At 43.2% G+C, this 113,912-nt stretch overlaps 4 protein-coding genes across 4 annotated transcripts in view; 3 read left to right on the plus strand and 1 right to left on the minus strand.

Annotated features, from left to right (window-relative positions):
* vax1 (ventral anterior homeobox 1) overlaps nt 1–8,962 on the plus strand; it is a 9,600-nt gene extending 638 nt beyond the window's left edge. Inside the window, exons 1-3 of the mRNA XM_012817008.3 lie at nt 1–912; nt 3,006–3,193; nt 6,572–8,962. The exon at nt 1–912 is cut by the window's left edge and continues 638 nt beyond it. Coding sequence (XP_012672462.1) covers nt 696–912; nt 3,006–3,193; nt 6,572–7,174 — 1,008 coding nt within the window. The 5' untranslated portion in view covers nt 1–695 and the 3' untranslated portion in view covers nt 7,175–8,962. The remainder of the gene's footprint in view (nt 913–3,005; nt 3,194–6,571) is intronic.
* Nucleotides 8,963–15,157: 6,195 nt separating this feature from the next.
* atp6v1ba (ATPase, H+ transporting, lysosomal, V1 subunit B, member a) lies at nt 15,158–51,641 on the plus strand. The gene is made up of 14 exons (XM_031579518.2): nt 15,158–15,362; nt 27,016–27,071; nt 27,206–27,304; nt 27,430–27,523; nt 27,720–27,797; nt 28,820–28,959; nt 37,039–37,140; nt 37,417–37,514; nt 37,755–37,878; nt 48,018–48,168; nt 48,639–48,721; nt 49,124–49,228; nt 49,799–49,928; nt 51,358–51,641. The coding sequence occupies exons 1-14, from the start codon at nt 15,254–15,256 to the stop codon at nt 51,498–51,500; spliced, it is 1,512 nt and encodes a 503-aa protein (XP_031435378.1). The 5' UTR covers nt 15,158–15,253; the 3' UTR covers nt 51,501–51,641.
* Nucleotides 51,642–51,654: 13 nt separating this feature from the next.
* On the plus strand, nt 51,655–88,594 carry shtn1 (shootin 1). Its single transcript, XM_031579520.2, has 17 exons — nt 51,655–53,082; nt 54,602–54,654; nt 54,935–54,995; nt 59,955–60,049; nt 66,284–66,440; nt 66,837–66,934; nt 67,830–67,911; nt 73,126–73,220; nt 73,428–73,574; nt 75,374–75,527; nt 76,076–76,211; nt 77,651–77,736; nt 79,374–79,480; nt 80,515–80,565; nt 80,781–80,907; nt 81,988–82,190; nt 88,229–88,594. The coding sequence occupies exons 1-17, from the start codon at nt 53,025–53,027 to the stop codon at nt 88,238–88,240; spliced, it is 1,722 nt and encodes a 573-aa protein (XP_031435380.1). The 5' UTR covers nt 51,655–53,024; the 3' UTR covers nt 88,241–88,594.
* A 714-nt stretch (nt 88,595–89,308) lies between these two features.
* Nucleotides 89,309–103,762, minus strand: eno4 (enolase 4). Its single transcript, XM_042709574.1, has 13 exons — nt 103,496–103,762; nt 102,955–103,083; nt 100,349–100,536; nt 98,452–98,652; nt 97,414–97,645; nt 97,112–97,240; nt 96,875–96,943; nt 94,964–95,128; nt 94,173–94,298; nt 92,967–93,165; nt 90,798–90,859; nt 89,777–90,038; nt 89,309–89,355 (listed from the first exon to the last, which is right to left on the minus strand). Exons 1-13 carry the CDS (start codon nt 103,670–103,672, stop codon nt 89,309–89,311), a joined length of 1,986 nt encoding a protein of 661 aa, XP_042565508.1. The 5' UTR covers nt 103,673–103,762.
* Nucleotides 103,763–113,912: the final 10,150 nt, after the last annotated feature.

Here is a 113,912-nt window from a genome sequence, read left to right on the forward strand (position 1 = left end):
GAGCCTGGGAACTATTCTGGAAGTGGCGTTCCTTCGTGATTGTGCGTGTGTGGTGTGTATGTGTGTGTGTGTGTGCATACGAGCATGTGTGTGCTTGTGAGTGTGTGTGTATATGTATTATCAGAGAGGCTGTTTTTTCGGCAAAGCGAGACCAATCATTTGACTTGATTCGGTAGTTGAAAGCTGACTGCCGGAGAGAGACACAGAGAGCAAACCCCACCATTAGGGGCCAATATATTTCCAAAACAATTTCGCCTATTCATGATGTTACGCAAATGTGGAGGCAGCAGCAAATTACCGTAATCAATTGAAACGGGGAGCGTGCATCTGTCCCTCTCTCTGATTATTTGGAGATCATCTATCAGCTTGATGTGTGTGTAACGAGGTGAGGGGGCCACTCCATCGCCGTGGAGTTTTTTCGCTGATAACTCCATGATCATTGGCAAGTGAGTTCGGACAGCCGTAAGAGGGAACGCGTTGGGGGGGACGAAGCCAGTGTCCGCTGCAACATTAGCTTGCTGACTTCAGTGGGGGCAACGTGCTGTTTTACCAAAAGGACAAAAACACGGACATTACTGACACCAAAACAGGCAATATTCTCCATTGTCTGCCTCCTTTTTTTTCCCTTCGCTCAAGCACCTGGGAGAAGTGGGGAAGAGAGGCGGAAAAGGGAGGGCGCTGGCAGATAACAGAGCATGGAAGTGAGGTACAACCAAGAGCCGGAGTCGGGGATGATGCTGAAGAACGGGCTGAAGGAAGGGAAGGAGAGCAAAGACTCACAGGGGAACATCTCCAAGACCTTCATGAAGGAACCCCCAGAGTCCTTCTCCCCCTCCAGTGCCTCCGACACCTGTGAGAAGAACCGCACAAGCACCGGGGATCCCGACTACTGCAGGAGGATACTAGTGCGAGGTAGGAACAGATACGCTCACATTCTACATGTCCGAATATGTCTGACTGTGTGTGTGTGTGTGTGTGTGTGTGTGTATGTGTGTGTTTGTGTGTGTATGTGGAGCTATGTACAGCATGAGTGTATCTGTGTTAGTGAGTCAGTCTGTGATGGATGCAACTACTGCAATTCATCATTTTCAAAGAAAAAGACATCACCAACATTTTTTTTATAAAAAAATACAAACAAATTGTGGTTCATGAACCCATGCTGCTGCGGTAAAGAAGAAGAAAAAGGAAGTTTCTGATGGTAAATGATATTATATATATAACTACTATATATTTTAAACTATATTTAAATAGTACAAACATTAGGATTTTTATTGGCAGAAAATCCTCCAGTTTTGTGTGTGTGTTTTATAGTTTGTGCTAATGATTGAAGTCAAGGCAGAATGAGGGCCTGTCTTTACCTGAGCTCTTTGGGTTGATATGTTTTCAATAAAAAACAGCTTCATTTAGATTTAGATTTTAATATGCACTAGCTCTGCGTGTAACATGTTTTGAGCATAAATAAATTAAAGTAATTTGGAATATTGTCATTTTTAATGAAATAACCTCACATCTTTAACTTTAACTGAATTTGTGGTGTGGTATGTTGATAATCAAGTAAAATATATATATATATATATATTTATTTGCTCTCATTTTACAATGCAGATGATATGCTCACTAATAACATATTGTATAAATTACAGAATTATCTCGTTAAATAACCTTGTAATCATTACTTTCTAGGTAAAATTAATGATTAATAGTGATTATTAACGATTAATTGGAATGAGAAATATAAAAACAATGTAACACATTTATATTTATATCACCCACTAAAAAGTTCAAGATTTGGTCATTGTTCATGTCCTACAGTCCCTCATATTTTACTGTGTAAATTATATATGAGCTTAAAATGAATTAACATTATATTGTAGCCTACACTACTATTGCATTTAATCTGCCATTGATCAATACTGTCTAATTTCATTGCTTGTGAGAACAAGCCTTCTATTTTAACCTAAGATTTGACTAAATGTATTCGATATATTTCTGCTGATGCTATAATAGATTACATAGGATTGCTTTAGGTGTAGAAGGTGATTTGTTTAACCTTACAAACATCCTGCAAAAACAAACAAACAAAAAATTAGATTACAGGTCACATTTGCAAACAGAAATAATTAAACATTACTAAAAGTTATTTCTCTTCAAGTTTCCCAAGTTTCTCTTTTATGGTTTTATTTAGATCATATTTCAACATCCACCAAACATTGTACTTATATTTAGTGTTTCTTTATACATTTTAAAGGTAATAAGTAAATGCAAAATCCACTTGTATTTTTTTTTGCGTGTGTGTGGTTTTTTTTTGTCTGTGTTTTTTGCTTTTTTCTTGTCTGTTTTGAATATGATTTGAATAATGTCCCTACACTGTGTACGAAGCATTTTCAAGTCTAGTTTGAGTGGAACAGTCCTCTAAAATGAGTTTTATGAAACTGATCAATTACAAAGGCTCATTTCTCTTGTAGCATAATATAAAATAGTGCTCTAAACCTCTGAATTATCAGATACATTTGATTCCATTTGCCAATCATTTCCTCAGGAGTACCAGTCATGTCTCCTTTTTAAAGTTATTAAATCAGTGTTAGTGATGTCGTTGAGTCAGATATTCACGTGAATATGAATTTATTGCTTGTAGTTGTACCTTGTAGTTTTTATAAACTATTATTCTGTTTTAGTTTTTAATTTGTAAAAACATTTGTAAAATGACAGGATGTTGCACAGGAGCTGACTACTCTGGTGCATTATTTGGTGCATATCAGGGAATTATTTGTCATTTTGACCCAATTCCCAGTTTCTTTGTCTAATTCGATTATATTAGACTAGATTTGTTAGATTAAATTCTACTTGATTGCCATTGTACAGAATTCTGGTACAAATCCAGTAATAACAGGTACAAAGCCAATAATTCATACAGTTGTAGTTGACACAGACAATTATAGTATTGTGAGGAGGAAAAGGAGAACATCTGTTGATCTGTGTTGGTATGGTGTGTATTTTGGCTCCAGATGCCAAAGGCTCGATCCGAGAGATTATTCTGCCAAAGGGTCTGGACCTGGACCGACCCAAACGCACCAGAACCTCCTTCACAGCCGAACAGCTGTACAGGCTGGAAATGGAGTTCCAGCGGTGCCAGTACGTTGTGGGCAGAGAACGGACTGAGCTTGCACGACAGCTCGCCCTGTCCGAAACTCAGGTAACACACACACACACACACACACACACATCCTCAACCTCTGTTGTCTGTGGACTATTGACACATAGATAAAACTAGTCCCCCTCGTCTGTGTCACGGTGCCATTTTTCACCTATTTATCCACTGAAAACACATCAATGCAACTGTAGGGTAAACGCCAATACAAATTGATTTGGAGTTTAAATATCATTAAGAATACATATGTCCTTCTTAGCAGTCAGTTTACTCAAAATAATTGAGCTTGTTTCAACCGATGCCGACTTGCATTCAGTCCTTCGTGTTAAAAGGTTTGCCTGTTCATAAACATCAGAGGTGACATTCTTTTAAAGCAGAGCGCTTAAAATTCTTCAAAAGAATGATAAACTGAAATATATCATGTTATCGCTTAAATATTAAATAAGTAAATCCGGATTCTCGCTGATAAATTGAGAAGAGTAGCCGGTCATAATGCTGGGACTGCCTCCTACCCCCAACCCTTTTTTTAAACAGTTAGATCACTAGAGTATTTTTATATTTCATTATGATTGCAACACATCACAGGATGCAATATCTCAAAAACATAAATACACAAACAAATAAATCCTAAAACCTATTGCAACATTTTCATATGTATAAATAAACACATTGTAAATCCTAAAACCTATTGAACTTCGGTTTCTAGTTCACGGGCTCACAGAGAGGGAAAAAAGGGGGAAGAAGAGACAGAGAGAGAGAGTTAGACAGAGAGAGAGAAAAGCCAAAAGCATGTTTCCACCTCATGCTCAGCACAGGGGTCATGCGGAGGTCACTGTGGCTGAACTGCACATGGCCTCTCCTCTCCCTCTGCACTTCCAAAACACACTTGCTTCTTGCCGTACACCTCACTCGCTTCCAATCCCACACACACACACACAGACACACACACACACAGACACACACACACACACACACACACACACACACACACACACACACACACACACACACACACACACACACACACACACACAGGCCTTACGCTCATCTCTTACGAACACATTATGCTGTCCATGTTATTTATTGATTGATTTCTTTTTTTATTTTGGGAAAGATAAAAAAAATGCCTGAGCTGCCCTGGGCTAAACAAATGATGAATATTTCAGGGAGCTTAAACAAATGGAATGCAGAGCGACCCGAGTCGCCTTCTGAGGGGTCTTAGTATTTTTTTGTGTTTAATATTGGCTCCACAGGAATCTCCCCTGTATGGATGTGGTTCTTATTCAATCCTCCTTGTGGTTTGTTTCAGACATGAGATTTACTGATGAGATTGTTCTGTAATGTGACAGTATGGGCACGACACTGCACACACACACACACACACACACACACACACACACACACACACACACACACACACACACACACACACACACACACACACACACAAACACCAACGAATTACAAACACACTATCACCCTAAGCATTCTCTTGCTGTGCAGCCTCAATACTTGATCACTTCCTGTCTCCCTTGTCCGCACTGTGTTGCACTCCCGATCAAGAGGGATGAATTTTTCGCCTTGCCCTCCCTCCCCGCACCCCGACACCGCTCCTGTGTAGTGCTGCGCGTCTTCTTGCGCTTCGCTCCCCTTGATTACATTACAACCGCTCAGACACCTCTCCCTCATGTGCTGATGAAGAGGGCGCTTAATGGCGGCAAGTGGACTGACTAAGAGTGTGTGTACAGGGGGAGACGGCACATTATGCTTTGATTTGTGCCACCAGGCTTGCAAGGGTGCGGCTCTGGTACGAGGCGGCTGAGCCAAACAAACTCACAGAGAGAGAGCAGGCTGCTGTCTGTAGCTACAGACGTATATGTGGGTGTGTTTCTGCTTGTGGTTTTATTGGCTGCTTGCTGTGTGTGTGTGTATGTGTGGCTGCTCAGAAATGTTGGGAAAATGCTGTGCATGGGATGTAGTTGTGGCTGAATGCACCCCCCCCCCCCCCTTCATCTCTCCACTCCCCACTCCGCTCATTTGCTGTGGGTTCTCATTTTTTTGGCAATTGACCTACTAACCCTTCTCTGTGTATATACATGGCTGCGCACACACACACACACACACACACACACACACACACACACACACACACACACACACACACACACGCACACAAACACAGGCACACGTCATGTCCTACTAACCTTACTCAGTGTGTATACATGGCTGTGCATGTCTGCATCACAAAGACAGGAATAGCTGCATTAACACACTGCACAACCACCAAGACCCCTCAGTTGGTTGATCAACAAAAAAATTTGATTTGATTGGAAGAGTCTGGGGAAATAATGTCTTAGTAGCCTCAGACTCGTTGATATTTATGGTGTGGAAATCATGATTAGTAATTCCAAATTCTCTCAGTTCAAGAAAACTCTACACTATACACTATACAAACTGCTACGAGAGATTTAACATGGACATTTATTCATTTGAAGGATACTTTTATCTAGTTATTTCTGAAGCTATTCAATGGGTTGGTTTAAAATACCTGGGCATGTCTGAGCTTGAGCGTTTCGAAGGCTGATTAATTAAGCTTTGGTTATGTTGCCTGTATATTTCTTGCCTTGCTGACCTCCAATGCATCTGGTATAGCTAGGTTTATTTCAATGCTCTTATACATCCCATTTAATACACCTAACATTTCTTCAGTCATTTTTAAAGAATTTTAAACATCTGCCCACTCAATTTCTTTTGTTGCTGAAACTAATACATTTTTGCCCCATTTTACACAAGGACAAACTCAGATGTGGCTCCAGTGATAGTCGATGTAAACCGTATGAGCAGTAATGTTCAAGATGGACGCTGCACTGTGTGATCTCAAACAGGAAGTGCTCAGAGTGTGGGGTTGCGAGTGACTGCACCTCAGTCATGCGGCCTAAGCTCATTGTCACATGATTCCTGTCATTCCCAAGCGGCCCATCAATCCGGCCAATTGCTAAATATTTGGCCAAAGCAATCTGCTAATTGCATGCCTCATCTCCGAAACCCCAGCGTGCAGTCTGTTTATGAGTGCACCTCATGAATCCACAAGGAACGTGGCCCCATGCACATTTAAATGTAACGTTTGACAGGACTTACTCTCTGAACGATCCTCTGACAAAATGGTGATGTCCAGCTCAGTACTTTTCCAAATTTCTGCATCTCTTCTGTATCAATTTTTTTCATTTTTCTAGAAACCCAAAATGAATTGTAAACTTAATGTATTGCTTTATTAAGAGTGCAATGTATGTTTTCCGGTAAAAGTTTAAATCTGTGCGTTACGATGGTGTGTTGTTAATGCTAAATCAGTGTGTCATGATGGTGTTTTGCTAAAGGTTAGGCTTTCACATGTTGATGTTAAATTCTCCCTCCCTCCTTCCACAGGTAAAGGTGTGGTTTCAGAACCGACGCACCAAGCAGAAGAAGGATCAGGGCAAGGACACGGAGCTGCGGTCGGTGGTGTCGGAGACAGCCGCAACCTGCAGCGTGCTGCGCCTCCTGGAGCAGGGCCGGCTGCTGACCAACCCGGGTCTGCCCGGCCTGCTGACCCACTGCGGCTCGGCACTGCGTGGGCCCTCCATGGGCCTGGGCATTGGTGTCAGTGTCTCCACCAATGGTGCCGGTGGGGGCAGCAGCGGGTCGAGCTCCAGCTCCGGGTCCAGCAGCGTGGGCAACACGGCCAGCGCCAGTCCTCCACTGCCGCCCGTCAGCAGCGCGGGGGGCATTGTCACGGGGCTGCAGGGCTCTCCCCCTGGGGGCTCCCACCCACACCACCCCCCTCACCCCCACCCCGGGATCTTTAGCTTCCCCATGCCCTCCATGCTGGGCACGGTGGCGGGCCGCATCACCTCCAACCCCCTGGGCATGGCGGGATCGCTGGCTGGCAACCTACAGGAACTCTCAGCCCGCTACCTAAGCTCCTCTGCGTTCGAGCCCTACTCGCGGACCAACGGCAAAGAAGCCCTGGACAAAAAGGCTCTGGAATGATGCGGAATTATTCTCAATGTTATTGTATTGTTTTTTTATGATTCGTTATGGGCTGTTTCTCTTTGATTTTTTTATGTGAAGGGGAGGGTGTGTTTTTTTGTATCTCTCTCTGTGGATCCTGTTCCTCTGTCCTGTTTGTGCTGTGATTGTCATTCTTGTAATCCTCTCTCTGCGCACATACAAACAATGCCCGTCTGACAGATAAACACAGACACACAAACACACACACACACAATTGAGCTACCAGCTCTTCTAATTTGCTGTCAATAGAAGAGGGTGGTTTTGCACTAAAATCAGCTTAACCTCCTGATGTCTATGCTCTAACTCCGATTCACGGACCCTGGCACAAATCTGGCCCTGAGCTTGCGTGGTTTTGGCCCTGATTTGGCCCGATTCTGGTCCTGTTCTGGCCGTGATTTGGCCCCGGTCCTGCCCGTTCTGCACCAGATCAGGGCTAGATCCATTCCAAGGTAGACTGCTGTCTCAATCTATTTAGGGGGACAACAGACTTTTAGCCATTCCAACAGTAAATGTGTGGCCTCCATGCCTTTCCCTCCTGAGGAAGGGAAGACCACTGTTGATGATGTTAAAAACACAAAGAGCAAAAGACCACTGTTGATGATGTTAAAAAAACAAAAGAGAGACAACAAATTAAAATAACCTCTGTGAACATAAACGTGACTGAGGTTGACCGTATCGGCAGTGTAGCAATGGACGTTATATGACCATTTGGTTTGGAATATCGTCACAAAAAAGAAATGGTGTATGCTACAGCTACACTGGGCTGTGTAGAAAGGCAAAGAAGAAACAAATATGAAATGCGTTGACAATTGTAATACATTGTCAGAATATAAAATGGACAGTAAACTGTATTTGGATGTTGAAAAATTTACTAAATAGGCTGCAATGTTACCATGACCTATGTTCAGTTTACTGTAAAAACAAGTGTTTTTTCCAAGTTTGTAGTAATTTTTATATTTTGGACAAAAATCAAACAAAAGCAAGTTCTTGTCACTCCACACAGTAGATGAAATGTTCTGTGTTTATTGTGTTCTAAATACTTTTCTCATTTGGCACTGTCCACTCTCAGTCTCCAACGTGTGAACCTTTATGTTGTTAAATATGCAGTACTCATCCTCTCTAACCTGTGCCGGGTCTGAAATTGTAGTTCTGGTTTCCATGTGTAGCTGGGATCTGGAGATGAGGGCACGGGGGCCCAACGTCTCTTCAACACGGGGGAAGCAAAGGCAAAGGAATCCGGGAGAGCTGGAGAGTTTGGAGAGGTTTTGGGGGACAGCACGCTGCTTACGGAAGCTGGACACATCTTGTTTTTCCTGCTTGCCGTTAAAATCCCACTGCTTCACTGGCACCCGTGTGGAAGGGTGTGAAACATTTGTTTCCTTCTGGACATCCCCGCCGTCACTTCAGACGTGTGACGCAGAGAGGGGAGTTGCCAAGCGACGCAGAGGAAGACAGACAGTGTGTTTCAGTTTGGTGAAATTATTGTAGTGTAAAAAAAGAAAGGAACATGATTAATTGTTCGACTTTTAAGAAATTGTTATTTTATTGTAAATTATTCTTGTCTGTAATTAATAGATGATTAGTATATTTGCAAAACGATGAAAGACTGAATGTATAGGTGAGCGGGTGGGGGCGGGGATGCCGTAGGGTTGGGGGGGGGGTTATAAACCAATCAAATCTTTTTGGTGCTGTTGTCGTTGAATATCTTGACCATTGTGACATGTGCTGCGAGTGTGAATATATATTATATATGACTTCAAACAAAAACAACGCATTTCCTCCTTTCATTCTGTCGTAACGGTCTAGGTTGAGAGTCTAGGTGTTTGGGGTAGTGATTGCTAGATTTTGGGAAAAGAAGAAAAACGGAATGTTCTTTTGTAAGCTAATGCTTACATCAAATACAGAGCGAAGAGGAGGCTTTCCTCCCCCTCCACAGCTTTGTCATTTGAGGTGAAATGGCGCAATGGGAAACACACCAGCACAACTGATAAATGGGGAAAGTAAAAAAAAAAAAAGAAGGGACTCTGCATGAAATGGCAAACAGTTTTTACTTCTTACGTCCATTCGGTGTGAGTTAACGTTTCGGGTTTGAAAAGGAAAAACACTTCATCCATTTGACTCAATCCACCATTAATTACCAAGCTAAGTTTGAAGAGGTGTTAAAAGAATCCTGGGGCAGACCCTCTGGTGCCCGGTCTACCCCTCGCCGTCGCATGCCGTGCTGGTTTAATCTGGCAGGGCTCCGGTGGGACTGATGCCTGGGCTGCGGTGGTTTCTAAGCGATCTCGTCTCGAGGCTTCAGTGTGTTTTGACAGCTTAACAGAGGGCCGGCGCATGAAACAAAAGCTGAAGGGACGGTTAGCACAAACGAGAGGATTAGTAAAAAAGGACCAGAAATCAGCCTGATAATTTTTTAGTGTGTGTGTGTGTGTGTGTGTGTGTGTGTGTGTGTGTGTGTGTGTCTGTGTGTGTGTGTGTGTGTGTGTGTGTGTGTGTGTGTGTGTGTGTGTGTGTCTGTGTGTGTGTGTGTGTGTGCGCTTTAGTTGATTTGAATATCTGTGTTCATTCAAAGTGAGCATTTAAGAGAAATAATATCAGGTTGGCGTGTATGCAACACTTCAGAGTCAACACTCTCAGTTCATTTATTGTTAAGCCTGGACGAACTGCCCTCTTAATGTTTTTATTTAGACATACTGCATCTAATTTATTCATTTTGTGCTTTAAATCATGTTTTTCAACTTCAGAACTGTACCACCTATATATAATGTGTTTGGTCCATGCTAGTCTATTCTAGTCCTTCATATGACATTATTCAATATGAGTGAATACAATCACATTTTGTTCACAAAACATGTTAGTGATATTTGTCGTGTAATGGCAAATGTGGGCTTTGTTCATTGTGTGGTGTAGTCTTGAGTTCAGCAGCATGGGCCACTTTAGATGCAAATCCCCCAACTGTCTGGAAGTAATGAAAGGAAGGAGAAAAGATGCTTTTCAGCACACTGTCCTTGTAAAGACAGAGAAGAGAATACACTGTTGGAGCCACAACTGTGCAGATTCACAGCATGAGGGACGGAAATGGGGGGTTTAGGAAGGTGAGGTGGTGTGTGTGTGTGTGTGTGTGTGTGTGTGTGTGTGTGTGTGTGTGTGTGTGTGTGTGTGTGTGTGTGTGTGTGTGTGTGTGTGAGAGAGAGAGAGGGCCAGACCAACTTCACACAATCTATGAGGGAGGAAGGCTTTAAACTGTGCAACTGAATGCTGAACAAAATCGCTGTTTCTGTGGAGGGCAGGAAAGAAAAGGTTCTGAGCGGAACAGAACAAGGAACCTGGAAATCAGCGGACCTTCAGCCTTCAGCCTCTCAAGGCCCCCACACAAGCCTCATCAATAGAGCCGTTTCTCTGGCGCCCGTAAAACACCTCACTTTCGCTCTCACCAGTGAAAAGATACAACGCAGAAATCGCACAAAGGAGCAGCCTCAAATGGAGAGGGTGCCGTGGGCACCACAGCCCTTGACCAACGCTTCACAAACATCTTAAGAATAATGATCATATTCAGTTATCTCTGCCCTCCTCATTACATGACTGAATGAAATATGAGATGAGCGTATGGTTTTTCGTTTATGAAATAACTGGCACAGGTTGACTTTAGCCTGAGCACTTGTGAAAAAGCTATCAGGAGATGTGCATGCTATCGCTCACAATTAGGCCATACACACTGCACATTATTCTGTGGCTGCTCACACACATCGGTGTGTGACGAGTTTGGCCCGCCTCAGACCGGGGGGCCTTGTGTCTTATTTCAGCAGGTAGCAGGTGATGGGTTTTCAAAGCAGCAGAGTCTGGAAGTGGGTTCGGCCATGTTCCGGGCCCAATCTGGGCCAGATCCGGGCCAGATCCGGGCTGACTCCACTCCAGAGCTCCCAGGAAAGAAACGAAACAGAACAAAACGGCCACATCTCGCCAACCCACACCCCCAGTCTCACCCCCCTCTTCTGCCAATTAGACTGAAGGTCAGTTGGGCTTTATGGGAGGGGGCGGGGGGGGGGGGGGGCAAGAAGGGGGGTGAGAGGGGTGGTGATGATCCAGAGTGGGGCTGCTGGGGGGTGTCTGCTTGAGACCACCAACACATTTCTCCTATCACATGTCCTGTCCTTAAGCTTGTGTGTGTATGAGTGTGTGTGTGTGTGGGGGGGGGGCAGTGGGAAATGGAGGCTGCATCCTGTCTTTTCCATGTGCCTATTGTGCCTGTCTTTCCTCTTTATTTGCACATACATATGGTGATTAGAACGTAAACACGCTATATCAAAGCCACGCTACTGACCTGCTGACCTCCACTCAAACCGTCAGGCTTTTCCAGGCTTATGTGTGTGTGTGACTGTGTGTGTGTGACAGGCTTTTCCAGGCAGTTCCTCGACAGCTAAGTGAATGGCTCCAACAGGCAGGCACCTAACCTCACTGAATAATTGATCCAATTATACAATGAAAGGATTTAACAGTGATCAACGCAACGGTCTATCACCTCCTGGACACTTAAGCACTGTATAGATGGAGGTCATCACCAACCCTACAGGCCCAGGAGATAGGCTCTTTTAAACACGGCCGCTGCCATACTAGTGTTCGTCGCTGTTTTAACTCTCTCTTGCCATATTTCTGTGTAACGCTAAAACCACTTGCTTGTGCTCCACACCACTGTGGTCTAACAATACCCAGTACCCTGCAACAAACATTCTTGGGTGGTTTGAGGAGGGGGGGGGGGGGTATTTCATAACAGCGTGAGATGGCATGGTTGAACTGCAGATGATTTAGAAGGCACATTGTCCGGATTTGGAGGTTAAAAGGATTAGACAGCTGCAGGAACGCAGGGAGTCTTTCTGCTCCACAGAAAACACACACACACACACACGCAGGAACACACTATACCCTGCTAGACACACATGCCCACACACAAACCACCCCTCCTCTACACACATTCATACACACACACTCGTTCACCAATCAGCTACATACAGACCACTACTTTAGCTATATACAAACACATACACAAAACCTGACACACACACACACATACACACACACCACCCTTTCTAACACACACAGACAGATCCCCTCACCCACACCACCACTACACACACACACACACACACAATACTCACACTATGGCTGTGGGCCAGAGAGGAGTTGGAGTTTGCAGGAAGTCTCTTGTCCAGTGCGGGCTCATGTGGCGTCTGTACAAACACACACACAGAAACAAAACAAACGTGTGTCAGAATATTTTAATATGATCAATACATATATTACACCCATTTCATTATTTATTTTTCTTAGATATATTGTTAAACTCTGATGTAGCTGGCTGTGTTACAGCATGTTCAATAAAGAAACAGTAAATTAGATATCCATCTAGTTATGGGGGACAAAAAACCTTAACAAGAGCTAAATGTAACAAATTATTTTAACTTAATTATTGCTGATGGGTTCGCTGATCATGTTAACTATTCCACTAGCTTGAGATTTTTATGTAAATATTCCATTAAAAATCAACTGTTTTCCAGCGAAAAGTTGTCATTTGTCTTTGTGACTGGATGAAGCCTTCTAACTGTGTGCCATTAGACAAACCAGCCTGAGAGAGTTCCCTGGAAAGAGCTGTGAATGTGGGAGTATGTTGTATGGCCTCAGTGTTAAATGAAGTAACTGCACTTCAAACATGTGTGGATATCATGGCAACCGGGTTTGTGGGGCACGGTGCATGTAGATTAACTTGGCTTTATCATTATTGGCTATCAGTGTGGGCATCTCATGTCCTGCCAGTTCAGGTGGCTGTTAAAAGAAGCACCCCCATGATCCTCATACTTTTATCACAGTGTCCAGATGAGATGAGCAACACATATGCACACACACACACAAACATACACACACACACACACACACACACACACACACACAGTTGTGAGCGACAGGCTGCGGAGTGCGCGTGCGTGAAAAACATCATATCCCTTAAACGGGTGTGTGTGGGGAGAGTGATATTTTTGAGCGGAGGGCAGAGCACCCGTGGGCGGGGGCTCTTCACTGGCATTAATCTGCTATTTTTTGCCCGCTGTCTGAAACGTTTGGATGGGCTCTCATGAGGCGCGCGAGATGGACGCACTGTCAGCACAAGCCCACTGCACAGCAGCCACTCCAAACTCTAGTGCTTTCTCCTGCCAGAACATTTCCACTGGAAATGGCTGGTGTGTGTGTGTGTGTGTGTGTGTGTGTGTGTGTGTGTGTTCAGGTGTGTGCTATGCGAGTAGGAAGTGTTGATGTGTGTGGAAGTGCTGTGCGATTTTTTTTGCGAGTGTATGTGTACCACACTACATGTGCTCATAAGCATACATGTGCTAAGACCTAGGAGTTCAAATTGTATCCAGTGTGAACACCATAACCAACCTCTACTGAAGGGAGAGGGAGTTACTTTCTTAGCGGAAAAACACTTCAGATCATTTTATCTAAAGGTGCACCACAGTAAGAGTAAACTGCCCCAAATTGTAGTCAAATGGCTCAGAAGGGCTAATGTGTGTAAATTACTTGGTGGGTTTTTCTCTCACTGTTTGTAGTTGCCGGATTCCCTTTATAACACCTGCATTCTTGGCCATATAGTATTTAACATAGCCTACTATCAGTGAACTGTTACACACGGATCCATTTTACAGCAAGTGTATAGTTTCACTGTAGCAATGGGCAATGTTAACCTTTTTTATGTTTTCATTTATTTTCAAAATTCAAAAAGGAAAGAGAAGGAAAGAAAAAAATTAAGAAAAAAAGACATGTGCATTAACCAAAGTATGCATGATATGTGCATTAACCAAAGTATGTTGCATCACTACTTTTTTTTATCTCCATGGAGACTTTTGTATTTATTGCTCGCCATTTTACAGTCAAAAAGAAATGCTTTGGAGATGTCAAAAGATAATCTAAGTAATTAAAAAAAAATTGTATAACTTCCTCTCCTTGAATGTTTGTTTCCATTCAAATATCCCTCTATACACACCAAAATGTAAAAAAAATGTCCAATTCTGTTGATTCCAGTTCATGATGCTATCCCCAATCAAAATTAATCAAATATCTGATAGTTGCAATCAACAGGAAACACCTACCAAGAAGAAAGGAGACACACACACGTACATACAAACAGAACCAGTCCCAGCACAGTGGATTCATTTTGCTTGTCTACAATGACTTGAACCAAACATTATTATTATTAACAGCCTTCCTGATAGAAGTCATTAGATAAGCAAATATTTAAACATCAACATGCACAGGAGCACCTTCAGATGATAAGAAAAAAAAGATAATCATTCGCTCTTTCATCTATGGATGACTAACCCTATCCAGGAGAAGTCACTTCAATGAGATCTATTGAGCTTCTGTGCTGTATTCTGTTTGAAGTACTTTCAAGTAGCCTTAAAACTGTAGCCTCTTTATTAGTGAGTGCTGCTGTGACGTGAATATACGGGTGAAGGCCTAAACTGTTCCCGAAGCTGAAGCCAATGTGGGCTTACAGATTCACAGATCAAACTGAATAGCATAAAGAAGTGTTGAAGGACACCATTAATTTGCTCTGATTTTTAAACACGCACACAGAACAAACCCTACACAGCCGTCTTTTATGTGTCTTCACTGGAGTTTGTCCCTTTTGCTCAAGTTACAATTGTGCATAGTTCCAACATTATCCTACTCAAATTCGTCTGAGCAATTTAACCTAATAGGCCTATCTAGGTCAACATTTTGGGAATACAATTACTCCTGTAATATCAACAAATGCACAGGCAGAGGTTTTTGACGAATATTGGAGAAGCAGTTTTAAAAAAAACCTATTGGTAAACTTGGCTTGTCTGCCCTCTTCGTACCTTGGCCATCTCCCACTGGGCGTGCACATCCTTTAGCTTGGAGCGAGCACGTAAACGTACGCATCTCGTCACTTCGTAAACTTCCGTTTTTCGTGTCATATGACTTATGAGCGTTCGTTCCTTGAAACACATCGGTTACCTCTTCTGAGCCATCTACTCTATTAATTTTACAATGGCAACAATGATGCAAAATCGTCCTGTGGACCTCAACGGCCCCGAAGCTGCAGCAAGACAACATGCCCAAGCGGTGACCAGAAACTACATCTCTCAACCTAGGCTGAGTATGTACCTAGTCAACTAGCATTAGCATGTTGCAGTACGTAGTGTTATTAAACAAGTACACATCACCGTAATAGTTAGCCTACCAAAGGATTGATTCTGACATTTTTGTTTGAGTTATTATCATAGTCCATATGCGTGGGTGTACATGCTTGTGTCTTAAAAAGTGAGGATATCGTTGTCTTACTGAATGTACCTAGGAATGTCTAGACGTCAACCTAAACTAGGTTAGCCAGCAGGTTTACCCAAAGCAGTGTAAGGCTAAGTAACCTACGAACCACCCGCTGAAGCTAGCTTTGGAAGAGTAAACGATGGCTATCAGTAGGTCAAATAAATGCAAGAAATGTATTAATTTATCATTCATCAAATAACTAAATAGCGGTGTGATAATCCAGCAAAGCTAATCTCTAACGGCCATGGTTGTGCCCTGACATCATCTGACAAGGTTATCCAGGTTTAGCTTAGCTTCTTACAGGTCCCATAGCTAGCCAGCTGATGCAAGTTAATGTAAATTGCTGACAAGCTGACGATTGATCAGCTAATTTATCTAGCCAACAGCAAGCAACACGATAAGCACATTGCTGGTCTGCAGATGCCATGGCAAATTGAGTCTTAGAAGCACTTTATCTTTTGGACGTAAATATCCCTAGACGACCTGCAGTGGCTCTGTCCCTTAAGACGTACAGCATCGTAAGCTAACGTTTGCTAGCCTATGAAAGCAGAGATGCAGTGGTATGGGTAATTGATGAGGGCTGTCATGAAATCTGTCAATGTAATATTTTTAAACGTATTCTTTATTTTGCAGTATTGATATTTATCCCTATTTGGAACAGATAGTTTATGGAGTTATTTGAGCGTAACCTAGTTAGCAACCAAAAACAGAGGCAGATGGAGGATCATCCTCATCATGTGACGTTGTCACGTGAGGAAGCAGCTGATGCGTGATGCTGTCAGTTCCATGAGGCATTTCACTGGCATTCTGAGTTACGTGTCAGATTCGCACATATGTGCCTTGCCTTAGTTATGGCCTTCCATTTAAAATCGGAACCATTATTCCACTCGGTTCGTCTGCCAGCGATTTCACACTTTAGTCAGTGGCTGGACAGAGGAGAGTGCGTTTGTAATAGGGGCATTCACATCAACTGTTTCCAGGTTCATAGCGTCCGCACTCATGCTGACACAACCAGAATCCGGTTTTATTGGCCAAGGAAGTTTGCACAAACAAGGAATTTGACTTGGTAAAGTGGCTCTCAGTGTGCTTACACAAAATATACATTACAATACAAAACAAACAGTGCAACGGTCTAAGAAGTTTGATCACAACTGTTGGCTTTCACTAATTTCTCGAAGTATGTTTAACCCTGCAGAATTGTTTTTCAGTTGTCTGACAAAGAGAAACAGGCTTTTCATTCCTTTCCTTCTTAAGTGTCGTAGGCTACTGTGTACCCTTTTTATAGGGAGAAAACAACTGCTGCCTCCATGAGTAATGACCGAGAGAGATATTTTCCAGTGAGTTGCTGTAATGAGCTATTAGAACAGTAATAGGATCTTTCAGTCCACCTCCACTGCTAAATCCTAACACTCCCCCTACATCATCAGAGGGCTCCGGACATGCACCAATGAAGTGTAACGAAATTTAAACGCTTTGGGAAGATAAGGTCTGTGTGTTTTCCATCACTACACCTCACAGAGATATCTCTTAATGGAAGTGCTGATCATGGAAGTGATTCCCACTAATACTTCTTGAGTTTGCTACAACTCAAACACAAGTTAAAATAGTCCTCAGCATGTATCCAAGAAAAGTGTTGAGATATTACACTCTCTCTCTCTCTCTCTCTCTCTCTCTCTCTCTCTCTCTCTCTCTCTCTCTCTCTCTCTCTCTCTCTCTCTCTCATCCTCATCTTGTTGATGTTCTTGACGCTCACACTGGACCCAGTCATTAATTTGCTCTTCTAACGTTCCCATTGAAGAGGAGAGCCGGTAGCATTTTTCTGCGAGATGGTGAAAAGGGAAGCAGTGGGCTAAAAGCCTTTCAGCAAATGAAAGAAATGACTTAATGGAGGAATAGAAAGTCTACGACTGCTGGAGAATAGGGGGAGGTGTGTGTGTGTGTGTGTGTGTGTGTGTGTGCGTGTGCGTGTGCGTGTGTGTGTACACATTTTCATAACGCTGTGCTTCTAGGCTGGTGTCCTAAATGCTTGTTGGTAATGAAGGCATGCAGTAAGTCTCCATGTCTTTAAGCATCCGAGTGGGCTGAGGGGGGCATGCTCCACACCATGCTCCGATCTCTCTGCCTACACACATACATACACACACACACACACACACACACACACACACACACACACACACACACACACACACACACAGCAGTGACTACAACATGCAGCACAGAGTTCTTTTCAGGTGGTGTATTTTGATCAGGTGTGTCATTATATTTATTTATTTTTTAAATGAAGGTGATTATTATTTGTATAAGTTTCACGTATTGGTTATTGAGACAGATATTAGGATTAGTGCCCAGCCAAATGTGTTTTTTTTTTTATTTAGTTTTTTTTCTGAGACACGGTGCTCTCTCCAAATCAGAGAGAATGAAAATGCGCTACCCGAAGGACAGCTACAATAAAGTACCCAGGCCTCAGCTATGGTTCAAAATGGATCCTCTTACTGTATCTTCTCATTTATGTGTAAACAATTATGTGCATAGAGCTGTGGGACTGTGTGGCAGCATCAGTTCACCATTTGGCTGAATTGGCTCAAAACTCCAAGTGTTTAGCGACCGCAGAAAGGAGCCTTTGCCGATAGACATCATTCAAAATTCTTTTTTTTGGCCTTAAGAAAGGGTGGAAAAAAACTTGAGATAAATTATAATAATCAAATGATAATCAATTTCCAAGTGTATTAAAACTGAGATAAATAGAGCAGCTGGCATTTATTTTGAAGGCTTTTGTCCTGTCTATTAATTGGAGGAAAAAATGATTTAAAAAAAATAAAAGCATGAGATCTCACAAAGACATCACATTATATCACTACAATAAAGATCTGACACTCTATGAATATGCAAGCGACAGCAGCAAGAATGTTTTTGGACCCAAATAAGTAATGCTAACACAGAAAGACTGCTAAAGCCACACAATGCAGCCCTTTCTATCGCATCCTGAAGCCTTTTGTCTCTTAATCATGTCAGAAGCAACAAAAGCAATTAAGTCAGTAGATGCCTGCTCATTGTTTTAGTTTTAAATAGACGTTTAAATGTGATGAAAAGGCATTCACCGTGGCAGTGTTATTTTCTGTGAGGAAACAATTAACCATAATGACATGGTCGTAAACAAATCCTTCAGATGTCACAATGCAAAGAAATGCTTTTTAAAGAAAAATTCCACCTTATTTCTCACACGTCTTCCTGTGGCTGTCTGTGTGTGTGTGTGTGTGTGTGTGTGTGTGTGTGTGGTGTGTGTGTGTGTGTGTGTGTGTGTGTTGTGTGTGGTAGTGATTATCTGGCTGTCTGTGCTGTGAAGACGTAATGATGCCAGGAAGCGTTATGGGCTCTCTTCCAAACAGTGCCACTGTGAGCGCTGGTGGAGTAGGAGAAACGGAGAAATGGAGGAGGCAGGCCACTGTGAAGGTCTGAAAAAGCACAATAGTGCTATGCCCCCTCTACAGACAGACAGTCTTCTCAGTACATTTAACTTACATTGCGTTTACCATGTTCCCACCTTTCTTAAAGATCACAGAGCTAAACAGGTTTTTTTTTTTTTTGTGTGTGTGTGTAGGTATGTTATGTATGTATGGGTGCTTATAGTTCGGGGTATGTGGGTGTGGATAGGACAGTCTGTGTACTTCACTTCTTTTCGCCTGTCTGTTAAATCAGGCAGAAATCAGACAAGCAACTATCTGTGTTTGGTGAGTTCTGACTCAACGCAAACTGATGGCTGTTGTTAGGCTGTGAGTGTTTATGGGGGGAAGGATTACTCTTATTTGGCTTACATTTGGATTTGACATGTATTGCCTTAGGAACAAAATTTTATTGAACAGATGTAAAATGCCTAGCTGGAGATGCAGTACTTTTCTATGCTTCCAGCAGATTTTTTTTCCTCTGTCAAGTTGCAATTCATAAATCTCTCTGTGGCAGTGTAGTTGAAGTGTGTGTGTGTGTGTGTGTGTGTGTGTGTGTGTCTGGTGGCTGAGCAGAGCAGAGGAGAGGATTCCTGCTGTCCTTGTGTCTCTGAATGAAGACCTATTCCTGTGTAATTGGCTTCCCTCCATTTAATGTGAATAAAAGGCCGCTATGTCTGTCTGTATCGCTTCGCCTCTCTACAGTGTTGTCCATCTCTCTCTCTTTACTCTTCTGCACTTCCACCTCTCTGTCTCCAGTTGTCTTATGGATATTTGCCTCCTCGTTCATCTTTTTCTAGGCTGAGCCATTTATGATTTTCACACAGATTCATTTGCAGGGTTTTAAAAGAGGAATAAATTGTAGAGCAATTCTATGTCATTGACCAAAAAAGGGGGGAAAACACCACCAGTAGCAACATAATTATGTAGATGAAAGAGGCCGTAGTCCTGTATTTTTGCAGCCGACTGCTAATGCCTGCTCTATTAATCTCACATCTTCCTTCATTCTGTCTTTAATTATACCTCTCAGGGTTGTATCCTTTATTTTAACACATTCATGTGTAGAAAACTAGATACTGAATATCAACTCTTGTAAATTAATTAAGTTAATCAATATGGAAATAATGAATGCCTCCTCGCTGTGTTGAACTCTAACCCATTTGCCACAGTCAGTGATAATCCACTGTATTTTAATTCTCAATCTAATTTGGAGAATTTAAATGTAAGTATCTGAAGATGCTTTTGTTTTGAAGGTTTTAATGTCTTACGCAGAAGTGTCTTGAAGTAAGTTCTTGACATTTTGAAGTAAGTTGACTGGTTTTGTCACAAAGACGTTCCGTGGCATCTTTGTGTCTACTGTCTTTGCAAAGAGGAAATGTCCATTTTTGGTAGTTAGCTGGAGCATATCTGTGGCCCTCATGTTGCCAGTTTGGCTCTGCAAAAAATAAATTGACATTGCTGTCGATATAATGAAGACATGTCATACATACATACATACATACATACATACATAGACTGAGTGGCACATAAATGCCCTATATATAAATTTATTTTCATTTTATTAAACTTGTTGCCAACATTTATGGATATTACATTTTGGAAGCCATCATGGCAGTGTGGTTGTCTAGATCTAAGCAAGGACTTTACTCTCCACGCCTGCTGTCTGTGTCTTTGGGTTGAATGGAGCTAACTATGGAGCTTTCTATGAGAGATGGGCGTTTATTGTGTGTGTGTGTGTGTGTGTGTGTCTGTGCGTCTGTCTCTCTCGAGGTGAAGAGATGAGCTGTTTGTCCTTCTGCATGTCCTTTTGTCTGAGTAACTGTCTGCACAGGGGCAGTGTCGGGCCCAAGGTGCCCTCTTTTCAATCGCAAGGGCACAGAAAATGGTGCACAATGTGAAGGGCTATTCCTCTGCTTCTCTGGTGTTTAATGGTCTCTAGTCTCTCTTCTTACTGACCTTACCAGGCACAACAAACTCTTTTGTGCAATATTTCCTGCACGCTACCATGCTATCACTCCCCCGTGTGCATGTCATGTGACTGAAGTAACTCCTCACTCACCTTGCTTGAAAAAGCCATCCTTTCCCTCACAGATAATGTGATGAGGGCATTTTATATTTTTGTTTCACTGTTTGTTGTCTTTTTTCTTCCCACATTTCAATCTATGATGTCTGATTTCCTAATACTTTTATTGTTGCTTTTGTGTGAACTTGTGTTCAGATCACTGCACTGCACTGTGCTGTAAAGGGTTTGTGTCAGGAACTCTGTCTTTAGTTCCGTGTCTGCTGTAGCCTTGATTTGGGCTGTTTGTTGTGGTTGGATGTGCCCCGAAAAAGCATTCTCTCTTTATATATCTTCCTGTCTGTATATTTGTCTCAGACACACACACTCTCACTCACTCACTCTCTGTCCCTCTCTCTGTCTGTCTCTCTCTCCCTGAGCTTGGAAAAAGAGAAAGTGTTGGAATGCTCTCTCTTCCTCTCTCTCCCTTTCTCTCCCTCCCTTTTCAACAGCACATGAATGGGCCCCTTTAGTATTTCACACCAAGGTGTCCTTCAGGGTGCCGAGGTCAGGCTACCCAAACAGCTTCTGCTGGCGGATTACCACCAATTAACATCTCCGCAGACAAAAGGCCGGGCAGCCTGCCGAGGCAGCCCGCGACCCTCCTGTCCACTGCATGCAGACCCCCGGCCCGCCACTTTCTAGCGTGTAGAGGGCCACACGGGGTGGGGAGCACCTTTTGAGGCCGAACGGGAAAAGCTGGTACTTCACACTTGTGTGTGTGTGGGGGGGGGCAGTTTAAAGAAAAGAGGAAAAAACCTGAAGTGAACACGGTACAGGGTTTGTTTTCTCACCCCCCCGTGTTTCTGGAAGGAGAGGTGTGTGTTTGGTTGGGGATTCAGCTCCATAAGGGTGTAAAAATGTGAGATAAGACAAGTGTATGAGACTCTTGAGGACATGCCATATGTGAGCAATTTTGCATGATCTACTTTCCCATAAACATTAAATCATAAATATAATTTAGGGGAATGTCACGACCAAGTCCAGTTGGTCAAACATTTTTACAGTTGTTTTATTTGATATTCTAATTCTGCAGTTAATTATCTTTAAAATGAGGGGTCATATGTTGACTTTGGTGCAGTCAACCTAGAGAAATTTGCAAAAATGTATAAAGTGTCATCATCTTGAGAGAAAATCAAGGTTAGAGAAAATAAACTGTAAACTTTGTGATGCGTAACTTGAAATTAACGTATAGCAACCATATATTTCCTGTCATTCAATCATTAGACTTTGCACAAACATAAATGACACCCTTATGTACAACATAATATTTCTTTTTTTACATTTTTTTACTTTTCTATTTCTACCTCGAAATAAATCGTCAAATAACTAATTTGATGTTCTTGACCTATGTAGCCTATCAGGGGCTGGAATGCAGTTGTAGGCATATGAATATGGATTTATATGAAAAGTATAAAAGCATTCTGCGTTGTCCAAGGAAATCCGTTTTAATAAATGCCTCGACTCCACATTCCTGGGCTCCTTCACGTATGTTTGATATGCTACCAGAATAGGTTAACGACAAGAAAACTACCAATAAACGTTTAACGGGTGGCTGACATGCATAGGAAAACTAGTGAGCCTGAATTGATGCCTGCGACTAAAATGTTACTTTTCTCATTGTACACCACTTTGATTTCCTGCAACGTAAACAAACTCTCCGACCAATCAGGGAGCTCAAGAAATCAGAGACACTGGCAGGCACGTTGCCTATGCCTCGGTCCTAATTTGCCTAATGCAGAAGAAAGTAGTCACAAATGTACAACGCAATGTTTTTGTTGAGATTTCACATCTTAAATATTTTCCATTAGTGCTTTGGTGAGTGTGCTGTTTTGCTGGTGTTTTTTTTTTTCAGAGGTTGATGTACAATTATACCACTGCAATTTTCTGGCATCATAATTACTATCAGTGCTTAGTAAATAACCATATGTATCTCTTTGGAAACATATGGGCAATTTGTAGGGTAAGTGTGGCTATTAAATCCATTTATAAACACATCCAAGCAAAGCACATTCTGCAATTTGTCTGAGGGGTAAGAGAGCGATGGGAGATGGTTGTGTGTGTGTGGTGTGTGTGGTGTGTGTGTGTGTGTGTGTGTGTGTGTGTGTGTGTGTGTGTGTGTGTGTGTGTGTGTGTGTGTGTGTGTGTGTGTGTGTGTGTGTGTGTGTGTGTGTGTGTGTGTGTGTGTGTGTGTGTGTGTGTGACGGGGATGAAAAAATCCCATAATGTCTTGGGGGGGAAAAAAGGAAGGAATTTGAACAAAGCATGTATTTTTCTGCATCGGTAAAAAGATGTAGTCTGCGCTGTGGCCATATTGTTTGCTGATGGTTTTCTTGGAGCCTAATAAGGGTAATTATGAGAGACTAATGCCTTATTTACCACATCAGTGTGAAGGCCAACGCTTATCTGCTACTCACGGAGGAGGTGGTGGTGGAAGAGGAGGAGGAGGAGGATGATGATGAATAAATGAATGATTGGGCAAACTGGTGGGGTCAGCTTTCTATCCCAACCTTCTCTTCCTTCCAGTTTCCCCCCGTGTTGGAGAGTCTCCCCATCACACAATGAGAAACTAACCATGTGTCCTTCAAGCCCAAACCTCACGTCCAGATTTCCGCACCACTTTGTGAAGTCTTTAGTCACATCCAATAAAGTAACTCCAGAGACTACACTAAAGTGTTACATTGTTAAAGCCTGGTGTGAAGTACATCTGCAGGAAAATGTTGACTAGTGGTAACCAAAGTGCAGAGTTAAACATATTTGCTTCTAGGCACAGTAAGTGTTTTAACTTATTGTACTCTTCTCCTCAGACAGACTAGCGTTACACAGCCACATCCTTGTCAGTATAGGCCTGTACATATTGTCTTTACATAACTTGTCTACATTAGCATATTCAGAGGAATTAAAGGGAAACTACTGATTACTTAACGGTAGGGGAAATTGTGTAAGGAAGCTACTGATTGCTTGCCCTAGTATTGCATGCTGTAGGCTACAGACACCTTTCTTTAAGAGAATGTCTATTCATTCATTCTCGTTGTATAAAAGCTCTGGTGGAGATTACGTCGAGAGCCAATACCATGATGGTCAACCCCGTCAATGAGTTTGATAAAGCCTAAATTAAGGAAATTATACTGGTTAAAAGGCTGACGAGTCTGTGTAACACCAGGGCTGAAGCGCATCTCTGAGTGAGATGGTAGAGCTGTATGTGTTCCAGTGCTATGCAGTGGTATTATGGTGACCGCTTCTGTTAGCAGTAGGCCAATGTTTTACAGGTGAAACTGGAGCGCGCTTGGGAGTATTATGGCAAGGATGTTATGGCTATAATGCCATTAGCTATCGGTTATGACTTTTATGTTCTTTGTCTACGTAGGAGTGGGGCTGGACCTCTTCCTGGAGCTAGGCTAGGTTCGTTTTAACGGAATAACAGTGCTGAATTTCTGCACACCGCCTGGATTAATCGACAATACTAGTATAGTTTCGCGGCAGAGCTTTGTCTGCGTTAGCATAGCACTGGATAAGGGAGGAGTATGTTGAATGGGTTAGGTGTGGGGCTCTATCTATGTTAGTGTAGCCTTGTGGAAGTGGTGGATATTTTGTATAGCCTTGTGGTAGGGTACGGTTTTATGTTAGCATAGCACAGTGCATTAAAGTAGCATTACTGCTGGGTCTTTGTAGCAGTTCATTTCAGCAGAGCGAAATGTGTTTACACGAAAGCCTAGCAGTGAGACTGGATCTTTGTTAGCTCTGTAGCACTGCAATTACAGAAGCAAGACTCATTAGCCTACTTCTGCAGCCAGCGTTAAGCCTCGAGCCAGAGACCGAGTGAGGGATTGAATGGAAGTGGGGAGAGAGAGCAAAAGAAGTGAAGCGTAGTAGACTAAAGCGCACAGCGCCGAGCAGACCGAAATGTGTGTGTGTGTAGGGGCGGGGAGAAGGAAAAGTGCCGTGTAAGCCCACAGCACTGACTGTGTGGTGGTTCAGTCCTGCTTCGTCGTTAAACGTGGGAAATAACCACCAGTTGCCTGGTCATCTTTGTCCACTACAATCCCACTCTTCCTTGTTCCCACTAGGCCAAAAGCCTTGGTGGGCCATCTGTGCATCAAACATAGTTCTGATTGCATGCTAGAAGTGTGTGTGTGTGTGTGTGTGTGTGTGTGTGTGTGTGTGTGTGTGTGTGTGTGTGTGTGTGTGTGTGTGTGTGTGTTGCTCATTTCTTTGTTATGTTTTTCACGCCTTGCAATCTTCCCCTGCCCTGTGATCACTGGTGTTTCTGACTAAGGAGTGTAGAAGACCAGCCTTTCTCTCAAGTCTCTGTCGCTCACTCTCCCCCTTTTTATATAGTTCTCTTTTTCTTTTCAGTTTTTTTCCCTGGCTAATGGGGGCTAAAGCGCAGGTGTGTGTGTGTGTGTGTGTGTGTGTGGGAACATGTGACTGTACGGTGGTGGGTTATTTTGTTGGCTGCTGCTAATTAGTAGCATAGTGGCTGCCCCCTGTGGCTCTTTAGTGCTACGCGTTAGCAGCAGTCTGCTCTTGTTTCCACTCGCCTCACCCTTCATGTCAGCCCAGAGACGGTTCACACAGAAAGACTCAGCCAGGGCTATGATAGAAGACCTGCTGCTGCCCCAGTGAGCCCATCCTCCTCTCCTCTCTTCTCCTCTCCTCTCCTCTCCTCCCTTCATCTCTACTCGTGCCTCTCCTCTCCCTTCTCTTTCCTTATCTTCTCTGGACATCTCCTCTTTTCTCATCGACTATCTCCTTTCTCTGCTCTCTTCTCTCCGTCCTCTGCTCTCTTCTCTCCTTTTCTTCTCTCCTCTTGTCTGTTCTCTTCTCTACTCCTTTTGTCTTTTCTCCCCTCCGTCAGCACCCCCCCTTTTCCACTCTTATCAAATTCTCTGCACTTTGTCTGCATTCACCTCCTCTCACGGCTCTCCTCCTTTGCCTCTCTTCCTGCCCAACCATCATGTAGGCCTCACATTCCTTACACTGTGGAACTTATTTTGCACTTATGTGTGCAGCACAAATACCACAGTGGGCCTCCTCTGCCTCTCTTTTTCCTCCCTTCCCATCTATTCTCCTCTCCTCTTTCCTTCTCTCCCTGTTCTTTGATTTCAATCATTCATCTCTCATTGCCTGTCTCTCTTAAAGTATGTAGCTGTCAATCATCCCTGAGCGCTTCTGCACATGTGCGCCTTTCCACAGTATGGCCAGCTGGGTTTGCACGTGTCACTTTGTACCGCAAAGGGTTTTAAGTCTGAAGAAGTTCCAAAGAGGTGCTGCTATTCAATCGTGTGTGTGTGTGTGTGTGTGTGTGTGTGTGTGTGTGTATACACACACAGAAGGTCTTTATGGCTAATGTCAGTTATTTCAGGAGCCATCCATTTTTTTTGTCCCAAAGTGCGTGTGGTGCATCAAGCTTTGTCATTTCTGTAAGTGTCCTGCATCCCTAATGGCACTGAAATAATTGACATTCATGTCCCCTGTCTGTGTAGGGTAATGGGTGCTGAGACAGGAAGTAATCATTTGACCCGATCTGCACGTCCCAGGAGCCATTTTTGCATGCCCACTCGCCCTCCCCCATGACATTTGCACATGGAAATGCATTCTAAAAAGCCCCCTTGGACAGTATTCCCGCAAAGGTCACTGTGCGCAAATGAGGTGCCTTGGCCACGTAACGCCAGACCCATTCATTAACCTGTGATGAAGGGCTTTCACAGTCGATCCCCACTTCACCGTCAGTGGCCTCCACGCTGCAGTGATGCGTGGAAAACAGTGGAGAGTGGTGCAGACTGGAGAAGGCGCTTTACCTTAGAATTCCCTTCTCTACGCAAAAAGAACAAAAAGTTCTTGATGTGGTTATGCTTTCATGTGTATGTTGAATGCATGATGCAAATGAGACATACAAAACCGTTTCTGCCAACATATTCCATGTATGTTTTTACATATATTCTCTCTCTTGTGCTCTTCCTGTCTTGTTCTCTTTCTAGCTTACTCTACTGTCTCTGGTGTTAACGGACCCCTGGTGATCTTGGATAACGTCAAGGTAGACAAACCTTCTCCGAAGTGTTATCTCTATGTTGTGAATTTCTTTAACAGTGAATGAAGTACTATTCTGTAGTTTGTTTGCAACATAAGTAAACAAATGGGTCTCACCTGGGTTTGGTTTTGGGTTTGAAGTTCCCCAGGTACGCCGAGATCGTCCACCTGACCTTGCCCGATGGGACGAAGAGAAGTGGTCAGGTGCTGGAGGTGGTCGGGACCAAGGCTGTGGTCCAGGTAAGGGCATTATGGGTAGTGTAGTTTCATCCACCCAGCTTCTAAGAAATTACTTGTTCACATTTACTACATCTACTCTAGTGTGACGTGCGGAGTGTGTGTTATCCCCCCCCCCCCCCCCCCAGGTGTTTGAGGGAACCTCTGGAATTGATGCCAAGAAAACGGCATGTGAATTTACCGGCGACATCCTTCGCACGCCTGTGTCTGAGGACATGCTGGGTAAGAGCCTACACCGTCACACAGACCCTATCACACACTCACACCTGCATTCACACACTCACTCACACCTGCATTCACACACTCACACCTACACCCATACACCCATACACACACCTGCAGCCATAAGGCCCAGATATACATAATTATATATATCATTTGGGTATGCTGATAAATGACGTATGCTGTGTGACTGCAGGGCGGGTGTTTAACGGCTCGGGAAAGCCCATTGACCGCGGACCCACTGTGTTGGCTGAGGACTACCTGGACATCATGGGTAAGGCCACTGCTCACTGGACTTGACTAAATAAGAGAAAAACAGACTAACACAGAGCAGCACAGATGGCCTTGTAGCTGCTGAAAGTGTAGTATACTATTCGGTTATATGAGAACTTAATAATATGGAGTTGTGGAGTACTCGTGGGGGGGAGCGGGGACAGGGGGCGTTGCGTGTGGGAGGTATAAATAACAGAGTGCATAGCGCATCTCGGAATTTTTTTTTCTGTTAGTTCGGTGAATCCTGGTCATCATTAGTAAGCCTAACTGACTTAAGCATGAAATTAGCTTACATGCATCTGTAACAACAAATGACAGCTGTGTATGCATAGTTGTCTACAGTAGGCCATGACTGTCTCGATGCTATAGCCATCCTTGAGAAATCTGTCCACAGCTGACAAAAGTTGCATGTTTATTTCATCGCAACAATCGTTGGGAAACAAAATCTGCATAGTGAAATGCAACAATGAAAAACTGAATTGAACATCTTCCCCAAACGTGAATCTATGATGCATAACATTTTTATTTAAAACAACGTGGGAATAAATATGTGCTGAGTAGAGGCTGAATCTCTGACTGGTCACCTTGTTTCCAGCAAATTAATAAAAAAAATCTTGTTTACGGTTCGTACCTGTTTTGAACCATGGGCTCTAGCTGGAATACAAAACGCAACTACAAAATGACGCACAAGTACTCTATGTTAATGCAGAAACTGAATGAATGTAACTGCTCGAGTACTCTGTGGAACCCCTGTAGTATACTATTGGATATTGTATCATTTATATTGTATAGTGGCAGTCATTAGTAAATATTAATAGAGAAAAGGTGCATGCTTGCGTGTGTGTGTGTGTGTGTGTGTGTGTGTGTGTGTGTGTGTATATAATGTTGCATATTCTTAACTTCTCTCTAAATAGTTTCTCTCTAAATAGCTAAATTCATTCTCTATGTAGTATTACATATATAGTCAGTCCAATAGTATGCTCTAACAGTTTCAAACTGGTTTCCGTGGGTTACCTCCTCCAGGCCAGCCAATCAACCCTCAGTGTCGTATCTACCCTGAGGAGATGATCCAGACTGGCATCTCTGCCATCGACGGCATGAACAGCATCGCCCGAGGCCAGAAGATCCCCATCTTCTCTGCTGCTGGCCTCCCACACAACGAGGTACCTCACAAGGGCCACTGTTGACAGCAAATTGCACACTAGGTTGCACATAACAACTTCACACAACACGATCAGCTTTTAACAGCAAATGATTCCACCTCAATCCTCACTTTGCACCAAGCATTAAGTGTTCAAAAGTGACATCAAAAGTATAAGGCTGTGGTTTATATATTATACTAAATCTTCTGCATTCTATGGCCGATATGTCTGCCATGACTATTTTACACTAAAGAGATGCAGTTCAAGGCACCTAACTATGACCTCAGTTTTCACAACATCGACACCATTCTAAAATTCACAGGTCTGCCCTAATGCCGTGTATTTGGCTTGTAAACCGATTTTTGACCCGTTTCTTCTTTTTCATATATATATATATATTAGGGATGCACCGATACCACTTTTTTACAAACCGATACGAGTACGAGTATTTTAATTCGTGTACTTGCCGATACCGAGTACCGATACCGATACTTATTAGATTTGCTCTCCATGAAAGTGCAATTCATTTGGAGGCAGATTTTATTTTATCCTCTGCAGATTATGTCAAGCCTATAGTACAAAATGAACAGAAGGCTATCCCAAGCCAAAAATAAACAGAGCTTTCTGGTTTTAACACACAAAAAAAGCCTTCAAACAGACAATATCATCACATGAGACAAAATGCAAATATAACCAGATAAAGGCAATTCAATTTGCTGCATAGTTAACAACACAGTCTGCTTAACAAAAAGTGAACAGAACTATTACTGGATTAGCACAAGAGCACATTTCAGTTACAAAAGGATCAGAAGAATATCCTGCTCAAGTACACAAACAATCGCTTAACCTATGTGGCACAGTCTTTCTCTCTACCTCTCTCTCTGTGTGTGCGTGCGCGTTTTTTTCTTTTGCAAGACGTCAGTTAAGATTGGTTGCTTCGGTCTTGCACCCATAGATATATATAAAGGCTAGATGTCTCGTCCAACGGAGTCGAACGTCCGCACATGGCGGCCATCTTGCCCCAGGCAGCTCGCTCACCCATACCATTGTGTTGGTAGTGATATGTACTTTTTAAATAACCATAACTTGCTCAATTTTCAACGGATTTACAAATGGTTTGGTTTCTTACAAACGTTATTAACGTGGTTATAATTCGGGATGCTTTTGGGATATTTTTAAGAAAATAACATAATTATTCATAAGTATGCAGTGTCATAACTACATCTCTGACGTTTATAACAAACCAACCCGTTTAAAAATCGGTTGAAAATTGAACAAGTTATGGTTATATAAAAAGTACATACCACTACCAACACAATGTTATGGGTGAGCGAGCTGCCTGGGGCAAGATGGCCGCCATGTGCGGACGTTCGACTCCGTTGGCTGGCAACGCGGACGAGACATCTAGGCTGTGTTCGGATTCTTAGATAGCTGTCTAATCCTTGATCTCTAGTTGGACAGGTGTCTGACGAGAGAGGTCCTTTCGGGGGAAGGTATCTCAAAAACCGTTGATTTCGAACAGTCTATTAAGATAGGATGTACGGCAACATGACGCTGTGTGTGTGCTTATTTGCTAGCTAGCAGCTACTGTTAGCGACCTGGCTAACGGATACATCGCTAACGAAACAGACTATTTTTGTTAATCAATCATGACATAAGTACATAGTACACTGTTTATTTCTCGGTAACTTTAAAAAAAAGATTACCAAAAAAAGCTAAGAAACGTACATCGGTGAATACTTTTGTGGAACTTCGACGATTTCATCCGCCATCTTTTTTAAAATTTGTCTCCGGTTGGGGAATGGCGCAGAGAGTTATGGGTAATACCTGCCGCCATAAGACAGCAAGGCAGCTCAGATGCTCTCTTAAAAAATGACCGTTATGTGACGTATTTCAAGGTATCTTACTAGAGAGGAAGAGAGGGTTTTAGACAATTCGAACAGTACTTGCTCTCTTAATAGGAAGGAAGGAAGGAAGGAAGGAAGGGAGCATTTTAAGCCAATTCGAACAGGCCCCTAGCCTTTATATATATCTATGCTTGCACCACTAGCATCAGTGAACTCTGTATACTTAGCACTATGGTGTGTCTTCAGATGTTTAATCAAATTGCTTGTGTTAAACAAAGTACTTTCCTTTCCGCCCCTCGACACCGTAGCAGTGCAGCTCTTACACTGTGCCTTACTCCTGTCGTCGTCATTTATCTTAAAATGAGCCCAAATCGCCGTTAAGGCAGCTCAACGGAATTGCTAATCGCTAACGAGATGCTAGCAGCTAAATGTAGCGAAACCTGTATACTGAAATACTTTGACACTATGACAAACTTTCCTAACACAGTCAAACATCAAGCAAATGCAACACAAGACGGCAAATAAGCTACTTACTAGTCTGGCAGAGAGTGGTAGGACAATAAATCACATTTTGTGTCAGCATAGCCCGGCCAGTTTGATGCAGTGAAATACTGATGAGTGGTATCGGTGCTTGGTATCGGCAATTCAAAAACGAGTACGAGTATTTTAACGAAGTATCGGCACCGATACCGATACTGTTATCGGTATCGGTGCATCCCTAATATATATATATATTAGTGGGGGGAAGTTGTGCAGCAGGTAGAATATACTGTCGTTAACACTGATTTGGGCCTGGTACGCAACCTGCAGAGGGTCCAGAGAGTCACTCACCAGGATCCTAAGGTGCCGCAGAACCCGTCTCAAAAGTAGTAGTCGTTAAGAGTACTGGGACATTTATTTCTAGCGCAATTGATGTGATTTAAAACTAAAACATATTTGTGTGGATGTAGCCTTTATTATTTTTTTTAACTCTTGTTCCGCCTGTTCCACACTCCCTTGGTGCTGTTCTTTTGTAGCTTGCCCTCTACAGCTTCTCCCCGTAGCTGTCCTCCTCCGTGTCACCTGCCATAAACCCCTCTTCCTGTTGAGGATGGCTTTAATGCCCTTGCTTAATGAAACTTAGCCAAATCTCCAAAAAATTCTGTTATGTGAAATATATATCCTATGCGGTAAACATTGTTGTCGCCACTGATAGGCTCATAACATTATTATGAGTGTCTGACAACAAATAAGTCTAGATTATTGAATGTGTGAATATTTCATTTTTTCTAATTACTGCATGTGTAAGACCTATGAAACAGCCCATGCTTCTTGTTGGCTATAAATAAAAATAGCAGTTCTTAGATGAGTGACTGATGGGTGACTGATTCCTGGGGGCTTCCCACCCTATCAGATTCATAACTGCCTGTGGTGACACAGTAACTCCATTCTTCTAAATAAGCACCGAACCAATTAAGGACTGCTTTGGAGAGCCCTACCCAATTTTCCAACCTGTCTAACAGTATTCTACAGTCTACAGTGTCAAATGCAGCATTGAGATCCAGTAAAGCTGATATTTGTCCTGAATCAGTACTCAGCCATATATCATTTAACACTTTTATCCGTATTCTGTTGAATGGATCTGCAGATAATCCCCAAAGCTTGTCACATCATACTCAACTCAAGGCTGTAATCATTGCCAGAGGTGCTTCAACTAAGTACTGAGTAAAGGGTCTGAATACTCACTTACTTGACCACCTAACCCGTGACCTTTGCCGTTATTATCAGAGGGGCTAGACTGCCATACGCAGTTTTTGACTTCCATCATCTTACAATGACGAAGTGAAGTAAAATGAAGGTTTTCCCCCATAGAAGATGGTCTCAGAATGAGTTGCATATCAAGGTCAACAGATTGTGATAAACACATTTTTAAAGGTTATTAGGGACTAATACAAATTCTGTGTGTGTTTGTTTTAGATATTGTGTGTGTCTGTGTATTTCCTGGGTGGTTAGGTTATGTGGTATGTGGGTGAGTTTTCGTGTGTGTATGTGTGTGTGTTTTAATGCATTGCTTGATGATTTATCTCTGTGTGTGCATGGGCGTGTGTGAATGATTGATTGGTGATGGAGATGTAATTGTTTCCTGTCTATTCTGTTGGGGGAGGAGGGCAGCCAAGTCGAGGGCAGGAAGGCATGTTTTTCCCAACGGATGCCCATAGGGCCCATGTAGGGTATTTGTATCGATTCCTATTTTTCTCTTTCTGCCCTTGCCCCTTTCCTCCCTCTCTCACTTTCTTTCGCTGTCTGTCTCTCGCTTTCTCTCGCTTTAAATACTCTGTCACTCCATATTTTCTTTACTCCGTTCCAAGTTCTGATCTACTTTGGATCCCTGCTCTGTAGTGTCCTTGGGGTAAAAGAAAGTGTAGTGTGCGTGCGTGCGTGCGTGCGTGCACGCGTACGTGTCTGTGTAGTTCTGAACTGTGGCCAGGAGAGGAGATGTTTATTGGCCGGATGTATACTTGTGGCCCAGAACAAGCAGACAAAAGCACTTGAGTGGAGCTGTCCTTCCCACTGTGCATTACTGGCCAAGTATGTCCATACACTATGATTCACATTATATTTATTTTTCTATATTTAGTGTGTAGTGCTTTTTTTTTTTTTCTTTGTTCTGGAGGGCCCATAAATGCTTGTAGAGGCTTGGAGACGGAGGTTCTGCTGAGCACCTGGAGGGGAACATTAGGCTATTGTGGCGGGCCCCTTTTGTGCAGCAAGGCCTTCCAAGGAGCGCAGTGGTCAGTGGGCCTTTGTGTGGCACGCAGCCCTCCACCTTCAGTCAACTCCTATCTTCCCCATTCTCGCCCTTCTGCAAACATTTGTCCACTGAAGAATCCGACTGCTTTGTTCCCAGGAGATAGTACTGCCAGCCGTGCTGCTGAAGTGTGAGGTGTGCGTGTGTGTGTGTTTGTAAGAGGGAGAGTACGTGTGTAGGTACACGTATGTGTGTATGTGAGGACGAGGGGACACTTGAAGGCTACTAGACCGCGGTGATGAAGGGCAGTGTATGTTTTGTTAAGTTTAACCCCCACTCTCCGGTACAGAAAGAGAGAGAGCACAATGCACACACACACGCACACACAGCAAGAGATGCCTAGCCACCAGACAGAGAGGAAAAGAGAGGGTTAGCAAGCATTGAGGAACATAGATGATTCTAAATCTCACACACACAGCTGGTTTCCGGAGACCGAAGTACCCCTTAAGCTGCACTCTGATGGATGAGGGAGTGTGTGTGTTTGTGTGTGTGTGTGTTTGTGTGTGTGTGTGTTTGTGTGTGTGTGTGTTTGTGTGTGTGTTTGTGTGTGTGTGTGTGTGTGTGTGTGTGTGTGTGTGTGTGTGTGTGTGTGTGTGTGTGTGTGTGTGTGTGTGTGTGTGTGTGTGTGTGTGTGTTTGTGTTTGTGTGTGAGTCAGTCAGTCCAGTGGTTGTTGCCTCAACACTGGAAATTCTGATCTTTCACTTCCCTCTGCTCTCTGGTAGACAGAGAAGATGTGTGAGTGACGCCTGTCTGACTCATCACAACGGCCTCTGTGGCCCCTTAACAGTTGGTGTTGTAGTTGATTTGTTTGTTTGTTTTATGTGGTACGTTTTGTTGTTTGTGGTTGGTTGATTTGTCTGTATAATTATGTCTCTGGTTATTGTTAAGCGAGTGGATGATGTTAACTAATTGGCTCATTCCTGCTCCATGATACTTACACATTACTTGCTGTAGTCTAAGCTCTATTGCTCTTGTAAGGGCAAATGTTACAGTCAGGATGCTGCGTAATTTAGCACTGCCGTCTGTGCAAGTACGGCAATCCAGACTATTCTCATTTGTAGTTCCACGTTGGTGGAACGAACTGCCTAGCACTACCAGAGCAGGGGCGTCCCTCTCTACCTTTTTAAGAAGCTTTTGAAGACCCAACTCTTCATAGAGCACCTCCCTTCCTAACTTGCACTTCAACTAGTACTTAACTTGCAGTTACATTCCTGCACTTTTTTTTTCTATTTCTTTTTTCTATTTCTTATGTAAAGTAGTATTTATTGTTACACTAGGTCTCTTGCTCGTAGCTTGACTGTTTTCTCCCTTGTACGTCGCTTTGGACAAAAGCGTCTGCTAAATTACTAAATGTATAACACACACACACACACACACACACACACACACGCACGTACACATTCAACCACATACATCACATTATTCACAGACATACATATACTCACATTATCTATCCATCTCTACCTCACACACACACACACACACACACACACACACACACACACACACACACACACACGCATGGACACACACACATGGACCTACACACAGTCGTTGACAAAGTTTAGCCAAATTGAAGTGTTGGAAAAAATGCTAATCACTGCTGACTTTATGTTAGTGCATGAGATTTACCTGGGACCAAAGTAGTAGTGGTGGTGGTGTTGGTGATGGGGTGGGGGAGTTAAATCTGGAATGAAACTGAAGCAGAATGACACTGACTCCGCCAAACCCCCACAAACTTGAATGAGGGGGTGGCCTGCGAGAGAGCCATTTTGTTAGAGCTTAGACTACAGTATTGTTTTTTTTTGGGGGGGGGGGGGGGGGGCGTTGATTGGCAGTATAGAGTCTGTGTTGCATGAACTGGTTGCCTAATTAGTCTTTCAGCCACCCATGTTTCTGTGAGCTACCCCCTCACTGTGGTAGCATATTGAACTCCAATTGGCTGATGGGGATGGGCAGCTAAGAGTCCTCATTGCTTCCCACTAGCCAGTGGTAGCTGTCCTTCTTGCTAAGATTCCGCCTCTTTTGCCCAAGGGGAATGCTCCGTACAGCTAAGAGCCCTTCCCCATCAGCCAATGAGAAGTGGTCTTGCTAAGGGGAAATGGGCCCCACCAAACCCCTGTGTGATGAAAGAGTTAATGACTGTGGGAAGAGGGAGGAGAATGAATGAAAAATAATTGCCTTTTTCTCTCTGTGTGTGTGTGTGTGTGTGTGTGTGTGTGTGTGTGTGTGTGTGTGTGTGTGTGTGTGTGTGTGTGTGTGTGTGTGTGTGTGTGCCATTCAATGAGAACAGATGAAATCTAATCAGAATCAAAAGCGTTAAATGTAGAGAGGCAGATGTACAGTAAAATATAAACACACACACACACACAGAGTGAACAGGCGAGGCCTTGTGCTGGGCCTAATGATAACTGACTGCGGAGGACCTCTCTGTGGAGGCACTGAATGATATTGGAAAAAAACTCTTGTTTCATTAAGTAGAGGTCAGAAGGTCAGCGCCGGCTTTTCTCTCCTGCCCAGAACAGGTGTTCCTGGTCAGAGTTCATGCTACGGCCATGCTACGGATCAACACACACAGACCATCACATTACTCTCGCTCACAGCCCTCCACACACACACACACACACATGCAAAACTATCACATTATACAATACACACAGGCACACAAACGCACACTGACACCCCATCATACAAGAATGAAATTCTTCCCAGCCTCCTCTCCCTGTTACAAAGCATTACGCACGCACACGCACACACACACACACACGATCACAAAGAATTAATGAAATGTTGGTTTAATGCAATGTAGGGTATAGGAAGGGAGTAGTAATGAAGTAAATATCATTCTTGTTTGTTCTAAACTAAGCTGATTTCTGTTGCATTTACTTAGAAGATGTCATTTAATGGATTTTTTTGTTTGTTCCAGAGATGCCTACATTAATTCTAAACAATGTGCACAGTAATATAAATACATTAAATGATAGAAAACAATGTCAAGCGTTGTCCTGTATGGTGTGATTGAAAGACCAAAAGTTCTCACTATGACACACAATAGGCGCAGGGCTACTGTTGAAGAATAGTGCATTGGGGAGATCATCTGTGGGGTCCAGACAGTTTGAAATTGGTATTACAGTTGGGATTAAAACTGCCATTACCCAGAGCAGAATCATAAAGTTAAGAGCTGGATTACTACAGTTTAAATTAGCAATTTCAGGCTGGAAGTGGGAAATGTTTGTGTTTTTGGTCATGATCCTTGTATTCATTCATTCATTCATTCATTCATTCATTCATTTATGTATTCATTCATGTGTATAAACTCTCATGTTTAGAAATCATGGGGTTTTTGTTTTTGGGGTTTATTGATGTCATAAGCACTCAATCACCTGTCTTTCTTTCTTTCACTTCCTCTCTCTCTCTCTCTCTCACTTCCTCCCTCTCTCTCCCTCTCTCTCTCTCTTTCTTAGATTGCTGCTCAGATTTGTCGGCAGGCTGGTTTGGTTAAGAAGTCCAAGGATGTGATGGACTTCCATGAGGAGAACTTTGCTATTGTCTTCGCTGCTATGGGGGTGAGCTGCCTATGTGTGCTTGAGGCAGAGTGGGCTTAATACCAGCATTACGTTTGTGTTTATTGTGATAATGTCTACACACACACCCACACACTGTTGCCAAAAACTCTTAAAGGTCCTTTGGAAAATCGAAACCAATGCATGAGTCAGTGGTGTGTGTTTTGTGTGTACACACACACACACACACACACACACACAGTTACCTTAGGGTGTCTGTCTTGAATGGTTTTAATGCTTATGAATAGCCATCACTGTTTCGTTCCACCTCTTTGACAGGTGAACATGGAGACGGCTCGGTTCTTCAAGTCTGACTTTGAAGAGAATGGTTCCATGGACAACGTTTGTCTGTTCTTAAACCTGGCCAATGACCCAACGTGAGTCCCCAACCACACACACACACACACACACACACACACACACACACACACACACACACACACACTCACTCACTCACTCTCACCCAAATACACAAATAGTCATTTGTGTCAGGATTCAGTCAGGATTTTTCTGGTAGAAATTTGTTTATGCTATTTCCCCATCTCTCTCTTCGTCCCTTTTCTCTCTCTCTCTCCCTCTCATATATATATATATATACATATATATATTCCCTCCAGTATTGAGCGCATCATTACTCCTCGCCTGGCTCTGACCGCTGCTGAGTATCTGGCTTATCAGTGTGAGAAGCACGTGCTGGTCATCCTCACCGACATGAGCTCCTATGCTGAGGCTCTGAGAGAGGTAAGAGACGCACGCACGCACACACACACACACACACACACACACACATCTTCCTCACTGATATGAGCTCATACGCAGAGAGAGGTGAGACACACGCAAACACGTAGAGAGAGAGAGAGAGAGAGAGAGAGAGAGAGAGAGAGAGAGAGAGAGAGAGAGAGAGAGAGAGAGAGAGAGAGAGAGAGAGAGAGAGAGAGAGAGAGAGAGAGAGAGAGAGAGAGAGAGAGAGAGAGAGAGAGAGAGAGAGAGAGAGAGAGAGAGAGAGAGAGAGAGAGAGGTTTAAAATAGATTGCTTTGATTTATTTTTTTTACCTAAACGTGGAATGGTCAGGATTTGTGAATCCATTGAATTCATTTTCAGGGTTTACTTGTTGGCTTTGTTTACCTGTAGCCTTGTAGTGTTGCCTATAGCTGGCATTCTGATGGAATGTGAATAATTTGAACCTGTAGAGAAAGAGTTTTTTTTTTTTTTTTCTGTCACTAAATCACTGGATTAGATGAAGAAGCGGTTAGTAGGTGTCAGTGCCAGAACAGACACACACTTACAGTTAACAGGCTGTAACGTAAATGTACGCACACACATTTGTCTTTGACTGAAAGGTAGAGTTATGGCCTCTCCAATCTATCAGACACCCCAAAAGCAAGTCAAATTCCAGACACAGCTCTCTGATTTAACAAGCATTCACACAATGCCTTAGACCAAACATGCACAAAAATGCAGTCAACAGGGGATATTTTGACTAAGCTGCATAGGCACCGCACCCATTGTGTTTCACTTCTTCTTTCTTCTGCCATTGGAGTATGTGGCAGCCCCTGCACATGGTAAAAAGTTGTGAAATCTGGCAACTCTTACTTTGACGGTCCCATGATTATTTGTCTGTGCCTTGAGCGCTCTAGGGCCATCAGGGGGTCAAAGTCGGATGTGCGTTTATGTACGTAACTTTTAATGTGAATGCCCAATTTTCAAAAATTAGAAACTCCGCTTGATCCAAATAGTTCAACATACTCGATTACATACATTTCTAGTTTTAAAAGGCCATACATTTGTCCAATCTTTACGTAATTCGGTACAGACAATGTTTTGACCAAGCCTCCCAAAGGTTAAGTGATTGCTCTTCAATTTACAAAAGTGTTCACCCATCATGGATTACTTTTTTGATTGATTTCGGATTTTAAAAACTGTCGGTTACAGCCAATCGAAATCAACCAAACAGGAAAAGAGCTCATATCTCGGCCAGCCTTTGGCCAGTCGCCATGAAACTTGCTGTGAGTTGCTACAGCCATGCCCTTGACATAATGGCATCAGGTATCCTTGGCAACTATGGCCTGCCTGGCTGCTTGCCCGCAGTGAGCCTCATCAGAGATGGACCGTTAGCTAGGCTAGACATACAGCCCGACTCGAGTGACATCTTGGCAGTGGAGTTGTTGAGATTGTCAAAAACAGTAGACAGGTGGTGTATAGCTGTGTAGTAGCTGTATCCTAACTGTGGTGACTGAGCAATAATAAACCAATTGTAATATACGGTCCTATATGGATTTGCTATTTATATCACCCGCAACCAAATACATTTGAAGAGGCCGATGGATTACGCTTTTAAAACCAGTGTAAACTTCACAAAGTTGAGTAGCAATTTGTGTCGCCTTCCCTTTTTATAAATGTGCATATTATAGTCATGATCAGATATGTCAATATTCTAAAACGAATTTCCAACCCCCATTTCTGTAGAGGGATAACTTGCATACTACAGGATTGGCTAGCGCGCTAGCTGACACCATCGGTCAGTAGATAAACAAGCCTTATTTAAAGGTTCTTCAAAATAAGTTGTTCATTTACCCAATCTGACTTCGTATTTATCACGCCAAGGCTAGCAGTAATAACATTAGCGTTCGTGTTAGCTAGCTGTCTACTGTAAAATGTGTTCACTTCAACATGCATTATTTTCTGTTGAAAAGCTCTGCTCTGCTTTACTTCAACATGGTTCATGATTCATCAGGCACAGTCATTGTACATGCAGCTTAACATCAGTATCATAAATCATATCAATATTACTTATTCTGCAGTAGTGCAGCTCGTGGCTACGAGGTTTGTGGATTTTTTAATGGGCTCTTTGTCCACAGAACGAAGACGAGCACATACATACCCCTTTTCAATAATTATTTTAATAGAAAATGGAAACGGAAATACTGAAGGGTCATGGCGATGCCCATTGATTCATACATCAGCAAAAAGATGAATGTTATTTATGGGAGGAAGGTGTGTGAGCTTGACATTGAGTCCTATTCTGCCAAGACAAGTCCTGTCCATAGAAGCATAGAAATGGGGGTGTGGGTATACTCACCTCGACCCATTTAGCCTGCATTCACTGGCTACAAATACAGCACTTTACCTAAACTGATAAATTCAGGTTCAATGGGTTAACAGCACCAAGGGTTTGGTTTCCCAAGAACACTCATATTGAGAAACTATGTTTTCCCTTAACTCGCTTTGGATAAAGTCTGATTATTTCTACATATTTGTAGATATTTATTTATTCAGACACATACTATTTGTCCGCTCATCCTTAGACCTCTGCAGTAATAACTTGTTTTTAACAGCTCTGTCTAACCGTTCTACTGAGGTGTGTGTGTGTAAAATGAACCACCCACCCCTCCACGGCACGTCCTCATGCCCATGCAGGAGCAGATTGAGGGGGATTAACACACAATGCCACCGAGCTGCCGGACAACGTCCCTGCCACAAAAGCCCTTTGACCCCCCTCTTGACATTTTAAAGCCTCCATCAATTACCCCCCACCCCATACACCGACTGTTCCTCTGCCTGGGTTTTAGGTTCTCCCATGTTCACATGCAAGGATTCAGGTTTCTTCCTTTCCTCCCTCCCTCCCTCACACACACACACACACACACACACACACACACACACACGCACAAGATGTAAGCCGCCGTGTCATTTCCTCTCAAAGCAACCAGGAAAGGCAGCTGCCCAGATACACAGTTGCACAGATGTTACAAGTGTGTGTGTGTGTGCGTGTGTGCTTTAGAGGCTACATGCCTACCATCAGCAACTAACCTGAAACACTACTCCGCTGCTTTATTGTGTATATGTTAACATAGAGATAAAATAAAAATAAAATAATAATAATAATCTGAGCAAGTAGAGGATGGCTGAGACTTGAATAGTGCTACCATGGGGCTCGCTCGCTCTCTCTCCCTCCCTCCCTTCCTTCCTCCCTCCCTTTGTGTTGTGGTGCACATCAACCAAATGTAAATAAGATATCTAGCTGTGTGAAAATGCAGCTTGTGTTTTTGATTTTTCAATCCGTGTTTATATATGTGGACCTTGCCCTATACAAGGATCAATTAAGAGTCTATACAGTGTGGAAGCACCTTCCGTGTGCATATCTGTAATGGTTTACTTTGTTTCAATTCAGACACATGAAGGTTGAGTTCTCAGAATGAACTGCTCTTCAGAACATTCATCTTTTTCTTTTTGTTTCCCTGAAGCGTGATGGTTGTATGACATTTTCCCATTTCTTTACACAGTCCTTTGCGTTTTTATTGGACACTGCAAGGTCTTTTGAGCTGCAAGGATTGGGTAGTAGAGGGCAGACAAGGCAGTGCTCCATAGTATGGTCTGCTTCTCCACATTCACTGGTGGTTGGGCCAGTCTTATAGCCCCATCTGACCAGAGCATCTTTTGACAGAACACTCATGACATACACGCACACACACAAACAATTATTTTCCCTCCTTACACTAAATCGTCACAGTATGTACATGACCAAAGAAAAAAAAACTTAATGTAGGTGGTTGTGTGTTAGTGTGAAGCCATAGACACACAAAATCGACATCAAAGAACTAGCGGCGGCGAAGGCCGACTGTTGCGTTGCCTGTCTCTGCGTAGTTTTCAAGTGCATCTTTTTGGCCCAAAGAAGGCCAAATACCAACTACCATGAACGTACTGCGCCTGCATTTTTACACTACTCGTGAAACCAAGGTTTCATAGTATAGCGACTTACGGGTATACCGACAGGTGCGGGCGCCGTTTCAACAAAGATTTTTTTTCCCCATTTAATAGACCTGGTTAATGGCAATTAGTTGATATGGGGGAACATTTATGACAAATCGAATTTTCATATTGTCTACGTGAGTAAATATCCGATCATAAATATTTTAAAACTGAAACGGATATAACACCGTATAGGAATAACAATAATTTATACAGTATTTCTAGGATATAGTGTGCGTGTACCAGTTTTTCAAAACCTATTTGTGCATTTTGTTTTGCATCCATGACACCTTTCAAGAATGATTTTAAGCGGCGGGAAACTGTAGTGGTTAAGTTAACGATGATTGTTGAACATGTGTAACTAATTTTTGAATATATGTTGACTCAGTTTTTTCTGATTCACTGTCAAACGTGGGAGTTGGAGTTTGTCAACAAGGATAATTTAAATATGGATACTTCAAATGTTCACATCTTTTGTCGCAAATAAAATATTTTGAGGTTATTTTTATCATCTAAGTAACACCATATACGTGGACATGATGCGTGGCATATTCTCCATGTGTGGGAGTTGACATTGTTTGGCGGGAAACTGTGGTGGTTAAGTTTAACAATGATTTTTCCAACAATATCAGTAATGATGATCAAATTGTATCTGGAAATGTTGAGGATATGCTGTTGGTAAGTTTGATACATACCTGAGGTAATCCCTCTGCTAAATACGTACAACCAGTCAAACTAGCTGACAGATTGATGTCAAATGTATGGTTGACAGAATTTTGGCTCGTATTTCAAATGGCCTCTATTTCCTTTAAAATAATTAAAATTCTGCGCATTTTTGACATGACATTTGTAGTACAAAATATTGTAGTGTGTTCCAGTTTTCTGCTAACAGTAAAGTATCTGTGTTAATATTCTGTGTTGATGCACTTGTTGTGCTGACATATGGTATTTTTGCATTTCTTTTTTTTTAATTATTGTCCAGTTGCTGCTAATTCTACTCATTTATAATACACATACAACATAAGCATATACCTTGAAGTACACAGACATATGTGTGGGTAGTGTCAAATTCTCCCAGTTTATGAAACCGCCTTTGTAAAGCCTGCCAGATGAGGATCTGCTATTAACCTTTAATAAGTTCAACGAGACGCAGCTTTCTACACCCACAGTTAATTTTCCTCTGCAAGTGTGTTCAGCTGGTTTCCTCAGGGCCTTTCATTAGCCACGCCAGCCACTGAAACACTCGCTGCTTTGTGCACAGAGCTTAGAGGAAGACTCATTCTGGAGTGCGTTTCCCAAACAACAACGACATTAGCAGTTAGACAGTTTCCCAAAATGCTTACCTCATACATTTCTGTCACCATTGAGTTAACGTCTATAGTATACTTATAATGAACGTGTATAGGTTTTTACATTGAACAGTTGACTCTTGTGATATTTGCAAATAAACACAAAGTCGGTCGTAGTCGTAGGTTGATGCGCTTGTTGTCTCCCACTGATAGTCTAGTAGCCAACGAGGTGAACCCGGAAATGTTGAGTACACCAAAGTTTTTTTGCAGAAATGTGAAGTATGGGTCCCCAGTATACAGAAACTGCCGGATGCTAATTTGCATATGTTGAGCAATTTGCATAATTAGCATAATTAGCATTATTAGCTTAATCGTCCAATTTGACCACATATTTTGCCCTGTATGGCCAATTCCTACAATATTGGAGTCTTTTTAGAGGTTTTAGAGGATGCTGAATTCAATTCTGGCACTTTCATACTTTAAATGGTAATTGAATAACACATTTGGATACATTTAGACACATTTGTTATTAATTTTGGACGAAATCTAAGGTTATTTTCATGGTAAACACAATAATCTTAGATTTCAGAATCATGAGTGCTCTTGTGAATGTTAAAGCATTTTTTTTCAGGGTGTAGTGAAGCTAAATCCCCTCCTGATACTTGACTCCTGTTTGAAATTTGCATTTCTGGAGGAAAAAGCATTGCGATTGCAATAAACTCCTTGGGGTTAAACACCCTGTTGCCTCATGTGAAGCTGAGAAGGCCAGTCTGCTTGTGAGGTGGCTAGGGTGAACAGATGTCACCAGAGTCACAATGTGAACACTTTGATGGTGATTGGGTATCACTTCTGGCACACCCACTAAACGCAGTTAAACTACCTCAAAAGCTGCTGGGCACCGGTGTGCATCGTAACCACCAACCACATGACGAACCGGTATGTAACGTAACTCTGTTGAATGTCCCCCATGTGCGATCAACGAACTATGTACAAATATACACTATATACTGTACATGCCATACAAGACAGGCCCCTTAAGTCGCTAGGGTCATGCCCGAAAGGCAGAAAGGCTGCCCAGGTTGGTCCACAAGTCGCAAGATCCAACGAGGACCCAGTTAAAACACCGCCAGACGCAAAAGTTAAAACTGAGTCTGGGCAACCCGGGTCAGCCCGCCAGAAGCAAGACTAATCAAGAGGGCCTCACCTCTGCACCACAAAAAGCACACACTGGCTACCACCTTCAGGCAAACGGCTATGCCTCACAATTAATCAACAAAAGGCAGCCTCCTCATCTTCACTATCCTCGTCTGTTCTGTCATCATCTTCTCCAGATAGTTGAGTGAGTATGTTGCAGCATATCCCATCATTGCCTTTGAAGGAACAATAACTGGTACAGGCCAGACCTGCAGCTGCACAGCTACACTTTGCTGATGTGCAAGGTTTCAACCCGGCTCTGCAACCACAGCTGACGACATCTAACAAAGCCGGAGGAGCAACTGGACTTGAATCCTGGGTGGGCATAATCAGTTCCTCTCCTTCCTTTAGGCCCATCTTCTTGTCCCATCCAAACAAAGTGATATCCACAGCCGGTGGAGCAGCCTGGTCTGCTGCTTTCCATAAGAGCACCTGTAGGTGGGCACGTCTTCCATGAAGGTGCATATTACGCTCTGTAGGAGGTAGTGTTTTCAGTGCTGGGGGCCTTTTGCGCTTTCGGTAAATGTCATACCGAGCTGCATCCAAGGTCACAGAGTTCCTCTGATTGTACAGAGCCAGAAAGAAAGTCCTTGTTGCTTTGGTGATCTGTAAATCTGTGGCTTCTGCCTCTCCAATACAGTGGAGAAGCTTGCCAGGTACAACTGTCATGGCCTCGAGTGCAGATACCTTCCCCTTCCCAACAGAATATGAGGTGGTATCACATCCTGAAAGATGCATGGCCAGAATAGAACAACAATGGTCACCCAGGTTCTTTGCAGTTGCATTTATGCTGAGAACAGTGCCATTCCATGTTTCCATCTGTAGGTTAGTTGTGATCCCAGCCTTCCAACACCAATAAACCATAATCACAAAGACATCTGTGTCATCACTAAGAATGCGAACAGTTGAAGCCCCATGTCTGACAACATCTAACATGTAAGATATAACTGATATATCAGCCTCATCATGTGTCAATGCTGTCAGCTTTACTGACCATCACGATCTTACTTCCTACATTGAATGTACACAGGAGTTCGCTCAGCCTTTGCTTGTTGTGCTCGACTAGGTAGAGGTATAGTCAATGAGAGCTTGTACTCTGTGGAGCTCTCCCCTGCTCTTCTTTGTCTCTCATGGTCCTTGGCAGACACCTGCGAAATTTTTTGTCAAAGATGACAAATGTTTGGGTGTTGTAACAACTAAGCCGATGTCCCATGCTGGCTGCAAGATCTGCCACTGTCCCAGACGATAGCCAAACCACGTGATAAATGAGCTGAGATGCATCCACAATGACAACATCTGGTGGCTGGGGATTGCAAACTGGAATTCCAAGCTGCTGGACAAGCACTGACATATTGCCCTTTCGGAGGCATCCATTGTCATCAATGATTGACAAGGGGACTGGGCTAAGCTCATATTTGAAGAGAGAGGAGAGCTCCACTTTTCTCTGGGCTCCCACCACCAACAATCGAGCAAATAATGACTCAAGGTCACAAACAACCTTCCCACTGACCTTCATTCCCTTTTTCTGGAACTTCATAGTCACTACCTTGTGAGAGATGGGTGCATTAAATGCCTCCGGAAGTGATGAAGTAAACTTTTTACACATAGCCTGGCCAATCTTCAGCGCATCCTGCACATTCACCTTTTCATCAGGCACCTGTCCATTTATGATGTGGTAGAGCAAAGTGCTCTCTGTCAAGAGTGGATTTGTGTTTTCCCACAGCATCCTCACAATTTTAGAGCGGTCCTCAGCATCCAACTCCCGTCGTGCTTCACCCTCCTCTTTGTGTCTGTTGGACAGAGTCTTCTCTGATGCTACTTTATCACTGTACATGTCATCCAATGACTGAGAAAGATGTGAACATATGCCAAATGATTGGATGCAAACTGCAACCTGTTTAGGGTTGGTTGAAATACCCTTCATGCCCCCTCCTCCCTTCCCTTGCCTGATGCATGTCTGCTCCCCAAACATATCTGCACTCACTGCAAGTGCACCGTCTGAATGGCGGCACACATGACTTCCGGAAAGAAGGTCATCTTTTGCAATGGAAGGAAGGTGCTTCATTTGCTTTACAACAGCTTATTTGCATAAAGAGAGTAGGAGCTCTTGTGATTCTAAATTGTGAGTTTATTGTGTTCACCATTAAATTTCATCCGAAATGAATCAAAAACCTGTCTAAATGTATCCAAAATTGTTATAGAATTACCATTTTGATGTCTGAAAGTGCCATAATTGAATTCAGCATCCTCTACAACCTCTAAAAAGACTCCAATATTGTAGAAATTGGTCACACAGGGCAAAATATGTGGTCAAATTGGACGATTAAGCTAATAATGCTAATTATGCAAATTGCTCAACATATGCAAATTAGCATCCGGCAGTTTCTGTATACTGGGGACCCATACTTCACATTTCTGCAAAAAAACTTTGGTGTACTCAACATTTCCGGGTTCACAATGGGGCTCTATGGGCTGGCTACTAGACTATGAGAGGGATGTAACAAGTTCAAATCCAGCACAAAATAATTATTCCTTCTAATCCTCTGTTACTAGTCCTGTGTAAAGCATACACCATATTCCTTTCCTGCAACACCAGAATATTAATATAATAGGTTACATTAATTGTCTGCAGCCTGTCGCATTATTTTCTGTAGGTGTGTGAATTCACCTCACATGCTTGTTTCTTCAAGTGGGCCTTTTAATATTTGTTTTGCCTAAGGCAATAAGAGGTAGGGTTGTATGGTAGTTAACAATGTCAAATATCAACCAGGAACAGGGATACATTTAGAATGATTAATTCGGGCATTAATGAATTTTTAGATATGAAGTATCTGGAACCAAGCTTCTAACTATGTGGAGAGCTGTAGTAGTAACTACAATACTTCACCACAGTGTTGGCAAATGTCCTGCCGAAATATTGTTTTGTTTTGCTTAACGATGATTTAAGTTACGTAGTTCCTGGATAGTTCAAACTAGGGTTTTGGGGAAACACTTGCATCACAAACAGCATAGTTCCAAGTCGCTTGTGCGATTAAAGTCTGACAATTATTATATATTATTATATAAGTTGCTACTGTGGTTAGGAAATGCACTCCTGAAGGGAGATGTAACATGGGTCCCAGAATGATGACCAGCTTGCATGTACCCACTAAAAATTATGAATGTTTGTTGAAATGTGTAAAGCCAGGTTATTAGGTTAAAGTTGAGCGTTTGTGTTTGTTGGTGCAGAAAGTACATATTACATTCAGTCTGTCTCTCCATTTTACCTTATATGCGTCTATAGCTATATATGGCTCTCTACTAGTCTCAAATGACTCTGTAGCTGATGTCAAAGGCAAGTTCTTGGCCATCCAACTTGAGGATGCTTAACAGCAACCCTGAAGCAGACACTAGAACTATGTACATAAAAGTGCTTGAAGACGCTTACTGCTACAGGAAGGGCCAGACTCAAGAAGATCTAATTGCATACAAGTGTGGTTGAATCAGGCATTTTCCTCTGGGAAAATATGGCCGCCATTTAAGTCCCAAGTGTCAGGTTTAATTAGTATGTTTATGTAGTGTGCTTTGTTTATCCATGTTTTCCTAACCGTGTGTGTTACCTTTGTTGGGCATGGTGGTTGCGTGCGTGTGTGTGCGTGCGTGTTTAGGTGTCGGCTGCCCGAGAGGAGGTGCCTGGTCGCCGTGGTTTCCCTGGTTACATGTACACTGACTTGGCCACCATCTACGAAAGGGCCGGACGAGTGGAGGGAAGAAATGGCTCCATCACACAGATCCCAATTCTCACCATGCCCAACGATGGTATAACACACATACACACATACATACATACATACATACACACATACATACATACATACATACATACATACATATACACACACACACACCCAACAATGGTATAACTAACACACCACACCCAACGATGGTATAACACACACACACACACACACACACCGTACCCAGTGATGGTATCACACACACACACACACCATGCCCAGTGATGTTATTACACACACACACACACACACCATGCCCAGTGATGGTATTACACACACACACATACCATGCCCAACAATGGTCATACAAACACACACACACACACACACACGCGCACACACATAAGCACCATGCCCAACAAAGGTAACACACACACACACACACACACACACACACACACACACACATACAGTTTCTATACCCAGAAATGTTAAAACACGTACTGATGACGCACGTGTGTGTTCTCCTGTGTGTTCTGACTCCCCCCTCAGATATTACCCATCCAATCCCTGATCTGACTGGTTACATCACTGAGGGCCAGGTCTATGTGGAACGCCAGCTGCACAACAGACAGGTGGGCTCACTCCAGCACCACGAATAACATGTCTTTAATTCGTCCTCATCAGGCCTACACACACACACACACACACACACACACACACACACACACACACACACACACACACAGCCATCTACACTGATAGATCCCGTATCCTTTTATTTGTATTTATCATCATGTCAGTTATGGAAACACAAACACACATGCTATATATTTCTCCTTCTAATATATACACACACCTTGCTCTCTCTGTATCCTGATGCAACATAGTCAGGTAGTTTCTCACCATACTGAATCTCCAAAGAACAATCACTGTCTAGTAGTTTAGTGATTGCATCAGTTGAATCACAAATCTCCTAGACACTTCTCTGCTCCGTGTGTGTGTGTGTTGTGACCGTTTTCTTGATTCTGCTGCAGATCTACCCTCCCATCAACGTGCTGCCATCTCTTTCTCGTCTGATGAAATCGGCCATCGGTGAGGGCATGACCCGCAAGGACCACGCCGACGTCTCCAACCAGCTGGTACGGAGCTCACTGACCAATCAGAAAAGAGTGAACAGACCTGCGGGGACATGCCTAGCATATCAGCTGACCAGTCAGCAAAGAGCGAACGAGCAGAACTGCTGACCAGTGCCACGGTTCCTAGTTTAACAGCTGACCAATCAGCATATAGATGTATAGGAAAATAGCTGAACCTTGGCTGTGTAACTGACTGGTCAACTCAGATAGAGGAGATCTATCTGATTGAAGGGACGGCATGTAAAGGCATCTAAGAAATCACTCCAGAAGTCCTCTTTTGATTGCTGATTTTTCCCTCTGTTTTTCTGTCCTCTCTCTCCGTGTTCCTGCGCTCATCTTATTTCTCTTCTCTGTTCCTTTGCACTCTCTCTCGCTCCGCTCACCCTATCCCTCCCTGCCTCTCCTGACACTCACTATATCTCTCCCTCTCTCTCTCTCTCTCTCTCTCTCTGTGTCTCACCCCTCCCTCTCTTCTCTCTCTTCTCTCTTCCTCTCTTCTCTCGGTCTCTCCCTCTCTCTCTCCCTCCCTCTCTTCTCGCTTCTCTCTCTCTCCCCCTTCCTCTTCCTCTGCAGTATGCCTGCTATGCCATCGGTAAAGACGTTCAGGCCATGAAGGCCGTGGTGGGAGAGGAGGCCCTGACCCCAGATGACCTTCTGTACCTGGAGTTCCTGCAGAAATTTGAGAAGAACTTTATCGCTCAGGGTAAGCTGCAGGAGATCATAGTTCATTCATTTTTTTTCCCTTGAATGTGGCTGGAAGGTGGGAACAATCATGTCATGTTATTTAAACAAGTTTTATGTAGGAAGTAATCAAATAGGGAGAGTGTGTGTGTGTGTGTCCACATGCACACTCAAGCGTCCTTATGGGAGTGTGTGAGTGTGCACATGTTTTCGTGTGTGTGTGTGTGTGTTCAGGCTGTTAACATGTTCAGGAGGGATGCCTTGGCAAGGCTTCTGTGGTCATTGCCGCTTCCCTTCTCTTCAGATCCCTTTCAGCAGCTCCGGGGTTTGTTTGAACAATCCATAATCTTCATTTCCCGTCGCCAGCTAAGAGCTCCGATTTAGCTGATCACAAAATGGCCGTGTTAACTCTGAGTGATAAGGGCGGCCTGCCACTGTAAAACAAACTCCCCCATCAGTCAGACAAAAGCCCGTGTCTGAAGAGCAGTTCAACATGGAAGCGCTTTGTTCTCCACAGGGCTTTATGTATTTGAGGATGGTGGTGACAGTGATGAGTTAGTCACTCCTCTTCCTCTGTGTGTGTGTGTGTGTGTGTGTGTGTGTGTGTGTGTGTGTGTGTGTGTGTGTGTGTGTGTGTGTGTGCGTGTGCGTGTGTGCGTGTGTGAGACAGAGAGAGTGAGAATGGGAATGTGTCTGTGTTGCTCTGAAATCAGTAAAAAGCTTTTCACTTTCCAACTCTCTCTCGCGCACGCACGCGCGCACACAGACACACTCGATTAACCAGTGGAAGGGTAGAAAACGTCCTTCTGTCACACAGCGGTCCCCAGCCCCCGCCCTTATTGTGGTCCTGTGAAGTGTCCCCTATTGTGTGTCTGTCTTGTGTCAGCACTGTTCATATCTATTCATATCTCTTTGTGTTAGGGCGCCATTGTATGCTGCTGAATAGCTTCACCATCAAAAGACACTAATTGAGTATTTGTGTCCTGGCCTCTGGGAGAGATATGAGCCATAAACTTTTCATATCACATGTCAAGCCTTTAAACTCCCTCAGTAGCTGATCATACATAATAACCCTTTGGTGTCAGCTTTTTAAGCAGATGGGCTAGTATTTTCTGGTGTATGTACATTTCATGGTATGCGGCTCTACATAGAAGGGAATTCTGAAATTTCGACTACAAGGGGTGTGTGTGTGTGTGTGTGTGTGTGTGTGTGTGTGTGTGTGTGTGTGTGTGTGTGTGTGTGTGTGTGTGTGTGTGTGTGTGTGTGTGTGTGTGTGTGTGTGTGTGTGTGTGTGTGTGTGTGTGTGTTTTCCTGTAGTTCAACTGGTAGAGCTGGGTGCTAATTACACCACAGTCGTGGGTTCAAAATCCAGGAAGTGAAAGTAGGCACAGATAAAAGTATGAAAGTGTCGGCCAAATTATTAAATGTGACTGATTTTGTTGTCTTGGCAGGTCCCTATGACAACCGAACGGTGTTTGAGACGTTGGACATTGGCTGGCAGCTGCTGCGTATCTTCCCTAAGGAGATGCTGAAGAGGATCCCCCAGAGCACGCTGGCCGAGTTTTACCCCCGCGAGTCTGCCGCTCGCCACTAAAGACACCCCCCCCCCCCCCCCCACTGCAAGCCTATTGCCCTCTGGGTGGAGCAGAAGGGAGGAGGACATATGCACACACACACACACACACACACACACACACCTTCACACACACACCTATATTGTGTGTGTATATATATATATTATTACACACACACACACACACACACACACACACACGCACACACACACGCACACACAAATGTCCTCTCCCCTTCCTCTAGTTTTAACCCAGAGAATTGTGTTTAGTTGGTCGTGTCGTGCTGTGTGTTCATGGGTGTGTGTGTAGATGTGTGCAAGCCTGTGTGTGTGTGTGTGTGCGTGCGTGCATGTCTGTATGTGTGCACATACAAAACCCTTACCTGTGACTGCAGGTTATTTTGGCTGTGGTGCTGTCATGACTTTGTTTTTGTTTGTTTTCCCGTGGTGTAAATGAAATGTTGACAAAAGATGTTGATATTTATGAGGGTCCATCATGGCTGCAGTTGTGGTGTTGTATTTATCTTGCTGTCACCCCGAAATGAAGACGAAGACCAACACATTTGATCTTAAAGGGAACATAGTGTGTACCTGTCCCTCTTTCTGGCTTTAGCTTTCGCACAAAGACGCACCTCAGATCTTCCAACGTAACAGGATGTGTTCTGCTTCTTTGGAAACGGTACACAGAGTGTAAAAGAAGACCTCTCCACTGTTGAGACTCTTCTTCTGATATTGAATTACACATTCCAGCAACAGCAATATTATTTCAGCACTTATATCTCATCACTGGGACCTTGCATTGGTTCTGAATTGAACCAGTGCCTCTCTGTACGAATCCTCTTCTGATCATGTTTGTCAGTCTTATTCGCTCTCTCTTTCTGCCCCTTCAGTCACTCTGTATTGGTTAGACTGGAAATGGTAGTACGTTTACATTTTTTTGTGTTTTGAGTAGAATGGGCTTTGACAAAGAAAGATTGTGAGCATTCTGTATTACTAATCCTTCATGTGAATGATTTATCTTTGTGATTATCCTTTTATTATATTACCCCTCCTGAAAATAAATAAATTATATTATTGTCACTGTAGCATGTGTTTTTGTCATGTCTTCATTAGATAACCTTCATTCAGTTGCTTACATTGGTGGAAAACGGCCTATTAATGCTTTCGACTGTGGACCCAGTAGGCCTATAATTAAAGAAAAAAGTCGTTTAATTGGTGTCCTCGTAATTTGATGGTTAATCTCTGCACCGCAAATCATAACATGAAATTCAGTTCGGTTCGGTTAGTAGGACTTTTCGATGAAAAGATCCGTCAGTATTTGAGCATCGGCACTATCAAATATCTCTTTTCCCAGTTCTGTGGTCGGTTACTGTACTGCAAGTAACAAACCTCTAGGTCCTCGCGACCATAGACATATATATGCCTATGCTCGCGACTTTCTGCAGTATCAACTGAGATTGTTACAGTTGAGCATTGTCACAGGTACAGGTGTGCTACTTCCGGTTTCAAACTCAATTAGTCCAGTGAAAATTATGTTCAGCGATCATGGCGACACCTGAGGAGATAATGCACATGGAAAACATTGCGAGGCTGTCAGGCGAAGGTAAGACCAGTCGTAAATATTTGTGTTTAGTGTTAGTCTTCCGATATTAAAGTAATTAGTAGAAAAATGATTCGCTTGCTATTTAGTCGACGACGTCGTAGTCTATACACTGCTGCTGTCGTCACGGTTAATAGTAGTTAATCTGGATTTGTATTCGCCTCATTTGATCTCTCGCGAGTTTACACAGCACCTGCTCATCTACAACAGGCCTACTGAATCTTGTCAATCTCTTCATCACGAAGGTCTGCATTGAAGCTACAGTTTAGAGTACAGTATTTCAGATGGCCTTTTTACTAAGTTGAAATGGTGGGAGTGACGTGTGCTTGAAGTAGTCTGTCAGTAGCCTATCCTAAAACGGAATTTCTTTGAAATGTGGTTCCTCCAGCCTATTATTTGCTCCCCATTTATTTGGATATTGTTTTCTGTGTCACTTATTAGATAATGGACTATAACATTTAGCTATTTGTCTATAGTAACCTACACACTCTTAAATCATCTACTGATTTATTAAAATGTGTTTTAAATATGATTGAACAATGTGTTTTTCTTTTTAAAGAACTAACATGTCAGTGTTTGTCACACATCACATGTCATAGCCCTCATTAAACCCTGCTGTGGACTATTCTACTCAGCATCCATTATTGGGCTGACTCAAGTGTGTGTGCGCATTTGTGTGTGTGTGTGCGCGTGTGTGCGTGTGTGTGTGTGTGTGTGTGTGTGTGTGGGTGCACATGCGTGTGTGATGGTGAGTAAGCACATGTGCCATGGCTCTTCCAGCCCAGAGCAGGATACTTGACCTGGTTTACTGAGATGAAAAGTGTAGCTGGCATATAGGTCCTTAGTCCATAAGGGTAATACCACAGTGTTTTTGTCTCTGATTTCTGCATAGGGTTACTAGTCTGAACACAACTTCCTTCGTCTCTTATTACAGGCATAGTGTTACTATGATGTTTTGCGTGGCAAATATGTGAGTTTCCCCAATTTAGCTTTTTTCTAAACAAGGTTGTAGACTACAACAAGGCTATATAATCTTGGTAGGTTCTTGCAGTAAACGCTTTTATCTAAAGGCCTTTACAAATGAAGAATGCCTTGTTAAAAGGTTCTCGATGGATTCTAATGCTTTTTTCATAGAGGCTGAAAATTCACACAAAAAAAAAACAAAGAAAGTTTCAAATAATCACATGTTTGTACAGCAGTTCAATCCAATAAACGTGTTGTATGTAAGTCTCTTTAGACTCTGAGTTGCGCAGACCGTACATGTGGGTGTATTTCTGGTGATGCGGCCCTTTGCTGACACATGTGAGACTGAGGCAGTTGCGGCTGGTGGTGAGGTGGGGTGGGTCTGGCCTATGAGGCACGTCTGTGGGAGGTATGAGCCAGCGCTGACCAGCACACAGCCCTGCGGCTCACACACGCGCTTAGCACCGTATTTAAGTGGCGCTCAGAAGCTCGAGCAGCCGACTCATCGGGACAGAAGCGCTGGACGCCATGACCCACAGGAGTGTGTTTGTCTACACAGCTATCCAGCAGTATGAGGGCCTCAGGAGGGAGTATGAAAAGACCAAAATGGAGGTCAGTGGGTTCTTCTTCTTCTTCTTCTTCTTCTTCTTCTTCTTCTCACATTTTGTCTTCTGCACAAGGATGTTTGGACAGGTGAGTCATGGCAGCTCATGTTTGGTGAGGCCTTGGTTCAACCTTTACATGGCTTGCAAAAGGCCAAACCATTGGTTAAAAAATCGATAAAAAGGCCCTCTGCAATTTTGAAATATGATGGACAGTGTGGGTAACACAGACCTACTTGTAATCATTTCCCCCAATTGCTTTTTTCCCCCGTTTCATCTCCCTGCTTTAGCTCAAGCTGATGAAGAAGGAGAGAGATGCTGCCCTGAAGAAACTTGAGGATTTTGAAAGAGGTGTGTCCTCCTTTTTAACCTCAAATGGCAAAAACACACAGATATACTGCAGGTCAACACAAGGTCTTCTTTTCTATGAGTGTAAAATATTAATGAATAAAAAAGACTGGGGAAAGAAATCCTTATAACAGAAACAAGGTCACCAGCGTTATGAAAGGCATTTCCAGTTACTGTTACTGCTCTCCTAAAGACCTTTGAGCCTTCTGTGTTTGTGTGAGAGTGTTTGTGTGTGAGAGAGAGAAGGAGAGAGAGAGAGATAGAAACAGGAAAAGACTATATCTGTGTGGCTGCTTGTGTGTGTGTGTGTGTGTGTGTGTGTGTGTGTGTGTGTGTGTGTGTGTGTGTGTGTGTGTGTGTGTGTGTGTGTGTGTGTGTGTGTGTGTGTGTGTGTGTGTAATGTGTGTGTGTAATGTGTGTGTGTGTGTGAGAGAGAGAGAGAGGGAGGAGAGAGAGATACAGAGATAGAAATGGGAAAAGACTATATCTGTGTGTCTGCTTGTGTGTGTGTGAGCGTGTGTTGGTGTGAGAGAGAGAAGGAGAGAGAGAGAGACAGAGATAGAAACAGGAAAAGACTATATCTGTGTGTCTTCTTGTGTGTGCGTGTGTGTGTGTGTGTGTGTGTGTGAGAGAGAGAGAGATACAGAGATAGAAACTGGAAAAGACTATATCTCCGTGTGTGTGTGTGTGTGTGTGTGTGTGTGAGAGAGAGAGAGATAAAGGAAGGGAGTCCATGTGTGTGTTTGTGTGTGTAGGGGACACACCCTTAAGGAATGAACAGCTCAGCTGTTCCTTTGACAGCGAGTCAGACTTGCTGCTGCATGCAGCCCTGAGCCCTGAATGAACCCACTTCAGCAGGTTCACCAGTATGGATGTCTGTGTCTCACTGCTGTAGATGTCTGTGTCTCACTGCTGTAGATGTCTGTGTCTCACTGCTGTAGATGTCTGTGTCTCACTGCTGTAGATGTCTGCGTCTCACTGCTCTAGATGTCTGTGTCTCACTGCTCTAGATGTCTGTGTCTCACTGCTGTAGATGTCTGTGTCTCACTGCTGTAGATGTCTGTGTCTCACTGCTGTAGATGTCTGTGTCTCACTGCTGTAGATGTCTGTGTCTCACTGCTGTAGATGTCTGTGTCTCACTGCTCTAGATGTCTGTGTCTCACTGCTGTATATGTCTGTCTCACTGCTGTAGATGTCTGTGTCTCACTGCTCTAGATGTCTGTGTCTCACTGCTCTAGATGTCTGTCTCACTGCTCTAGATGTCTGTGTCTCACTGCTCTAGATGTCTGTGTCTCACTGCTCTAGATGTCTGTGTCTCACTGCTCTAGATGTCTGTCTCACTGCTCTAGATGTCTGTGTCTCACTGCTGTAGATGTCTGTGTCTCACTGCTCTAGATGTCTCTCACTGCTGTAGATGTCTGTGTCTCACTGCTGTAGATGTCTGTGTCTCACTGCTCTAGATGTCTGTGTCTCACTGCTGTAGATGTCTGTGTCTCACTGCTGTAGATGTCTGTGTCTCACTGCTCTAGATGGCTGTCTCACTGCTGTAGATGTCTGTCTCACTGCTCTTGATGTCTGTGTCTCACTGCTCTAGATGTCTGTGTCTCACTGCTGTAGATGTCTGTGTCTCACTGCTCTAGATGTCTGTGTCTCACTGCTGTAGATGTCTGTGTCTCACTGCTGTATATGTCTGTCTCACTGCTGTAGATGTCTGTCTCACTGGTGTATATGTCTGTGTCTCACTGCTGTAGATGTCTGTGTCTCACTGCTGTAGATGTCTGTGTCTCACGGCTGTAGATGTCTGTGTCTCATTGGTGTATATGTCTGTGTCTCACTGCTGTAGATGTCTGTCTCACTGCTCTAGATGTCTGTGTCTCACTGCTGTAGATGTCTGTGTCTCATTGGTGTAGATGTCTGTCTCACTGCTCTAGATGTCTGTGTCTCACTGCTGTAGATGTCTGTGTCTCACTGCTGTAGATGTCTGTGTCTTTTTTTAAATCTCCATTCATGCTTTTCAGTCAAAACAATGGGTATATATGTAAGCCTAGAATACTGATACATTCTGATATTTGTCTGTGTCTGTGTCTGTGTCTGTGTCTGTGTTTGTTCATATGTGTGATGTGTACGTGTGTGTAACGTTAGCCAGACACTTAGCACCCATGGGTTTTCAACTCCTAGCTAGCTCGCCTTAAGGCTGAGTTGGTGTGGGACTGTGCTGTCTACACAACGCAAGTTGCGTGTGTGTGTGTGTGTGTGTGTTTTGTGTTAAGAGAAAAGTCTGTTTGTTAGTGTGTGTGTGTATATGTGTGTTTGTGTGCGTGTGAGCATGTGTATGTGTGGGTTGAGAAAAGGGAAGCTGTGTGTTTGTGTGTGTGTGTCTGTCTGTTTGTCTGTCTGTCAGTCTGTCTGCCTGTGTGTGTCATGTATGTATGTCTGTGTGTCTGTGTGTGTGTATATGTGTCCTTCACTCAAGGGGCTGGTGAGTTTTCTCATTCTGAGCGCGAAGTAGGGTCACGTAGAAGTGGAACCTCAGATTCTCTCTCTTGCTCACATACAAGTGTATTCATTTGGGATTTATCTTTCATTATTTCACTCACCAGCCTTGCTATTTATTTATCTCCTTGTTTATTTATTTCATAATCAATCTATTTGTGAATCAGATATCCCCCTCTTCTTTTGGAGTGCAGAGTTATAATTGAAGCGTAAAGGTTTATGTTTTTGCAGGAGGTCATGAGACGATGTGATGATTTGTGTGAGTATGCGTGTATGTGTGAGAGAGAGAGAGAGAGAGAGAGAGAGAGAGAGAGGAGGCTGTGTGTGTGTGTGTGTGTGTGTGTGTGTGTGTGTGTGTGTGTGTGTGTGTGTGTGTGTGTGTGTGTGTGTGTGTGTGTGTGTGTGTGTGTGTGTGTGTGTGTGTGAGAATTAACTTGGCCTCTTTAAGGGCCTCTGTGCATTCTTTAGCCATAAACACGTATTGTAAGTGACTAGCCTTTCAGTGAAGGCGTTGTGGAGCAGAGCATCTGGGTGTTAGGCCCTATTAGGTGATTTTATAGCCTTCAGAAAATAGCTTCTATTCAGAAACCAAACCTGGGGAGGGGGTAAAAGGGACACGGAGTGGGGAGAGTGAGAGAGCGAGGGAGGAAGAGAGAGGGAGAGAAGAGGATGATGACAGGAGAAGAAGGAAGAGGGAGCAATCCTTACACTCGGGCGGTGGCAAGGCTGATGACAACACCAGCTTTGTGCTTTTTACAATAATAGCACACATTCATCTGGCCTGCTCGCCGAAGGGCAGCAGTAAACCAACACACAGCTTCGCTCAGCCTGTCACTGGCTACAGGCTTGCACCTATATAAATCCGTCCTGCTCAACTTTTATACACACAGATAGAGGGAGGAAGAGAGAGAGAGAGCGTGTGAGATAGAGAACAAGAGAGGGAGCGAGACTGATAGAGGAAGAGGATGAGAAAGACAGATATGGCGCAGTTAGCGAGAGACAGGGAGAGAGAGAGAGATGCTGGAGTAGACTGAGGGAAAAAGAGAAAGAAGAACTGGAGATTTGGCAATGGGTTGGAGAGAGTTTGGATGTGTGTGTGTGTGTGTGTGTGTGCATGTGTATATGGTGTGTGTGTATGTGTGTTTGTGGGTGTGGGGGGGAGTGGAGGTGGGGGAGGCTACAATTAAGACTGCCACTTCTGATGTGTCACAGCCCTGATCGACAGCCCCCCGCACACACACACCCTCCCACCACACGCACACATGCACACACGCACACACGCACACACACACACACGCACACACACACACACGCACACACACTCCCTATACCAGTTCGGTTTATTTACTATGTCTCCCCGTAATTACAATTAACATGTCATTTAGTTCAGGGCAGGCCCAGACTGTCTCCGTGGCTGTCAGGCCTGCCAGAGCCCAGGAGTCGCTAGATGAGAGTGCTGTTGGGGGGCTGGTGGCTAAGTGCTCCCTAATGACTAACCGGCGACGCCAGCGGACCCAAGTTTGATGGCGGCGTTTCCCTGGCGTAGAGCGGAGAGGAGCGTAGAGAAGCGGAGAGGAGCGGAGCGTTAATTAGATGTCACAGAGAAAGGAATGGGCAGTGCTCAATGCCTCTAATTCCTGTTTTTGCTCCGTGGCCACAATGTCTAATTAGTTAAGTGGCAGTGAGAGTCCTTTCTGTTCCTCTCGCACTGAATGATTACGGACACAAATAAATGTCAGCGGCGATTTCCCCGCCGTTAAGTGCATCTCTCCCAATCTGTTTCTCGCTGCAATCTGTTTGCCTCAAGTGCCCATAACTTGTTAAACTCTTAAGACTTGAACTTTATCAGTGGGTTTTTGGATGCATTTAAGGAATCCTTGTCAGTAGGCTTTAACGTTGGTGCTGTGGCTTTTCATTAATCTGTGAGGGATGCATATTAAAACACAGCCGAGATGGCAGGCCCACAAAGCCCTGGCGGAGAAAAATAACCACATAATTAATATGCCCGACAGGAGAGCCAAGCTTTACAGACAACTGAATGGAAGCTAAAGATGGAGTAAAAACAATCTGTAGTTCTAAGCGAAAATGAATGACATAAACATTGAACAATTATAGGTTGTCCAGGCCTTGCATACCGAGTGCAATTGTCATTGTGAAAAGAAGAGCAAACTTTTGACCCAACGCAGAAGGTACACTAGCACACTAGAACAAGCGTTTTACATCAGTTTGATGTGGACATAGTTCTGAGCACATGAGTGGTGGGCTGTATTTCAAAAGACACATCACGGCCATCACAAAGGAATTATCATATGTCATTTCACATTCTTATACACATATACATCTGCTAGAATGAGACTCCATAGTGAATGATATGTCCATAGAAATAGATAATTATATTACTGTAGAATGCTATAATACTGTACAGGAATATTAATGCTGTTGTATATCTATGGGTGTGTGTCTGTGCAGTATCCCATCGGGTGATCAAGGAGGTAAACAACATTCAGGAGAACCTGGAGATTGAGAAGACCTGCAGACAGAGTGTGGAAGCTCTCGCCACCAAGGTAAGGAGAGTAGAGCAGTAAGGTAACTGAATGATCAAAGGTGTGATGATTATACAGAAATGCAGTCAGTCACCCATGATTTCTCACCCATGATTAAGGAGACTGTTGGTATGAGGATAATGCTCCCCATCCTGCTACAGATTAATATTAGAATAAATAGAAATAACAAAAGGAAATGAAAATGCCATGTTTTACCTTGACCTGCACTTCACACATCCCTAGTTTCACAGCAGCATAATTTAAGCTTCACCCAATGCAGAGCTTGTGATAATAGTCCATGTTTTGTCATTACAGTCAGCACTGCTAAGAACAGCAATGACATACATAGTTTTCAGATATTTTGTATAGATGTACTCTATTCATTTAGTTGTTGCTGAGGCTGCTAAGGGCTCTACAATAGTTTATAACATCTGCATTTGCACATTGCGGATGTGTGCGTGCACATTTGTGTCTCCAAAGTATACTAGTTTTACTGTTGCGGACACAAGCTTAATCACTCAATCACAGCGTTTCGAGTAACATCTCTATACTGTGTGAATCTACAGCAAAGGCTATTCTTTTTTATAGGTCTATAGTTTTCTCTGTCCCTTCATAAGTATTTATTCTATCTAAATAGCGATACTCTAAAATACCATTGCTGATGATCTAATCAGCTACGATTCCCTGAAGCATGACATGTATTGTATTTTATCAATGGGTCTCCAATGGCATTGAGCAAACATACTAATGAAAATGTGCCTCTGTACTGTAAGGCGCTTTGCTTTAAAGCGTCTGTACATGAATAAAAAGCGGTTATAGATTTTGTTTTCTCTTGACCCTGAGCCTTGCATGAACATGTGCATTCAACCCGAACAAGTCCACGTGGACACTTTTTGGTGCTGCATGGACCATCCGTGCTGACTGCTGGTGACGAAATTTGCGTCATGTGCACCGTGGCGAATCTAACTTTAGCCGTGTCCGTGGAAGTATACTTTCTGCTTAAGTGATTTGGACCTGAGTATTTCTTGATTTGAATTTGTATGGGTTTCCTTTTCAATGGTAACACTGGCAACTCCTCCCCTAAACTCACCTCTCCCCCCCTCCTTTTCTGTCCTGTCCTCCTCGTTTTTCGTTTTTCTCTGCTCTCTTCTCCTCTGCTCTCCTCTCCTCTCCTTTCCTCTCCCTTTTTCTCCTCTCTTCTCCTTTCCTCTGCTATTCTCTGCTCTCCTCTCTTCTCTACTCCTTTTCCTTACTCTGTTCTCCACTCCTGTCCTCACTTCTGCTCTCCTCTCCTCTCTTCTCCTCTTTTAGTTTACTTAAAAAAAGACATTCAGGGGTGCACTGTGGCGTGAGCCAATAAGCCCCCCATTTACAGGCTACAATGCCCGCGTGGACACAGATTTGATTCCGGCCTGCTGTCGTTTCCCGATCTTCTCCCCACCTCTTCACTCCTCCTCCTCACTTCCTGTCCAAAATACTTCACTGTCCTATCCAAATAAAGGCTAAAAAGCCCGTAAATAAATCTTTAAAAAAAAGGAAAAATATCTTCTTTCCCAGGAGTGTCCCTGCTGTGTCCCTGACCTGAAATTTTACAGTGGAGAGATGTATTTAGAGGAAACCTTTGGTTAGGTGATTGTTTGTGTGTGTGTGTGTGTGTGTGTGTGTGTGTGTGTGTGTGTGTGTGTGTGTGTGTGTGTGTGTGTGTGCGCGCGGCATGCATGTGTGCAGCCTGCGTGTGTATCGCACACTCCCTTCAAGCTTTAACAAGCCATCTGAAAAATGCTGCAACGCCGTTGTTCGGAGCACAACGGAACCTTGGTTAGCAAGTTCTTTACTGCGGCTGAGGTGAACAGTGTTCTGAGCCTCTGCCAATGTCATTGCAGGGCTTTTCTTCCAGCTAATATTGACCCTGAACTAAATTGCTGTGGTAGAGAGCTCAGAGGGAACTATGATCAGGGAGTTGTCTTTGTGTGTTTTCTGTCTGGTCTCTCTCTTCCCATACCTTTGTCGGACAACTACGTTGCAAGCAGACAAATGTCCCTGTCACCCAAGGCAGGGTGCGATGCTTTCATTTGGCATTCAGCAGTTAGAGTCTGCTGATTTCAGGTAAGTCGGGTAAAAAATGAGTTTGAGTTTCCTCAAATATAAACTTGTTTATTTAAAAAAGAAAAAACCTGTTATTCCCATCTAAATATGGACCCATGGAAGGTGGAGATGAGATGGGTGACACTGGGTAGCACTCATAATGGACACTCATATTGACTCAGCTTCCCAACTCTTGGTCTCTTCCTCTTCTCTCTTCCTCCTTCTGGCTTGTATTCCATCTGTTACTCTCCAGCATGACCCAGTTCCTCAATGACAATCTTTCCATGGAAAAAAAGATAGTATTAGATACTGATTGTGTGTGTGTGTGTGTGTGTGTGTGTGTGTAGATCTGTCTAAATTCACCACCGCACAATTACCAAATTCAATCTGAAATCAAATACCTTCCCAAAGTACGTTGCATAAGATGCATCAGGCATCTGTGTACAGTCATAGCAGTGCAGATCATTTCAGCATGCTGAGAGACTCCAAGAAGCATCAGGAAAAAAAATACTTATCAGTCAAACACATGATAGAGATCACTATCTGTCTGCGGAAGAGCAGAGAGACAGCACTCTAATGATGAACTGGAGCATAGAGACGGTCACAACCTGTCTGTGGAACAGGAGAGAGACAGCACTCTAATGATGAACTGGAGCATAAAGAGGATATATAGAGTGGCAGGTCTCTGATGTAATGTATAGATATATATAGTGACAGGTCTCTGATGGTGTAATGTATGGATATATAGAGTGACAGGTCTCTGATGGTGTAATGTATGGGTATAGAGTGGCAGGTCTCTGATGTAATGTATAGATATAAAGAGTGGCAGGTCTCTGATGTAATGTATGGATATAAAGAGTGGCAGGTCTCTGATGTAATGTATGGATATATATAGTGGCAGGTCTCTGATGCAATGTATGGATATATAGAGTGGCAGGTCTCTTTTAACTGACCTAAAGCCAGATGAAGATACGTGGGTAGTTAGAAGCTGGGGTAGTGAGAAGCTGTATGAAATTAGAGCCAGATGAAGGGGACAGCATGACATACAGACTTATGTCACACATTATACCTTATGCCATAATGCCTTATAAACCATTATTATACGGCTCGTCAGAATGTTCCAAACAGTTCCGTTGATTTGAATGGGCCATCCCAACGTTCGCCGGTGAATATTTAAGCAATATAGTACGAGTGCGAGTGGGGTAGGTAAGGGATATTCCCACGGGTGGTGTTCGGCCGTAGCCACGAGGCCGGAGGCCGAGTGGCGCAGGCAACAACATCCGTGGGAATATCCCTTACCTACCCCACTCGCACTCGTACTATATTGCTTTTATAAAACAATTTTATAGTCAACCAATAAACATTTAAACACGAAGTTATTGATTAAAAAATGTTTATTTCGCCATTGTTTCTCCGCAACAAAAAAATAGTTCCATTGTCAACGTCTTTTGGAATTATAAGAACTTTGAATTAACGGTTATCGCTTAATTGCATCAACGTGCTATAGAATGTTTCATCGCGGAGTGATTTATTATTAGCTGTGAAAAGTCCGAGTTGGGATGTCCTGGGATATTCCAACTCATGGAACGTCTCTCGTCCAATCAGAAACAGCTAAATAATTCAATAGAACCCAATTGTTTTATAATTCCTGATATTCACCGCTGCAAAAAGATATTGACCGCTGTCATTGGCAACGGGTTTTGTGCTTCTAATTCACATCTTTCATATCATTCCGCAAGTAGTCCGGTCATTTAACGTAACAGACTCATTGTAATTTGAAGTCAGCAAGTAATGGGTTGCTACGCAACACCTGAAACTTAAAAGTTCTATTTGCTTGAAGAACTATTTATTTCTTAGCGTAAATCACGAAACGGCAACTAAATCATTAAAAAGAGGTATTTTGGAGGAATGTCTTCTATCGTTTTTGGCAAGTAACCGTATAATAAGCGCGATAATGTATTGTCCGTCGGTCATTATCCAAAAATAAATCCCTTCAGTACGAAACAACACCCCTCCGCTGCGCGTCGGGGTGCTGTTCGCCCCGTCGGGATTTATTTTTGGATAATGACCTCCGGACAATACATTATCCCTTACTGAATGCACAGTGTGCAAAAACATGAACAGCATGCCCTGGATATTTGAGTCACAAAAAAGTGTTTACGATAAAACATCATATATGAAGAAGCATATTATGTGCAACTGTGCGACTATGCATTGTCTTATAGGGTATACTTGGAGCATTATCCTTATATGCTCATGTAATAAACAGCACAGTCTTCAGTACGGTGTAATGTAGTTTTATTTTCACTTTGAAAAGGAGACGTTGAACTCTTGTGATCGGGGAAGCACCCTTGGCTCCTCAGGCATCACCCATGACCATCTCAGTCCCATGTCACGCCATTTCATCCTTCTCCCTAACTAGCACCACCGTCCTGAAGAAGTTAACCTGTACCTGTTCTTCCACACCAAATTTAACAGAATTAACCCAGCACACAACCCATCCTCCTGCCGGCTCATTTGAATAATTGCACATAAAAATGGTAAAACATTTTTTTTTTTACCTCTGTTCAAACGTGAAGTTATGTTGTGAAATTATAGTATTGGTTCACGGGCGATTTGCATGTAAATTGCTCAAAAATATTTTGGTGGGTGTGATGGCTTTTTTTTTTTGTGAGGGGAAAGATGATGTCCGTGTCTTGGTGCTATGATTTCCCCTCTACCTGATGCTTGTAATTTTGTCTGCCGAAAAAAATAGGGCAAAGGAAGGAGATTATCATTTTTTTTCTCATTACTCCCGACATTTTGAATTAAAAAGTGGTAATATGAACAGGGAGCCTGCTGGTGGGGGAGGCACGGGCGGGGGGGTGGGGGGGCAGTCAAATCAAAGTGCAATCCAAACACATGACAATTTGTTGTGATGTTTGATTTAAGATGATGAGGGGGGCTGTGCTGTCGTGATGGCGACCTGGGAGCGGAGAGCGGGGAGTGTGTGTGTGTTTGTGTGTGTCGCGGTGCTGCCACTGCCGCCTTGATTTCCCCCCCGAGTGTGTAATTTCACACATTCTGTCTCATCAATCATAGATTATTATCAAAGAGCACATTTTTATATCGGTATTATGCTGTTGATTGCATTTTTTTTTCTCATCCAAAGTTGCATCCCAGAGTTATCAGGAGGACAAAACTGAATGAGATGTCTGCTGCAATCTGCCCGCTCTGGTATGCCATTATTAAGCAGCTTCATGAAAAGCCAGTGTTCCCAGTCCGCTCCTCTGAAAGCACAGTGTCGGGAAGAGATGGACGTCATTTAGCATTCCACCATTAGCCCTGCCTTTAATCAGGCTTTACTTAGAGAAACCTTCTGTGAGTGTGTGAACCTGAATTGCACCTGAATTGCATCTGAAATACAATGTGATTTCAAAAGGAGACAAAAGACTGAGGTGCAGGCATGGGGAAAGTGCTAGTGAGAAACTAGCTGTGGACATCTGTAAGAAGGAAAAAGAACACTATTTAAAAAAAAAAAGAAATGAGGTCTAAACGCTAAGTACCATCCTGATATTCTTTCCCAGCATGACTTCATAATGACTAAGTGTGGGATTACTGCACTTTCTTTCCCTCTGTCTCTCTCACACTCGCTAGCCCTTGATGAGGTCTCTGGGATCTTGCTGGTTTTTGATTGAAGAGAATTGGCCAAATACCCGGCGAGTGTTTCAGCCTGGATTTTCTCCCCTCTTCAGAACGCATGAAATCACTGTCTGGTCATGTGTGCCATCCGTGGTGTTTCATATTTATCAGACAGCACAGGCAAAACTGGAACAGCTCTGGTGGACTTCAGGAGATAAACTGCTCATCCTGGTTTGTTAGGCTTAGCATTTATTGGCAACTGGTTTGATGAAGGACTGTTCAAAGTCTCCCGGTCCACTCTTTCTGGCTCTTTCTTTGTCTCTGTCTGTCTTTTTCTCCCCAGCTTGTTATCCATTCATCTCTCTTTCTCCACTCATCTCTCTTTTTCTCTATCTGCTCTCTCTCTTTGTCTATATGTCTGTCTATCTCTCTTTGTTACCAGCTGAACCATTAGAACCATTTTCTGAAGACGAAGAGTATGTAAACACCCTTGTTTTCTGTTTGTCTCTCTTGTCTTCTTTCTCCATCTCTCTCCGTCTCTCTCTCCAGCTGAACCGTCAGAACCGTTCTCTAAAGAGGAAGAGTATGGTGTTTCTGGCCCACTTGGGTCCACAGGCCATCACTGAGATCAACCTAGAGGAAGAGGACGACGAGGAAGAGGAGGACGAAGGGTGTAGCGCAATCCACTGCCAGAGGGTCATCTCAGGTTCGTGGCCATTGTCTATCCACAACACACTACAACAACTCAGTGTTGTATTTGTTGTATACAACTCTTTGTTGTTTTTGTTTGTTGTATTTGTTTGTATCATAAGAACAACAAAATACCATTATATGTCCTTTTATAGGTCACATATTCAGCATAAAGTGCTTAGAAGTGCATAGAGATCCTGCCCATATCTGTGCTTTCCTCTGCTGCTGGTGTGTGTGTGTGTGTGTGTGTGTGTGTGTGTGTGTGTGTGTGTGTGTGTGTGTGTGTGTGTGTGTGTGTGTGTGTGTTTCCATTGTGTGTCTTTGTCAGTGGTGTCCACTTCATCTGGTTTAGAAGAGGGTATACCACATAGTGTGCGATCCTCAGGTGTGTGTGTGCTGTTCTGTTCCACAGAGCTTGGGGAGAAGCTTGAGCGGGCCCTTGAGGAGAAGAGAGTCATGGCTATTGATCTTGAGGGCACAAGAGAGCAGCTCACCGGCGTCCGAGACGAGGTAGGAGAACGTCTGTCTGTGCGTTAGTCCACAGGAGGAGGCTCGGATAGTTCACTTGAACATGACCACATTCAGAGGGAAAACAAACCCGTGCTCTGTGGATGCCATCTTTGCAGTCAGATCACATAACAGAGGAGATATAGCTACGGCTAAAGCGATAGCTAGAACATAAGCCATTAGATAACACCCTGTGAAGTGTATACTCCTTGCCTTGGACGAGAGCATCTGTTAAATGAAAGCATTTAAATGTAAACCCTTGGCCTCCATAGAAATAGACATTAGTTACATACTGACCACTCAGCTACAGAGGTGCCCTAGAAACCCCCTCCTGGGAGTAAACCTGGCTGTGGTAAATCTGGCTGTGGTAAATCTGGCTGTGGTAAACCTGGCTGTGGTATACCTGGGGAGTGTGAAAGGTGATGAGGGACTGATGAGGGCGATTGGTAATGGGGAATGAACCTAAAGGAAACAGCATTAGTTGTAGAGTGCAGAAATGTGGGTCTCCTCAGGCGCAGTGGACCGGCTCCTGGGTGATATGTGCAGCACGTCTCGGAGTCTCCTCTTGCGGCCTCATTTTTGTGGGTTTTTCACAGCATGCTTTTATGAAGGAGCGTTTGGACAAAACGAGTTGCTCAGACACTCTCTCTTTCTCTCTCTCTCTCTCTTGCTCTCTTTTTCTCTATCTCTATCTCTCTCTCTTTCTCTCTCTTTCATGAGGTCCTCGCTGTGCTCTGAATGCAGAAAAAAATAGAGAAATAGCTGGAAGTCACTCACTGTTCAATAACCTCCCTGCGCCACATTCATTCTCTTCTGCCATCTCTCTCCTCCCCCCATCTCTCTCTCCTTCCCCCATCTCTGTCTCTCTCTCTCTCTCTCTGTCTTTTTCTCCCCTCAGCTTGTGTCAGAAAAGCAGCAAATTTCACTTTTGATTGCCGAAACAGCCCAACAAAAGCAGCTCTTGTGGAAATATGACCGAGGTGAGAGGCGAGACCTATTCTCCTGCACATGTTTTTCTGTCTGTCTCTCCCCTCTACACACATATGCACCCTCCTCTGTCTGTGCTCTCTCTCTCTTTTTCTCCCCCCCCTCTCTCTTAATCATTTCATGTTTCGTGTGTGTGTGTGTGTGTGTGTGTGTGTGTGTGTGTGTGTGTGTGTGTGTGTGTGTGAAGGGGGGGTGGGGGCTCAAGAGAAGCCTGATCCTGGTTGGCGGTTGAGGAGCAGAGGTCTGCTGTAATAAGAACAGGCCTATTTACTGGAGATAATGCATCTGTTCATTACCACGCACCTCCATCGACTTCTATCCTCTACATTTATTCATCTGCGCCATCGCTCTCCCTCCCTCGCTCCCTTTCTGCCCCCCCCCCTTCTCTGTGTCTCTCTCTCTCCCCCTTTCTCTATTCCTCTCGTTTTATAAGAGCGTGTGATTGACAGGACTTTCTTACCAGTTAGCTTGTAAAGCTCCATAGTGATGGGTTCAGAGAGTCAGCCTGCCTGAAGGACACCCCAGCCACATACTGTCTCCTTAATGGTAGGGTCGTCAGGGTTTAAGAGCAGTATGGCGTGAATAAAGGCCTCTCAAGTCCAAGATCACTTCTCTTCAAATTAAAGTGATAAACTGCTGTGGGTGTTCATAATAGGACAGGTGTGGGTGGGTGGGATTGGACTGGTTTTCTGTAGCGGAGTCTGCTGATGCACAACATCATGTTTCTCAGCACCGCAGTCCAGCTGAAGCAGGACAACAGGATCTATGATACACCTCTGAGGTCTAGTGATCACAGATGCTCACCCTGTATGCATCAGCAGTAAAAAAACAACACGTCAGAGTACACACTGAAAATACACACCTCCTCACCTGTCGTCACATGATCGCCCACATGACTAAAACAGAACCACAAACCGTAGCTAACCAATCTACCTGATCTCTGGTAGGCTTGTAGGGTGAATGCATAATTGTTTTGTTCCATTGCATTGGAACCATAATTGTTTAGTTCCACAAGGCATAACCAAGATTGCGGTTGATTAGTTTGCCATTCTTCCCCGCGCAGGTGTCTGGTGTGCTTGGCACGCTGATGGTTTTTTCAGCTCCCGGAGAGGAAGGGGGGAAAACATAGAGCTGAACCCACACCTCTACCTCTACCTCTCCTCTTCGGTCGGCCATCTTTGAGGGAAGACCCTGGCTGCTGTTGTGTATGCTCAGGGTGTGTGTGTATGCTCAGGGTGTGTGTATGCTCACGGTGTGTGTATACTCAGGGTATGTGTATACTCAGGATGTGTGTATACTCGGGGTGTGTGTATGCTCAGGGTGTGTGTATGCTCACGGTGTGTGAGCGCTCAGGGTGTGTGTATACTCAGGGTGTGTGTATACTCAGGGTGTGTGTATGCTCAGGGTGTGTGTATACTCAGGGTGTGTGTATACTCAGGGTGTGTGTATGCTCAGGGTGTGTGTATACTCAGGGTGTGTGTATACTCAGGGTGTGTGTATGCTCAGGGTGTGTGTATGCTCAGGGTGTGTGTATGCTCACGGTGTGTATACTCAGGGTGTGCAGTGTTTCCCCTAGGTTTACAGCTTTGGGGGGTGGGGGGCGGGGCTGCGGCACGGTGCACGGTGCACGGTGCGCGGCGTGGCCACCGACACAAACGTTTAAAGGAATCATGGTGTTCATGTGTTTCTTTTAATGACAGCAGTTAATATAACAACTAAACATCGGAACATGTCTTTTTATGACAATTATCCACAAAGTGTGCAGCTTTTGTCGCTGCAGTGGTGTATCTTTCTGGGCTTCTGGAAGTACATTTTTTGAGATATTTGCAGCCTAAAATTCCTGATTTCGCAGGAGCTTTTCCAAAAAGTTGCGATGAAAGTTTTTATGTTTAGGTCTTTGTTGCAATGAAATTGGCGAAACAAGTGAAAGTTGCGATAAAAAGTTGTGAATTGTCCTCTTTGTAATTATAATTGAGTTATTTGTTGAAAAATAATTGATTAATAAACAAACATTAATTCATCAAGAACAAAACGATTGAGAAATGGTCCTCTTAATAACCTCACCAATATGCCAAACAAAAGATTACCAGGACTACAAAAATGTAGCAAAATAGGCTTTACTTATCCACAACGAAGTGCACATGTTGGCATTACAAAAGGACCAGTAAGACTGAATAAAATGTTATGAATGTCTCAGCCTTCATATGACGAAAAACAAAAAAACAGCCTGTGTCACTATGATCTATTTCGTCATCTGACGTCGTGCCTGTGTTTCTGCCGTTCTCATTGCTTATCAATCTGTTTTGCTATCCTTGTTTATTTATTTTATCCGTATAGGTGTTGATGTTCAATTTCATATATTAATTTAAAGTCGTCCAATTTCAAGTCATCCATTCTTCAACACTAGCTGCTACCTTGTCTTCAAACAGAAAGTAACGTTAAATCTCCATGGCAACAGCTCTTGAGGGTTTGGCAAATAATCGGATTTATTGCTTCCTTCATTATTCACAGCAAAATAAATCAGACTCTATGTAAAAAGGGCCACGCACAACTCGCGGAAAATGATAAAAAATGGAAGCCAGATCTATTTCTGAATTTTCGGTGCGGACATTCTGTACGCCATTCTGTCTGTTGTAGCCATTCTCATTGGGCCTCATTGTCGACCCTACCTAGGGAAAGATCTCTGCCGGATTCATGAACGCCTGGATATTAGTTTTTTAAAGCTTAAAAGTGTCCGTAGCTGTGCACTGATTCTTAAGCCCAATTCTGTCCGCTGGTGGGAGCGTGCTCACCTGTGGGTGCGCGCACGTGTCTGTGTGTGTGTGTGTGTTTGTGCGCATCGCGGCGGAACTCCGCCATGTGCGATACAGAGAGCAGAGAATTGTAAACGTGCCACCATGTAGAGACAGAAATGACATGCCGTCGTGTAAATAAGATAAATAACATAAGGCTATTTATTTTGTTTAATAAAAGAACAAGCTATAGACCTGTTCTATAGGAAAGGTAACCTTAAATTACTTCTGTTGTGATCTGGCGCTTTATAGAAAATAAAATTGAACAAAATGAACTTGACCTTCCAGGGGGGGCGGGGGGTGCCGTTGGGGGGGCGGGGCGCCCCCCTAATATAACGGTAGGGGAAACACTGGTGTGTGTATACTCGGGGTGTGTGTATGCTCAGGGTGTGTGTATGCTCAGGGTGTGTACAGTGGGGAAAATAAGTATTTAATCCCTGCCGATTTCGCAAGTTTGGCCACTTGCAAAGAAATGTGTGATCTATAATTGTAATAGTAGGTGTATTTTAACAGTGATAAACAGAATATCAACAAAAAAATCCAGAAAACTGCATTTTATAACATTTATGACTTAATTTGCATTTGATGCAGAAAATAAGTATTTGAACCCCTAGCGAAACATGACTTAGTACTTGGTGGAATAACCCTTGTTGGCAAGCACAGACGTCAGACTTTTCTTGTAGTTGGTCACCAGGTTTACACACATCTCAGAAGAAATTTTGGTCCACTCCTCTTTGCAGATCCTCTCCAAATCCTTAAGGTTGTGTTTTCAATGGGAGGGAATGAGGGAATGAGGTTCAAGCCCAATATTCCACGTTACATGGCCCCATCCATAGTCCCCTCGATGCAGTGGAGTCGTCCTGTACCCTTGGCAGAGAAACAGCCCCAAAGCATAATGTTTCCACCTCCATGCTTGACGGTGGGCATGGTGTTCTTGGGGTCATATTCAGCATTCTTCCCCCTCCAAATGCGGCAAGTCGAGTTAATGCCAAAGAGCTTGATTTTGGTCTCATCTGACCACATCCTGTCTCCCAATCCTCCTTAGAATCATTCAAGTGTTCATTGGCAAACTTCAGACGGCCCTGTACATGTGCTTCCTTGAGCAGGGGGACCTTGCGAGTGCTGCAGTACTTCAAACCATTACGGCGTAGTGTGTTGCCAATGGTTTTCTTGGTGACTGTGGTCCCAGCTGCCTTGAGATCATTCACAAGCTCCCCCTGTGTAGTTCTGGGGTTATTCTGCACCTTTCTGATGATCACCGATACCGCACGAGGGGATATCTTGCATGGAGCCCCAGACCTAGAGCGATTGACAGTTGTTTGGTGTTGCTTCCATTTACGAATAATCGCACCAATAGTTGTCTGCTTCTCACCAAGCTGCTTGCCGATGGTTTTGTAACCCATTCCAGCCTTGTGCAGGTCTACAATCTCTGACCTCCTTGGTCAACTCTTTGGTCTTGCCCATGGTGGTGAGGTTGAAGGTGTGAAGTATGATTCTTTGGACAGGTTTCTTTTATACACGTCACCAGTTGAGATCAGGTGTACCTTGTTAGGCCTAATGAGGACTAATCTGTGTGCTTCTTGGGCACATAACTGGTCATTGGGAGCCAGAATTCTTGCTGTTTGCTTGGGGGTTCAAATACTTATTTTCTGCATCAAATACAAATAAAGTCATAAATGTTATAAAATGCAGTTTTCTGGATTTTTTTGTTGATATTCTGTTTCTCACTGTTACAATACACCTACCATTACAATTATAGATCACACATTTCTTTGCAAGTGGCCAAACTTCCGAAATCGACAGGGGTTCACATACTTATTTTCCCCACTGTATATACTCAGGGTGTGTGTATGCTCAGGGTGTTGTGAGCGCTCAGGGTGTGTGATGGGTTGGTTTCAGGTCTGGCACGGACGTGTATGAATGATGATAGGCTTGTCAGACGTCAGACGGCTGATTTGCCATAAAGCAGTTTCTGGTGCTTCACTGTTTGAAGGCGTTTAAATGGAGTTCACAAGTGGAGTTCAAAAGAGTCATATAAATATTTCAATGCTGAGCATGAACGAAATCTCTCATTGCTGTTGACAGGATGGTGTAGGGATGCATTTTGACTGATGCGTGTGCAAGTCCATGTTCATTTACATGCATGCAGTTTCTGCGTATGCTTCTGTGCCTGTGTTGATTTTATTTGTTGTTGGCTTGTGTGTGTGTGTGTGTGTGTGTGTGTGTGTGTGTGTGTGTGTGTGTGTGTGTGTGTGCCGGCTTTTGTGTGTGTATATTCATATTTATAACTGCTTGAATTTGTGTGTGTGTGTCTTTGTACCTTCTTTTCGTGTACATATTCATAACTACTTGAGTGTGTGTGTGTGTGTGTGTGTGTGTGTGTGTGTGTGTTTGTGTGTTTGTGTGTGTCCTCAGTGTCCGTGTTTGCTGTGGAGGAGTTTGAGACCATTGAAGAGAATCTGGAGTTGGAGAGAGGCCTTCGTTCTGAGGCCGAAAAGTTTGCTAGAGAGGCAAGAGTTCTTCATATGATGTACACACCTACTAGATGTAATACCATATTATCTTATGTAAGGGATATCACATACGATCCCTGTCAGTATAATAACATACATTCTCACAGTGGTTGTCTCAACATATAAAACCATATTCTACTATTTAGTGACTGCAGGGCTGTAGTTGTACAGTAGACCATGTGTTATTGTGGTGTGCCTGTATAGATGCTCGTGGAACAGAAGAAGATGAAAAGACAGAGTCAGATCCTGCTTCAGAGCGTTTCGACCAATGAGGCCCTGCAAAAGGCCCTGGGGGAGGTGGCCAAGCTAAGCCACACCCTTGAGAGTCAGGCCCTCCAGCACCAGCAGCAGGTCAGGCTTCTCCACCAACCAATCACGGCCCTTTGTCACCAGGCTAGATTGAACAGTCGTGAGGGCCTTATGCTATTTTAACTGCCATGATATACTTATATTCAGTGCAACAAAAATTGAAAGATTTGTAATACTGTTTTATCTATTTGTTATTTTTATTGTACATATTTTAAATGTACAGTAAAATTGTATGGTATACTATGACCTGTGATCGGGCTGAATACTTTGTCTTGTAATTGTCTGCAAAATGGTTTATTCAATATTCAGTCAAATCATTTAAAAAAAAATGTATTTGTAATAATTGTATAACTGTTTGGACTCTAATCAATATCAATATCAATAATCAATATCTCACTAGTCACCTGAACAAACACAAGGTCAAGCCAGAACAAGGAAGAATGTCAGAGCTGTTATGGACATCCAGGCTCTTCAGACTTTGTCGATATAATCCAGTGCCTCTGTGAGTCTGTCAGGGTGCAGTGAGGTGGGAGGTGGGGTTGGGCAGAGCTCCTCGCCAGACATCTCCTCCTCCTCTGCTGCGCCTTCTCCACCAAGGCAGGTCGAGGCCTGGTTCTGAGTCGGTGCCTAACCTCAAACCAGTTCTTAGCGTTAGAACCGCTTAGAGCGAAGGAACCGTCTCTCGGGCAGGAAATTTGGTTCCAGATCGGCACCAACTCTTTGCTGGTCGAGAACCAAGACCCTCTCGTGTCAGGGGCTGGGGGCGGGATTATTGTGAACAACACGACCAACTAAAACTTTGTGACTCACTTTTAGAAAACCAGAACTGTTTTGCGAGCTACTTATTTCCCTATCAATGCTATGTTCAATGTTCATTACATTGATGTGAGACATTTGTAGCTATACTTGCTAGTCTGCTTTTGCTGTTGTGGTGTTTGGCGCTACCATTGCTGGGAAAGTTGACATGTATACAGACGTATACAGTGACGTGATGATGTGGCTCTATGGTGGCTCTGTAGGAAAGAGCCACCATTGGAAAAGCAGACCGGTTCTTAGGAGGTTCGCAAGTTGCACCAGGCTACCACTAGCACCTAGTTCACATTGCTGGAAATGGTGTGTGTGTGTGTGTGTGTGTGTCTCCCTCTCTCCAGTCTGTCATCGGAGGTACTAAAACAGCTCCATTGTGCCCAGAGACAATATTTGTATGTTGCTAAAGAGAGACAATTTAGTCCATCAATGCGTGGCTCTGGTGGCCTTTTGTGCAGGTAATTACTGTGGTTAGCACTTCTGGCAGATCCGCCAGGCTGAGCTAAGGGCCTACAGGGGCCGCGGCGCCATTCAGATTCAGACAATCGCTAAAGAGTGGGATCGCTGCTCTGTGGAGCTGAGGGGAGAGGAGGTGAAGAGGTGAAGCCTGCTTTTTCATTTAAGGAACGATTAGCATGCGATTAGCGGGAGAGAGAGAGGCACAGTCTGGCGCCAACTCAGCGCTACTTACCCACAATTATCACCGCAGAGACGCCTGCCTGCCCATGGCTTTGTGCTCGCGGGGGAACCCTGTGCAACATGCTTTTGTGTGTGTGTGTGTATATGTGAGGAAGATGTTTTCTGTGAGGGAAATTACATTATTTAGGCTCTGTCTATTATAATGTTGAAGGACTGTGTAGAGAGAGAGATAGTTGTCATGGGTTGGCAGTCTTGTCCGGTACTGTAACTCCTGTAGTTGTGAATCATCCTCACCGTTGACTACAGTACAATGCCTTATTATACCTCTCTCTCTCACACACACACACACACCCACACACACACACACACACACACACACATACACACACACATAGATGAAGACCATGGAGGACAAGCTGAATTCCTCAGACTTGCTGAAGGAGGTGATGGGGTTACAGCGTAAAGCCGAGCTCCTGGAGGAGGACAAGAGGGAATGCTGGGAGATGCGTACCAAGGCAGAGACCGAGGCCAAGGACCTCAGGTTCACAGGTGAGCGGTTAGAGGTCATAGAGTGCAGCTGACCAGTCTGCCTTTTACATTAAGGTGTCATGGGGCAACCGTTTGAGCTAGACATACATTTCCTGAAGCTCATACAGCCAGACGGTAGTGGCTATGACTTACATGATAAGTAATCCCAAATATTTGAAGAGGTAGAATACATTGGAAATGTGGAGGAGAGAGAACTATTATGAAAGAGTACTTCACTCTTGAAAGAGAGCTGAAATGTGCAAAGGATAAGTATGCAACGTGAACCATATTTTGAAAGCTAACTATTTTGTAGCATTCTACAATGCTGTGTAGAAAAGGTTAGGCACATTCAGCAGAAGAGTTTGAAAGGCAAACAGCTTTAATGGAACGAAAGAATGAAACATTTCTAAAGTTTGACAAAGATCTTGAAGTTGTGTTTCCACTGGAACTGGAACATTTTCATCTGCACATTCTAAATTCTGTGTTCTGAGTTCTCTGTGTTTTAGATACTGAGTGGCCTGAAAGTGTCTGTGTTCTTTATTCTATGTTCTAATGTGTGTGTGGTTCAGTGGAAGATCTCCAGAAGAAGCTTCAGCAGGCCACCAACCCCATCCCCTCCGCCACCCCTCCACCTCCACCGCCGCCCCCACCTCCTCCTCCACCACCGCCACCACCCACACTGGGCCTACCCGCTAACCCTCTCAGGTCAGACGCACACACACATGCATAGACACACGCGTACACACTTGTGTGAGAAATCTACACTGGTGGTGTCTTTAGTAAAGTTTTTGAATGCTTTAAGAACAGTAGTATTTAGTAACTATAGCAGGTTTCTGTTTTTTGTATCCGACTAAGGGTTAGTATGGCCACTGCAGAGTCTAAAGACTCCAATACAGCCAGATCTTAATATCTGTCTATCTATCCATAACTCCATATCTAGATCTATTAGCAGACTCTAATGCTTATTATCTGTGTAGGGGTTACAGGAGAACACAATTTGACATCTTGAGTACTCCTTGCCTTGGGTGTGGGATTGGAACTGTTGTTGTTGAGAGTTGAAGGAGTGCACAGCGCATCTCTGAACATAAAGAAAAAAATTAAATGTACGATATGAAGACATTTGGTCTTACCTTACACAATGATGAAGTATTGATGATACCAGCGTCATTTTACCATTATTTTCTACAGTACCAACGTTCTACCGTAGCCCAAGATAGAAAGTTTCATCACCAAATTGGGTTGCTGTTGTATTCAGATATAGCAACTTTTTTAATTCAGTGAATCCTGGTCATCATTATCAAGTCTTTGCTTGCATCTGTCTTTAACAACATATTGATAACATCCAATGGTGAAGCTGTGTAAGAATAGTAGTCTATAGTAGGCTATGACTGACTTGATGTTCATTGAGAAATCCATCCACAACTTACAAAAGTTGTATGTTTATTATTATAACATGGTGGAATGCAAAAAATTAAGAGCTCCCTGCCAGTTTTTTTTGTGAACATAGATGCATAAATATGAAATGTAGAAGCATGAATATGTAAATGAAATATAAAAAGGTTGGAGGCTGGATCTTTGGTCACCTTGTTTCTGGCCAATGAAAAAAAAAAACATGTTCACTGTTTGTACCTGTTATTTACCAATGACTTTAACTGGAATAGAAGTTCTCGATGCAGAAACTTGAGAATGAATGTCACTGCTCGAGTGCTCGAGTTCTCTGTGCAACCCCTAGTATCTATCTGTATCCCCATATGTATTTCCCCTTAATTAGGTTAGTTAGCTATCTTCACTTCAGAGCAGATTCTAATGCCCTGTGTGCCAAGCCCCATTGTCTTATGCCTTTGCACTTAGTTAAATGCCTATCTGAGTTTCACACACATAAACTATTTGATTGTGTATCTAAACACCATATCCAGGTTGGTTACTCAACACAAAGGTAGGTATGTCTGCCTGTTCTGCTATATGTTTGTATAGGAATGCATTAAAAGCATCGTCATTGTCCTTGAAGCTCGCTATGATGGGGTCATTCATCTTCACAAGCACTTTGTGTTTTTGTGTGTGTGTGTGTATGTGTGTTTCTGCGCATTTTATATTCATGAATTATGCTGTGTGTGTGTGTGTGTGTGTGCTATTTATATTTTTAGTGCACTGTTATCCATGCTGCGCAAAAAGAAAGATGCAGGTGTGGATATCCCTCTTGTTGAACAGGACTCCCCAGACAAGGAACCAGGTAACAAACACCTCTCAACTCCAGTCTTCAGAATCAAATACCTCTTGCCTCCAGTCTTCAGAATCAAAGAGAGTATTTCTTCGGAATCAAAGAGAGTCAGTTTTATTGTCATTTCATGCATATGCGTGTTATCACACATACAGGGGAACAACATTTTGTTTCTTGAGGCTCACAGGGAAACATACAACATAAAAACACAATAAATATCCAAATAGAGGGTACCTTTGCCATTCTTAGCCACCGCAGGAGAGGAGCCCAAGGTTTTTTTGGTTTCTTTTTTTTAGTTTCTTTTTGGGGCTTTTGCCTGTTAGCTAGGACAGTGAAGAGAGACAGGAAATGAGTGGGACAGAGAGATTGGGAGTGGGATCAGGAAATGGCCGCATATTAAAAGCATGGGCACTTGGGCTCTTAAATGGTTTGGAATGTCACCACTTGGTCACAGCTCTCCCAAAGAACCCGTGTTTTTAATGTGCAGTTCAGATGTGGAATATATAGGGCAGGCAGACCTCTCTCTCTCTGGATATTTCTCATTCATCAACACAGATGGAACAAGTGAAAATGTATTTTACTTATATATTTGGAAATGGATAGCTGTACTTTACAGTTCATCACTTGTTGACTCCAGTGAAGTCTCAACATGTATTTCTTGGCGCGTCTGTTTTAGTGAAATACTTCAAAACCATCGAACCACCTTGTGGCATGATTGCGCCCGATGGCGCTTGTGTAGCGGCCGTGGAGATCTCATGCAGGAGATAGTTTGGTGATACTATAGCCTGCATGGAGAATACAAAAAAAAAATCCTAGTATCTGTATAAATGGCGAAATAAAGTTGAATTGAATTGAATTTAATTGAATTGGACCGCTTTGCAAAGTTGAGCGCGCGCAGAGAAGAGACATCACGCGAGTGAGAGACGTTGTTCAAGGTTATAGTGTACATTGAAAGTTGAGCACACACAGAATAGATATTTCTGTGCTCAGATAAAGTGCAGGAGAATAAATTGAAATACTATAATAAGATCTGGGACCCTCTACTGGTGTACATAAAGGGCCATGACTGACTCATAATACTGTAAACCCGATCAATGTTTTCTTTTGGATGTTTCTTTTTTATTTTATATACTATGTATTGAACTACATGCATGACCTTGATGTTTTGTCAATATGTGCTATGTTCAGTCCATAACAAGAATAAAAATAAAATATATATATATAAAAAAAAAATGCAGGAGAATAACACATATTTTTTCTGTGCTCAAAGTTGAGTTACGCTTCAGGGATTTTTGGCACAGACCTTGCGAGAGAAAGTGGCCAAAATCACGTGGAAAGATTACGCTCATGAGCGTTCAGATCGTAGGTTTTGCGAGTATGAAATTACGATTGTAATTAGTTTTTTGGGAGTTTTGCAGATCAGTTTCAATTCAAGTAGTGAATTGCAATTGTGATTAGTGTTTTGCTTTTATAAGTGCAATTCATATTCTACGCGTCTTTATATAGGGCACGATTAGCTTCTAGCTTTGTCCCTAGCTTTATAGCTTTCCTTTCATATGTAACTGTGACCATGTGAGGGCTGGTGTTTAGGGTGACTGTGTGTGTGTGTTTGTGTGTGTGTGTGTGTGTGTGTGTGTGTGTGTTTCCAGAAAAAGACATCAGGCAGCAGGCTGTGGACGAGATGATGCAGCGCATTAAAAAGGGTGTTAACCTGAAACCTGTGAGGCAGACGCCTAATCGGGCCAGACCGCTGCAGGTACACACACATACACACACACACACAGATGCATGGCTGGCTAAGGTAGCCAGAGCTTAGCCTGTTATCCTGAAAACAAAAGCCCACTGCTTCGGAAATAGACACACTCAATTTAACACATAAATCATTTCACATTTATTTCAGAGTAGCAGCCTACTTTTTTCCATGTTGCAGCCCGATGCAGATCTCACTTATGAAATTCCCTCACCAGTGTCAAGTAATGCCAGTCATGTGGTTGGTCATGTGCCGTATCAGGTGATAGAGGGCAGAGAGGACAGGCTAGAAAGTACATTTGATGGACATCCAATACTGGACAGTGCAGGGGCCATCAACAAAGCTCTTACTAGGGGTGGAGGTACTTGGATCCTCATAGCTAAAAAGAATATGCCATAATCAACCTATGTACACAGACAATTGTACATCGTTTCATTGAACTATCTACCTAGCAATCTACTAATGCTAGCGAAATTTGACCACATCCACTGATTCAGTCACAAAATGTACTAAACTCTTCTAAAACGAGTATATGGATAAGATGGATGGATAGATAAGATGAATAAATAGATACTAGCTAAGAATGGGCATGAGTAACGGTACTCGATTTGGACATCAGAATTGGTTCAACGTATATAGTAATCACATCGTAAATTGAGTCAATTTAAATCACACCTGCAGTTTCTGTTGTATATTTTCTGTCACGTTGGTTGTTGCTGAGGTACCAGAGAAGAACATATTAGCTGTAGCATTGTTGTCAGAGAAGCCAGTATTTCAACTTAGCATGTTTCCTTAATCTCAGATGACATATCATGGTCATTTTATAATTTAGTACAGTGAATATATTACATATTGTTCCTTTAAGTCATAATGAAGCCATGGCTGGGTGTCTCTGTGCGGGCCGGGCTTAGAGTAAGACAGTCACCCTTCTGTGCCTGTGCTGTGTCAAAGCCCTGTGTTTTAGTGGCAATGTTGGAATCTCCAGGGCTAACATTCACTGGACTATTCTCTCTGTCTCTCTCTGTCTTCCTCTCCCACAGAGACAGCGTATTCCTTCCAACTCGGCCATCCAGGAGCTCAGAGGCATTCTGGTAACTCATTTTTCAAAAACTATAGTTTTTTTATTATTCATCGTCAAGCTTCCCAGCTCTGATCATATTGTTATACTACCACACAAAAAAATGACTCAGCAGTAACCCCCCCCCCCCCCTTCTTCCCCTTGGTGTGTGTGTGTGTGTGTGTGTGTGTGTGTGTGTGTGTGTGTGTGTGTGTGTGTGTGTGTGTGTGTGTGTGTGAAACTGAGTAGGACACATCCAAGCAGCCCTCCCAGCCCACTCTGAGCAATGTTGGGCCGCGGGACACACACAAACCCTCGGAGCTGGAGGTGGCATTACTACGGCGACGAGGTGCACTTGACAATTTACAAGACGGCCGTAAGTTTCCTGCTTTGCTTCCCGCTAAAACACAGACACGCTCACACTGTGCTCATGGTCTGAATAATAACATCACATAACTAAGTTTAATATTGTTATTTTGAAATACTTTTTTGTTTACATTGTAAAAGTGTTCAGCATTTAGCAGAACACATTCACTGAATGGAGTTGTAAGTATTTCTGAGGGGTCTTTGAATGTGTTCACATTGTTCTTAGCTCTCTGGGTTTGTTTGTGTGTTTGTCCGTGTGTGTTTTTTTCCTCATTATGTCTGTTTCTGGGTGGGCTTTTAGCTTTCCATGACAAAAGTATTAGTAGAATTCATAATTACATAACAACACATACAATGCAATAAATGTGTTAGATAATAGATCATTTTATACGTATTATGTAAATAAAAATGAGCACACAATAAAACACAATACTATGAAGATCAATAATACAAGTCTATAATATTTATTGTCGCTATAGCTTCAATCATTTGAGAGAGACCTCCCTTTACTTTCTAGAGAACAATAGTAGGATGCAGCCTAGTTCTATCATTTCAGTACTATATGCTGTCTGGTTTTTTTATTTTATTTTGCTGTTGCCGAACTTTTGCAATTACAATTATGACATTTTTATATTCAAATCATTTTGTTTTCAATAATCCACTATAGCTGTAGATGAAACCGATTCATTTCTTTGTTTATGTCCCATAACTTTTTTTTTTACCATGAATGGTCATGTCTTCATTCGGTCATTCTTAGCCAGCCATAATGCAGACCCATTAACAGGTAACAGACCACTGTAAGAGCCCCACCAGTCAGGCCTGTGGCTTGCTTGGTCTCAGCCCCCTCTGAGATCCATCACTCCCTCACGCATATAGCAGGTCTCCACAGGCTCACGTCTATCTACAAATATGCACAATACAAATACCAAAACATCAAATTCAGAGTGAGGTTCTGTGTTTAAATATGTTTTAGAGTATAATAAAGATAGATGGCTCTGATTGATGGATCTTTGTGTGTGTGTGTGTGTGTGTGTGTGTGTGTGTGTGTGTGTGTGTGTGTGTGTGTGTGTGTGTGTGTGTGTGTATGTAGAAGAAAGCTCCACTCAGAAACAGTTCCCCAGCAGTGTTCTGGACCTGAACCGGGTCCGAAAGCAGGCCCCACACACACCCAGTCAGAGCTCCTCAGAACCGCCCCCCACCACTGAGGTAGGAGCAGCTCCGAGCAAGAACCAGAACCAGACCCGGACCCAGTCAGACCTGGAACACCCACGAGAGCCCGGATCTCACAAGCTAGTAAGTCTCTCTCCAGTGTGGAAGTGTTCACGCTACACCTCTCTCACTCCAGTGTGTTCTCATTCGTAGCATTTTTGCAGCCTCACTCATATGTTCTCCTAGAGTTCTGAAGTGAAGAAGCCATCAGAACAGCACCTTTTCTCTCTTTTGTTCTGAAGCCGTCACAAGGCTAAGAAATACATTCAGGCAGTCAGAATTAGTTTATACACACTATCACTGATAGTTCGGAATGTTTTCGGCTAAGAAAGATTTCAATGGGTGTCCAAAGGAAAGTTACCTAAGCCTGATGGCTTTAACACAATGAGCTGTGTCATGGTTTATTCCTGGCTTATTCACTGTTTATTCAAGGCAGAGGCAGCTTAGTGTCTGTAGTCCCATGGGTGGGAATAAGAGGGGTGCTACAGCTACAGTTACACTCTTGGAAAGGCACGAGCCATTAAATATGAAACACACACACACACACACACACACACACACACAGCCTGTGTTACACAGGTGTGGATATGTGTGGATATGTGTTTATCTTGTATAGAGAGAAAGTATTAGTTACCAGGGAGTAGTTTTCACCAGTAGTTTGTGGAGGACTGTGATGTTTAACAGCTGTGAAATTAAATACTTTGCTAACCTGTAGTGTGATGAGCTCTGGTGACTAGATTAGACTTGTTCATTTCTCGCTCTCTCAAGGCAAACAGACCCGTACTGGCAGTCTTGATTAGCCAGCTCTTTCTTTCTCTGTGTGTGTGTGTGTGTGTCTAAACCAGTATTAACCTTGTAGTCTATCAGTGATTGTCAGTAAGGCAGACCCCCCCCCCCACCTCTTTGTGTGTCTCTCCCTCCTTCTCTCTCAAAGTCCATTGGGTTATTATCAGCAAAGAGCTGATGTCACAGATAAATCAATTCTCCATGTTTTATCTGTGTTTTATACTGTGGTTTTAGTTTCTGTTTTCTGAGGTCATTTCTTTTTGTTTGTTTGTGTGTGTGTGTGTGTGTGTGTGTGTGTGTGTGTGTGTGTGTGTGTGTGTGTGTGTGTGTGTGTGTGTGTGTGTGTGTGTGTGTGTGTGTGTGAATGTGTGAATGTGTTTTGATGGGTCTGTCAACCACCAGCATCCCGACATATTCACACCCAGCTGAATTTAACCCATTCACAGGTCACCATTCCATTTAAATGGACTGCAGCAAAATGGCCAGCTATGCTTTCTCCATCACTCTAACAAAAAATGAATGCTAACAGCACTCACATGGGTCTATTGGGGTCAAATGTAAGGGCTTAAAGGTGTGTGTGTGTGTGCGCGTGTGCGTGTGTGCGTGTGTGTGTGTGTGTGTGTGTGTTTGTGGTGAGTGGTGAGTGGTAGGTGAGTTTTACCTCACCCTCAATATTCATCCAATATTTAAAAAAATCCCAGATTTAAAAATATTACCTTTAGGCTGATACCTCAGTAGCATTTCAAGAGGCCCCTTCCCCTTCCCCTCCCACAGTGGGTGTCCCCCTATCCGTTTAACACTCTGTGTCCAGTATGGAGGTGTTCTCTGAGCCAGGGGTCTTTAGATTAGCATTCCTGCCCTGTGTGAATCAGGCTTTATAGCTGTCCACCAAATAACATGAGGTGTGTGAGGTGGGATTTAGTCTGAAGTGTGAACTGCAGCGCTCGCAGTGTGGTAGTGTTTTTATGAGGGATGTACAGGGACGTGTGTGTGTGTGTGTGTGTTTCTGTGTGTGAGTTGTTGTATTTGTTTACTGTGAAAAAGCACCTTCAATTTGAATTCCACTCTTAACAGTCACGACACCTCACGTAAGGCTGTTCTATAGCAGTTTTGTATATACTGTATGTGTGTGTGTGTGTGTGTGTGTGTGTGTGTGTGTGTGTGTGTGTGTGTGTGTGTGTGTGTGTATGTGTGAGTGACCAAGTGTGTGCATACAACAAAACAGCAGAAATAGGATTCAACAGTAAATTCTGCACACTGCTGGAGATGTCTTTGTTTGTTGTTGTTGTTGATTTTGAACACACACCAACATGCCACATCAGCGCTGCATGTGTTGGGTGTCAGGCTCGATTGGGGGGGGGGGGGAGGTCATGCCAGATGGGCTCCCAGTATAATCAGACAAATAGATCGACGATTACTGTCATGTGGCAGCTAGATAGAAATGCTCATACGTGTAGTTTTGGCATAGTGGTATGTTAATTGTTAATATATATATACATAAGTGTCACATCACAATCTTCCCACACATCGCAAATATCGCATCTCCATCAAACGCCCACTCGTCTCTCTCTCTGTCGCTCTCTGTATGTGCGTGTGTGTAGGTGTGGTGGTGGTGGTGGTGGGGGGGGGGGGGGGGGTGTTGTGTGTTGTAAACTCTACTCTGTCCGGTCACGAGGTTAAGCTTTTGGATCCGTTCCCCGCACCCCCTCCCCTCGACAGTGCAACTCTGTCCGTTAGGGGTGATTGCTCAGGAGTGTGTGAGTGTGTGTGTGTCTGTGTGTCTGTGTGTTTGCACATGTATTATTCTGTGTGTGTATCAGCCTGTGTGTGAATCTGTATCAGCCTGTGTGTCTGCGTGTATGAGCCTAAATGTGTGTGTGTGTGTGTGTGTGTGTGTGTGTGTGTGTGTGTGTGTGTGTGTGTGTGTGTGTGTGTGGTTGTGTGTGTGTGTGCACCTGACCTTCTGTCTCACTTGGAGCGAGTGTGTCTTTGTTGAGTTTGCTAATGAAGGGCTTTAGGCTTCATTCTTGTGCGGAACAATTTCCAGTGGCGACACAGCAGACAGAATGAGCTGCAAATCCCTTAAGTCTGGGAAGGGAAATTCAATTCCTCTGAGAGTCAGTGTGCCCAAGCGTTAAACATCAGCACCGAGGTGTGTATGACTGCACAAACAGAACAGAAAGTGGATACGTGTGTGTGTGTGTGTGTGTGTGTGTGTGTGTGTGTGTGTGTGTGTGTGTGTGTGTGTGTGTGTGTGTGTGTGTGTGTGTGTGTGTGTGTGTGTGTGTGTGTGTGTGTGTGTGTGTGTGTGAGTGAGTGTGTTGGGGGGCGGGTGCATGTGCATATGCTAGGGGTGTGCGGGGTTGCTCGTGTATGTGTGTGTGTTGTTGTGTGTGGGTGTGTTGTTGTTGTGGTTGTTGGTGGTGTGTGTGTGTCTACATGTACAGTACATTTTCCTGGCTTGCATGGCTGTCCATGTATGTCCTTTATCTGTCCATATTGCTCATCATCTTATGGGTTAGTCCGTCTGTGTGCACATGTGTGTGTGATCCTGCACTTCTATTACTGACGGATGCTCATGTCTTTCGGCATGTTTGTTGCTGCATGCATGTTCCTAATGTTCGAGTGTGTGCGTGTACGCGAGCACACACTGCATGTGTGTGACTTTGTGAGTGTGTGTGGTCGGTGCAGATGGATCAGTAGGATCTGACCCTAGCATCATATTGAGAGACAGAGAGGGTATAGGGGATGGTGTGTGTGTCAGATTTTGAGAGGACAGTTTTATATGGACAGATGTGAGTGTCTCTCTGTGTGTGTGTGTGTGTGTGTGTGTGTGTGTGTGTGTGTGTGTGTGTGTGTATTTTTGTGTAATTCATGAAAAGGTGTTTGTTTAAAAAGCTGTATTTGTGTTGTGACATCTGATAATATGCACACACTGCAAAAATGACTCCCAGATCAAACTATTGATTTGGAAATGACCGTGTAATTTTTTTTTCTTTTTGTCATATACGTTGAAGATGCTTTTGTGTGTGTGTGTGTGTGTGTGTTTGGAAATTCGGCTTTGACGCCGGGTAAACAGCTCATTGCCATGTCTGAAACTGGCATTGATTGACATGCGGTCAACACACGCGTCAATCATGTGCAATTACCCCTGCTGTATACCGTGTTCTCTTTTACACGCATCCTGCTTTTCTTCTAGAAATTGGACTCTTTTCCCTCGCTCCTGCCTATCTTTAACCCCTCTCTCTCTCTCTGGAGCTGCTGGGCTGGGTTGCAAGGCAGCCGCCGCACAATGGAACACTTTGTTTCTTTCACCCTCTCCCTTTCTGAAGGATCTCCAATTAGGATGGGGCTTTTTAGTGTGTGTGCGTGTATGTGTGTGTGCATGTGTGTATGTGTGAGAGTGTGTGTATGGTGAAACACTTCATTTAGCCTATTTTGTTAGTCATTTTGTTTATTTTCCAAACAGAGTGATTACCTGGTGGGGATCCAAAGGCAGGGGGTGGGGTAGTATGTGTGTGTATGTTTGCGTGTAGGGGGTAAATCTGCGCCAGTCTTCTATGCTTCATGTTTCCACTGATTGGGGCTTTTTCATCTGTCGATCTTTCTCTCTCTCTCTCTCTCTCTCTCTTTCCCCTCCCTACTGATTCCCTCTCACCCACTCCGTCTCTGTCCTCCTTTCTTTACGTGTCCCTCTCCCTTCTGCTCTCACACACTCATCTCTTTGTGTGTTTCTCACCTTATTCTGTGTGTGCATCTCTCTCTGTCCTAGTCTAGCTCACTCATGTGTGTGTATCTCTCTCTCTTTCTCACTCATCTCTATCTTTGTCTTGCGGCTCTCTTTTTCTCATACACTCATCTGTGTGTGTGTGTGTGTGTGTGTGTGTGTGTGTGTGTGTGTGTGTGTGTGTCTGTGTGTCTGTGTGTATGCGTGTCTTGGCCTGACATCACCACTCTTTTAGACAACCTGGTGGCAAGAGCAACTAAATTCAATTCCTTTTATGACAGGTCCCGCTAACACACACACACACTCACAGCACAGGACACACACTGACTCACACACACATATAAGGAGGGCGGTTTGTAGTAGTTCGCTGATTTTGGATGTCCCCATCTTTTACAATGTACTGTATAGTTGCCTAGCGGAAGCATTACCTATCTTTACTTGTTGTGTTTCATTCAGGATAGCAAATGATGTCATTATTTCATTTAAAAGCTGCGATGTTTGCATGAAAGACCGGAGCCGTCACTAGGCTATGGGTTGAAGAGAAAACACACACACACACACACGTCTGTGTGGTCCCACACAGCGGATGCATCAGCTCCGGGCAGCTGGCTTCTCCTGTGTGAAGTGAAGTGATTGCCTCTGTTGGGATTTTAGTCCATCTGCTCAACCCTCACTACAGGATGTGACAATGATTTGAAGGATTCCTCACAATGAGCTCGCTTGTTTGGTTAAGCCTAGTCATATGCAAGCACACACACACACACACACACACACACAGACTCAAGCGTACATGAACGCACACCAAACACACTTCCTAACATAGACACACACATACAGAAAAGCAAATATACATATTTATCTCTATATAATGTTTCACAAACATGTACATACATAACACATAAAGCCCAAACAGGATGTTTAAAAAGTTTCAGCTTTATTTTGTATTTGTTCATAAAGTTGTCAAAGCTCCTAGCTCCTTTAAAGAGCCCCAACCTACCTGAGAAATGCCATTGTTGTAGTTATCTGTTGTTAGTTCTCCGATTGCTGTCTACCAGTAACAGCACACACAAACATAAAGAACCAGCCAGCAAAATGACAAACAGGACATGCACTGGCTAAAAACAGAGCAAAGATAGAGCGCGTCTGTGTGTGTGTTTGTGTGTGTGTGTGTGTCTGTGGGTGTGTGTGTGTGTGTGTGTGTGTGTATGTGTGTGTGTGTGTATGTGTCTGTGGGTGTGTGTCTGTGGGTGTGTGTGTTTGTGTGTGTCTGTAGGTTTGTGTGTGTCTGTGGGTGTGTGTGTGTGTGTGTGTGTGTGTGTTTTGTGTGTCTGTGTCTGTGTGTGTGTGTGTGTGTCTATGTGAGTGTGTGTGTGTGTGTCTGTGGGTGTGTGTGTCTGTGAGTGCCTGTGGGTATGTGTGTATGTGTATGTCTGTGTGACTGTGTGTGTGTGTGTGTCTGTGAGTGCCTGTGGTATGTGTGTATGTGTATGTCTGTGTGACTGTGTGTGTGTGTGTGTGTGTGTATGTAGTCTGTCTGCATGTAGTGTTTTTTTTGGACTGACAGAGCGACACAACTTATTCTCTTCATTGTGTGTGTCACCTGCTGTAGGAATGCACATGAAAAGAGAGGGGTGGAAGAGAGAAGAAAAGGAGAAGAAAGAGCGACAGAGAAGAGAGAGATAAAGAGAGAGTGATTGCCTGCTGAGCCTCACACACAGAGTGACAGAAAAACAGGATGGCAGCCACTCATTCACCATCACTCGCAAACAAAACTACGGGATGGAAGACCAGGGCTATGAAATTCATTTTAAAAAGCTCTTCAATAATGTTATATAAGACTTTAAAATTATATTTAGTTTTTTTCTTCTTCATTTATTTGATATCTTATGTTCTGCAGTACTTATTATGTTTTTTTTTGTTGTTTATTGTCAGCACCAATATGCCAAAACAAATTCATGGTAGGCGTAAACTTACTTGGCAATAAATACAATTCTGATTCTGATTCTGATATAATTTTAAATGAATTTCAACAGAATGGTTGCACATTTTCACACATTTTTCTGTCTTTTTTTTATTTCATCAAAAAGAATGAGCCAGACAGATGAGCTTTTTTGTATTTGTGGAAAAATGTAAATGCATAAAATGTAATCCATAAAATGTCTCTAATTTAAATCAGATTTAAACAGAAGGAGTTGTATAATGTATTGTATACAAATTGTATAAAACAGCTCATATTAATTATGTGTTGTATTAATTGTTGTGAACTGTGTGTGTGTGCGCACATGCAGTGTCTGTGTGTGTGTGTGTGTGTGTGTGTGTGTGTGTGTGTGTGTGTGTGCGTGTACGTGCATTGAGAGTGTGTGTGTGTGTGTGTGCGCGCACGTGCATTGAGAGTGTGTGTGTGTGTGTGTGTGCGCGCACGTGCATTGAGAGTGTGTGTGTGTGTGTGTATGCGCACATGCATTGTGCGTGTGTGTGATTTTATGCATCCTTCTCACTCTGTCTCTGTTGTCTCTGAGTCAAGACTGACACTGGCACGAAACAAAGGTAACTCCAGTTGATTTGACCCTGTAACACATAATCATTAATATTTGAAACACACACACACATTCAACATTCACACACAAAAATACACTTTATCCTTGATACTTATGAAAGGCACACTAATACGAAAAATACTTAAAACCCTTTACTCACTGTCAGCACACAAGTGCTTAACACAGTACTCTGAGAACTCTGGAGATACAATGCACACACACATATTTCACTGAATAGGAAGTGACTACTCTTCTTGCTGCTAGCATACTCTTTGTGTCTAGACTGCTCTTCCTCTCTTTTGCTCTTTCGGGTTCAGTTTTTTTCTTTTCTTTTTTATTGTTTAATTCTAGTGAAAAAGAGAGTAGGCAACAGACAGGGGCAGAGGAAAGTAGAGAGGATGGAGGATGAGAGAGAGCAAGGATGAGGGGAAAGAGAGGGGTGGAAGATGAGAGAGAGGGGGATGAGAAAGAGAGAGCGGTGGAGGATGAGAGAGAGGGAACGAGGATGAGGGGATAGAGAGGGGTGGAGGATGAGAGAGCAAGGATGAGGGGAAAAAGATGTGGAGGATGAGAGAGAGAGGGATGGAGGATGAGAGAGAGAGATGGAGGATGATAGAGAGCAAGGATGAGGGCATAGAGAGAGAGGGGTGGAGGATAAGAGAGAGAGCAAGGATGAGGGGATAGAGAGAGAGGGGTGGAGAGGATGGATGATGTCTGGTGTTGGGCGTATAGAGGCGGGTGGAGAGGCAGAGGGGGTGGCTTACCCAGAATGCCTTGCCTGTCCAGCTCTTCCTCCAGCTCCATCAGACGGTTGTACCAGGCCAGACGAACTCCGCCCCTCAGACCACCCAGCTTCACAAACTTAACGCCCAGACCCACAGCCTGAAGAGTGGGCACATACACACACAGACAGACACAAATACGCAAAACACATCAAATCAACATACACATATGTGAGAGCATACATACAGAAAAAAAATACACACTCAAGGAAATGAAGCTGGGTGGGCCAATCCCTGGCTCAGTGGATTTACTGGATTACTGAAACATCGAGAAGAAGTGGATACCAAATCCAGTGGAAACTCACTATCGATGGCCTATGCTCCATTATGGAGTGAGAAGGCGAACAACAACAACAACAAGTAAATTAATAAATACAACATAAATACAGAACACACACACAAACACACATGAGTGAGCGTGTGCACACAGAACAAATACAAACACACACAGCCATATGTTCTCTCAAATTCACACTATCCAGATGTTACAGTTATCCTTGTGCATAAATAAAAGCAAACCCCTGGGCATGGTGGTGAATGTCTCTGTGTGTGTGTGTGTGTGTGTGTGAAACATATTTGTTTAGTGTATACACATCAGGAGGCAAAATGTATCTTCTCGTCAACTGAGATAGAGACAGACAGTTCAATATAATGACAAACCGACAGACTGTTTGACAGAGACAGACAGATAGTCTGGTAGGGAGACAGACAATTTAATATAATGACAAACCGACAGACTGTTTGACAGAGAGACAGACAGAGACAATCTGGCAGGGAGACAGACAATCTAATATAATGTCAAATTGACAGAGAGGGACACAGTGAGGGACAGAGACAGGAGGAAAGATGCAGGTCTCACCAGATCTGCGAGGTAGTCATCACACACCTCCGGGCCAGACTGTTCCAGAATGGTGGAGGAATCTGGAGTAAACACACACACACACAGACACATGCAACCACACACACACACACACACACACACACACATTTAGATAGACTAAGTACAGGAAACACCTTCATGTGCCTTCATCACACTGTGTTGTTTTTTTAGTTTGATTAATTGGTTTAGTCGCTCTATCTACTTGCCTCGCCTGGATGAAACCCATGGTTCTAAAATCGTAACGGGATATTTTCATTTGAAGATGGGGTGGCAAGTCTGTTTTCCATTTAAAGACGGGGCAGCACGGTGTGTGTTCCGTTCAGAGAGGGGACGCAGAGGTGTGTTTTCCGTCGCGTGACATGATGTCATTAACGGCACTCTGGCTGTGTAATCCAATCAATGGGCGACTCGTTGCGAAGGCATTGACCGCGGCCCCTATTGATCTGATGTCTGATAGAGAGGCCGCACTCGAAGGATCCTAAAGCCACTTTTGGAGCTGGGCCCGACTAATCCACTACACATTAAAGGCTCTTTGACTGTCATACTGACTCTATCACACACACAAACACAGATACACGCACACCCACATACACACTGTTTTACACAGACACACACACACGCACACAGAGAACATGCACAACCACATGCACACACTGTCTTTCACACACACACACACTCACTCACTCACACAGACACACACATGCACAGAGCATGCACAACCACAAACATGTCATTTTCCCCTGCCATATATCCTGCCCACATTTAATCATAATGTTGTGACACAATCCTGTGGTGGTTGTGTTTGTGTGTGTGTATTTGTGTGTTGACAGCATTTTGTGAAAGTATTTCAAACGCATCCCATAGTTAGATGTGATAAGTCTGATGAGCCATCTCAGTCCAGTTCTATTCTGTATTTGAGTTTCAGTTTTTGCTTAGAGCAGGGAACCACACCTAGACAACTCTGTCTCCGACATCTAAACTCTCATTACATTACATTAACACATACACACACAAATATATACATACGCAACCCACACACACCTCCACCCACCCCACCACACACACACAGTATACACGGACACATTTATTTTAACAGTGTGTCATAGCCCCTTTTACCTAAATAACCTGGCCTGGTGTGGTGATCTCCTGAGCGAGTAATAACGTGTGGTACAGAGGCTGATTACGGTACTTTGCAGTGTGACAACACGGCCGTTTCAGTCAGTCATTCCTCAAACAAGCACTTCCATATATATATATATATATATCACTGGAGGCATATCACACACAGGCACACACGTACACTTTGCAAGTTCCAAGCCTATGATTGTGTGCAATATTCTTGCCATTTCCTTGGCCAATCCTGAGCAATTTGGTGATGTGTCTATGTTAAACGCTTTCCCTGATGGGGCTAAAACTTGTAGCCATTTCATGTCTCATGTAGGCTTCTCATGTCATGCTTCATGTTATTGTTGTGAAACCGTATGGAAAGCGCCCAAGCAACACTGGGAGTTTAACCCTCATTAATTTCTCCACAGAGTACAGTCCATTTTTTTTATTTCATTTTTTATGAAAGATGAACGTTTCAGTAAGTGATTGTGTTAGTATTTTAGTATGTCAGTATGGTTGTGTGTGTGTGTGTGTGTGTGTCTCTGAGTGAGTGAGTGCATGTGTGTGTGTGTGTGTGTGTGTGTGTGTATGTGTGAGTAAGTATGTGCGTGAGTGAGTGTGAGAGCAGCATGTATTCGTCCCTTGTGCTATCCACAGTTGCCAGCCCCTGGTTCATCAACAGATGGCAACTATCAGGCCTTGAGACCAATGGTCTCTTATTGAGATCTGGATCTGAAGAAAGACCCTAATGTGCACCTTAAACTGCACACTTTCTCGAGCTGTTAAAAAACAGGTTGAAAAAAAGGAGTTCAGGTTCTTCTCTCATTCCTTCAGGTTTCCCAGCCCCTGCGCACCTTCATCCTTCCTTCTTTTTCCTTCACTTCATTCATGTCCAGCCCTGTACTGTGTCATACGTGGGGAACTTGAACTTGAAGGGTGCATAGCGCAACACGACCTTACTCATGGTCCACTTCTGAGTGTCTGTACATACACATAGAAAACAAAGCTGGCCGGACTCACGGCTACAGGTTGACCTCTCACCTTTGCCCTTTGAGGTCGCACGGAGGAGGTCACTAATGGTGGCCTCGTTCACGTGTTTCAGGATGACCCCTGTGACCCCTGGTGGGAGGAGCCTTGCTTCACCGTAGAGACAAGGGCGGGAGCCGAAAGCGGCATTAGCGATCAGGCAGCAGGTCTGATCAGACAGCGCACAGCTGAGATTGTCCCACTGTTCCAGGTCCTACACACACGGATGCACACGCATATTAACACACACACAGGCATAATAACACACACACACAGGCTTATTAACACACGCACGCATATTAACACACACACAGGCATATTAACACACACACATGCATATTAACACACACACAGGCATATTAACACACACACGCATATTAACACACACATGCATATTAACACACACACAGGCATATTAACACACACACACAGGCTTATTAACACACGCACGCATATTAACACACACACAGGCATATTAACACACACACATGCATATTAACACACACACAGGCATATTAACACACGCACGCATATTAACACACACATGCATATTAACACACACACAGGCATATTAACACACACACAGGCATATTAACACACGCACGCATATTAACACACACACACACACATATTAACACACACACAGGCATATTAACACACGCACGCATATTTACACACACACACGTATATTAACACACACACAGGCATATTAACACACGCACGCATATTAACACACACACAGGCATATTAACACACACACGGGCATGTTAACACACGCACGCATATTAACACACACACATCCATATTAACACACACACAGGCATATTAACATGCACGCATATTAACACACACACATGCATATTAACACACACACAGGCATATTAACACACGCATGCATATTAACACACACACACGCATATTAACACACACACAGGCATATTAACACACGCACGCATATTAACACACACACACGCATATTAACACACACACAGGCATATTAACACACGCACGCATATTTACACACACACACGTATATTAACACACACACAGGTCTGTCCATTGAGCGTCTCCTGTTGATACATGTCCTAAATGCACACAATAATACACAACTCATGTGCACACACACACCATGAAAATGTACATATACACACACCTTTTAAATGCAACTGGCATACCACCAGTAGCATATATAAAATGCATCTACATTATAACAAGTCTGACCTCTTTCCTGAAGGGGTCGATGAGGGCGCAGATGGCTGGATACTTCTTGATCAGAGACTCATACACCTCCACCAGCTCGTCTGGAGACTTCAGAGTACCGGCTATCACCTCATACTTCCCCTTAGACTGACAGCACACAGACAGAAACACAGGGAAGCACACTTTATTCTCTGTCGAAACAGCCAAACACATCGCTTCTGAGAGGCACTTCATCTCAGTGTCCTCACAGGGAGACACACTTCTTTCACAGAGACACACAGAGATACACATCCTTCAACACTCCTCACAGAGAAAATGCAGTGGGTAAGGGATCGGGTAATCTAGTGGGTAAAGGATCGGGTAATGCAGTGGGTAAGGGATCGGGTAAGGCTGAGGGTAAGGGATCGGGTAAGGCTGAGGGTAAGGGATCGGGTAATGCAGTGGGTAAGGGATCGGGTAATGCAGTGGGTAAGGGATCGGGTAAGGCTGAGGGTAAGGGATCGGGTAAGGCTGAGGGTAAGGGATCGGGTAATGTAGTGGGTAAGGGATCGGGTAAGGCTGAGGGTAAGGGATCGGGTAATGCAGTGGGTAAGGGATCGGGTAAGGCTGAGGGTAAGGGATCGGGTAAGGCTGAGGGTAAGGGATCGGGTAAGGGATCGGGTAAGGCTGAGGGTAAGGGATCGGGTAAGGCTGAGGATAAGGGATCGGGTAATGTAGTGGGTAAGGCTGTGGGTAAGGGATCGGGTAATGCAGTGGGTAAGGGATCGGGTAATGCAGTGGGTAAGGCATTAGGGGAGAGTGTTTGAACTCACGTAGTCCATGAGCCTGTGGGCGGAGCAGCTCAGGGCGAAGTGGAGGTCCTTCCCTGGGGTCAGCCGCAGGTTGCTGCACGCCTCAGTCAGGAGGTCCAGTGACTGCTCCGCGCGATCAAACCCCACCAACAACGCACCTTCATCCGTGACAGGAAACACCAGGGTCTGGGGATGGGGGAAGAGAGAGAGAGAGAGACAGAGAGAAAGTATAAAAGAAAGAATGAAGGAAGAATTAAAAAAAGGAAGAATTATTGAATGAAAGAATAAAAGAAAGAAAGACGGAATAACTGTAAAGTTATATCTTCATCTCATCAAAACAAGCTGAGACCTCTCAGTAGCCTTCCATTATAACTCTTTGCTCTTGTTGAGCAGCCTCCTGTCTGGATGTATTAAACATGGTCATGCCTACCTGACACACTGCAACACAATACATGTAGGCCTAGTGTATGTGCAACACTTAGGCCTACTAGGTAGTGGTATTCTTGAAACGTGCTTCAGTACATTTCACTCTCATACATTGCTCTTAAAATGTACTCTTAGGTACTTGTTGGGAACAGATTGTGCCACTTGTGACGTGCGTAAAAGGTTACTGCTGACATGAAGACCTTTTTTGCTGATACTCTGGCCCATGCTCGGTTAGCGTTGGCTCTCTGAAACTAGGCCACCAGCTCTCCGCTGCAGAGTCTGCTTTCATCATCACTGCTCTCTCTCTCAGTGACAACATGGCTACGTTAGCGGCTGCCCTTGGTGCAGTGCTGAAGCTAAACCACAGCACTGGTGTCACAACATGTCTGACTGTGGTTTCGGCCAGCTGTCAGCCGAGGTCTCTGGTGGGGAGGCGAGGCTCTGCTGCTCTGGTTATGACCCTCTGTCTGGCCTAGGAGTTAGAGGGGATTAACTGGGACAGATCTGCTCCAGCGTCCCATGCTCTCCTGGATGTCATTAGTAGCTAATCGCTAACCATTCGTTTATTGCTAATTCACTCCCACACCACACTGAGATGGTCTAAACAAATCCATCATAGAAAAGTCTAGAACATGAATCTGTTCCTATGGCATCTGTGTGTGTTATTTCACCACAACGGGCTGGCAGTGTGTGTAGAGTCATATCTCAAAGAACACTTTCCCAACCCCTGAAGGACGTGTTGATATCTGCACCATTTTACCAGTGGCACCATTTTAGGTCTTGGTTACGTGGGTCAGTAGCACTGCGTACATCTATTTCTGCGCAGAGCATGCTGTACCGTGTTCATCCTTCACATTTCACACCTCCAAATGGTGTCACTCCTAAATTCTTGCTTCCCACTGATTTCATTCTCATTCTTCAAATGCCTACAGAATACGTAACCAAGGTTACATCTGATATGCTCCTGCCGCAGTAAGCCAGAGAGGAAAGGCAGGCCTGTGGTATCTCTATGTACTGCAGCAATACTGATGCAGCAGCCTGGCATCGCTGAAGGATGGTTATGAAACGCTACATATGCTGGAAACGTTATAAGTTCACTTGGAGTCAGTTTGCTCAAACATGCAACAGCTAAGATGGAAGCACTTAAACATGAACTCTGTAGATGTTTTTTATTTTTATTTACGGTAAGTAAGAAACTCATGTGTTCTGTGCGGTTCTATGCGTGCGTCTGTGTCCTGAGGAATCACAGAGTCACATGGTTGTTCATAAGTAAGACTTTGCCAACATTGACTGATATCTCAGGTAATGGCGCTGGCATAATATCTTGGCAGTGCCAAGCAAGCCATGAAATTGCATCAATATTGAGGGTATGAATTCCTGGCGTGTCTCAGAGTGTGTGCGAGGGAAAGAGGCAAGAGGTTTACGACCCCTGTATCCCTCCAAAATATCAATGCCTGTGCTGAATGAATGAATGAATGAATGAATGGATGAATTAATGTTTCTTACCCCTGTTTTTGAAGCAGTGTTCAGGATTCTCTTAATTTCCCTCTGCAGATCAAGGACCATGGAGATTCTCTGAGTACGAGGACACAAATGCACATGACCAGTGAATACAGAGTGTGTTTGTGTGTGTGTTTGTGTGTTTGTCTGTGTGAGTGTGTCTTCTAGTATGACTGTGTCTCTACTGTCTGTGTTATAGAGGATGACAGAAAGACAGAGAGAGTTTCCGGTTCTGATCCATACATCTCTGACTCTCGGTCCAGCTGCAGGGATGACTAGGACTTCCTCCAGGAGGTTGAGTTTGCCCGGAGACGCCTTACCACAACTCAACACCGTCACCATGGGAAATGGGATGTCAACATCACCGACTGTCTGCAACAGCACACACACACACACACACACACACACAGAACAGGGAGTCAGCACTACAATGCTTATATATATATATGTGTGTGTGTGTGTGTGTGTGTGTGTGTGTGTGTGTGTTTGTGTGTGTGTGTGTGTGTGTGTGTGTGTGTGTGTGTGTATGTGTGTATGTGTGTTACCTGGTCTTTCCTCAGTGCCCGTATGTGCTGGTACAGTGGCATGTCCTGAACCCTGGCAGCAGACTTGGCGACGGCCAGAGAGACGGCACCCACTGCTGTGCAGCCCTCTAGCACGGGCACAGGGGGCTCTGCAGGGGGCAGGATCTTCTCTATAGACACACTCTTCTTACCTGAGGAGGGAGGGGGAATGAGGACGGGAGGACAGAAGGAGATGTGAAAGAAAGAAAGAAGGAGATGAGAACAAGAGAAAAAAGGAGCGGGGGGGCACACACACTCTCCTTACCTGAGGATGAAGGAGAGATAGGAAGAGTGAGATGGAGAGGAGAGATAGGGAGAGTGAGAAGGAGGGAAGGAGAGATACGGAGAGTGAGAGATATTCAGAGTGAGAAGGAGAGATAGGGAGAGTGAGAGGTAGGGAGAGTGAGAAGGGGAGATAGGGAGAGTGAGGAGGAGAGAAGGAGAGATACAGAGAGTGAGAGATAGGGAGAGTGAGAAGGGGAGATAGGGAGTGTGAGGAGAAGAGATAGGGAGGGTGAGAGAGATAGGGAGAGTGAGAAGGGGAGATAGGGAGGGAGAGTGATAGATAGGGAAAGTGAGAGAGAGATAGGGAGGGTGAAAGAGAGATGCGGAGGGAGAGTGCATCATTACAACCATATTTACCCCCCTAGCAGACCAGGTAAGTCATGATCAGCAGCCCCTTGTCTTAATCAGTATTCATTAGGCCAGGTTAACAAGGACGAGTCCTAACTGGTAACAGGAAACAGAGGAAATGTGATGGTCCTTACACACACACACACACACTCTCAGGGACAATAATGAGCACAACACACTCACAAGATGGTCAACTAATGACTTAAATTTGCTAAAGACAGAGATCACTATCACACACCCTCTACCTCTCTGCCCCCTCCCTTTCTCTCTCTCTCTCCCTTTCTCTCTCTCTCTCTCTCTCTCTCTATCTATCTGTTGATGTCTCAATTTCTGTTTATCACCCTCTTCTTTTTTCTATTTCTCAATCACTCCTATCTTCAACCCCACCCCCTTTCACCCTCCCTCCCCCGGCAGTAGGCGGGCCTACCTTTGTCTCCTCCCTTCTTATCCTTGCCTTGGGTGGGAGGAGCAGGAGCAGGAGGCGGGGTAGGGGTGTTCTTAGCCGACTTAGCCAACTTTGCCTCCTCCGCTTCTCTCTTCTTGTTCTTTTCATCCTCGTTCTCCAGGAAACGGGCCAAGAAGAAATCACTGTCAAATCAACCAACAAATACATAAACATATAAACAAACAAAAACATAAACATGTAAACAAACAAACAAGACGTCTGCTGTTCTCTCTCTGACCTGAAACCTGCCAGTGAGGTGGAAACAACAGAGAAACTACAGTGCATCAGTGGTGTGAACACCACATTAGCGTCATCTATGTCCTGAACACCACATTAGAGTCATCTATGTCCTGAACACCACATTAATCATCTATGTCCTGTTGGGCAAAGAAAAGAAAGTCTGCCCAGTCATTGAGAGAGCCTATGGAATGGGCTTCAGTACAAAATGCAGACGTGTAAACATTCATGTCGGTATAACATTGTCTGTTTGAAATTCCACTGGAGACTGGTAAGGGTGTTCAGTTAAGGCTATAAACCCAGCCAGAGGTTTTGGTAAGGGAAGAATATTCTGTAATGCATCAACCTAGAAAGTAAAAATGAATAGTACTCTTTAGTAGAGTAGAGATTTTAAATCCCTCATCCTTCATTTGAAGAGATGTGATATGAGGAAAACATAAGCAATGCTGGATGAAAAGTACAATAATTAATCATGAATTTTAAGTACTATAGTATGTTTACTATACACCTGTATTTCCTGGACTACAATAATGAAGTCCTGCTGTATGTTTGCTATACACCTGTATTTCCTGGACTACCTGACCCAGTTTCTCTCTGTGACTGTCTTGTTGAGCAGGATGTCTTGATGCACTGAATAAAGTACCCCACGAGGGATCATACAGTCTAATGGCACTATCATATCCTCTTGGGAAGAATTGGAACTTTGCTAGTTCCTTCCTAAAATCTCTGATGACTTGCCATTATTTTAGACTAGAAAAGATATCCTTCCCCCGGATCAAAACCGAATAGCAAAGAACAAAAGGGGTTTTGTGAGAGCACACACACACACACACACACACACACACACACACACACACACACACACACACACACACACACACACACACACACACACACACACACAAACAAACTCAGTGATGACATGATTTGCTGTGGCAGGCTGTGGTAAGCTATCCTCACCGAGTGCTGCAATGTGATCAAACATTGATCTGAATCTGAACTCTGTCTGAACCAGTACACACTCATTCCCACAGACACACACGCACACACACACACACACACTAGCAAACATGTATTTATTTGTGTTTCTGTAAAGGGCAAAATCATTCTGACTCAGGAAGTGAATCGGGTAGGGGCTTCATTCTGCTCCCTGGCTCTGAGGATTGCTTGGGTACTGTGACTAGTTCCTCCTATTTGCAGGGCATGTCATGTGATCACCTGATCAGTTCTTGCACCTCAGCCAATCAAGGAAGAGGACAGGAAATCCCATTAGGACCTGGGAATTACCTGTCCGAAATGAAAAACCAGCTTCATGCCAGATAAAGGCTACCCTGTTTGTCCAATCCAGCCCCCTGTACCCCACTGAGTAACATCAGGTGCATCAGATTTCATAGTCTCCATTCTGTGACAAATCTCTTTAATTTGATTCTTGAGCACTATCACACATTTCTATAGAGCAGTTAACTACTTCTTGTTGTAACATCTTACCTTGCCTCTTCACACACCTGTGAATCAAACAGTCCCTTGATTTGACAGAGATAAATTAATGAACCCCATTCTGATCAGTGCTGACACTGCTTTATTCACATTCTTAAATGGTACCTCAGTATCTTGTCGATGGTGGCCTGGTCGTTGGGGTCGAGACCCTGGAGCATGTTGCTGATTGGCTGGTTGATCCAGTGCAGGGCAGTCTCTAGCGCGTGTCTTTGGTTTTCCCCAGCGGCCCCTGTCTGGTCACTTTCACCCGCCACCGGCTCAATGCAGCTGGACACAGTGGCACGGCACACACACTAGAGCCCGGGCACAGAGGGACATGCCCAAGGGTAGGAAGACGCAGGGGAAACAAGAGTGGAAATCAGCTGGTTTACGTGTGAAGCTGAATAACTGTCAGTCACATACAGACAATCGTCAGAACGCTACGTCAGTCAGAGAATAAACAGAACAAGAGTTTGTTCAAAAGACCAGTTCACAGTTTTTATTGTTGTTGTCAAACAATGAAATACTAAGAAACATGGATGTAATGCTTAAGGAGCAGTGAAACGTTCGGTTCTGTTCTTTTCTGTTCTGCGACGTTCCTCTGTTGAAACAACTAAAACTACAAACCACTATGGTGGTTGATGACCATAGCAATTAGCAATAGCAACCAATGCAATTATAAGCAAGTGTCAAAAAGGTCAGAGCCCTGAAGGAGGACTATCAGGACTGGTGTAAGACTCAGAGCGTGTGCATACGAGGAGTTCACCTCATTGTGGTATAGCATCAGTTCCTACTGATCAGCCCCACTCACAGCTCAGGAGAATTACGGAACACAGCTAGCTGATGCCATGTCAATGTCAATTCCTTATTAATATAAAGCTATCCTTTATTCATAGGTGCAGCAAGTGTTTCTACTGTGTTTTTTTTAGAAATGAAAGCATCACTTCTGTTTGGTGAAATAATGGACTTTGATGACAGGTGACTGTTTGAGACTCAGAAATCCATCGCTTAGTGGTCTGGGAGAGAGCAGGAAAACAGCAACGACTGATTAAACATGCAGAGATGTACGAAGTTCAAAGCCTCATGAATTTTGCAGAATAATTATTCTTTTAACTTTTTATGTATGTGTGTGCAGAAAGATTTCCTGGTGTACTTTCATACAGCCTCTTTTTCTAATCTTGTAGATTATAATTTGGCTCTCACATTTCTCTCCTCTCCTCCCTGTGTGTGTTGTTGTAGTTGGCAGTGCACCCTACTGAGAGACACTACTAGTGTTTGTGGAAGAATAGAAATGCTGGAATGAAATCTCAACGAGGATCTCAGGCTCATGAATCAAACACTTCCCCCCTTGATCCTGTCTTTTCTATAGGGAATCCTGTCTCACATAAGAGGTTGACAAGAAGAGCAAAAAAGCACACTGGGCTGTAGGGTTTCTTCGGGGAAGAGCCCTGTGGTTCAAATGGCCATTGTACCCCCTCAGAGTGGGCGGCTGGGTGGCTGGTGGTCAGCTGAGAGAGACCCGTCACGGCCCTGACACACTCACCTCTCTCTGACCCGCGGACGGCAACCCAGATAGAAGACGGAAAAGCTGAGTTAATGTTCATTCTGCTCTCTCGCTTTGTATTTCTCTACAGTTTCCCTCCCCCCTCTTTCTCTCTTTACCTCCTTCTCTTTCTCCCTCTTTCACTGTCTCTCCCTCTCATTCTCCCCATCTCTTGTTCTATTTCTCGCTCTCTTTCTTTTCCTTTCTCTCCCTCACGCTCCCATTCTCTCTCTCTCTTTTTTCATTCTTTCTCGCTCCCTCTCTCCCATTCTGTGTATGTGTATGTCTCTCCTCTGGGTCTGCCTGCTTCCCTTGCCGTTTGCTATCAGTCTGGATTAGCATCAGGCCATCTCACTGGTATCAGCCAAATGGACGGAGCTATAATCCAACAGCGCCAGTCTAAACACCACTAAACCCTCCCTCCCTCCCTCCTTACCTCCCATAGAAACACAGGCAGAAGCAGGGCAGAGAGGGGCACTGGGTGCAGAAGGGAGGGTGAGACCATAAAAGGGAATCTCTGTTAAAATTATTACACAGGAAATGCAACCCTCAGCACTCACTATGACTCCCCAATGATTTCAGAAACCCAAAGCACGGGACATTTCCTGTTTCCATGGCTATCCAGGACCTGTCACGTCACATGGGATCGGTCAACCTCGTTCTACTGTATAGTCCAAAAGGGAAAGGGGTCAAAGTTCACAGGTTTCCCTCTGTTCATGACCCAATCCCCCCTCCTTCTTGTCTCCCCTCCAGCCTCCTTATTTTCGCATGTCTCATTTCATTAAGTCTCTCACCAGGCCTCGGAACAGGGTGTAATGTTTATCTAATAACATCATAACATCACTGCCATTATTTGTCTCATATTCATATCAAGCAGCTTAGCTGACGGCACTGAAAAATGGATTGTGACTTGTACATAAAACATTATCCCGGCTGGGAAGCATCCATTGCTGCTTATTAGAAGGGTCATGGATGTTTTATTGGAATTGTTGTCAAAAGGGACTGTGAATTTTCCTGGTTGTTTTGCATTGTTTTACCTTCTATAATTACCGTGATATTTGACATAATAAAATGTATTAAACCAACCTTGGTAATATATTCACAAGAAGAAGTGGGCTGATTGTCACAAACAATAAAATTGTAATTTCTGACAGCTACCTCATGCCTTCGATCTGTCACAATGGCTTACCTTCTCCTCATTTCTGATGATACAATACACGTTTGCCTGGGCTGAGGGTTGTCCGTTCCCATCATACATTTCTTTTCCCTCTGTTCTACATATCACGGCCTTTGCGGAATGTTGTGAGAAGTAATTTGCCTAAAGATGCATACATTGGTTGTTAGTGCTGACAGTAAGGTAGAGTTGCGTTATGTGACCAAATGTAAACTGTATTAATAGCTAAACCTAGTTTACTGACAAATAGTCAGTATTGACCTGAATTTAATCGTCCAAAACAGACTAGCTATAGGCACACGCCCTCCTGACTTCCGATTGAAATAATTAAAATTCAGGAACAAGGGGTGACATTTAAATATATTATATATAAATATTTACCTACCTTACAAAAACATAATCATTACTATCTAATATCAGACTAAGTTAGTCTACTCACAAGTTAACCTTAATGCAGACATCAAATGTCTGTAATGTTTGCTAAGATATTTTACATTTCAGCGAAATCAACTTTGCCTTTGACAAAAGACAGGGGCGTTGAAATGCCTGGACGTACCACATAACCGTAAATATCATCAGGCCTTTCCAGGAACATCTGATTCAAAACACCCTCTATCTTCTGCGGAACCGAGTTTGCTCTATAATACTCGGCTGCTCTGTGTTTCAAGTCGTAGAACTCTTGGTCCTCTTTAGAGACTCTACGGTTGCAACCTCTTATGTCTTTGAAAGACATTGTAACCTAATATCACAGTGTAGCGATATATTACTTAATTTGGAGACTCTGGATGATAAAACACCATCAATAGACTACAAAGTTACCTGACTAGCAACATCGGCAATGTGCTGTTATAGAACCAATTCAATAGGCTTTGTGTACTGATGTTGCTGAGCAACACATACCACTGACATCGCGAGAATTTCTCAAAGCGGTGTTTCCTTTTCGGTGGTGTCAATGGGATTCTGATTGGAATGGGGTAAATGAATTAGAAAGGTATAGGCAAAAAAACTGCATGTATTTTAAACTTCACATGTGTGGGTTCCATTTTAAAAGCACAAAATTCGTGATGCGATGTTGAAATTTCCATATGGCCTTCACAGGCGTTTATGGAGAAAGTGGCCTTTTTTATTGTTAGAGGCCTTGTTTGTGTAGGCCACTGTGCACTGTACAGGCGCTAGCCTGCTGATTTCGACTGGTACAGCTTTCGCTCTGTGGCTCTTTATGATTAGCTCTATGACACTAGTAGCGACTTGCTCAAATTGTCTTATTTTGGAGCCAGCTAATCTTATCCTGGTAAGGGTGCCTGTGGCTGTATTAGGTGTAATAGAATATTCGCAGAATGCAAACGCAAATGCATGTTTTCGTTTTACTACCCACAAGCTATAACCTAGGCTACTATTAACGTCTACTTCTAACCTACTGGTATCAATATAATAATAATAATAATAATAATACTGTATTATTATTATAAATATATCAATTGTTATTAGTATTATTATTATTATTATTATGTGGTTGTTGTATCATGAGGATAGAAGGACCATATAGGCTATAGCTTGAAGCGTATCTAAGAATGATAGACTATAACTGCAAGTTGATGTATCCGTTTGGTAGTAAACAGTCGGCTATCCCCCACAGACAATTTCGAGGAAATTATTTAAGTGTCTGTGATGTCTACAGGCCTACTGATTTTTCTAATGGTTCCCAAATAATTTCTATGGCCTATTTCTACAGCCTATTTCATTTCACATTGTATCATTCGATTAATTTAATAAAAACGCTAATGCATGGCAAACGAGTGTATTAGAGCATCTTAGAACTTACAAAAAATATATTATATTATATACCCAGGTCATTGTCGGTCCGGTCATTATTGTTTTAATTTATTTTATAGGGCGTTTACATAAGGGTTCATTATACTGTCTTCATAATACGGACACTACAAGATGTATTTTAACATCCAGGTTGTGATCTTCAATAGGTTTACTGTATTGGAAACTGAATATTTTATAATTAAATTTATTTATTTAATAATGTATTAACAATTGTTGCCTACTAGGCTATATCTTATTTATGTAGGCCTAGGCTTCTACAGAGTCTGTATGGCCTACATAAAATAATTCCCAAATGGTGAAGGCTTCCATTTTGGCGCAATTTTCCGTCATCCCACGCTATTATATGCTTTCAAAAAGCCAATTCTGCAGTTAGTCTCTTCTTTTGAAAACTGTTTATTTGCTTGTAATTTGTCTGCGCGCAATAAAGCCGAACTTTTTTGATTTTAAGGTAAGACGTAAATCACTAATATCAAGAAGTATGCTATATCCTCCGACTGTCTGTCATATCTCAAATATGCCATCCGCACTGAGAATGTACAGAACAATTTAAATATATAGAAACGTAGCCTAGAAATACGACCAAAATTAATTCACTAGAATTCCCTACTCCGAAATTACCAAATTAGGCTAGTATCTTGGCATTGGGTAGAAGCTGTGACTGTCTTTACACAACGAATTAAATAAGGATTACAATTAATGTATCATATCATTATTTTACATGAAGATGCCCAGTGTTTTATGTGAAATAAATCTATAATGATTTTGGTGATATTGGCTATGACAGCATGCGTAAAAAAGAAATTATGCTGCATGTTACCAATTTTATTAATTTATTAATTCGTTTAGGACAATAACAAAACCTCTACTGCGCGTAGATTGTGTGGGTCACACTAATCAGATCAGTAAATAGTTTTTTTGCAGCCTCTTAGGTGTTCATCAATTAAATTAACCCTTGGCCACGGAAATCCCTGAACCAGTATTCTTTGGTGCGATCCAGTAAAACACGTGAGCATTCCGCTCTCTCCTGCCATTTAAAAAATATATTTAATCCGACATTAGTGACCTTAATCACACGGGGTTGATCTGAACTTCTGACCTGCTGGTCCTAAACCACGTAGGGAATACATGGGGCTGCCCCCGAGTAGACTACAATTAGATTGCGATTCCTTGGAAATGTTACATCAAGGAGAGTGGCGCATCGCGGCAGCCTCTGATGGTGTGCTGTTAGTTGTAAGAAAACTTTTAAATTCTGAGTGAACGTGCACAAAGTGGACATTTTTAGCCGTCCATATTTATATCTCCCAAAGGCGAAGCAAAATACAAGTTATTGGAAAAATGTTAGGCTGGCTTCTACAGGTCAATTCACGGACAAAGTTGAGTACGATCCCAGTCAGGGCTTCTGACAGTGCCGTTGCCCCAAACCAAGACTGCAACTCGCACTAAATATGTAAAGTCTGCCGCAATATCCTTTTATAAAATGTAATTAATATGATAGTTTGTTTTAAATGCTTGTCTGTTTTCAATGCCAAAATGTAGCGTGATGTAGACCTTGTGCAGTCTCCATCTCATGACACCAGACCTGAAGGCACACATAATGGCCATTTTAGATAATCATCGACAGAACGCAGTCTGTTGTTGGCAGATTTGACATTTAAACCGGCCGTTTTCAAGCTGTCCCCAGAGTTCACTTGAAAACTCTCAAAAATGTTACAATAAAAACTACATGGTACTCAGTCTGTCCCTAGTCCTCTACAAATGAACGCCGTGGCCAGAGATACAGTGTGCACTGGATGAACGGCCAGCCACGGGCCGCCGGCGTCATGCATCAGCTCAAGCTTGTAACCCGAGTTCATGGTGAGGTCAGGCTGCTTCAGGACAGGAAGTCATCGAGAGGGCACCAGGGGCGGCCACGTCACCAGATCCAGCGCTTCTCATTGGCTTTTTTCCGGGACACTGCTGGCTGCACAGATGCCACAGACGCAAATAATCTCTGACACAACAAAATCTGTCTCCTGAAAGAGAGACTGCCTCTCCATCATATTCTCGTGCAGATCTAAACCCGTGTAATTTTAAAACGCAAACGCGAATAATTGATATCATGTACACGTTTCCCTCGTGGCTTCATCAGCGCGGGAGCAATGTGATCTGAAAGGAATCTTAGGCCAAAGCAGGACGCAGTTATCCCATGCCTACATATACACGCATATTTCACTGCCCCAATCATATAATTTTTAATGCAATTATACTCATTCATTCAGGTTTATGGTTATTGTGAATTACGCAGAGTAGTGGTATTTTGGTATTTTAAATGTTTTTGTTCAATTTGACCTTTTTAATAAGTAGCGCAAAAGTAAAATCGCGAATAAATGTCTATTTAGGGCTATGTTGGGAATCGGCACGGGGGAACATTTAGTAACTGATTTGGGACATATATATAACGGCAGGGTCGCTCTCGATATCAAGTGCAAGCTTGTTTGTGAGTGTCGCCACCGTCCGGTCAGTTCACCCGCGACGTTAAAACTGGTAGTCTACTGTAGAACGCATAGCCTGGAACTGAATCATAACACTCATGACTCACATGAAAACACACAAATATCTGTCAGTGTCAGCATACGATAGTACTGGAAGGCCGTCATAAATGCTGTTTCCAATGTATTTCCAATAAGCACGCATTACTATGCTTCTGTCTATGCATTATACATTATGATATTCAAATTAGAATTAGACTTACACATTGCGCAGGTTGACCTTCGCTGCATTGTTGACTGATTTCTGAAAATGAATGAGTGAGAAAATAAATACATAGATAAATAAATAAAATGGTTAGGTAATAGTCTTTTGCATCACCGTAATAGCTCAAACCTAGCTGATTATCTTTTTTTGCAAGTCAACGGACCTAAGTGAAGAGGGCATCACTTCATGGCCTGAGCCAAGACACTAGCGCGGGCATGCGTGTGAGTGAGTGAGACGGAGAGAGAGACGTACCTACATCAGCGTAAAAAAACGTTTAGGATGGGGAAGAAACAATGGCCAGTGTTCACCCGCTCGGCTAATAGCCTATACCTCCCTCAGCGGTTTTGTCTAGGGAGTGGGAACCGCCGTGTGTGAAAATTACGAGATCCTGACGGGGTGCCGCCTCTCCCAGACATGCACCACAGCTGCAAGAGAGAGGTAACACTACAGCATCCCTGGCGAGGGAGCCATGTGACCGGGAGAGGTCGGGACCGTCACAGCATCAAAGTTAAGCCACCATCTTCTGCAAAAGCTTGCGGTCTCCAAAAACCATAGCACTGTAACGTCAAAAATGTCGCGGTTCTCTGTGGAATCTTTTCAAAATATGTGGGAAAGGGGTGACAACTAAATAAAAACAGGACTTCGTGGATTTGTGTTGATGCCATTCGTTGAGTATAGGCTACGTGGCCTATAGCATATCAAAGTGCAGTCTTTAGACTATTTATAGGTTTGATTGACGCGAGTGCATGTAGTCAATTTATAAGTGAATAAAACCGCTCTTTACATCTGACAAGGCTTATAGGCCCAGGGCCTGTCTAAGAGCCGAGGGTCGTTTATTAGTGCTCACACGTTTTAATTACTAAGGAGGTAATAATGTCAAACAGCCGGCCAAAGGTCCCGGTGGGTCAGATGGAAAAGGACCATTTCTGCCTAATTAAGGCGTCTCTCCCGAACCCTAAGCTGCCAGATGTATGGTGCAGCCCGCCATCGCTTCTCGTGACTAATTGCACCCGATTGGAATGCGAGCCCAGCCGTGTTTTCAAACTTGACCAGGTGTTTGTTGAATGGACTGTTGGTCTCCAACAGTTTTTTCCCCCTGCTCTTCTTTCATTCAGAATTAACAAGAGGAGACGACGTGACAATTCGAAATGCGATCGAGACACATGCGACAGATACTCGTCCAAACATAGGCTAAATAAATGGAAAGCTTTATTAAAACATATAACAGAGGTTTATGGACTGTTGATCTCCAATCGATAATTTTTTTCTGATCTGAGAATAAGAGGATGCAACATGCTGATTAGAAATTAGATCGAACAAACGGTAATACAAACATTGATATAAATCGTTCAGCATTTTGCAGCATTTTGTTTTGGAGAAGGAAATACATAAGGCAACAACAAATTACGACAGGCCCAGGTCTGTCTGAAACCATTGGCAATGATCAATTATATTGTTACCACAATATTCATTAGTTATTGTCAAGGCTAGGCTTGGGATAGCCCGACAGTGGACACGACAAAACAAGCTAATGGTCTAAATATATTTGCGGCCCATTATTTTCAGTCTTTAAGATACTATTTGGGCACATTTGTATATTTAAGTCTGTTTAGGGTCAAGTCTTTACGGTTAGAAATGGGCAAACAGCCGCGGGTATCAGTGCAACATTAAGGAAGGAAACTGCTAAATATTAAATAAAGCCATATTTTGGTTTCCCTTTTGTCTGTCTCCAGTTTTGGCACATTATATTGTTGACTTGTGCTATGTTGTCTTACCTCTGCCTGCACAGGTTAGGCGACACCGAGGTGAATATGCCCCTGTGTGCGCAAAAACGAATCATGAATTGGGGTTAAAGCATGAATAGGACAGATGGCAAGGGCAGAGACCCGGGCAAATAATTCACAGTGGTTCCCAGAAGTAAGCAGGTAGCCAGATCCAGCTTCTCGCAATCACTCCGGTTTGCATAACCCAGATAGATCGACCTGTCCGTGAACTCTCTCAGAGAGCTTACGAGAGTGACTTAAACAAGATCCCCAGCGCCCATTAAGCCAAGTCTTGAGAGTGCGCCTTACACAAAATCGCTAATCTCTCTTTTAAATGTGCCAACAACAATTGTATTCAGACACAACCCGCGACCGCCCCGTAAAATAAAGACTGTTAAAAATACCAATGTCTATTCATGTTAAGTAAACGCAGAATACAGGCCCAAAGTTAATCTGGTTGCAACGATTTAGGCCTGATTCCCGAACAACACAGAAATAAATCCTATTGTGAAGTTCTACGTATTGGTATAAGTGTAGCATTTAACACTTCATAAAAACCTAATTAATATAAAAAGTTCTAATGTAGGCTGCAAACAAGTAAGGTGCAATAGCAATCGAATAGAACAAACCTAAAAAGTAATTTAAACTTTTAAAATACAAAATGATTTTTGTTGAAATATTTGTGTAAAGTCATTGGTCCATTATTGGTTTGAATCTTTCACTCAATGCTTAATTTTAAACACCTGTTGGTTAATATGTTTACACAACAAAAAATCTTGCTTTGTATTTGTATTTGCGAAATACAAGTTCGACTTCAAGACCCGTCACTATCACAATATCACATTCAAAATGGAACGTTTCCTTTCTCTAAACACGTGGACATAAACATAGTTTTCTTTTTAAAAAGACGCATTGTTCAAACAAAATATAAAAAGCAAAGTAAGGAAGTCAATATTGCCTGCTCGTTTGTATTATACATTTACATCATTAAGACAGAAGTCGTTGCTTGTAAGACATAGGGGGGTATAGGACATGGAATCCCTCACCAATAGACCTAATGTTACTGTACTTTTTAAAGTCACCTGTAGGTTTTTCATTTGCAAATAAATAGTGTGTAAAGACACACAGATTTGTTTGTGTTTGGGTGCGGTCCGCATGGGTATATCTGATAGCTCGAGAGACAAACGTCACAGGGTGAGAGAATGCAGGTGAAGTTCTTGCACGATACTCCCCTCTTGTGGATTCCAAGGGTGAATGTTGTACTTGGTCATAAAAAACAAGGTCCCTTCAGCGAAGACTATCTACTGAACTTCAAAGGCTTGTCAAACCGACCCTTTCGGGTCATTTTTGTCCTTAACACATACACAAACTATATATACACACTACACATATCTTTGGGGTCTCAGTGGGAATGTTTTAAAATATGTGCCATTCCTTCTCATCTCCCAGCTGAATATACATACATAAACCTAGATAAAACATACACCAACCTAGCTAAACTACCAACCAGTGAATAAATCCAACTGAATCAAATAAAAGTTTATTTATCAACTGCCCAAGTAACAATAGTTGTGTCTCCATTATTATTCACCTAGAGAGTTCCCTAACATCACTGTCTGATTTACCCCGGAATAGACAGCCTGTATGTTTATGTCTAGTTGTCACAAAAATGACCCCGACAATACATTTTCCATGTGATATTTCTTCGACTTCATTTATCGTGTGACTATTGTACATCTAACTCTACTTAGACTTACGGTAGTGCTTTTCTGATTCATGTATTCACATCACACTCTCTCAGATCTTTACCACGCACGTCTGCGTAGGCTGGAATCACAAATCTCATTTCAGTGTGCAGGGTGGCTGCTGTACCTCAGAAACACTTCTCACATTAACAGAAAAGAGTTTTTGCTTTGTAACTGCTGCTTTTGGCTCTCCCTCAGGTCTTCAGTCAGCCTTAATCTTTCTCCAGTGCTTTGACACGATGCTCGTTGCTAATGGGCCTGTGCTGTATGTATACATGAATATAACTGAAACAGAATTGAAACATTCATAGAGAGGGAAAATGTAATTCTAATCCTGGTCTTAATTCAAACCCTATACCTCCAGAGCTCTCATCATGAATGTTTCTCTACCTCTCCCTCTCTCTCGCCTAATTGTCTTTTTCTCTCTCCCCCCAGAAACCAATTCAAGTAAGCCCTATACTGTCTGATATAAAAGCTTATTGCTTATTGTGTTATTGTGTTCATTAGCTCCTGATGTGATTCCACCTGTGCGCTGTTTATGCATTTACACAGAGTTAACCTGCTGCTGTTGACTTTAAATTTAAAATGTAAGCTTTTATTAAATGAAGAAAAAAAGGGAACCAAAAAAGAGGTTTGAGGTTTTTTTATTTGGTAGAACTCCTGGCTGCAGCTACATCAAAAAGGCTGCGATGTTTCGGCTTAAAGTTTTTGGTGTAACCACAGCCAAGAATCCCACAAAATAATAAAAAATAAACCTTTTTTGGTTTCACTTATATTGTATTGCTTCATTTACCTTGGCCACCTAGGGGAACTACTCCGAATCAATCTGAATTTTTTTTCATCTAAGTTTTTCTTAAACTCTATTCCCTTCTCTCACTCATTCTGATTGCAGCCCGCCTACAGTGGTTCTGAGAGGTACACAAACGATGTGGCTGTGGGATAAAATGATGTGTGAAGAAGCCAATAGTAACCATGACCATCTTTGGGAGGCATGCCTCTTCATAATTCACACCTAGAGACTGACTGCCTGACACGTGATATCTTAACACAGTCAGCAAGCCAACTGAACAACATGCATGTAATGAAGTGTAACACGGCTCTTGTATCTGTGAAAGCCTTGAGCTGCCGTCTGTTCAAGGAGTTCGCTTCGTTCACTCAGCATAAAGGAAGTCATTTAATTACAGAGCATACTTCACAGCTCCCACATTAAACAGGCAGATATAAATCTCATATTACCTATCCTCCACTTCATCTGCTCTTTTCTTTTCTTTTCTTTTCTTTTCTCATCTATCTTTCATGATTTCTCATCCATTTTCTCTCCAGTGTCTCTGTCTCTCTCTCAGACACAATCAGCACCATTGACACTGTTCAAACAGCAGCGGCGTACAGTGGAGTGGAGTCTGGGCCAAAACCAGGCCAAATCTAAGCCAAATCTGGTCCATTTCCATTCCAGATTCAGATGCTGTTTTGGTGTATGCCTTTTGAGTGGGTATTTCAGGCACTCGATGGGAATCTTTAACATAATTTACCATCTGAAATGGCGGGGCAGACAATGTGCAATCTGTAGCTGTTGATTTCTAACAAAGGGACTTTACAAATGTGCTTGTCTGGTGTGGTAATGTAGCAATCACACACTGGCTTGAGTAAGATGATGCAAAACATCAATTGCAAAGGTTAGTCGTAGAGTAGCAGCATATAACTACATTACCTGTACTGTTAACATACTAAAATACTATGTACATATATGATTGATACATTGATGGATAGATGAATGAATAAAATAATGAATGGAGGGAGGCACAAGGCAAAACCACACACATCAGTGTGCAGACTGATACAGCTAGCCACCGTGTGCTCTGAAGGGTCAAGTGTGATGTGACCACTAGGGGGCGTGAGATGCTGACGCTGTGAGGGTTCCTGAGTTGGATATGGAGTCCTGCTACACTGGAGCTTCAGTTGGACTTGTTTTCTTTTCTGAGGTGACAGGGGTCACTCCCTCTCTCTAGCCTAGCCCACCTTTCCTGTCCGGAAGAAGGCAGAGAGAGGCTGTGGTGTTTGTGTGTGTGTTTGAGTGTGTGTGTCTGCATATGGATGCAGAAACATCAAGTGTGGATGAGTATTTTTTTCAAGACCCAATATATATATAAAAAAAAGAATACAGAAGACATATAAACAAACAAACACATAAATAAATATTTTGTTACAGCAGCAAATAGCCAATGTCAATAATCAATGTTGTTATTATTTCTACGTCATATCAAATACATTTCAGGGACAAATGATGACTTATGTACAAATAAACTGAGGTAAAACCATAATGAACAATACCAATAATCAGTAACGTTATAATTATTTCAACACCAATAATCATTAACATTATTATTATGTCAATACAATATGCTAGTAATGCATACTTTCCCACAGTATGTTTGGTCATAATTTGGAACCTATAAATTCAGTATTTGCTCTGAGGAAAAGCCTAATTTCTTCTGTGACAAATAAAGTGGTCCCTACGATCCAACTGATCAGGAAAGGGACAGAACCCCACCAATTAGGAAACAATCAGCCTGTCAATCATGCATTCCAACCAACCATGCACTCTAGTCAAAGCAGCTAAAGTACAGTGGGAGGGACGGGAATGAAGTGAAAGTGTTTAGCTGACGGATCTCAAAATGGCAAATTTCTAGGCCAAATACGGACTCCATCTTTTTGTTAAACTGAACTTTGACACTATGAGATCATAGACAGAATAAGAGAGATAAGTGAAACAGAACCAAATGTCCATTTTAAATTTTAAAAAGTGACAAAAGAAAGAAAGCATGAATATCCTAAAGATTTTAAAATTCGACCTCTGTGAGAACTTTGATCCCCTAGATCTGCTGTTAGCATAAGGTATGTA

The sequence above is a fragment of the Clupea harengus genome, chromosome 13 (genome assembly GCF_900700415.2).
Source record: "Clupea harengus chromosome 13, Ch_v2.0.2, whole genome shotgun sequence".
In the NCBI taxonomy this organism is placed as follows: Eukaryota; Metazoa; Chordata; class Actinopteri; order Clupeiformes; family Clupeidae; genus Clupea; species Clupea harengus.

What these genes read in the sequence shown, in the direction of transcription:
- shtn1 (XM_031579520.2), top strand. Translation starts at nt 53,025, where the DNA reads ATGGCGACACCTGAGGAGATAATGCACATGGAAAACATTGCGAGGCTG. An exon ending in TCACCGGCGTCCGAGACGAG is followed by an intron (nt 66,935 to 67,829) that starts GTAGGAGAACGT and finishes TTCTCCCCTCAG; the next exon opens with CTTGTGTCAGAAAAGCAGCA. An exon ending in TGACAATTTACAAGACGGCC is followed by an intron (nt 80,908 to 81,987) that starts GTAAGTTTCCTG and finishes GTGTGTATGTAG; the next exon opens with AAGAAAGCTCCACTCAGAAA.
- atp6v1ba (XM_031579518.2), top strand. Translation starts at nt 15,254, where the DNA reads ATGGCAACAATGATGCAAAATCGTCCTGTGGACCTCAACGGCCCCGAA. An exon ending in TGTGTCTGAGGACATGCTGG is followed by an intron (nt 27,524 to 27,719) that starts GTAAGAGCCTAC and finishes GTGTGACTGCAG; the next exon opens with GGCGGGTGTTTAACGGCTCG. An exon ending in GGACTACCTGGACATCATGG is followed by an intron (nt 27,798 to 28,819) that starts GTAAGGCCACTG and finishes TACCTCCTCCAG; the next exon opens with GCCAGCCAATCAACCCTCAG.
- eno4 (XM_042709574.1), bottom strand. Translation starts at nt 103,672, where the DNA reads ATGTCTTTCAAAGACATAAGAGGTTGCAACCGTAGAGTCTCTAAAGAG. An exon ending in TCATCAGAAATGAGGAGAAG is followed by an intron (nt 100,537 to 102,954) that starts GTAAGCCATTGT and finishes CCCGGGCTCTAG; the next exon opens with TGTGTGTGCCGTGCCACTGT. An exon ending in ATGACTACCTCGCAGATCTG is followed by an intron (nt 90,039 to 90,797) that starts GTGAGACCTGCA and finishes CCCACTCTTCAG; the next exon opens with GCTGTGGGTCTGGGCGTTAA.